Consider the following 127,744-nt stretch of genomic DNA (forward strand, 5'->3'; position numbering starts at 1 on the left):
TATTGATAAATAACTGATATAATGATTCTAACCGTATGGATTATATTACGGAAATGTGACTCATTCATTAATCAATAATTAATTTTTCTTTGTTTTCATGGTAAATACTCAAATGTGATTGGTCGAAAAATTCTTTTCATTCTTCTATGAAAGAAATTCCGAGAATGGCGCGAAAAATATGACGTCACAATACGACAATTGACGTTGCGTATTGATTTGAGAAAAAGAATCCCATTTAAAACCAGTAAAATTGTACATAAAACATGTTTTAAATTAGAAAATCATTTTCAAAAATTAATTATAAGCGTTGATGTCAATTAGTTTTTAGTTTCATCGGGGTATGAAACAAATTTTGTTTGCAAACTTCTGTAAGAATCCGCTACGCGGATTCATACAGTTTGCAAACACAATTTGTTGAACATTCACCAGACTTGCCGAGACATTTCACTGATACATAGGGGTGTTCGGGGATGTTCGTAAAGAGATGTAAGAAGGAATATGATGCAGAATTGATACTTATCTATAGAATTGAGTGAGGACACGGGCGATGGGTATTTAGAAAACAGGTTGGTGGAATGTTTATAATTTAATTGAAGAACTTTGATTAATCAAATTTCTTGTCGAAATATGAGACGAATGTTGCAAAATAACTTGTGGATTTAAATAAATTCAAGGTTTCTAAATAAATTCGAAGGATTTAATTATTCCACAGGATAACACTAAAGAATGAAAACTTAACAAACATCTCCTGGGTATAATTAGTCCGTAGGTATGACGCTAAGGCACATATGTGTGATGACTCAGGAAATCAATTAGTATGGGACATATATGTCAGGCATAAGGAGACCGGAAGGGTTGTCACTGAAACCTAGATACGTCAAAATAATAGCCACTGAAACCTAGATACGTCAAAATAATAGCCACTGAAACCTGGATACGTAAAAATAAAAGCCACTGAAACCTAGATACGTCAAAATAATAGCCACTGAAACCTAGATACGTCAAAATAATAGCCACTGAAACCTAGATACGTCAAAATAATAGCCACTGAAACCTAGATACGTCAAAATAAAAGCCACTGAAACCTAGATGCTTCAAAATGATAGCCACTGAACCGCAGGAACATGCAGTTAGCCTGGTAGTTACAAGGCCAACAGGGGATGGGTGTGACATGTTCATCAATTATCAACTACTTATCCCTTATACAAACTATCTAAATACAACGACTAGCAGAGGTTGGGGAGACAGAGATCAGATTGAGACTTGATGCACGACCAATCAGACCGACCGATAGGACAGACAGCAAACTAACCTTCTAGGAATGATTCAGCAATAAACCACCAACCATCTTTTGAGCCTTACAAGTGATCGTATTACATATCTATGGCGGATTCGTTTTCTGGCCATTAAAAAAAAGATATCAAATTTTCTATCTCCTGTCCTGTAAACATGTTCTTTTTCTGTTTTTGTGGTTCAGACAATCTCCGCTAATTCCGTCTGAGAAAAGGCATGTTAGAGAATAGTTTTCCACTGAAATGCTCGTGATTAGCTCGTGTAGAAATGTTTAATATGGAATCATCAAATACCTTGTTATAATCCCGTCATAAGCCCGTATACTTCCTAACTAGTGTCTTAATTTACTGCTTTAGAGAAGTTTATATACTATACCCGGAAGTGGTTAGCTGTGTTTACCTTACATGCTGCCGACCTGATCTTTGTTCATCAACACCAATTTTTGGAATGAACTCTATCCAACCCTGGGGAATTCCCCATTAAAAAATGTATATGGCACAATGCCGTCACGTTGACATGGTCGTACATGGATGCATATAACTTTAAAAGATAGCAAACATACCAAGAGAAAAATAATTGCCATGGTTTAGTTTTTTGGCTTTGTCAAAAACTGTTACCATTTAAGGACGGCCTTTCCTGTTTACTAGCTACATGCGTACTGTATGTTTGTGTTTGTGTGTCGGGGGGGGGGGGGGGGTGTTAATGGAAGGCTGTGGTATGTTGTGTGTACAAGCTTGTGTCGGGGGGGGGGTGGTTAATGGAAGGCTGTGGTATGTTGTGTGTGCAGGCTTGCGTGTGTGCTTGGGAGGGGGGGGGGGGGGGGGGGGTAATGGGAGGCTGTGGTTTGTCTCCTTGTGGTAGCGCGAAACTGACGCCGACTGCAATCTCCCAGCAGGACACATCCGGTCACATTAAAATGACGAACGGACGAACCAATTGTTCAACTACTGACGTGGTACTGAAGTCGAGACTATAAGGTCATGTTTGTCGCTGCCAGGGAAAAGATTCCAAAGCTCTCCTGACATGGTTAAATTAAACACCAAAAGTCAGTGTCAGTGACATTAGGAAGAAATATGTTGTGAAGAAAAAGGATAAGATCCCAAATTTAGTCACCTCTTCTGAAACATACAAAGGGGCATATATATGATTCTTTTCACCACCTTGGGAGTGAGACATGCCACTTGTTTGTCAACTGATCTGAAGAACTACCCTCCTGTTGTGAATCATTTGGTTCGCCTCAAAGAGGGTTAACAGATTATGTTAAAAAGACGTTTTTTTTCTGGTGTAAACTATAATAGGAAATGATTCAGCATGCAATACGGACAGAAGTTATGAAATTCTTAACATTTACCCGAAATCAATCTGTACACCACTATACAGTCGAAGGGAAATAACCGCTACTTCATGTGTATGGTATACATCATTCTATTTTTCAATCTTTTTTTATAGTTTTTTTTTGTAACCCTTCTCTTGTCTCGTACAACTGGTGAAGTGATTTCCAACAAAGACACACTGTATTACGTTATTGATAACATGGCAGATGGTTACAAGATAATACGTAGGACATGTTATGATTCAAATCATTTCACCATAAGGTAGAATAAGAAAACAGCACTCGTATTCACCAAGACACTTGGTTTGTCCGGCACTCCAGTATCCTTCCCCAGTCATACTTACCAAACCAAGACTACTTCACATAAAACATGGGTGATTTGGTCTCCAGTTATCTACCACAGTCATATCAAAAGGATTACTTCCCAGAAAACATGGGTGATTTGGTCTCCAGTTCCCTTCCAAAGTCATATTAATAGGATTACTTCCCAGAAAACATGGGTGATTTGGTCTCCAGTATCCTTCCACAGTCATACTTACCAAACCAAGATTACTTCCCAGAAAACATGGGTGATTAGGTATACAGTTCCCTACCACAGGTACACGTACCAAACCAAGCTTCTGACTAAGACAACATGGGTGATTACAGTCCACTATAGGGGCCTTCTGGTTTAACCCAAACAAAAGCATTATTCAGACAAGGAAATATCTTTTGGTGACGACATGATTACTGACCAGGGAGAGTTGACACAAAACTTTCCTTCCAGACAATAATAAAAGTCTATGGTATAGTAAATGTTCATTGAAATTCTTTAGTAGTAAAATCCGCGTCTGACTCCAAACTCCAAAAGATGTTGGTTTCAGTAAATATTGGTTCACAGAATCATTGGAACAAAAGACATCTTAATAATAAAACAATAAAAATGTCGAGCTCTCCATTCTAATAAATATTCAATTATTTTGGGAGAGTCACATTAATGTACCTTAAAGGATATATTGGATGATATATCGTCTAAGATTGAGGAAGGGTGTAATAATGATTGATGCTAGTGTAACCTTTCTAACCTATATCAACATTAACCTTCTTAATAATAATTGATTACTGAATCAATGATGCCCTGTGCTGCAGGTAGACGTAAATATTGTATCTGCTAACCTCAAGTAGGGCGTAATAGGTAATTATTGTACCTCCTGCCCCCAGGTAGGGCGTAAGAATTGTACCTTCTACCCCTAGATAGGACGTAAAATTTGTACCTGCTGCCTACATTGCATGATCTTAAATGAGACCAAATTTGAGATCTTACCTTTTCTCACCATTCTAAACTTCTGTTTTCTTATTTATGTTTTCTTTTGACACTGTCACGTTTTTAGTCGAGTGTTAGCTCCTGTGAGTACGCCCATTGTCAGTATAATTTGATCGGGTGGGGTGTCCTGCTGGGTGTCTTCGACAGTATACTTCAGTGAGGTAGCACTATAAATTCGGCAGTGCTAGTTACGTAATAACACAAGAAAAAACACCTAAATACCACAGCTTCCCAAAACACGCATACAACCAGTCGCACACTTCAAAAGTGGCAGGATGTATTTTCCTTATTTGTTTGGTCCTATAGGAAGCTAAAATGAAGAACCTACCATTCAAAGCGTTTGCAATTTGTTTGAGGTTTGGCCTATTTTTCAGTAAATAGACTGGGCCAAAAGCAAAAACTTAAGAATGTATTAGTTACTACTTCTTGTTCTAAAAGGAATTTTAGACAAATAAAAAAACCTGCCATAATACTGGCTTGACAAAAAATAGATACATCAAAGTTCACTTTCACCTTCAGAATACATTTTCTAAGCTTTTTTCTTATCATGTGGGAAGAGCGCAGAAAAAAGGGTGAAAGGGTGAATGGGAATATATGTTTTGTTCTACAAAACTCCTTTTTACACGAAGTAATTTTTCATAATAAAAAAGAAAACACTTGTTTAATTGAAAACAATCCTCACTGTCCCTAATGTCACAGTAAATGATATTGTACATGTAGGTATTCTAGCCAGCTCTAAGTATTCTTATATACACAAAGACAAGATTTTAGAAACTTTTTTAACACCGTCCAAAGATCAATGGATGACCACTTTTGATGTCCTGTTGCATGCATTTGAAGAGGTAACTACAGGCATCTTAATATTTCTTCCCCACCAACATTTTGAGTCCCCATGTGGAAGATCATAGAGCCTTTGCTTGTACTTCAATTGGCAACGAACCGTTATGTTGAGCACTAGGGTAACTATTTCCAAGATCAAGGTCTCTAGAGTAGGTACGATGAAGTTCAACGTAACTAGTATATATACTATCAAGGTCAAGGTCTTTAGAGTAGATACTGTGAATGTCAACGTAGCTAGGGCATATAATGTCAAGGTCAAGGTCTCTAGAGTCGGTACTGCGAAGTCGGCATAACTTTTGTAAATATTTTCAAAGTCAAGGTCTCTGTTACACAAGTACATGACGTTATGCGCAATGTTGGTGACACCATCCGTTACTTAATATGACGTCGTTTTGTCATAGTTTACGCGACTTTGCTTTAAGATGTTGCAACCTATGCTGAGGATTATAATGTTTTGTTGATACCAAGAAGTATCCCTATCGGCCACAGAACAACATGTAAGCTCTGATGTTTTTTAAAATATTTTTATTGAACGCAAAATAAATGGACTGACAGTCATTCTGTAAAATGTTAAAGTCTCATTTGGGTCATTAATAACGTAGTAAAAACGGTATGTATACTAACATCTAAGTACTATAGGAAGCTTATAAAATTATTGCTTGGCTTTTGGTTGAAATTATCATAAAAACGATTATATTAGTAAGTTGATAATTCTTCTTTATTTATCCATTCATTCATCCATTCATTCATTTTTATCTTTATTCCTTCAAATTTGATGAGTTACAAATGACATCAATAATGTGTTACAAAGATAAATACACAACGACAAAAATAATCAAAGTACTGGAAGTACTGTAAACGAACATTATTGTTTAACCCAAAATCAGTAATCTTCTAAGTTTAAAGTTGATAAATTTACTGATATCGGTTTAGGAATTAATTGCAAATAATCTGAAATGTTTGCAGCTGTTCTGATATGATTGTACACATGCATGTTTCTGTAAGGTCCTAATTGAAATTGGAAGTTTGTTGATCTAAGATAGATCTAAGATGGATGAAAATAAAATATGTCTTCTTTCTTTCGGGAATTTAAGGCATCATCAGTTATAATACAGCCAGGACTCTGTGACCTTATTGATGCCGACTTCTAATATGCACTAAATTTAGGCTAGTTCCATCGTTAGTTTGGCATATTTCAACTAAATATGATGAAACACACATAAAGAATTACTGAAAACCAAAGCCAGAGCTGCTAATCAAGGCCCGGATTAGGAATGTATCCTATTGAAACTGTACTAAAGCATGTATGGTACTTCAAAACAACAAGAGATCCCAGAGGGATCTTGGCGCCCACCATTGAATGATCTTCATAGGTTCCATGTCAGATTGATCTTTTCTCTACTTTTCCCTTCATTTTACTAATCTGTGCAAATTGAGACATCCCTCCAGTACTTTTCAAACAAGGGAATCCTAGCTATATAAGATATTTGAGATTTAACAATAATGGCTGTTTGTTTGCCAGGTTGTTTTCAGGACAGACTGGTCCAAAAATGCAATACAAGGGACCAAGGGGAACCTACTTATGAAATTTGAGAAAGATCCATTCAGTACTTTGAGAAATAGAGATAACAAACTTCAATTGTCAAAATCAAAGATGGCGGTCTGTCGGCCATATTGTTTTCCAATTGATCTAAAAATGCAATTAGCATAACAAGGCACCAAGGGGAACCTCCATATGAAATTTGAGAAAGATCCATTCAGTACTTTCTCAGAAATAGTGATAACAAACTTCAATTGTCAAACTCCAAGATGGCTGCCTGTCGGCCATGTTGTTTTCGGATTGGTCTCAAATCGCAATATGCATAACTAGGCACCAAGAGGAACATGCATATGAAATTTGAGAAAGATTCCTTCAGTACTTTCTCAGAAATACCGATAACAAACTTCAATTGTCAAAATCCAAGATGGCTGCCTGTCGGCCATGTTGTTATCCGATTGGTCTCAAAACGCAATATGCATAACTAGGAACCAAGGGGAACCTTCATATGAAATTTGAGAAAGATCCCTTCAGTACTTTCTCAGAAATAGCCATAACAAACTTCAATTGTCAAAATCCAAGATGGCTGCCTGTCGGCCATGTTGTTTTCCGATTGGTCTCAAAATGCAATATGCATAACTAAGCACCAAGGGGAACCTACATATGAAATTTGAGAAAGATCCCTTCAGCACTTTCTGAGAAATAACGATAACAAGAATTGTTTACGGACGGAGGGACGGACGGACGGACCATGGACGCAGGGCGATTTGAACAGCCCACCATCTGATGGTGGTGGGCTAAAAAACTTGACTCCTTTTGTTCTGGAATCATTTGATGTTAATAAATCTTTATATGAGAAGATATACTTCTGGTATAATTACAGTATTGCAAACAATGTGATAACAACAAGATAAAGACTATCTTCATCGAATAATTCAGCAAACAGGAAAAGAAAACTTCAAGCTTCATTTTCAACTTCAAACCTGATCACAAAGATTACAGTCCATTCGATGGGATGACACATTCCCTATTTATTGTCCTTTTTCAATGTTGATCATCCAATCATACTGAACCACACAGTTCAGCAATGTAATTGCACAAATCACACCTTTATGTGGAGAGAACATTTTTGGGGGTGTTATAACATTCCATAACTGTATGCAAATTTGTGAAGCATTCCATATCTATATCTATATACATGTATATACCGTATGTGTATATATTTACACATCAAAATTGGAATGACACAGGAGATTTGCAACTTTAAGTTCACCATCAGTCATGGGAGGTTTATGTAAAATGTTATATTTACCGGGGTAATTAGTAATTTTGAGAATATATTTATGAAGCTCTATTCTGTACTTTCTACCAGTGCTTAGAAAATGGACACAATTATATGTTCTCCAATGTCAAAATTAATCATATGTAAAATATTAGGGGTTTATTTGACCGAGAAGTATTTTGAAATTTTTGTAATCATTCGCCATTTGAGGCCTGATTGCCGTCATAGTTGAATTACCAAAATGGACCTGAAATCAATATTTTTAAAAGAGAATGATCAATGATTTGAATATTTCATAAACATAATTTAATACATCGTTTATTCACTTCATTCAGATCTTCAGACACCAAATAATTTGTGAAGTCATATATAGAAATATATGAACCATTTTGTTATTGATTTATAGTTCACACAAGTAAGTACTTGATGTAAGCAGTAAGTATGTGTACCGCTATCTACTGGCATGACTTTGAGTACAGTAGACTACACTCGCTTTGTGGATATTGACAGGCTAACATATATTTACATACTAATTCAATTTTAGAATTGAAACTGAAATCTTGTAACAGCATGGCACAAATAGTCATCTGAACATTTGTTGTATATTGAAAAAATATTTAAGGTAAATATTAACTCATTTGCTTGATTTCAATTTTCAGTTTATGAATTCATTGATTACTCCGTGTTTGAAGTATGGTGTAGTGAGAATTTCAAGTCTTGATCATGACTTGATGAAAATTCTAAATTAACAAATTATTAAAATGAATTGGAAAAATAACACAAGTTCCACAGCAATATTATATAGAGAATCAATCACAATATATCAGAAGTTATAAAACTACAAATAACAATTAACGACTGAATATCAAATTAAGTGAATATCACAAGTATTTTTGCATTTGTTTTTAGATAATCCGGATTTCCGTTTTCCGGCTTTAAAAATTTTTACGTAGACGTAGTGCATAGTAAACGTAGCCATGTAACAGCTGATTTTAATCAGATTGACTTAAGGGGCATCTAAACAGCAAATCCAGTCAAAACATTGATATTTTACAGGCCTATAAATCCCTATTATGGTGCAATGTCACAGAAGTAACATGATGAACTTTTAGTATGCATCATGGCAAACCCTGGGTCTTGCTGTTGACATGTAATTTGTTAAGCTGTTTGTAAATTTCAACAAAACGTAAGAAAAATGCATGTTTCAGGGGGACATAATTAACTCATTTGTATCCCATATATTACACAAACTTGCCATGTCGTTTTGCTCACAAGTGTCTAAAGCACAAAATAGGAGCATTGGTTTGACCAGCTTTGACGTTATTATATGTATAAACGCTGTTTTTATTTTGACCTTGAATTGCAAATTGCGGTCGTGAACGATATCACACAAATATGGCATATAAGGAGGTATTTAAAACATCAAAAATGCTCTTATTAGACAATATAAAGTATTCTTGAAGTGGCAAGAAGACTGCTTTTATGAAAAATGTTCAACCGTTGAGTTTGGGGTTAAATATGCCTATTTCTGAAAAAGGCTGCAAACTAACCATTTTAACAAATTGACTTCAAAATGTTCATGTTACTATGATGAGATGTCTTAAAAGTACGATATAGGAGTTTTGTTATTAACTGAAATGCCTCCTTTAAGCCATAGTTGTGTAATATTATTCTCAGCTGCCATTTGCATTTCAAGGTCAAAACAAAATAAGTGTTTATACGTACATACCGTAAAATCCGGTCAAACAAATGCTCCTGCCCTGTGCTATAGACACTTGTGAACATAACAGCATGGCTATTTTTCAGGTTTTATTATTTGCGTGACTTAGAATTATTCCATGCCAAATCTTACCACAAAGTTACTCTACAGAAGAAACTGGTAGCATCTATAGCATATTATTGGTGATTGTAAGAAGCTACATGTCCAAACAAACATTTTGGTATATTACATGACATTTTTTGTGCAAATCTTAAGGTATTTATTCGTGTTTGAAATTCAACACTATTCTGCTATATAGATGACCCGTAACATGAACTTAACACCGTCTCAGTAGTTCGTCACAATCGAAAATTTGGTCGTGAATTCAGTATTTTGCAAATTATTTCAAAATACTTCCAGGTAAATGAAAAACAAATTCATATGGTCTCTATACACACACCAAAGATTACTATATTGGGTCCATTCTCTCGTAAAAATATCGATTTTGGGTCCACTATCGGCCATTTCGGCAATTCAACTCTAACGACAATCGGGCCGCGATTCGCAAATGAAAAATTAATCTAAAAATCGGTCAAATAAACCTCTAATATTTTACATATGATACAATTAGGCATTGAGGAACATATATTTGGGTCAATTCTCTGAAAATAATGCCAATATATTATAATTGAGCCCCATTTTTCTTCGCGTCGGTATTTCCAAGTCCGCTTCACCTGTGGTCCGTTTCAGTAAATATTCTCGTCTTTGCCGAAATAAAACCAAGCTATATAATTTTTCATTTTAAACATGACAACAACTGCCAACCACACGTATCCAAAAATGTTTTTGTTGATATCATCTGAATATTGCCGTAGTTATCTGTCACTTCGATTGTAAACCCCATGCCAAAGTCATGGAAGAATCGACCAATCAAATTGGTATAACTTTTGAAACCGTAATCTTGCAGTTACCTCCCTTACAACAGTAAAGACGTTCCAAGTATCGCCTACAACAAGCAATCCCGTGCACATAACAACAAGATATTATCATTTGCATTTCATTTATTGGTCATTTTCATCAAAGGAAAATGGTATATGGAAATCGATGACAACGTTAACGCTATGACCAGTCACCCTGACCACAAATACCACTTTATTGTAAGTATATGTATACATATGTACAGTTCTTTCTCGCAAACACGTACAGTAACCTATGATACAACGTATCGTCTCGTATGCCGTTATTGATATATTTCTTTCTCTAAATTATATAAATACACATCTAGATGAAAATGATGTAACATTCTAGAATATATATATATTACACATTTAAGTAAATCGCGGACATATTTGCAGACCTATGCTATAATATCAGCCGCTTTGGAATGAACACGGAAGAGCAAAACTTTCTGAACATCCGGAGACGAATGCGCCTGCGCAATAGTTGTTTACATAAATATATTGACCTGGAGTTGTTCGCAAAGTTCAGGTTCATTTAGTCTTCACATTTCGCTAGCGTTATGTATTTCTCAAATCGTATGCATCTTGAAAACATATTCTGAATGCATTTCAACATTTTCGGTAAAACTACTGTATAAAACGAAGATGTTTTTGCACATAAATTATTTGAAGCGTAAGGCCATGGGGGCAGCCATATTTCATTGAAACAGACAGTAGATGGCGTATTGGTGAATGTGGCTACCAAATATGGTCATATTTCTCAGTCCAGTTCTTGATGGCAATAACCGAACATTAATGTTCGTTTAAAAAGTGGTAATGAAATTAAGTGTTGGAGATCGAGCAAGAAAAAAATATATAGAATTACATATAAGTTAGAGAGATATTGGAATATATAAGAAATTAAGAAGTCTGGCATGGAACGTAATGACTTCCAACTTACCATTATGAAACCATATACATTTATATTACATAAGTATGTAGTTTATGCACCGGCAGTTTATCTTTGTTAATTAAACTTTTCGACAAAAATACAACAATCTCTTGCAAATTATGCGAAAAACCGGTCTTCATTTTCAAATATATCTGTTATGGCAGCAGGAGGACTACCGAGGATCGTTGCTGTTTGGACACCTGATGACGTGCTGAACATTAACAAACCAATTGTCGTATATGACACCTGATCAAAAATAAATAGGTATCTTATTTCATTATGGACATGCTATCTCCATTCACTGTGTAACGTGCAGACAGGCATACCTTATATATTTTACATGTCTGCTGTCTACATCCTAGGAACTTAACACGCGGTCCTTACGTATGCATTCTATATGTCGTGCATAGTTACAAATCTATGGAACATGGGATAGGGAACTTCCTGTGGCAAATAGTATTCTCTTTATTGCCTCCAAAAATGAAGAGTACAAAAGAATATATTCAAAGCATCCAGTATAATAACATAATAAATATTACATATATACACTTTATATGTATGAATTAGCTTATGAAATGTAAGATCAAAAGTATCAGAATATTAGAGCAAGCATCAAAGATTTACACTTAATTATAACACATTGATGCCTGATACATACTACTAATTCATAACTATATAGACAGTCAATGTATCGATGCATTTGTAAAAACATTCAGTAAAGGTGTCTATATGTAATATTATATATTCTAATATACAGACCGTACATGCGGAGAATACATTTGTGAGTCTGGGTCATACAAAGGTGGTAGATATTTCCTCTTGCGATGTGCTACCTTCCCACACTCGTTTACTTATATACATTGAATCTCCAGTATAGTTGATACTGGTATAGCTCATGTTATATTGGTATGCTTTACTACGTGCGCACAGATTATACACAATTATACTTTATATAAGTAATTTTCAAACAAAACTATTGTATACTTCAGGTAAAGTATAGACTGATTTTGTTCTGAACTCATTTATCTCGTCTTCACTAATTTCGTAGGTTATATTTCCTCCAATCAATAAATTTATTATCTCAGAATCTGGAAGAGAGTGTAGACACTAAACAGTATATACAGCACCAGAGCTGGTCCCTCAACTCGGGCGTATAATTACATTGTAGCACCAGATGTGTCATTGGGTCTTCAGAACAAAAATCCACATTTATGAAATAATTCCATTGTAGTCAAGCTATGAATGGTAGCAATTATTTTCATTATATATTGTACATATTCTCTGTATTGAGGATATCGTAGCGCTTACTTCCATAAAACATTAGGTTCTAGTTAATTTTGTATTTTTCGAAACCTCGTAAAATTATTATCAACTTTCATACCTTCATTACGATTGTGTTCCTTATATTTTATCACAGCAATGTATTTTTCCTCTCATGGTCTACCTAGTCTAAACAAAAGAAGTCTGTTAATAAAAAACTTATAAACAAGAATCATTGGATTCATTCTACACAATCTACCTAAGAATAATAATTTCCTTATGTCGATACATACTTTGATAGAGGTCCAGCCGAGTAACGATGTACACATGTATTAGTATTTCGTTTTTTGTCAATTGCCAAAGCTCACACCCGTATAAGGCGGATGGATGGATTTAATTTTAACAAGCTTCGCTACTGTTGGAGGATTGAAGACACAAGGGTGTGCACCAGAACGGACAAGCGACATTGTACCCGATCGTAACTTATTACATGCTAATGCTGTTCTCTCGAAAGAGCCAATACCAACATGTGTAATGCTGTCAGTCTGTGGCATTATGCAATTGTAGAGATGAAGCTCATTATAAAGAGTACAATTTCTACTATTTGAATTTCTGAAAGTTACAATTTTGCTTTTTACAGCAGAGAATAAAAACTGCCATTTTTTGCTATAGTTCTCACATACTGATATCATTTTCTGAAGACTTTTAATATCCGTACTCACCAGACAAATGCAGTCTGTCTGTGTAGGAAAAATAACATTCAAATCAATTGCTGCACCTAAGCCAGAACTTTTTACTTCATTTAATAAATCAACAATATATACTAAATACATCTTGGTAGACAACGCTCCTCCTTGTAATACTGTGCGTTCCATTTTAAGAATGGAGGAATGTAATCCACTAAATAAAACACAACTTTCAACATTTGTGTACATACATTTTAGTAAAATCCACGTCTTGGCGTTTAGTCCCAATTCATATATTTTATACAATAATCAAGCGCGCCACACAGTGTAAACCGCTTTGCTACCGACTAAAAAAGCAACATGTACTTTGGAACCGTATTCAATATTATGACTAATACATTCTTGAAGACTAAATGATGTGCATAAACTACGCAGATTCTTTTGATAAGCAGTCTGTTGTCTGTTTGGAAAATAATGTTCAATTTTTCAGTCGCGCCTGTTCTCAGTGAGGAACACATCGCGAGGTAACTACGCACGTACATATATGCCGTCTGGATTCGTTTCCAGGATTTTCGCTTAAATGCTTCTTATTTATGAATATCATTAAAATAAATATATCTTACGTTTGATGTCACGAGACTTTATCAAATTATTGACCTAGTTTAAGTAGTTGCATGTTACTGACACAGATACATAACTGGCGGTGTTTTCGTTTTGCTGAACCGTCTTAAACGAGGTGCCATTATTAAAAAAACTCATATTCAAAGTAAAATTAAGTTTAGACTAAATTCAGTTAAATCATAAGTATATCAGTATTGAAATAGTAGTAATGCTATGACTATGTAATATGTCCAATTTTCAAGGCGATTGGCCTCGTTGTCAAGACGCATTCAACATTATGAAACATACAGATAGGGACAGACAGCGCAAACTACACAAATGTAGTTACGGATAAAAAATGTCCCTTAGAATTGGTTTCAGCTGAGCACCATTAATATTGCAAACATAAACCACGCTGATCATTAACGCATGACATTCAAGAAATGTTCAGAGTGAGAGGGGTGATGTATTCGGTCAAAAACGCGACAGACATATGTCACCTCAGCTTTCTGAAAGACACCAATCGCCCTGGGTAGGGTTCGAACCACACACCTACATGTAGGAATATTCGCTTGTGATTACATTACCCGACGATCTTGGCTATCTTGGCCCCCTGATTGTATAAGAAATGCAGGATCGCAATGTATGCCCAAAATAGTGCCTGTTTATTAAAAGCCTATAACACATGCATGTATATTAGCATACAGAGTGCTGTATCATTATAACCGTATATAATTCGTTGTAGTTGATTAATCCTCTCGTTCTTCCAGTATAAAGCTTGCAGGCTCCCTCGGGGTGGCAAATATGCAGTAGAAATAAGGGATATCTGTAACGCCAGGGGGCAGCACCACACGGTAGTTCCGGAGCAGCTACAGAATAAAAATCAATAGCAGCGTAGTTTATAAATTTGGGTTTGGGATAAGTTATCTCACATCGGTATGGTTTGGGATAAGTTATCTCACATCGGTATCGTTTGGGATAAGTTATCTCACATTGGTATGGTTTGGGATAAGTTATCTCACATCGGTATCGTTTGGGATAAGTTATCTCACATTGGTATGGTTTGGGATAAGTTATCTCACATAGGTATCGTTTGGGATAAGTTATCTCACATTGGTATGGTTTGGGATAAGTTATCTCACATCGGTATCGTTTGGGATAAGTTATCTCACATTGGTATGGTTTGGGATAAGTTATCTCACATCGGTATCGTTTGGGATAAGCTATCTCACATCGGTATCGTTTGGGATAAGTTATCTCATATTGATCGGTATCGTTTGGGATAAGTTATCTCACATCGGTATCGTTTGGGATAAGTTATCTCACATTGGTATCGTTTGGGATAAGTTATCTCACATCGGTATCGTTTGGGATAAGTTATCTCACATCGGTATCGTTTGGGATAAGTTATCTCACATCGGTATCGTTTGGGATAAGTTATCTCACATCGGTATCGTTTGGGATAAGTTATCTCACATTGATCGGTATCGTTGGGATAAGTTATCTCACATCGGTATCGTTTGGGATAAGTTATCTCACATCGGTATCGTTTGGGATAAGCTATCTCACATCGGTATCGTTTGGGATAAGCTATCTCACATCGGTATCGTTTGGGATAAGTTATCTCACATTGATATCGTTTGGGATAAGTTATCTCACATCGGTATCGTTTGGGATAAGTTATCTCACATCGGTATCGTTTCGGATAAGTTATCTCACATCGGTATCGTTTCGGATAAGTTATCTCACATCGGTATCGTTTGGGATAAGTTATCTCACATCGGTATCGTTTGGGATAAGTTATCTCACATCGGTATCGTTCGGGATAAGTTATCTCACATTGATCGGTATCGTTTGGGATAAGTTATCTCACATCGGTATCGTTTGGGATAAGTTATCTCACATTGGTATCGTTTGGGATAAGTTATCTCACATCGGTATCGTTTGGGATAAGTTATCTCACATAGGTATCGTTTGGGATAAGTTATCTCACATTGATCGGTATCGTTTGGGATAAGTTATCTCACATTGATCGGTATCGTTTGGGATAAGTTATCTCACATCGGTATCGTTTGGGATAAGTTATCTCACATTGATCGGTATCGTTTGGGATAAGTTATCTCACATCGGTATCGTTTGGGATAAGCTATCTCACATTGATATCGTTTGGGATAAGTTATCTCACATTGATCGGTATCGTTTGGGATAAGCTATCTCACATTGATATCGTTTGGGATAAGTTATCTCACATTGATCGGTATCGTTTGGGATAAGCTATCTCACATTGATCGGTATCGTTTGGGATAAGTTATCTCACATCGGTATCGTTTGGGATAAGTTATCTCACATTGATCGGTATCGTTTGGGATAAGCTATCTCACATTGATCGGTATCGTTTGGGATAAGTTATCTCACATCGGTATCGTTTGGGATAAGTTATCTCACATCGGTATCGTTTGGGATAAGTTATCTCACATTGATCGGTATCGTTTGGGATAAGCTATCTCACATTGATATCGTTTGGGATAAGTTATCTCACATCGGTATCGTTTGGGATAAGTTATCTAACATTGATCGGTATCGTTTTAAAAAAAACAAGTTGATATAAATAAAAAAATCCAAAAGCAACCTTGACGCAAACCATCATCAAATCTTGATTGTGTCTATGTGTCTAAGTTTTCTGTATATGCTTTTGTCTACCTTATAATTAGCAGTCGCGATCGACATCAAATAAACTATGTAAGCTAGCCTTTGGAAAGTGAGAGTGTCATTTCTGATACCTGGCTGTCGTAAAATGTACCTAAGATTTGATTCAGCTAATCTAATAGTTTCTACCATCTTCGCTTCATAGTTTATCACACTGCAATGTACACATAATATATCTACATAATCCAAACTTGACCTTAACGTTAAGAGTACCTTTTCTTTGGACAGCTGATTCATATTAACCTCATTTCATAATGTCATTGTTGATATAGTACATGTAGTAGGAGTAGGAAATAATGTTTTATTCTGTAAATTACTAACCAAAAGCAGACGCGTGTGGTTGAGGTAAGCTGAAATTGTGACAAAACCCACCTTAGCTGCACAGATGAAAATTTCCTGCTCGGCAAATCTCTGGCCGATACACTTCCGTGGTCCGAATCCAAAAGGGAGGTGAGCAAAGGGGTTCACATCCGTCCTGCTGTCTCCACGCATCCACCGCTCGGGGATAAACTGGTCCTGCTGGGGGAAGTACTGTTCATCTCTCCCTATCGTCCCACTACACAGCTGCATTGGGGTCTGTAAGAGTAGCCATATTAATCACGTACATTCGCCATAATACTATGAGGAAAGGTGATAATTATTTGATTATCATCGCCTTTCATGAAACCTTTAATTCATCATAAAAGGAAAAGAATTTACTTTCTTTGGGTTGTTATATTTATCCCCTGAAGATGGTATATATTTACCACCTTGGGGACGTTATGTTCGCCCCTTTTGGGCGTTATATCTATCCCTTGGGGTGTTATATTTAGTCCACGATATTATATTTACCCCCAGGTGATATTTTATCCCCTTTGGAGAAGTGATGTTATACAATGATGTATAGCACTGATGATTTTATATTTACCCCTTGGGAGTTATATTTACCCCTTATTTATACCCCTGGTGATATGTTTACCCCCATTGGGATGTGGTACTTGATAACAGATGATTTTATATTTACCCCTTGGGAGTTATATTTACCCCTTATTTATACCCCTGGTGATATGTTCACCCCCATTGGGATGTGGTACTTGATAACAGATGATTTTATATTTACCCCTTTGGGGATGTTATGTTTATCCCCTTGAGGATGTTATATTTACTCTTCTGATGAATGTTATATTTACCCCCTAAGGATCGTATATTTATCCTTTTGGGGATGTTTTATTTACCTCCCTGATGCTTTATTTATCCTATTGATGTTATATTTACTCCATACGACTGTTATATTTACCCCCTAAGGATGCTATATTTACCCCCTAAGGATGCTATATTTACTCCCTAAGGATGCTATATTTACTGTCTTAAGTGTAATATTTACCCCCTTGGAGATGTTATATTACGCCTGATGATGTTATAATTACCCCGTGAGGATGTTTTATTTACCCCCTTAGGGATGTTATATTAATTCCCTTGGAGATGTTATATTTCCCCTTTGGCAACGTATTATTTACCTCCCTGGGGATAGTATATATCCTCCTGAGAATGTAATATTTACCCTCTGGGGACGATATGTCTACCCCATTGGAAATGTTATATTTACCGAGTTGAGGATGTTGTATCTTTCTATTAGGAATGTTATAATGAACACCAGAGGATAGTATTTTTATTCGCTTGGAGATGGTATATTCAACCCCTTGTCATTGGTATATTTCCCTCCTTAGAGTTGTTATATTTACCCCTTGGTGTGTTATATCTATCCACGTGGTGTGTTATATTTACCCCCTTAGTGTGTTATATTTACCCCCTTAGTGTGTTATATTTACCCCCTTAGTGTTATAGTTACCCCCTTGGTGTGTTATATTTACCCCCTTGGTGTGTTATAGTTACCCCCTTAGTGTTATATTTACCCCCTTGGTGTGTTATATTTACCCCCTTGGTGTGTTATAGTTACCCCTTAGTGTGTTATAGTTACCCCCTTGGTGTGTTATATTTAAACCTTGGTGTGTTATATTTACCCTCTTGGTGTGTTATATTTACCCCCTTCTTGTTATAGTTACCCCCCCCCCCCCCCCCCCCATAGTGTGTTATAGTTACCCCCTTGGTGTGTTATATTTACCCCCTTGGTGTGTTATAGTTACCCCCTTGGTGTGTTATAGTTACCCCCTTAGTGTGTTATATTTACCCCCTTGGTGTGTTATAGTTACCCCCTTGGTGTGTTATATTTACCCCCTTGTTGTGTTATATTTACCCCCTTGTTGTGTTATAGTTACCCCCTTGTTGTGTTATAGTTACCCCCTTGGTGTGTTATAGTTACCCCCTTAGTGTGTTATATTTACCCCCTTGGTGTGTTATAGTTACCCCCTTGGTGTGTTCTATTTACCCCCTTGTTGTGTTATATTTACCCCCTTGTTGTGTTATAGTTACCCCCTTGTTGTGTTATAGTTACCCCCTTGGTGTGCTATAGTTACCCCCTTGGTGTGTTATAGTTACTCCCTTGTTGTGTTATAGTAACCCCCTTGGTGTATTATAGTAACCCCCTTGGTGTGTTATAGTTACCCCCCTTGGTGTGTTATAGTTACCCCCTTGTTGTGTTATAGTAACCCCCTTGGTGTATTATAGTAACCCCCTTGGTGTGTTATAGTTACCCCCCTTGGTGTGTTATATTTACCCCCTTGGTGTGTTATAGTTACCCCCTTGTTGTGTTATAGTAACCCCCTTGTTGTGTTATAGTTACCCCCTTGGTGTGTTATAGTAACCCCCTTGGTGTGTTATAGTTACCCCCTTGGTGTATTATAGTAACCCCCTTGGTGTGTTATAGTTACCCCCTTGGTGTAGTAATTACCCCGTTGTTGTGTTATAGTAACCCCCTTGGTGTGTTATATTTACCACCTTGGTGTGTTATATTTACCACCTTGGTGTATTATAGTTACCCCCTTGGTGTGTTATAGTTACTCCCTTGGTGTGTTATAGTTACGCCCTTAGTGTTATAGTTACCCCCTTGGTGTATAATAGTTACTCCTTTGGTGTATTATAGTTACAACCTTGGTGTATTATAGTTACCCCCTTGATGTGTTATATTTACCACCTTGGTGTGTTACATTTACCCCCCTGGTGTGTTATAGTTACCCCTTAGTGTGTTATAGTTACCCCCTTGGTGTATTATAGTTACCCCCTTGTTGTGTTATAGTTACCCCCTTGTTGTGTTATAGTGACCCCCTTGGTGTGTTATAGTTACTCCCTTGGTGTGTTATAGTTACCCCCTTAGTGTTATAGTTACCCCCTTGGTATATAATAGTTACCCCTTGGTGTATTATAGTTACCCACTTGTTGTATTATAGTTACTCCCTTGGTGTGTTATAGTTACCCCCTTAGTGTTATAGTTACCCCCTTGGTATATTATAGTTACCCCTTGATGTGTTATATTTACCCCCTTGATGTGTTATATTTACCCCCTTTGTGTTATAGTTATCTCTTGGTGTGTTATATTTACCCCCTTTGTGTTATAGTTACCTCTTGGTGTGTTATATTTACCCCCCTGGTGTGTTATATTAACCCCCTTGGTGTGTTGTATTTACCCCCTTGGTGTGTTATAGTTACTCCCTTGGTATGTTATAGGTACCCCCTTAGTGTGTTATATTTACCCCCTTGGGGATATTATATCCCTTTAATGTGATGTCCTTGTCCATGATCCGTACAGTACCTCCGGCAATGGGAAACACCAGTCTACAAAATGTGTTTAAAAGTAAACAACATTATGGTACACAATACTGTGGTGATATTCACCACTTCCTATGTGATGACAGAGTTTAGTAATAACAAGGATACATAGAAACATGAATGTGGTGATATTCTACTCTTCCAATGGAGGACCTAAAATAAATGTATGTTTCATTTTATTTGGAATTAAAGAAAGGAGCGTAACCCTCTCAACATTATGAAGTCGTCGTGAGGAAAATCAATGACGGTTTTCATAATATGTTATATGGAATAGAAAGCGGTTATTTGTGTAAAACAAGTACGTCATACATGTCATATGTATTAAAGCCCTACATTTCAAGATCAGTCTTCGTTTTAAATTGATATGGTGACAATTTCGCATTGACTTGATTGATTGAAATATCTCTCGGAAATATATAACTAACCGGAAAGATTCCTTGAGACAGGCCTTGAGGTAGGGCAGATTGTTGATGGTTTCCTCTTGAATTTGCCCTTTCTTTGGCACATGTTCCTGAAGGTCTTTGAACAGACGTTCCTGTTTGTCTGGATACTTGGCTAGGTAGAACAGTAGGAAGGTCATGCTGCTGGCCGTCTACGTGTTAACAACGATAAAGTAATAGTTAGTAGGTGATCCCTAAACAGAACTATTTATGTGTTAAACAATATGTAGTTGAAGACTTACAGAATCTATTCCGCCGATGAAAACGTCTGTAATCGTACGATGAACTTGTGCTGGAGTGAGCCCTGAAGTGGAGAGGAGATCAAACAGAAGGTTGCTCTCGTGTTCTATACCATTGTCTGAGGCGTGTTTGAGGTCCTTTAGTGCTTTGTTTATATGCTCCTCTACCGTACTGGTTAAAACAAAATGCTACAATTAATTCAAAGTTTTGTTAGTATGACTAAATGATTAAAATGACTGATAGTTGTTTGGCCGTTTGGGGGTATACTCTTATCTGTAGTGATGCTCGAATAGACAAGGGCCATAAGACTTCCTATCTACGCTTAATATTTGGAATATTGTATTTTTCTATTAAGAGCAAAGCTGAGTGAAAAGAGACACGATACATAACCATATTTGATATAGAATACATTTAGGCAAAGACATTTTACAAATAACAAGTCAATGTCTTATAAGCAGAATTTCAATGTTATTCTTTTGTTCAGTAATCAATATATTCAATATTACCCCCATACGAGTATTAAATACTTGTTATCATGTAAGTATTTCACCCCCACGAGTATCAGAATCCTATTATCAAGTAACTACTCAACACATACGAGTAAATGATACTTTTTATCGTGTAACTATTCCACCCACACTAGTATTAGACTCTTTTTATCAAGTAACTACTCAATCCATATGAGTATTAGATTCTTTTTATCATGTAACTATTCCACCCACACGAGTATTAGACTCTTTTTATCAGGTAACTCGAGAAACGTAAATAGAAATTTATTTTCAAAACTTTCATGGAACACATTTTCTTCACAACCTAGACACTGGGTGACGTCACGTATCTATCATGTCGAGAATTTGCTCCCAAGGCGACCCTACTCCATTTTGTCCTTTAATGATCATAGCTGTTGGTAGAACTTTCAACTGTAGTGGAAATTACCTGTAACTAATATATGTATAGGAGATTACCTGTAACTAATATATGTATAGGAAATTACCAGTAACTAGTACCTGTACAGGAAGTTACCAGTAACTAGTACTTGTACAGGAAGTTACCAGTAACTAGTACATATACAGGAAGTTACCAGTAACTAGTACTTGTACAGGAAATTACCAGTAACTAGTACATATACAGGAATTTACCAGTAACTAGTACATGTACAGGAAGTTACCAGTAACTAGTACATATACAGGAAGTTACCAGTAACTAGTATATATACAGGAAGTTACCAGTAACTAGTTCCTGTACAGGAAAGTTAATAGTAACTAGAACCTACATGTATACAGGAAGTTACCAGTAACTAGTACTTGTACAGGAAGTTACCAGTAACTAGTACATATACAGGAATTTACCAGTAACTAGGACATGTACAGGAAGTTACCAGTAACTAGTACATGTACAGGAAGTTACCAGTAACTAGTACCTGTACAGGAAGTTACCAGTAACTAGTACTTGTACAGGAAGTTACCAGTAACTAGTACTTGTACAGGAAATTACCAGTAACTAGTACATATACAGGAATTTACCAGTAACTAGTACATGTACAGGAAGTTACCAGTAACTAGTACATATACAGGAAGTTACCAGTAACTAGTATATATACAGGAAGTTACCAGTAACTAGTTCCTGTACAGGAAAGTTAATAGTAACTAGAACCTACATGTATACAGGAAGTTACCAGTAACTAGTACTTGTACAGGAAGTTACCAGTAACTAGTACATATACAGGAATTTACCAGTAACTAGGACATGTACAGGAAGTTACCAGTAACTAGTACATGTACAGGAAGTTACCAGTAACTAGTACCTGTACAGGAAGTTACCAGTAACTAGTACTTGTACAGGAAGTTACCAGTAACTAGTACATATACAGGAAGTTACCAGTAACTAGTACTTGTACAAGAAATTACCAGTAACTAGTTCCTGTACAGGAAAGTTAATAGTAACTAGAACCTACATGTGTACAGGAAGTTACCAGTAACTAGTACTTGCACAGGAAGTTACCAGTAACTAGTACATATACAGGAATTTACCAGTAACTAGTACATGTACAGGAAGTTACCAGTAACTAGTACATGTACAGGAAGTTACCAGTAACTAGTACTTGTACAGGAAGTTACCAGTAACTAGTACCTGTACAGGAATTTACCAGTAACTAGTACATGTACAATGTACAGGAAGTTACCAGTAACTAGTACCTATACAGGAAGTTACCAGTAACTAGTACCTGTACAGGAAGTTACCAGTAACTAGTACTTGTACAGGAAGTTACCAGTAACTAGTACATATACAGGAAGTTACCAGTAACTAGTACTTGTACAAGAAATTACCAGTAACTAGTTCCTGTACAGGAAAGTTAATAGTAACTAGAACCTACATGTGTACAGGAAGTTACCAGTAACTAGTACTTGCACAGGAAGTTACCAGTAACTAGTACATATACAGGAATTTACCAGTAACTAGTACATGTACAGGAAGTTACCAGTAACTAGTACATGTACAGGAAGTTACCAGTAACTAGTACTTGTACAGGAAGTTACCAGTAACTAGTACCTGTACAGGAAGTTACCAGTAACTAGTACATGTACAGGAAGTTACCAGTAACTAGTACCTATATAGGAAGTTACCAGTAACTAGTACCTGTACAGGAAGTTACCAGTAACTAGTACTTGTACAGGAAGTTACCAGTAACTAGTACATATACAGGAAGTTACCAGTAACTAGTACTTGTACAAGAAATTACCAGTAACTAGTTCCTGTACAGGAAAGTTAATAGTAACTAGAACCTACATGTGTACAGGAAGTTACCAGTAACTAGTACTTGCACAGGAAGTTACCAGTAACTAGTACATATACAGGAATTTACCAGTAACTAGTACATGTACAGGAAGTTACCAGTAACTAGTACATGTACAGGAAGTTACCAGTAACTAGTACTTGTACAGGAAGTTACCAGTAACTAGTACCTGTACAGGAAGTTACCAGTAACTAGTACATGTACAGGAAGTTACCAGTAACTAGTACCTATACAGGAAGTTACCAGTAACTAGTACATGTACAGGAAGTTACCAGTAACTAGTACATATACAGGAAGTTACCAGTAACTAGTATATATACAGGAAGTTACCAGTAACTAGTACCTGTACGGGAAGTTACCAGTAACTAGTACCTACATATACAGAAAATTACCGGTAATAGGTACCTGTATTGGAAGTCACCGTTAACTATTATCTGTCTACGAAGTAACAAGTAACTAGTACCTGTATAGGAAATTGGCAGCTTCTTCAAACCCAACATAGAATTTAGTTCGAAACAGCATGTACGAAGGAATCATTCTGTAGAAATGGCTACCAAGGCGATCGAGAAAGTCCTTAGTGTAGGTCATCAGAGGTGTGGCAGTGTTGTCAGATGTGATACAACCAAGACGTGTGTTAAAGCACAACATCCCAACACCTACAACATTACAACATTAGTCTTATAAAAACAGAACAACAGCCACACTAGCAACATCCCAACACCTAGAACATTACAACATCAGTCACACTAGCAACATCCAAACACCTACAACATTACAACATCAGTCACACTAGCATTATACCAACACCTACAACTTACAACATTAGTCACACTAGCAACATCCCAACACCTAGAACATTACAACATCAGTCACACTAGCAACATACCAACACCTACAACTTACAACATTAGTCACACTAGCAACATCCCAACACCTAGAACATTACAACATCAGTCACATTAGCAACATCCCAACACCTACAACATTACAACATCAGTCACACTAGCAACATACCAACACCTACAACTTACAACATTAGTCACACTAGCAACATCCCAACACCTAGAACATTACAACATCAGTCACACTAGCAACATCCAAACACCTACAACATTACAACATCAGTCACACTAGCATTATACCAACACCTACAACTTACAACATTAGTCACACTAGCAACATCCCAACACCTAGAACATTACAACATCAGTCACACTAGCAACATACCAACACCTACAACTTACAACATTAGTCACACTAGCAACATCCCAACACCTAGAACATTACAACATCAGTCACATTAGCAACATCCCAACACCTACAACATTACAACATTAGTCACACCAGCAACATCCCAACACCTACAACATTACAACATTAGTCACACTAGCAACATCCCAACACCTAGAACATTACAACATCAGTCACACTAGCAACATCCCAACACCTACAACATTACAACATCAGTCACACTAGCATTATACCAACACCTACAACATTACAACATTAGTCACACTAGCAACATCCCAACACCTAGAACATTACAACATCAGTCACATTAGCAACATCCCAACACCTACAACATTACAACATTAGTCACACCAGCAACATCCCAACACCTACAACATTACAACATTAGTCACACTAGCAACATCCCAACACCTAGAACATTACAACATCAGTCACATTAGCAACATCCCAACACCTACAACATTACAACATTAGTCACACCAGCAACATCCCAACACCTACAACATTACAACATTAGTCACACTAGCAACATCCCAACACCTAGAACATTACAACATCAGTCACACTAGCAACATCCCAACACCTACAACATTACAACATCAGTCACACTAGCATTATACCAACACCTACAACATTACAACATTAGTCACACTAGCAACATCCCAACACCTAGAACATTACAACATCAGTCACATTAGCAACATCCCAACACCTACAACATTACAACATTAGTCACACCAGCAACATCCCAACACCTACAACATTACAACATTAGTCACACCAGCAACATCCCAACACCTACAACATTACAACATTAGTCACACTAGCAACATCCCAACCCCTACAACATTAGTCACACTAACAACATCCCAACACCTACAACATTAGTCAAACTAACAACATCCCAACCCCTACAACATTAGTCAAACTAACAACATCCCAACACCTACAACATTAGTCAAACTAACAACATCCCAACACCTAGAACATTACAACATTAGTCACACCAGCAACATCCCAACACCTACAACATTACAACATTAGTCACACTAGCAACATCCCAACACCTACAACATTACAACATTAGTCACACTAGCAACATCCCAACACCTACAACATTACAACATTAGTCACACCAGCAACATCCCAACACCTACAACATTACAACATTAGTCACACTAGCAACATCCCAACACCTACAACATTACAACATTAGTCACACCAGCAACATCCCAACACCTACAACATTACAACATTAGTCACACCAGCAACATCCCAACCCCTACAACATTACAACATTAGTCACACTAGCAACATCCCAACACCTACAACATTAGTCACACTAACAACATCCCAACCCCTACAACATTACAACATTAGTCACACTAGCAACATCCCAACACCTACAACATTAGTCACACTAGCAACATCCCAACACCTAGAACATTACAACATTAGTCACACTAGCAACATCCCAACACCTACAACATTAGTCACACTAACAACATCCCAACCCCTACAACATTACAACATTAGTCACACTAGCAACATCCCAACACCTACAACATTAGTCACACTAGCAACATCCCAACACCTAGAACATTACAACATTAGTCACACTAGCAACATCCCAACACCTACAACATTAGTCACACTAGCAACATCCCAACACCTAGAACATTACAACATTAGTCACACTAGCAACATCCCAACACCTACAACATTAGTCACACTAGCAACATCCCAACACCTACAACATTAGTCACACTAGCAACATCCCAACACCTACGACATTACAACATCAGTCAAACTAACAACATCCCAACACCTACGACATTACAACATTAGTCACACTAGCAACATCCCAACACCTACAACATTAGTCACACTAACAACATCCCAACCCCTACAACATTAGTCACACTAACAACATCCCAACCCCTACAACATTAGTCAAACTAACAACATCCCAACCCCTACAACATTAGTCACACTAACAACATCCCAACCCCTACAACATTAGTCAAACTAACAACATCCCAACCCCTACAACATTAGTCACACTAACAACATCCCAACACCTACAACATTAGTCACACTAACAACATCCCAACCCCTACAACATTACAACATTAGTCACACTAACAACATCCCAACCCCTACAACATTAGTCACACTAACAACATCCCAACCCCTACAACATCAGTCACACTAACAACATCCCAACCCCTACAACATTACAACATTAGTCACACTAACAACAGTACATCAATAATGTCAATTACAGTATATCATCAGTAACAGCAGTACATCAGTCATATACAACAGTACAACATCAGTCAACAGCAGTGAAATCAGTCACATCAGTATTAGTACAACATCAGTTACACCAACGACAAGATAGCAGTCACATCAATGCCAGTCACATCATTGTGAGTCAAATCAACAGTAGAACAACATCAGTTAAACATATACCTAATCCATTCTTCTTCTTAATTAACGAGAGACTTGACCTTCATATTGTATTGCCTACCTCCTAGGGAGAACTACTACTACTATAAAAAGCAATTACCATGGCCCATATTCAAAGTCAATTTCATTAAAACACTTGACCGGAAACACTTATCAAAATGTATAGACATTCAGCCATTCAAATTTGCGAAAGATATACACAAACCTTCAGCGGAATACTCCATCAGTTTGAATGGTAGGTTATCAAGACGACCGCTGGTTTTCAGTGAATCGACGAAGTCGTCTGCTATTATACTCAGCTTTGGTGCATATTTTGTCACTGCTTTGGGACGAAGCATGATTTTCTGAGTTGGACCCCTCATGGCATGCCATTCTTTCCCATTTCTTCAAAAGAATATTGCATTTACAGCATTGTCCGCCACTTTAAATAATTGCATATCAAATCGGTGGTCAAGGTATGTTTTTAAACAAATGCAAATGGTCGGCGCATCAATCAATATCCTCATTTGAAGTAACCATCACCCCCCCCCCCCCCCCCCCCCCCCCCCCCCCCCCCAAAAAAAAACCAATATGCATTCCAATATCATGACCAAAAAACATAGGTCTAAATTAATTCAGAATATTAATTCAAAAATACACTTAAATAAGGTGCCAGTGATACTATTCTGATGTCAACAACAGTACATCTTGCCATTTCATAGAATTCTGTGTCCGGTTCAGAAGGTTAGCGTGTCCAATCTGTCATACCCTAGGGGTTGACAGGGAAATGTCTTACGTCTAAAGCTAAGATAAACCGATGAACTGTGGGACAATTGTTCAGTCAATAACTTACGTATTGGCAAGGGTCGATGGTAAATTTTGTCGTTTTTCATATATTGACATGAGAGGTAGTGCAATACGCTCTGGGTATTTCTGGTCACCCCTGAACACCTTCTCTATATCATCCGGATCAAACAGATACAAGCTCCACCTCTTCCCAAGTCTTACTCGAACAATCGGACCATAGTCGTTCTTCCATGCCTCTAACTTCGTGCTAATTAGGCGCATGTCATATTTACCTAGTGGATAGAAATGTGTGGAATTACAAATTATATTCAAACGGCTTTTGTTCTGAACTCTGTGACAAAATACGTATTCTTAAATGACCCGTCATATAGTATGGCCAATAATATTCAATTCAATTCAATTCATTTATTGATGTTTAGCTTTACAGCTTATCAGTACAACTGTAGATTTAAAATGCAATACATTGGCGATCACTGCAATATAGCAGTTTAGTATCAATATAAATAGAGATGGACAAATCTAGACATCATATCAAGTTTTTCCTTAATTGTGTGGCATCATATACATATTTACTTAAAATTGTTAAATCTTTAAAGTTTATTGTACTTATTAATTCGATCAACTTGAATATTGATGGGGTTTTTCAGTAGTACTTTTAATACATATTGATCTTAATGTTTGAAAATTTGGACATATCAACAATGACAATGAACAGTACATTACAGAGAATATTAAAACAAGCAAATGGATAACAATAATACATGGTAAAACAGAAGGATATCAGTATTGAAAATGAATTATCTCATTTAAATCAATAATAAGTTTAGCCAACGTAATTGAATAATGTATGAAATTTATTGTATTTTGTCTATCATAATAATATCTAGGCATATATTTCCGTTTGCTGTTAAGTATACGTTGTTGGTCAGTTAATTAAATAATGAAATCAGTCGCCTATTTCTCTTCAATCACATAAAGTGCAAATTCTATTTTCACGTGGTATATTAGACCATCTACCACTTTTGATTGGTATTTTTGTATTACCTGTTCTAAATGTACGGTAAGATTTGGCTAATTGGGGAGGGAGTTCTAGTAAATAATTCTCTAAACAGAGTTCAGTCCTGTAGGTACTATCATTGATTCCTTTCGAAAAAGTAAAAAAATCATTTCCCTAGTTTACTAAAATAATTGCCTTAAGTTTATAAGATTTTGTACTCTTCAGGCAATTTATACTTGGACTGTTAAATATATCTAATAAGCTACATTCTTCAAGTATATTTTTCACATATTTCAACCAAGACTGAGTTATAATATGACACCATTGTTAATAGTTTGTTGCTTAGTTTATTCTGATTACATTTTGTCAATTAGCCCCAAATCCAATCATTCTGACTTTAACATTAATACCATGTGGGAACCGTCCAAGTTCTCCATATATTATAAAATTGGGCGTAAACGATTTAACATTAAGAATGTTAAGAAACATTTAGGTGCAGTCGTTCAATTAGCTTATAGTTACAGAAGCCCCAAACTTCGTGTCCATATAAAACAATATTACTTGATCAAATATGTAAAGTTGACAAAGTATAGACAAATTATGATCTCTTCATTTAGCAATAACACCATACATTGTTTAACTTCTTTATATAGTTGTTTAATATTAAAAAAATCATTAGGGGTTCTTTTCCTTTCAAAAAAAGCATTATTTTGGTTTTGCTGGTATTTACTTAAGATGCCAAAGTTTAGAATATTTCAAAAATGTATTTAGCTGCTTTTGCAAATCATCAGCAGTTTCTGATAGTAAAATAGTGTCATCGGCATATAACATTACATCCAATTTCAAATATATATTTAACTCTTGTTCGAATTTGTTACTTATATAAAACACACCTTTACAATCATGTGACTTAATAAAATCTTCTTAATCGTTAAGAAAAAGTGAAAATAAAAACAGAGAAGTACACAAAAATACATTTGAGAATACACAATCTTTACTTTCTTTGTCCTTGATAACCATTGTACATATTTTCAATAATCTGAAAACATTTGCCATCTATATTATATATAAAAAAGACCAATTCTCTATACACTATCAAATGTCTTTTCAAAAGCTATAAAAGCACAATACAATTGGGTTTTTTTTTTTTTTTTTTTTTTAAATGTTTAGATAATTCTCATAACGTAATGAGTGTGAAAATATTGTCCAGTTGTTCATTTAAATAGTAGTATTCCTATCAGACGACGCACATTTGTGAGTATATAAGCGCTCTCATGATGGTAGGAATCTTGAGACAATAGGGCGAGACTTGCCAGGCACATATTTACCCAAGCGACGAGTGTTGCCTATCTCAACCTGGTTAATATTTAATTGTTCATGTAGAAAACAGCGAAGTTTAATCAGCTTCATTGTTTTCAATGGGCTCTTCAAAAAGTTCACTAAACGCAGGGCTATCCTTCATGGACCAACATCTAAGCTCGGTCACGTTCTTGGTTATATTCAAAGGGTTGTTTTTTTTTTTTTCAATTTTCGGACTTATTTTTTTCAGTCATAGATTTTACTTAGCCATACATCGAACCGCATGCTGCATAATTTGACTCCAACTCAAAGTGTTTGATCTCTAACACATTTACATCGCTAACGAATCCAATGATTTTTTTAACCAAGTCAAACTTACTAAGTGCTGGAGTCTTACTTCAAACTTTTGGGATAATGTGATTGACTTGACTATTATCACCATCAAATATCACCATGTTTACACTTCAGGCTTGTCCCATGTATGCGTTATCACGCGCAGTCCGTGAGCAGAACTCGTACGCTTATATTAGTACAGTCAATTCGATTTTATCAGTACAAATACTGACACCTATATATATAGGTTGACGTTACATAACAGCATAGACATGATTAAACACAACATCGTATCATAATGACAATAGAGCCTATTGTGAAAACATCAGTTGGAATTTGGTCAAATAATTATTTATATTGTGGTTAATAAAAATGGATGCTCAGTTTGGCTTTAGGCCGGGAAGCGGTACCTGAGACGCAATTTTTGTTTTTATAGTTTAATAACCAAATCTTTACACAGCAACAAAAGACTTTTCTGTGTATTTGTAGCCTAGAGCAAGGGTTTGATGGTATATCACGTGATAAGTTATGGTTTAAACCATGGAAATCAGGCGTAAGGGGACGTTTGTTGAATGTTATTACGTCTATATTTGTAAGTGTTAAGTCTTGTGTAAGGCTGCATGGTAAATTGTCTCCAATGTTCGACTTACAGGTCGGTTTATTACAAGGGGAATCTTTGTCGCCGAATTTGTTCTCTTTATTTGTCAATGACAAGGAATCAGAATTAATTCGATCTAATCGCCAAAGTTATCATATTCAGCTACTTAATCTGTTCTTAATTATGTATGCAGCTAATACTGTGTTATTTTCTGAAGATATTGTTGTCCAAAATATGCTTGACTTTTTAAAGAGGTAATTTGGAGCGTTGGAATGTGACCGTAGATAAAACAAAAATAGCGATTTAGAAAAAATAGGCAATTGTTACCAAATTAACAGCGGAAATATGATGGAAAAGTAATTGAGGTGGTAGATTAGTTTGGTTACTTAGGCTTGATTTTTTAATTATACAATGATAAATTTACAGTGGCAAAGAATAGCATTGCTCTGCAAGTCAAGAAGGCTTATTATCTTCTCAATCGTAGGATACGGAGTTATCATTATTTGATACTTACATATCATGCATTTTTAATTATTGTTGTGATATCTGTGGCTTCAACACCGCGCAACAGGTTGAAAACTACATTTGTCGTTTTTGAAATCTGTTTTTGGTGTGAAGAAAGCTGTTAATAGTTCTATGGTTTATTTTGAATTTGATCGTTTTCTATATATATACAACTTAAGGTTTCTATTCTTAAATACTTGCTAAATTGTTGCAGGCCAATAATTGTATATTGAGGGCTTGTTATAACGAATTAGTAGAACTTAATGCCAAAAAACCGAATTGTAAGGCAAACTGGATTTTTATTTGAAACATGATTTATATTCATGGGGAGATGTATGGCTGGCACAGCATGTGCTCAATGAAAAATAGTTTGTGCTGCTATATAAACGGATACATGATATTTTCATTCAAGAATTGAGAAATAATCTAGAAAATTCTTCAAAGTGTATTATGTATAAACATATTGTGGACCAGTTTGTTACAATATGTTATAATCCCGTATGCTGATGCATACGGAATAAAATAAAAATTGTGAAAATTGTGAAAAAAATAAAAGAGAGAAAACATAAAAATGGTATTTGCTGCTTCCATCTGGTTGTAGATATATATTAAACGTAGTATTAATCTAAAATTATATAGACGTACAAAGTATGCACATGCTACGTTAGAATGGAAAATCTGTTTGATTTTACAAGGAAATTTTGCACAGCGAGGAATATCCTCGTATTAACTTTGGATGGAAAGAGAAGCATCTCCAGACAGTAATAAACTTACAGTTATGTTTTATGTTAAGGTGATAATATACTTATGTCGTAGATAGGAAAAATTATTACATGTTAAGAGAAAATGAGAAGTATCCTCAATTAGACCACAGGTACACAGGGGTGAGGGAATTAAGTTTCTTTTAAATAAATGATCATTCAGTGAACTACTGCTAATTCTCAATCTGGCAAGATAGATTTGACCTAGACAGTAGAAATAAAAGGTGGTTCCAGCGGAGATGATCCTCTTCGATAAGTTTTGAGACAAGAAAGAGATAGATTGTTACGTATGCTAATTAGCAAATTGTTTCATCTGTTAATAGCAGAGGGAAGGAAAGAATTAGCATATAGGCTAGTTCTACAACGTATCTGCGTAATATGTTCAGACCGTCTAGTCATATAATTGCGACTTGATGAAATTAGTTTATACCGACACTAATGAATTTTCCTAAATTTGATAAGGCCCTATTATTTCCTCTGCCCAAAAGTTGAATGAATTTGGCGATACTTGGTTTTTCATATGATAAGTTTTAATAAAACGTTTTCAAATATCTAAATAATGGGTACATTTGATAATGAAATGATATTCATCTTCAACATCATCGCTGTCACAATATGTACAAATTTGATTATTTCTTTCAATATTCCAATATCTTCATATCTTACATTAATTTATAATCTAAAAGTTTTTGTTAAATACTGTTTCAGACAAAATATACCAAAAATATATTTATACAAAGAACACTTCGATGAAAAATTGATCAACTCTACATTTAATAACATTCATTAGTTTTGCTTCATGACTTGGGTTAAATCTCCCATAAATATATCCCAAACCTAATCGAAGTAACTCAGGTCTTATATCATCAGTCCAATCGCTGCCCTTCTGAATCATTTCTTCATAATTACAAGCCCTCAAAAATACAATTATCTGTAGTTTAAAGCTTAAGCCAATATTTAATCATTCTAAATTTTCGAATTATATGTAAAGGCAGTCTACCAAGTTCTTGACCTATCATTACATTTGGTGTACTTCTCCTAACCCCTGAAATTCTCTTAATCTTAAATGCAATTTCAACTTCACGCGCTTTATGAAGCCCCTATACCTTTGATAATTTGATATATGACACTCTGTTGTTTCATGGAGTAGCAGATCAATCAGAGGGGTGGCCTGCATCTCTATATGATACCGGTCGGTTTAACTTAAGAGTCCATCTTCTGTGTCACTAAAACAATCTCCCTGCCCAGCTTCTCCATGGAATCTTTTAACAGCTTACCGTTTACAAACAATATGTCTCTTACCAACAATAACATTACAGCCTTTGGCCCTGTAACGTTTCAATATTGGGTAGAGGGCCTGGCGACGTTCCTCAACTGTTGCGGGAAAGTGTTCACTAATACCAAAATTGGAACCATGTAGGAGGTATCCTCTCTCCAACACTGCTTGTCTATCAGCATAATATATGATGAAGCGAGTCACTATCGGACGATTCCGTCGGTGAACATTCCCAAATGCAATTTGTTAACTCTATTCCAAGCTCATTGTATATAAATTCTCTGAGTTTGCCCTCCGTATTTTCGTTGTGCTGTTCCCATAGTCCAGTATATACTAAATTGTTTTTCATAGAACGACGTTGCAGATCTACAGCACTGTGAAGTTCAGCACACTCCTTCCTAAGGGACGTAACCACACTCTCTACAGTTCCCTTGTATTGGCGATGTATCTTCACTTCGTGGTCTACTCACTAGCCCCAGTTCTGGTCTTCATATCGTCGTAGAAACTGCTTATTGTCTGTGCATCTATATATAGGTATTTGTTTAAATTCAACATTCTAAGGTCTTCTGTGGACAAAATCACACACAGCTTACTTGCATGTTTAGAATGGATAGTGTCTTCTCAAAATCATGTCGTTTCATGCTGCGCTGACTAAAGATCTTTCTTAACTTCATTGTCGAAGCCAGAAAAATCCGTGTCTACTCTGTTCAACCGGAAGTGCCGAACAAAAAGAGATATTCATCTTCGATGTCACAAGAGTTGCAAACTCTACAAAAACGTTCATTTCTTACAGTATTTCGATATCAACTAGTTTCAATATGCAGAGCTTGTGCTGAGAGATATCATCTACTAAATGTCTATACAGATTCCATTTGAGGAATTTTCTCATTATGTAAAGATGTCTTGTGCATAAATTCATAAATGCCTTCCTTAATACATGTAAATGGCAAGTCTACAGAAATATCAAAAAAAATAATTCTTTTTTTATATTTTTCTACATCATATGTCACGAACCAGATGTACTAAACTATCCTGAGAAAGGATACCGAGTAACGACACAAACATCCTATTTCTAAACATGGAAAAATGCACATAAAATGAAAGTTATATTTAAACCTGCATGAACCAAACGGGTTTACATCAACAAATAGCGCTTCTGCAATCTTCGAAATACATAAAGTAACGAAAGAGTAAGACATGTTGTATTCCATTTACTATATGTAAGAACTAGTACTGTTTGTTCTATTTTGAAATTAAAATCATAATTCCTACTGGTGCTAAACATTGAAGTGTTATATATTTGCTGTGCTATATAACTTTTGGATAATTTTTTACTGCCAGCTTATAAGAAATTTTATGACGGCATTTTAAGTACCGTCACTGAAAAAAATCCTTATTCACCATCGGTGAATGAAGATCCTTTTTATTTTCAGTACGTACGACAGAAGACAGGCTTCCATCTCAACTTCGTGAAATTTGCCATGTGACAATAATGAGATTCGTTATAGCTCTGTATGTATTAGGCCGATTAAATAGTGTCGATACTGACCGAAAGGTTTGAAATGTAGCCGGAACCCAACGAAAGGGAGACTGTAGATCCCACCGGGGCCAGGAATGTCCGTTAAAGTTTTCCCGCCTGTCGACTGGACGGCCTCAGCAGGTTGTGTTGTCGTGGTTACCGTACATCTACAGCAATAGACAGTGAATGCCTTCACGTCCGACAGCAAACGTAGACTGTAACACAAAATTGAAAAGAATTTGGTTGTACCGCTTCATTTCATGTCAGAATATAATCTTATTGTTCGGATCCTAAATACAAAAGGAATTGGATTGGGCAACAGATAAAGCCTATAAGAGTCATCTCTTTACCAAAGGGGCTTCAGAATTGGAGCCCCGCCCTGTTAGTTATTCTTTAGATTTGGAGTACCTAATTGGTTGATGCATCTGATCAAGTTTTGCCTATAGATAAGCGTCAAAAGCGGATGTCCGCTTGAGGTACTCCCGAACCGTGGGAACATTTGAGGGGCCGAAAAAAAAATCAAGGCTTCAACAATGTTTAACAATTTAATCAATAAAAACCTACAGATGTATGTTGTACATGTCATAGATATTATTTTCGTGGTAGAAATGAACGATACTGTCGTTGATTTTATACATTGACCTTCATTCAGCAATAATGTAAACAAACGATACCGTCATTATTTGTACACAATAAAATGTCAGTAACATTTCAATGTAAACATTGAACTACCAAGTTAATACAATTTCACAAATATCCATTTAGTAGTGAAACTGAAAGTTACCTGGCAGTAGTGGAAAACCTGTCTTTGCCGTTATATGTCAGAAAGTCCGGCATTACCGGAAATTTGTCAATGGGTATCTTCCCGTCAATAGGTATCTTCCCGTCAATGGGTATCTTCCCGTCAATGGGTATCTTCCCGTCAATGGGCATCTTCCCGTCAATGGGTATCTTCACGTCAATGGGTATTTTCCTGTCAATGGGTATCTTCTCGTCAATGGGTATCTTCCTGTCAATGGGTATCTTCCTGTCAAAGGGATTTCTTTTTTCTTTTACTTTATCTAAACTCAAGCTGATTGAATTAAATAGGGTTTTCACATCGCAAATCACGCGACATATATGCGACAAAAATTTATATCATATATGATAGAAGATATATGACACAACGGCGTTTCCTTTAATTGGTGGAGGAACGGCGTCACATTTGATGAAGGGTAGAGGAACGGCGTTACCTTGAGTGAAGGGTGGGGGAACGGCGTTACTTTGAAGGGTGGAGGAACGGCATTACCTCTAAAGAAGAGTTGATCGAGTTAAAAACACGAGTGGGTATTTGATAAATAACAAATTTTCACAAAGTCATATCTTGGTTTGGTTTTAATTTATTAATATCTTATCAATTCATAGGGTCATTTAAGGACGGCCTCCCGTGCGACATGCATGCGTGTGGTGAGTGCGTATGTGTTTTGGGAGGCTGCGGTATGTTCGTGTTAACTCTCCTTGTGATTGTCCTAAACTGTTGCCGATTTATAGTGCTACCTCACTGAAGCATACTGCCGAAGACATCCAGCAGGACACCCTATCGGCTCACATTATACTCAGAACGGACAAACCAGTCGTCCCACTCCCAAAATGCTGAGCGAAAAGCAGGAGAAGCGACTACCATTTTTCACGACTCTTGTATGTCTCGGCCAGAGGACGGAGCCCTAAGCCTTCCTCACAGAGGCGAACACTCAACTAAAGGCCAAAAGTGAGGCACCATCAAGGGAGACATTGGGGAAAAGAAAGTTGTTCAGAGAGAAGAAAAAAGATAAGACTACAAAAGTCGCCTCTTACGATCATGCAATGGGGGCAGCAGGTACTATTATTAAGCCCTACCTGGGGTAACAGGTCCAATGCTTACGCCCTACCTGCAGGGCAGAGTAATATCTTGATGTGTGTGTCTTCTACAACGAAACATGACCAGTTTATATCAGACATTATGACTGGTGCCCCATATAAGTCTTATATGTCCTATAAATCAAATCTATAAGAGGTAATGTATCATTGGATTAGGCCATCTGTCTTTAAGCGATCTAAACTTGTTAGCATGCGGATACATAAGGTAATCAATGATTTATTTATAATTGTGAAAGAATTTAAAATTCGATCATCTGAAGTATTGTTTACTGTTAGACTTATACATGTATACCGAATATATGACAGTTTCTAGCACTGTTTTGTTGTGTGCAAAATCATTAAAATATTGAATGCCAGGACGAATTTGTAACTTTTTTTCTTATGAGCTAAAAGCTCAAGGCTAAATAAACAACTATGAACAATGTCTCCTAGCGAATCTATAGTTATAACTCACTGAAGCATACTGCTGAAGACATCCAGCAGGACACCCCACCCGGTCACATTATACAGAGACTGTACGGACTGAACAACAGAGCAAAGTACAGTTGGATAGTATGTGTATACTATAAAACATAAAATTGGGGTCTGTGTCGTGTTAGCGACCCATATCCTGTAGCTAAAGGTCACAGCCGAGACCAATATCACGTAGGTTATTTTTAAAGGTTAAATGCCAAATGCCTATTCAGATTGTAATTTTGGTTTGTAGATCCACTGAGAATAAACGAGAAAGCATAATCCTTAAAAATTCTACAGATGTTTTAGAAAGATAAAAGTCAAGGAAAATAATTCTGAGTTTGTTTTACGTCAAATTAACACAAAACACAAATTTACCCCAAACGTCATTAAATGACGGCCTCCATGAATAAAATGCCACACCTGGATAAAATCCGTCAGTAACGCATATTTTCTCCATTTTAATCTGCCTGTCAATACCATGAAACACATTTTCTACATTTAGTATTAATTTTGATTGTTCCTAAGGCGATAATCAAATATCGCAATATTGGTTTGAGTGAAAATTTGTACGCCAGTCCAACGTTTAATTTTGTGTTTTACAGAAAATTGTTTTGATTTGGCATAACGTACAAAACTTTCACCCACTTCTCATAGTACGAACGGTATCAAGTAGGATTAGGGATTCTCTATTTCTTAGTTAATGACATCGATCCCGACGACCTTTATTCCTTCCAAAGATATCTTGAGTTTGCTTTGTTGCGGTTTTCTATGCTGTATGTTTCTGTCCAGCCATTTTGGTTTACATTACAAGATCAGTTTTCGCACTGCATTATGTGGTTTGGGCTCTTTGGGAGTATTCTATGCAAAATATCTCGACATTTGTCGATTTAAATTAATCGGTCTGGGATTTCAATTGATATAATTTATATATATATGCAATTGGTGGAGGGTTAGTCTTGTCTGCCAGATGGGTTGTCGGTGATGCCGAATGAGCTGGCCTCGAGGTTAAATTAGAGGTCGGGTCAGTATAAAGACGTAGGAGTAGGGAAGGAGCGCGTGGGACTTGGAATATTAATCACTGGGGAGTTCGAGAGACTTCGAGGAGAAATACGAATATAGAGTAAGGAAATGTGATTGTGAGGAAAATTAAGAATTGAGATTAGGGAAGATTGGTTCAGAGACAGGGTAGAAGGGTAGTTCTATGATACTGTGAAGTATTGATAAAGCTTATTGATAATAGGTAAGGAATAGAATAGAGATATACATTGAAGACTGTGACTAAAGACCATGAATGTATTTGGTAATGTAAATGTAATCAATTAATATTGAACAGGTGGCAGATGATAAATTAACGCTGATACATTTAGTGCATTGTTGGTGTAAATGTTGGGAGAAATTACATGACGCAGGCGGCGGCCATGGGTTGAATTGTCAAAAAGCCGGAAAAATGTCCATTAGGTATCATACTCTGGATGGATTATACGGATATGTGTAATGTCAGAGTAGAATTTGGTCTCCCTTGTCGTCCCACAGTGGAGGTGTGTTCCTAATTAGTTTTTGCAAGGACCTGTCTGATTGGCTTACCTATTTTACTAAACCAATCACAGCTCCTTGCAAAAACTAATTTGAAATCAAAGGCGCCAACAGACGATATCTGCTTCAGAAATATACGGAGATCTATTTTTTCTTCACGGGGGTGTTCGAACGGTTTTCCGAGGATCTCGAACGGAAGCTGAATATAGGATAATTTTAACTCTGGTGTTAATTACCAGATACAAGTGTCAGTGGTTGAGACGTATAACTAACGGCTGTGTGAAGTTAGCTCAACATACGACATACGACATACGTATGTCGTATGTCCAGCCGCTGAACATTCAAAAGTTCCCTCGTTGGCTAGTAAAAACACATGATATGAAGTTTTGAATGTCGTATGTCGTATGTTGAGCGGCTGAACATTCAAAAACTGAATGTTGTATGTCGTATGTTGAGCCCCTGAACATTCAAAATTTGAATGTCGTATGTCGAGCCGCTGAACATTCAAAATCAAAATCTGAATGTCGTATGTCGTATGTTCAGCGGCTGAACATTCAAAATCTGAATGTCGTATGTCGTATGTCCAGCCGCTGAACATTCAAAAGTTCCCTCGTTGGCTAGTAAAAACACAAGATATGAAGTTTTGAATGTCGTATGTCGTATGTTGAGCGGCTGAACATTCAAAATCTGAATGTTGTATGTCGTATGTTGAGCCGCTGAACATTCAAAATTTGAATGTCGTATGTCGTATGTCGAGCCGCTGAACATTCAAAATCAAAATCTGAATGTCGTATGTCGTATGTTCAGCGGCTGAACATTCAAAATCTGAATGTCGTATGTCCATCCGCTGAACATTCAAAAGTTCCCTCGTTGGCTGGTAAAAACACAAGATATGAAGTTTTGAATGTCGTATGTTGAGCTAACTTCACACAGCCATAACTAACCTATTTCTAAGTCAATTTGTGAACTCCGACGTTAGTAGCGACCTGTTGTTGAGTGCTGTCGTCCTTTTATGTATTGGCGATCATGCGTCTTAGTGATTGTCAGAAATTGACACTATTTTGAAAGGGAAAGAACGCATGCATTTGTACAGTCACGGTATGTAGGTAACTTAGGCGCACCGGAAGTGGAATCCTTTTCTTTATGTCACGGGCGATGGATTTTGAATAGTTAATTTACGGCTTTGTATATTCTTCATCCTTTCAGTATATATATTTGAAACTTATCCTTTACTTACATATGCCATCCCATTGCCGACATTGCTATAATTCCCCGTGATACCTAAGAGTATTGCGCTCGTTCAAAATCTTACCTTAGTCGTCGGAAATGTTACCTCCACCTGTCCAATCAATGTACGCATTGTACTCATTAATGGACACAACCATGTAACATTTTGGACGGCTACTGGCGATGCCCATATAATATAATTGGCAATGTCACAACGTTAACCTTCTGAATCTCACCTCGATATGCTTTTATCCGAGGCCACAGGGTTCAGTCATCCGTGTCACACAATAAGACTACACAAAGGGAGACTTAATACATATCAGGTAAACGAGGTTTATGTTAGTACTTACCGAAACTTCATAAAATGTCTCATGGTAAGGCTACGTTATCTATCACTGCTAATTATAGTATACACATATCACTATCAAATCAATTAATAACAATCATTAAGTGTACAGTGTATACCCCACACACATACAGGGATTATATGGACATACATGGGTTTGATGTAACAAGACGTGAATAGCGTATATATATGTAAATATTAGACTGTGTTATTGTGTGGTATAATTCAGAATATTGCACCAAATCTAAGAAAGACACCGAATAAATCTGTGTTTACATATATATGTTAATGTCCTGCTAAATTCATGTCAGTATATATTATAATTAAATATGTCAAAAGTTAGTGTCTGCCTGATATACATGACCTTAGGGACAGTCCGGACTACATGTACACAGAACTGACCGACGTGTTAGAACCTAAATGAAAACCAACGGCCAGTGCATTTAGGCCTAGATCTCATATGGCGTCCTACCTTGTATATCTCATTGTGTTATACGTTTCCGGGAGATCCTCTGGAATTTTTTGGCGTTACACAAGCACAGGAATTCCCGAGTCGCGACAATGCTTATCGATCGAGTGAGGTCTCCTTCTACCATGCCACGTCTCTATATATAGCCAGTAACCCAACCTTGAACTCTCATTTTCACGGCGTAGTACCAGCAGTACATATTCGTGAAGGAATTGCGGCCCTTGGAAGATTTACAAAATAATAACCTGTTCTAATATGTAAAAAGACCCATGTCATATCATTGACACTGGTGTTATGATACTATTGAAGCGTCGATAGACGTCTAATGATTGTATCATAGAGCACTTTCCGATATTTTTCTCTGTTCCTATATTCTAATCAATCTGTGTTGACCTTTACCAATATCTATTTCACTCGTTAATGTTTTGTTATCTAAATTCCTTCCCGAGGCGATTACATTATCATATTGTTATGTCAGGAAAAGTTCACTTGCATGTCCAGCTTTGTTTACCTGCGATAACGCCTCTTTATACGATCTTGGCAAGAGCGAGCTAGTAAGATCAATCACAGTTGAAAACAACAAAGTGAACAAACACATTAATTAGATTGAAAACGGTCGTTTTATTGATAAGATATGATCATCATTTCCATTTGACATCATAGCATACAGAAACATATTAGAACATTTGGTCTTAGGTTGGGACAATATATAAACACTAATCCTACTCTGGGCTAAATAAATTTGGAACCATGGCCCCACCGCCACTTTATGTCAGTCATCTTAATCAATATGGGCACTAGTCAGTTCCATTTTATATGTTTACATCGGAGAACCGGGCGGCAGTTGGATTTATGGAACGGAATTCAAGTAAATATTACACTATCCGTTATTGCATTCTTGTGTGCAACATTAACATTGTGTTATGCGAATTGAACCTTATCATTTCCTTTATTATCATTCATGTATTCAGTGTTAAGATTGCATATTGCAGTTGGATTATTCCAGTCGTCAACATTGTCATTGCGCAATCCGGCATTCGCTAGGTCAACATTCAGTATTGCATTATCGGCATTCGCGTTCACTTTGTGATTGTTGGCGATCTCATTCTTTAGTTCCTCATTATGCAGTATGGGGGCGCTGTGGTGTTTTATGCTATTCGGAATTCATCGGACTTTGCCGCAGTAATCGAAGCATCCGGAGCATTAAGTGAAGTTACCTCCCCCCTATACGATTTTATATACAGAACATTAAGTGAAGTTACCTTCCCTATATATGACCTTTTATACGGAATATTAAGTGAAGTTACCTTCCCCCTATATGACCATTTATATGGAACATTAAGTGAAGTTACCTTCCCAATAAAGACCTTATGCAGTGAAGTTTTCTGCCATAATCACCTAGTTCCGATTGAGTGGTTTTAACTTATTATTATTTTTTTGGTCATCTTTAAGCTTTTCTACATTCTGATGCAGGTTAAATTTGTTTCTTCTTTGAAGTCTCCTTGTAACTTGTATAACTGTGAAAATATTAGAAGAAGAAAAATACCCTATCATATATATATGTTTTTCGTTTGTATTTTCAAGTTCTATCATTCTTTCATCTTCGTAAAAAGATTTCTGAAATACAGGACACATTAGTAACTGTTGTCATTCATTTCGTAGTGATAATACATTTGTGAGATTTTTATGACATGTATACAAACTACTAAAGGAAACAAGAGGCCCATGGGGCCTGTATCGCTGACCTGGTTGGATAAGACCAAATGTCAAACTAATGTTCATGTTCAATTCGTTTTATTTGTAAATCTCAAACCATGCTAAAAATGGGTATAGTGTATTGCTTTAAAGAAATAACGAAGTCCAGACTCTCTAAGGGTCTGAAAGACCTCAAGAATTGTTTTTAGAACATGCATTCATTACTTTATGACTATGCAAAATCTGTTCCCCTTCCCCCAAGGATGTTTCTGACTAAATTGGGTTCAAATCCATTCATAACTTTATGACTAGTAGCGATTTGAAGGAATTACCTCTATTTCCCCTATGGGGCCCTGCCCATTTGGCCCTTCGGGGTCAGAGTCACCATTTATGCAAAATCTGTTCCCCTTCCCCCAATGGATGTTTCTGACCAAATTGGGTTCACATCCATTCATAACTTTATGACTAGTAGCAATTTAAATGAATTACCCCTATTTCCACTATTGGACCCCGCCCATTTGGCCCCTCGGGGGTCAGAGTCACCATTTCTGCAAAATCTGTTCCCCTTCTCCCAAGGAAGTTTCTGACCAAATTGGGTTCAAATCCATTCATAGCAATTTAAAGGAATTACCCCTTTTCCCCCTATGGGGCCCTGCCCCTTTGGCCCCTCTGGGGTCAGAGTCACCATTTCTGCAAAATCTGTTCCCCTTCTCCCAAGGAAGTTTCTGACCAAATTGGGTTCAAATCCATTCATAGCAATTTAAAGGAATTACCCCTATTTCCCCTATGGGGCCCTGCCCCTTTGGCCCCTCTGGGGTCAGAGTCACCATTTATGCAAAATCTGTTCCCCTTCCCCCAAGAATGTTTCTGACCAAATTGGATTCAAATCCATTCATAACTTTATGACTAGTAGTGATTTAAAGGAATTACCTCTATTTTCCTTATTGGGCCCCGCCCCTCCAGTCCCTTGGCGGTCAGAGTCACCATTTATGCAAAATCTGATCCCCTTCCGCCAAGGATGTTTCTGACCAAATTTGGCCAAAATCCAATAAAAACATTTTGACTAGTAGCGATTTGAAGCAAATGTTGACGGACGACGGACGGACGACGGACGGACGGACGACAGACGACGGACGCCGCGCCATGACATAAGCTCACCGGACCTTCGGTCCAGGTGAGCTAAAAACCGAGGTCGTAGAGGATCAGACCAATTTTTATTTAGAAACTATGTAGTAAAGATACTTGTATGTGTGCTTACTTCTTCAAAAGATTTAATTATTATGTGAATATCTTATTCATTTTCAGACTATTACAGTCTTTTTATGTGGAATTTGTCAACTTATTAAATATTATTGAAGTTGAAAAATCAGTTTCTTTTGGTACTAAAAATGCAGTCATTTTGTGAACTGGTATAAAAATTAACAAATAATGTTGAAAATATATGAGTTATCTATCGATATAACAAACATTTACTGTTTGAAGGTGTGACATACGAGGTAGCCGCCGCGTATCTTGAGCTTTTAAATTACTGCCATGTAATATATGAATGGCGTAATTTAATTAACATTTCAATGATAAATCGATAATCATGTAACCTTTAATTAACGTTACTCCTGTAGCAGTTGGTTATTTTGTATTACGTGTAATAAAGGTATTATTGTATATATATATATATATTAATTGCAAAAGTGGCATATATATTTGAAAGGATGGTGTGAGTGTTGTAGTTGTGAATTTTAATTGTGTTTGTCATATTAGGTACACTTACCTAATGTGCATCAGGTCTGGTTTGTAAAAGTTTTGTATTCCCGCGTCTTGTGCTTACATTTACGGTAATGTTCAGATTCCCGCGTCTTGTACATGTACCTCGTGTTGTCCGTGTATGCCATGTATGTGTTGTCACGTGACTGAGTGTACCCGACCTGTAGGGCCGCGCCACCCGTGGACTATCACATCAGCGACCCACGGGTGAGGACGTATACATATACGGCTCCGACTATCGACTGACTATCTGCCAGCTTATTGTTTAATTATAAAATAAGTTTAAAGTATAAATTTATAATTATAGAGAAGTTGTATTAAATGCATTTCTATTTTTTATAATTGTTGAATACAAATATATATCTAGTGGGGTCCTCCGTTGTGCTTTTTACAACGAGAGACAGTATTCTATCTTTAAAATAAAGTAAGTTCTGGTACTTTTAAATGGTTTTATTTATTATATTTAGTAAAATGGATAACTTAAAGCGGGTTATTTATTTTTGGCTTTCTTTTCTTTAACAGAATGCATGTGTGCTCGTAATATATCAGAAACTTTGTCTACAAGTCCCGATATACTATCGGGAGAGGAACCCCTGTCCAAGGGATAGGGTATGTATGTTATTTCTAGTGTAGGGTAATTGTAATGTAATATGTAAAATGTATAATATAGCCGTTATGGACTTTATGTAGTTTAATTGTCTAAAATTGTATATTCTCTGAAAATATGTATAAATTGTAAAAAGAGGTTGTAAATGTATCGTAATGTAAAGCGCATTAGGTATTGTGAATTGTAGTTTTAACATTGTGTATTTGTATGTTTTTACAGGGTTTTTCCTGGAGAATAAACTAGTAACCCAACCATGACTTTTGGGAGTTTTTATAACCTGTGGCAGGCCTGAGCACCCTGTTACATTTTGGCGCCAAACTAAAACCTGAAGGCGGAGTCAGCAGTCACGATATTGTCTGAAGTATGAACCGGACAAAAGCAAGTCTACAAACTGTAGGAGTGATATCCTGTGATGACGTCATCCTGACCTTGACCTACGTTAACCGCTTCCGGTGAAGAACGTGGTTTTTCTGTGTCATGTTTATAAACATTTTTCTGCGATGGTGTTCTGATCATTTATTCAGAAGTTGATTTGGTTGCGCTGTTGTATATATATTTATTATTGATGTATGCTGGTGTTGTGTTATATTTATCTTATGTGATTTTCCCCCATTGATTTCAGACATAATTTGATTTCGTTTATCCTATAATAGTTGACTGTTGCATCCAAGTTTTTGACTTTGTAATATTCACCAGGTAAGTTTGTTGTTTACTTGTTTATTACTTGGAATTTACACATTCATAATGGAATTCACTCAGGATCAGTTAGGAGTACTTGGTGCTGTCTTCGCAGAGATGGGATTTAATCCAGGTGATGAGGTTAGTGAGGCAACTGTAAAGGAATGGATTAAGACGAAGGCCATTAAAGTGGATCCTGATGTGCAGCCGGCACCTGCCCATACTGTGACAGTTAATCCTGCGGTGAGGATTTCAGTTTTTTCAGGGGAGGAAAAGGACACAGCTTATGATGTGTGGCGATATGAGGTGGGGTCCTTGTTTGTAACACATGGAGAGGAAGTGGTGGCCACAGCATTAAGAAGGTCATTGAAGGGTAGAGCCAGCAAGGTAGCGATGAATGTGGGACCTAAGGCAAGTGTAGGGGAGATTGTTGCCAAGATGGACAGCATATTTGGAGCAGTTGAGAAAGGGGAAACCTTGTTAGCCAAATTCTTCAGTGCTCGTCAGAAGGAGGGAGAGGATGTGTCTTCATGGAGTTGCAGGCTTGAGGATATTATGAATAAGGCAGTACAACAAGGAGATGTCCCAAATCGGAATGCAGAGGGAATGCTACGTACAATGTTCTGGACTGGGTTGAGACGAGAAATCAAAGATGTTACTGGTCACAAGTATGATACTGTCAGACCATTTATTGCAGTACGCCAAGTCGAACGGGATTTGATCCAGCGGGAAGAGGAGACGACTCCAGGTAAGGCAGCTGATAAGGTCAAACCTGTTGCGCATATGGCTGCGGCTACAGATGAGCTGAAAGAGATGAAGGGACTTATCCAGCAATTGACAACAGATATGGCGGAAATGAAGAAAACCCAACAAAAATCTACAGTAAAGCAGAGTGGAGATAAAGCAGACAAGGGTAAAGGTTCCCATAGTAACCGGAAGAAAGGATCTCAGTCCTGGTATCAGTCCAATTATACTCATGGCCAGCAGCAGGAGAGCTTTCAGCCACAGCAGCTAAACCCAGTTCAACCACAGCATATCCAGGCCCAGCAATGGGGCAATCTTCCACCACCACAGTATCGAGGAAATGAGCCCCAATGTTACAACTAGGTTGTCGTGCTAACATAGATCATCGATGGGAAGGTTTAAACGCCAATCAGTCTGCGATGTAGGGTCAGTTACAGACTGCGATCTACCACGGACCCATTACATGAGGCGTAGTGGTAAAAAGATTCCTGGAGAACTGGTTGGATCTCCGAATGAGGCAGAGATACAGGTTTTTGGTAAGCAAACCACAGCACTACTAGACACAGGCTCCACGGTGTCTACGGTTTCTGAGGCTTTCTACTAGAAACATTTAGCTCATATTCCAATTATGCCTTTGAATACTTTACTTAGGGTAAAATGTGCAGACGGAAATATGTTTCCTTACTCAGGATACGTGGAGGTACAGTTGAGTATACCAACAGTAACCGGATGTGACTCGATAGATTGTTTGCTGCTTGTAGTGCCAGACAGCAATTACAACACATCAGTGCCAATTTTACTTGGAACCAACGTGCTATCCGTAGCTATGGAACAATGTCGACAACAGTACGGAACTAGATTCCTGCAGAATTCCAATCTAAGTACATCTTGGTTCTTGACATTCAGATGTATGTCCATGCGAGCACGGGACCTGGCCCGGCAGGATAGTCGATTAGGTTTGGTAAAGTGCATCGAGGATAGAGATGTAATTATGAAGCCTAACAGTTTTGTGACCATTAGAGGATGTGTGGAATGGAAAAGGGAATGAACTACCCCAGGGTGTGTGCCATGTTACAGCCATCCAAGCTTGCTACTGTTTCGAGTTTATTGGATTTGACTCCTGGCATGGTGGAGTATGACTACATTAATGGAACTGAAGTACAAGTGCAACTTTCCAATGTTACCAGTAGGACTTTGGTTGTACACCCCAAGGCGATCATATGCGAGTTACACCAGGTAGCCGTTCAAGACATGCCGCCAGATCAACCTGGGAAAGGGAGTATTATGGATATATTTGACTTCTCTTCAGCAGCACCCTTATCTCCATCTAAGCTGGCAGAAGGAGTGGATCTGATAAGGAGCTATGAAGACATATTCTCACATCATGACAATGATATTGGACATTCAACAAGGGTTGAACACAACATTGTTTTGGACAACGACGTGCCATTCAAGCAAATACATCGGCGCATACCACCAGGAATGTTGGACGAAGTTAGAGATCATTTACAGTTGGCTTCAGCAGGGATTATACGACCATCACATTCACTCTGGTCATCTAATGTTGTATTAGTAAGGAAAAAAGACGGAACTTTAAGGATGTGTGTCGACTATAGGCAGCTTAATCAACGCACGATTAAGGATTCCTACGCTTTGCCTCGCATTGAAGAAATATTGGATTGCTTGGGAGGATCAAAGTATTTTTCGGTGCTTGACATGAAATCCGGGTATCACCAGGTGGAGGTTAAGGAAGCTCATAAGGAAAGGACAGCATTCACTGTTGGACCCTTGGGATTCTGGGAATTCAACCGATTGCCGTTTGATTTGAGTAACAGTCCTGCTACATATCAGCGCCTCATGGAAGACTGTCTCGGTGACATGCATCCGCGCATCTGTCTCATCTATCTGGATGATTTGATAATATTCGCAGACACCTATGAGGAGCACTTGCGACGACTGGACCAAGTATTTGCCAGATTGAGCGAATGCAACCTGAAACTCTCGCCAAAGAAATGTAACTTCTTCAAAACCCGAGTTAAGTATGTTGGACATAGTTTCAGAGAACGGTGTGGAGGCAGATCCGGATAAAATCCAGAAGATTTTCGATTGGCCTAAACCTACTACGCCGGAGGAAGTACGGAAATTTCTGGGATTTGCCGGATACTACCGGAAATTTGTACAGGGATTCGCAGCGATTGCCAGACCCCTCACCAATCTTCTGCCTCCAACCCATACTAAGGAGACCAAGGGCAAGGCTACTAAGAAAGCAACATCTGCTTGGAGATGGGGATCAGATGAAGAAGAATCGTTTGCCAAGCTAAAATCAGCGCTGTCTACACCCCCTGTACTTGGATATCCAGATTATAGTTTACCCTTCGAGCTGCATACGGATGCAAGTCGGCAGGGATTAGGAGCGGTGCTATACCAGAAGCAAGCAGGACAGACAAGGGTTATAGCATATGCCAGCCGCGGATTGACAAAGGCAGAACAGCACTATCCAGTCCATAAACTGGAGTTTTTGGCGCTGAAGTGGGCGGTTACGGAGAAGTACAAGGACTATCTGTACCAGCACAGATTCACAGTCTATACCGATAATAATCCACTTACCTATGTCCTCTCCAAGGCGAAACTTGATTCGACAGGACATCGATGGTTGGCAGCCCTGTCTGCTTATGACTTCGACATTAAGTACAAGCCAGGAAAGACCAACATGGACGCTGATGCTCTCTCACGTTATCCAGGTCAAGATCTTGGGACGGGAGGTGAAGAGGAGATCAGCCATATACCGATAGAGTGTGTTAGTGCAGCTTGTCAGTCTATGGTCAACACGACGCCATATTTGGAGACCGTGTGCATGTCTACAGATTTGATGGATTATTTAACAGATGTCGAGGGTAGTAACTATACACCAGCTGAGATGAGAAGGTTACAAGAGAAGGACAACATTATTGGGAAGATGATGCCTTATGTGAGACGCGGCGAACGTCCTAGAAGAATTCTGAATGCTTCTACGGACTTTGTTACGCTCTGCAAAGGTTTCGACAGTCTTCGATTGAACAGAGGAGTTATGTTTCGGGAAGTGGTTAGCAACGGAGAAACTGTTAAGCAGCTTGTACTACCCCTGAAGTTACGCCGTGACGTGTTACATGCCATTCATAACGATCTAGGTCACCCAGGACGCGATAGGACTCTGTTGTTACTACGGGGCCTGGAATAACCAAGGATGTAGAGGAGTGGGTGAAAGTATGCGACCGCTGTACGAGGGCCAAGACTCCAGTGAACACTCTTCGAGCTCCGTTGGTGAATATCGTCACGACGCAACCCATGGAACTGGTGGCTATGGATTTTCTTACATTAGAACCATCCAAAGGGAACTATCAGTACATACTGGAGAAACAACAATGAACCCTTCGGCAAACGTGGGCCGAAGGCGGATACTAGCGTGACTGTATCATGTTCAACACTAGAACGCTAGTTTATAGTTTATAGTAACAAATGAAAACAACATATTTGAGTCATAATTATACAAACATTAGTCTGGAATGTTAAATGCTTTACCCTCCTTATTTAGTAACTCTCTTATGTGCAAACTTTGTCTTTATATATAGTCTAGGTATTTCTGGCTATTTTAATATAGATTAGACATGTCCCTGTGGTCATATTATGTCAAGTCAACATCACCAAATCACTGAAATTGTCTGAATTACAAGTAGTCCGTTATTTCAGGCAAAAGTAATCGATAAACGAGAAATGACTTCACTTAATTGCGAACAGCGCTATTCTAAACGATGCCTCGATTACTGAGGCAAAGTCCGATGAATTCCGAATAGCATAAAACACCGCAGCGCCCCCATACTGCATAATGAGGAACTAAAGAATGAGATCGCCAACAATCACAAAGTGAACGCGAATGCCGATAATGCAATACTGAATGTTGACCTAGCGAATGCCGGATTGCGCAATGACAATGTTGACGACTGGAATAATCAAACTGCAATATGCAATCTTAACACTGAATACATGGATGATAATAAAGGAAATGATAAGGTTCAATTCGCATTACACAATGTTAATGTTGCACACAATAATGCAATAACGGATAGTGTAATATTTACTTGAATTCCGTTCTATATGGATTTCCGACCAGCACATTGACAACACGTACACTACGGATTACCAAGTGTGATCAGAACTTATATTGGGCTTGCTTAATTGACAGAGTTGGATCACCAACCATATATGTACACTTGTATTTATTGGAATACCAAAACATGTGGACTAAATCATCATGTTAATTTGCAAAACGGTTGGTATTGTGATTTGAAACTATTAGCAATAGCAGTCAACGGCCTTTTATAAGCGTATATTCGCTTCTTGGCCTATTTGAGGAAATGATATAAGAAATCATTACAAACTGATTTGAATCATCCGCGTCGAAATATACAAGTCTCGGCAACTTAATCATTAATACATTCAGGTAAAGAAAAAAAACTACAGGGGACAGATCCTAAAGGGGCGAATTCCCGCGAACGCTCAACTACGTGCCAAAAGTGAGGCAGTGTCAAGGGGGTATTATGAAGAAGAAAAGGGTTCAGCAAGGAGAAAATATCATATCCCAAATGTGTTGTCTCTTACGATCGTGAGATAGGGGCAGCAGGTACAATTCTTAAGCCCTATTTGGGACAGAAAAGATCCATTACCCCCATATTTAATAACTTTACTAATTTACAATACTGGATTTAGCATCACTTACAATACTTTATTTCAAAAGAACGTTAAGTACATGTATTCTTATAATGTCCCTATTCAAACGAATGAAAGCGTGAAAAGCAGGTTATGATAAACCTCGGGTACTGAAAAACCTTTTAAAAACAAATTGAAAGTTCGGCATGAATTAAACTGTATCATACAGACGTTTCATTCTTCTAGGACTTTTCGCTAAGGGAGGCGACAATTAACTACAAAATTTTCAATTTATTTCGTTTCATCCTCGATATTCAAAGGGTTAGGCTATAGGCCTCAAGATTGGCTTGATGTACACCAAACAAATCTTTTTATTCTATCCACAAGGTGGACAAAAGTCTTCAATTCAGTTGTGCAGATAAAAATAAAGTGAATGATGTAAACCAAGGAGTATCAAATTATTCTAATATTCTTGTTGATCCGAATGGAAGAATGCGAGGGGTGTTGATGTCGGAGAATCCCGAGAAAACCGGCGGGCCACATAGTCGGACAGGTGAACTCCATTGCTTTTCCAGTTCAATCGGGGATTCATACATGGTCGCCAAGATGAAAGGCGAATGTGCCTTACTGTAACTGTTTAGTATCATACTGCGTGATCAGTTATTAGTTTGGTGAGTATGTTCATGTAAGTGAATGGCATAGTGGTTTGCCATAGTTTCACAAAAAAGACATCTCCCAATAAAACACAAAAGACAAAAAAGTTACTTTTTATGTATTTTTTATTGTCACGTAAAAAAGTTGATGTGTTTGAGTTGTGGTGGGAGATAATCTTGTTCCACTGGGTCATCATAATCAGGATTGTACTTGTAACCTTTACCGTAACCTGCAATAAAAAGAAACCTTGTAGACTAGTGCTATCAACAATTAATTCCGTTTTAGAAGCAAGTTAGAGATGTTTGACGAAATGATTATGTCTATCTGCCCAGTTGAAAAACAAAACCACAAAGACTTAGGCCTGAAACTAAGGCACAAAGACCATTGACATTAACGGTTACAAATATCGTTAGCGTGAACCGAAAGATACAAAGCCCACTGGTGTCTAACGCTCGAAGCCCATTTTCATCGACTAGAAGACCATTGGCACAGATAAAAAGACACACAGACTAATGACATAGATCAAACGACAGACCGTTGACACAGATCAACGACACAGACTATTGACATAGATCAAAAGACACAGACTATTGACATATATCAAAAGACACACAGACTATTGACACAGATCAAAAGACACACAGACCATTGACACATCACAAGACACACAGACCATTGACACATCACAAGACACACATACTATTGACATAGATCAAAAGACACACAGACTATTGACATAGATCAAAAGACACACAGACCATTGACACAGATCAAAAGACACACAGACCATTGACACATCACAAAACACACATACTATTGACATAGGTCAAAAGACACAGACTATTGACACAGATCAAAAGACACACAGACCATTGACATTGATCAAAAGACACACAGATCAAAAGACACACAGACCATTGACACATCACAAGGCACACATACTATTGACATAGATCAAGACACACAGACCATTGACACATCAAATGACACAGACCATTGACAAATCAAGTGACACACCGACCAGTGACACACAGTCCATTGACACAGATCAAAAGACACAGACCATTGACACAGATCAAATGACACACATACTATTGACATAGATCAAACATCACACAGATCATTGACATAGATTAAACGACACACAGACTATTGACACATCAAATGACACACAGACCAGTGACACATCAAGTGACACACAGTCCATTGACACAGATCAAAAGAGACAGACTATTGACACAGATCAAATGACACACAGACTACTGACATAGATCAAATGACACACAGATCATTGACATAGATTAAACGACACACAGACTATTGACATATCAAATGACACACAGACCAGTGACACATCAAGTGACACACAGTCCATTGACACCGATCAAAAGACAGACTATTGACAGAGATCAAATGACAGACAGACTATTGACATAGATCAAACGACACACAGATCATTGACATAGATTAAACGACACACAGGCTATTGACACATCAAATGACACACAGACCAGTGACACATCAAGTGACACACAGTCCATTGACACAAATCAAAAGAGACAGACTATTGACACAGATCAAATGACACAGACTATTGACATAGATCAAACGACATACAGATCATTGACATAGATTAAACAACACACAGACTATTGACACATCAAATGACACACAGACCAGTGACACATCAAGTGACACACAGTCCATTGACACAGATCAAAAGACAGACTATTGACACAGATCAAATGACAGACAGACTATTGACATAGATCAAACGACACACAGATCATTGACATAGATTAAACGACACACAGGCTATTGACACATCAAATGACACACAGACCAGTGACACATCAAGTGACACACAGTCCATTGACACAAATCAAAAGAGACAGACTATTGACACAGATCAAATGACACAGACTATTGACATAGATCAAACGACACACAGATCATTGACATAGATTAAACAACACACAGACTATTGACACATCAAATGACACACAGACCAGTGACACATCAAGTGACACATAGTCCATTGACACAGATCAAAAGACACACAGACCATTGACATCAACCAAAACAAGAGGCCCATGGGCCTAAACGGTCACCTGAGTTTTGATATATTTTAGCAAATTTGGCCCCTGTGATCTTGAATGAAGGTCAAGGTCATCCATTTGAACAAACTTGGTAGCCCTTCATCCCAGCATGCTACAGACCCAATATCAGGTCTCTGGGCTTGTTGGTAATTGAGAAGAAGTTGAAAATGTAATTTTTTTACGACGCACGACGCCGGACAAAAGGCGATTGTAATAGGTCAACTGAGACTTCGTTTCAGGTGACCTAATAAACAAAAGTCACTGGCATTAACAGAAAGCCACAAAGGCGATTGCCACAGATAGAAACTAGAACTGTCGTCCAGAGGGCCAACTCATACCCCCCGCTCCTGCAACCCCCATCGTTATTATGTGTTCATTTATAAACGAGATATACAGTTAAATCTCACTTCGTATTCAGTTTTCTTGGTTACCCCAATTCTTTTTTTATCTATATTATGAATAAATTGTTGTACATGATATTATGAAATGATTTCACATGAGAAAATCTTTTCAATTGATCAATTTATAACAAAGAAAATATTAAAAAGGTTATGAGAAAGGTAAAGTGTGAATGGGATTTATTATAAAAATTACGACGTGATATAGATTACACACATCTACAATGTATAAGGATTATTATCATGAAGTTTCGTTGAAATCAGATAAGTAGTTTAGGAGAAGTAGCCGGTACATCGTTGCGTCAAACTCGCCCAAAAAACCTAAGTTTTGTTCCCTGGTTACCATGGTAACCAAAAAATTACGACGTGATATAGATTACGCACACCTACAATGTATAAGGATTATTGTCATGAAAAAACTAACTTCTGTGCCCTGGTTGCCATGGTAACCATAAGAGGAGTAGACCAAAAAACTAAGTTTTGTGCCCTGGTTACCATGGTAACCAAAAAATTACGATGTTATATAGATTACGCACATCTACAATGTATAAGGGTTATTGTCATGAAGTTTCGTTGAAATCGGATAAGAAGTTTAGGAGGAGTAGCCGGTACATCGTTGCATCTACAAACTCGCCCAAAAAACTAAGTTTTGTGCCCTGGTTACCATGGTAACCAAAAAATTACGACGTGATATAGATTATGCACATCTACAATGTATAAGGATTATTGTCATGAAGTTTCGTTGAAATCGGAACAGTAGTTTAGGAGGAGTAGCCGGTACATCGTTGTGTCTACAGACGGACGGACGGACAGACGGACAACCTGATTCCAGTATACCCCCCCTAACTTCGTTGCGGGGGGTATAAAAAAAACTTACAGACATGAACCAAAAGGCATGAAATAGAAGGCACCAAATCCATTGGAGTCAGCCTATACCATTGTCACATAATGTATAGCAGGTTATTTTAGTGAAGTGCAAATTTTTGCTGATTTAGGAACTAGTTTTCAAGTGCTAAAATATTAACCAAAAAGTATTAAAAGCATACTGGTAATTCAGTACCCCTGTAAAGACAACACAAACATCAAATCTTTATGGTAATTCAGTGCCCTTGTAAGGACATAGCACACACATCATTATAAGCTTACTCACCTAAAGATTTCATCAGTTTTGTTGAAGCATTCCTTAGATGGAGTGGGACAGAAGGCTGGGTACCTTGATGACCTTTGACTTGTGTTTTAGCCTGACTGTAAGCTTTATATATTTCCACAGATTTTGGAGCCCTGCATAGGTACACAGTACACTGGGCTAGGACCACCTGTATATAAACATGGTAAGATATGTATAAATCCTCAATACATAGGTACACCGGACTAGGACCACCTGTATATAAACATGGTAAGATATGTATAAATCCTCAATACATAGGTACACCGGACTAGGACCACCTGTATATAAATATGGTAAGATATGTATAAATCCTCAATACATAAATTAGGTACACTGGGCTAGGACCACCTGTATATAAACATGGTAAGATATGTATAAATCCTCAATACACAGGTACACTGGGCTAGGACCACCTGTATATAAACATGGTAAGATATGTATAAATCCTCAATACACAGTACACAGGGCTAGGACCACCTGTATATTAACATGGTAAGATATGTATAAATCCTCAATACACAGTACACAGGGCTAGGACCATCTGTACATGTATATAAACATGGTAAGATATGTATAAATCCTGAATACACAGGTACACTGGGCTAGGACCACCTGTATATAAACATGGTAAGATATGTATAAATCCTCAATACACAGTACACTGGGCTAGGACCACCTGTATATAAACATGGTAAGATATGTATAAATCCTCAATACATAGGTATACTGGGCTAGGACCACCTGTATATAAACATGGTAAGATGTGTATAAATCCTCAATACATAAGTATACTGGGCTAGGACCACCTGTATATAAACATGGTAAGATATGTATAAATCCTCAATACATAGGTACACCGGACTAGGACCACCTGTATATAAATATGGTAAGATATGTATAAATCCTCAATACATAAATTAGGTACACCGGACTAGGACCACCTGTATATAAACATGGTAAGATATGTATAAATCCTCAATACATAAATTAGGTACACTGGGCTAGGACCACCTGTATATAAACATGGTAAGATATGTATAAATCCTCAATACACAGTACACTGGGCTAGGACCACCTGTATATAAACATGGTAAGATATGTATAAATCCTCAATACATAGGTATACTGGGCTAGGACCACCTGTATATAAACATGGTAAGATGTGTATAAATCCTCATTACATAAGTATACTGGGCTAGGACCACCTGTATATAAACATGGTAAGATATGTATAAATCCTCAATACATAGGTACACCGGACTAGGACCACCTGTATATAAATATGGTAAGATATGTATAAATCCTCAATACATAAATTAGGTACACCGGACTAGGACCACCTGTATATAAACATGGTAAGATATGTATAAATCCTCAATACATAAATTAGGTACACTGGGCTAGGACCACCTGTATATAAACATGGTAAGATATGTATAAATCCTCAATACACAGGTACACTGGGCTAGGACCACCTGTATATAAACATGGTAAGATATGTATAAATCCTCAATACATAGGTACACTGGGCTAGGACCACCTGTATATAAACATGGTAAGATATGTATAAATCCTCAATACACAGGTACACTGGGCTAGGACCACCTGTATATAAACATGGTAAGATATGTATAAATCCTCAATACATAGGTACACTGGGCTAGGACCACCTGTATATAAACATGGTAAGATGTGTATAAATCCTCAATACATAAATTAGGTACACTGGGCTAGGACCACCTGTATATAAACATGGTAAGATATGTATAAATCCTCAATACACAGGTACACTGGGCTAGGACCACCTGTATATAAACATGGTAAGATATGTATAAATCCTCAATACATGGATATAAGTGTAGACAGGGCTTGGACCACCTGTATGTTTCATTCTTTCATAGACAATGGAGAGTATGGCAAAACTTTATAGAAACAAAAAAAATATTCAAGTGGAAAATTAAATTTGTGGAGAAATGATGATAAATCATTAAAATTATACCTATGTACATAATGTATTTCAGTTGGAATACCTGTATACCACACCTGATACATACTGATGTTACATACAGGAATCAGCTGGAATACCTGTATACACACCTGATACATACTGATGTTACATACAGGAATCAGCTGGAATACCTGTATACACACCTGATACATACTGATGTTACACACAGGAATCAGCTGGAGTACCTCATACACCACACCTGATACATACTGATGTTACACACAGGAATCAGCTGGAATACCTGTATACACACCTCATACATACTGATGTTACACACAGGAATCAGCTGGAATACCTGTATACACACCTGATACATACTGATGTTACACACAGGAATCATCTGGAATACCTGTACACCACACCTCATACATACTGATGTTACACACAGGAATCAGCTGGAATACCTGTACACCACACCTGATACATACTGATGTTACACACAGGAATCAGCTGGAATACCTGTATACACACCTGATACATACTGATGTTACACACAGGAATCAGCTGGAATACCTGTATACACACCTGATACATACTGATGTTACACACAGGAATCAGCTGGAATACCTGTACACCACACCTGATACATACTGATGTTACACACAGGAATCAGCTGGAATACCTGTATACACACCTCATACATACTGATGTTACATACAGGAATCAGCTGGAATACCTGTATACACACCTGATATATACTGATGTTACATACAGGAATCAGCTGGAATACCTGTATACACACCTGATATATACTGATGTTTCACACAGGAATCAGCTGGAATACCTGTATACACACCTGATATATACTGATGTTACACACAGGAATCAGCTGGAATACCTGTATACACACCTCATACATACTGATGTTACACACAGGAATCAGCTGGAATACCTGTATACACACCTCATACATACTGATGTTACACACAGGAATCAGCTGGAATACCTGTATACACACCTCATACATACTGATGTTACACACAGGAATCAGCTGGAATACCTGTATACACACCTGATATATACTGATGTTACACACAGGAATCAGCTGGAATACCTGTACACCACATCTGATACATACTGATGTTACACACAGGAATCAGCTGGAATACCTGTACACCACATCTGATACATACTGATGTTACACACAGGAATCAGCTGGAATACCTGTACACCACACCTGATACATACTGATGTTACACACAGGAATCAGCTGGAGTACCTCATACACCACACCTGATACATACTGATGTTACATACAGGAATCAGCTGGAATACCTGTATACACACCTGATACATACTGATGTTACACACAGGAATCAGCTGGAATACCTGTATACACACCTGATACATACTGATGTTACACACAGGAATCAGCTGGAATACCTGTATACACACCTGATACATACTGATGTTACACACAGGAATCAGCTGGAATACCTGTATACACACCTCATACATACTGATGTTACACACAGGAATCAGCTGGAATACCTGTATACACACCTGATATATACTGATGTTTCACACAGGAATCAGCTGGAATACCTGTACACCACACCTGATACATACTGATGTTACACACAGGAATCAGCTGGAATACCTGTATACACACCTGATATATACTGATGTTACACACAGGAATCAGCTGGAATACCTGTACACCACACCTGATACATACTGATGTTACACACAGGAATCAGCTGGAATACCTGTATACACACCTGATATATACTGATGTTTCACACAGGAATCAGCTGGAATACCTGTACACCACACCTGATACATACTGATGTTACACACAGGAATCAGCTGGAATACCTGTACACCACACCTGATACATACTGATGTTACACACAGGAATCAGCTGGAATACCTGTACACCACACCTGATACATACTGATGTTACATATAGGCTTCAGTTACCACACAGTTTTTATATAACATATAAACATGATGGTAACTAAAGCCAAGTTCATCTACTTGGTGTAGGTTAGATGAGTTATCGCATAGTAAATTGTTCCAATGATTTATTTGACATGTCACTTTTGATATGTGAACAGTTTCAATGACCTTTGTATTACATACTTTACCATATAGTGTGCACATGCAATAGTTAAACTACAGTTTAGGAAACACACTAAGGACGGTGACGAATAAATATACCACTTACATCACATTCTGGCATCCCCATCAGATGGCAAGCCTGGTAAGCAGAGACAGCCTGGGTCAGGGCCGTAGGATCAGACAGACCTACAAACATTATTATACTGGGGTTACATTGTATACATCAGGATCACAGACCTACAAACAATATCATACTGGGGTTACATTGTATACATCAGGATCACAGACCTACAAACAATATCATACTGGGGTTACATTATGTACATCAGGATCACAGACCTACAAACATTATTATACTGGGGTTACATTGTATACATCAGGATCACAGACCTACAAACAATATCATACTGGGGTTACATTATGTACATCAGGATCACAGACCTACAAACATTATTATACTGGGGTTACATTGTATACATCAGGATCACAGACCTACAAACATTATTATACTGGGGTTACATTGTATACATCAGGATCACAGACCTACAAACATTATTATACTGGGGTTACATTGTATACATCAGGATCACAGACCTACAAACAATATCATACTGGGGTTACATTATGTACATCAGGATCACAGACCTACAAACATTATTATACTGGGGTTACATTATATACATCAGGATCACAGACCTACAAACAATATCATACTGGGGTTACATTGTATACATCAGGATCACAGACCTACAAACAATATCATACTGGGGTTACATTATGTACATCAGGATCACAGACCCAAAAACATTATTATACTGGGGTTACATTTTATATCATAGAATCATAATATTAGGCAAACTTAAAAATATCTTGGTTTACTGTAACCCGACCAGGGGTTTTTACATATGGTAGGTACAAGTAGGTGGTGCTGAACTTTTTTTTATTCAGTTCTGAAAACAGAATTATTTTGTGATCTTAAACAAAAGAAACCCACACCAAGCTTAATTGGGATTGCGAGATGTATTTTGAAACTTGTAAAGCAACTTACAGGCCTCTTGGTCAATGAGAAGAAGTTGTTAATTGTTTAAAGATTTAAGCCTATTTGACCCCAGACACCTTGAATGAAGTTCAAGATTATTCATTTGAACAAACTTGGTAGCCCTTCACCCGAGTATGCTACAGGCCCAATACCAGGTTTCTGGGACTTAAGGGAAAAGTTGATACTAGACAGACTACAACTGGACGATGGATAGATGGATGCCGCACCACGGCATAAGCTCATTTGCCTTTCAGGCAGGAAAGCTTATGATACAAGGGATGTTCGCTTACCAACATCTTCACTAGCCACTCTGATCAATCTGCGTGCAACATACAATGGATTCTCTCCCCCTTCTAACATTCTGGCCAGCCAATAGAGGGCAGCAGTAGCATCAGAACCACGAATAGATTTGTGCAGAGCTGATATACAGTTATAATGTTCCTCCCCAGCCCGGTCATACAGGACATGTGATCTTTGTAGGCCCTCCTTCACATCTGCAGAAGTCACAACAGGTCGCCTTATTGACTGACAGGAGTCCTTGGATTGGCTGCTGTGCTGACAGAGGCGGGACTGTAGGGCCATGTGGAGACTGTTGAGGGCTGCCCTGGCATCCCCATCACATAAATTAGACAAAGTTGTCAGTGCCTGCTGTTCTATATACACAAGTTTCCTGTTAACACCAAGAAAAAGAAAACTCCCTGATTTTTTGGATTTTTTTTTTGTCGATTTTATGAATATCGGAATAAACACATGTACAGAGATAGAGTTTTGTTGTGTATGAAAACAGAATGTATTCCAGGTATGTGTCTGACTCCTTCCCAACAGGTACACAGGCCATGTCACTCTTAAGTACTGCCCCACTAATACCCTTTTATGTTAGATTTGGTTTCACATCACTTCCCCCAAAGACTGATCAGCTGATGGCCATACCTGTCAGATTCAGACACCTCTCCTTCATTTGGACCACACCCTTCTGTTAAGATACCTCCACCCACAGCAAGTACGGCCTTGGTAAGGATATGCTCTAGGTCTGACGGTTCCAGTTTGTCAAGTGTTATGACACGACAGCGACTCAGTAGGGCGCTGTTTACCTGGAAAGATGGGTTCTCTGTGGTAGCCCCTATCAGAATTATGGTGCCATCTTCCACATGGGGCAGAAGGGAGTCCTGAAATACAGACACAAACCAGACTATCTGAACTAATAATGTTATACAAAGCATTCTGTCTGAACTAGCAGTGCCCTGTGACACAGACCAAAACCAAACTGTCTGGACTAGTAGTACCCTGTGACACAGACTCTAACCAAACTGTCTGGACTAGCAGTACCCTATGATACAGACCCAAACCAAACTGTCTGGACTAGTAGTGCCCTGTGACACAGACCCAAACCAAACTGTCTGGACTAGTAGTACCCTGTGACACAGACTCTAACCAAACTGTCTGGACTGGCAGTACCCTGTGACACAGACTCTAACCAAAAAAAAACTGTCTAGACTAACAGTACCCTGTGACACAGACCCAAGCAAAACTGAAAAAACTCTAATCAGTCTCATTCCCTTTTTCGGAGGGTGTATTTGTGGACTACTATTTTGGTTACTATTTCAAAATTGATCAGTATGTAAAAATGAAAGGCTTATTTGTTCACAGGGGCTTATTTGTGGACAGCTAGCTTATTTGTTGATAATTAACTAAGGTGAGGCTTCAATTGTACTTTAATGAATCAAAGTAAATCAATGAGATTACTGAAGACCTCCACAAATCAATGAGTTTATCCAAGACTTGCACAAATATCCAAGACTTCAACAGATAAGATTACCGAAGACTTCAACAAATGACTAAGATTACCCAAGACTTCTACAAATCAATAAGAATACCCAAGACTTCCTCAATAAGAATATCCAAACTTCAATTATAATAGATAAATCACTCTGTTAGTGTATATATGAATAAACCTGTTGTGTTTTGTTGAAACGGTGGATTTCATCCAGAAAGAGAACAGTTTTTTTCCTCAGCATCCTCTGATCATTCCTCGCCACCTTGACTGCCTCCTTAACATCATTGACTCCTGATGTTGTTGCGGACATTTGGACAAATTTAAGAGTACTTCCAGACTTACACTGCTGTGCAATTATCTTGGCAAGTGTTGTCTACAAAATATTAGAACCATGCTATTCACAGACCAAGTATTGTATTAAATCAAATAGATCAGGTATCGTACAAAATGACACAGACCAGGTACTGTTCCAAATGACACAGACCTGGTACTGTACAAAATGACACAGACCAGGTATTGTACAAAATGTAAGAGACCAGGTATTGTACAAAATGTTACGGACTATGTACTGTACAAAATGTTACAGACCCGGTACTGTACAAAATGTTACAGACCAGGTACTGTACAAAATGTTACAGACCAGGTACTGTACAAAATGTTACAGACCAGGTACTGTACAAAATGTTACAGACCAGGTACTGTACAAAATGTTACAGACCAGGTACTGTACAAAATGTTACAGACCAGGTATTGTACAAAATGTTACAGACCAGGTATTGTACAAAATGACACAGACCAGGTACTGTACAAAATGTTACAGACCAGGTACTGTACAAAATGACACAAACCAGGTATTGTACAAAATGTTACAGACCAGGTACTGTACAAAATGTTACAGACCAGGTATTGTACAAAATGACACAGACCAGGTACTGTACAAAATGTTACAGACCAGGTATTGTACAAAATGTTACAGACCAGGTACTGTACAAAATGTTACAGACTAGGTACTGTACAAAATGACACAGACCAGGTATTGTACAAAATTACAAAGACCAGGTATTGTATAAATTTGTTACTGACCAGGTACTGTACAAAATGTTACAGACAAGGTACATTACATAATGACACAGACCAGGTACTGTACAAAATGTTACAGACCAGGTACTGTACAAAATGTTACAGACCAGGTACTGTACAAAATGTTACAGACCAGGTACTGTACAAAATGTTACAGACCAGGTACTGTACAAAATGTTACAGACCAGGTACTGTACAAAATGTTACTGACCAGGTATTGTACAAAATGTTACAGACCAGGTATTGTACAAAATGTTACTGACCAGGTATTGTACAAAATGACACAGACCAGGTACTGTACAAAATGACACAGACCAGGTACTGTACAAAATGTTACAGACCAGGTACTGTACAAAATGTTACTGACCAGGTACTGTACAAAATGTTACAGACCAGGTATTGTACAAAATGACACAGACCAGGTACTGTACAAAATGTTACAGACCAGGTATTGTACAAAATGTTACAGACCAGGTATTGTACAAAATGTTACAGACCAGGTATTGTACAAAATGTTACATACCAGGTACTGTACAAAATGTTAGAGACCAGGTATTGTACAAAATGACACAGACACGATACTGTACAAAATGTTACAGACCAGGTACTGTACAAAATGACACAGACCATGTACTGTACAAAATGTTACAGACCAGGTATTGTACACAATGTTACAGACCAGGTATTGTACAAAATGACACAGACCATGTACTGTACAAAATGTTACAAACCAGGTACTGTACAAAATAACACAGACCAGGTAATGTACGTAATGACACAGACCAGGTACTGTACAAAATGTTACAAACCAGGTACTGTACAAAATGACACAGACCATGTACTGTGTACAGTACAAAATGACACAGACCAGGTATTGTACATAATGACACAGACCAGGTATTGTACAAAATGACACAGGCCAGGTACTGTACAAAATGTTACAGACAAGGTACTGTACAAAATGACACAGACCAGGTACTGTACAAAATGTTACAGACCAGGTACTGTACAAAATGACACAGACCAGGTATTGTACAAAATGTTACAGACCAGGTATTGTACAAAATGTTACAGACAATGTACTGTACAAAATGTTACAGACCAGGTACTGTACAAAATGACACAGGCCAGGTATTGTACAAAATGTTACAGACCAGGTACTGTACAAAATGTTACAGACAATGTACTGTACAAAATGACACATTGCAGGTACTGTAGATAATGACACAGACCAGGTATTGTACATAATGACACAGACCAGGTATTGTACACAATGACACAGGCCAGGTATTGTACAAAATAACACAGACCAGGTATTGTACATAATGACACAGACCAGGTATTGTACAAAATGTTACAGACCAGGTATTGTACAAAATGTTACAGACCAGGTACTGTACAAAATGTTACAGACCAGATATTGTACATAATGACACAGACCATGTACTGTACACAATGTTACAGACCAGGTACTGTACAAAATGACACATATCATGTACTGTACAAAACGACACAGACCAGGTACTGTACATAATGACACAGACCAGGTATTGTACAAAATGACACAGACCAGGTATTGTACAAAATGACACAGACAATGTACTGTACAAAATGTTACAGACCAGGTACTGTACAAAATGACACATACCAGGTACTGTACATAATGACACAGACCAGGTATTGTACAAAATGACACAGACAAGGTACTGTACAAAATGTTACAGACCAGGTATTGTACAAAATGACACAGACCAGGTATTGTACAAAATGTTACAGACCAGGTATTGTACACAATGTTACAGACCAGGTACTGTACAAAATGACACAGACCATGTACTGTACAAAATGTTACATACCAGGTATCCGTATTGTACAAAATGTTACAGACCAGGTATTGTACACAATGTTACATACCAGGTACTGTACAAAATGACACATACCAGGTACTGTACATAATGACACAGACCAGGTATTGTACAAAATGACACGGACAAGGTACTGTACAAAATGTTACAGACCAGGTACTGTACAAAATGACACAGACCAGGTATTGTACATAATGACACAGACCAGGTATTGTACAAAATGTTACAGACCAGGAATTGTACACAATGTTACATACCAGGTACTGTACAAAATGTTACAGACCAGGTACTGTACAAAATGTTAGAGACCAGGTATTGTACAAAATTACACAGACAAGGTATTGTACAAAATGTTACAGACCAGGTACTGTACAAAATGACACAGACTAGGTATTGTACATAATGACACAGACCAGGTATTGTACAAAATGTTACAGACAAGGTACTGTACATAATGACACAGACCAGGTATTGTACAAAATGACACAGACAATGTACTGTACAAAATGTTACAGACCAGGTACTGTACAAAATGACACATACCAGGTACTGTACATAATGACACAGACCAGGTACTGTACATAATGACACAGACCAGGTATTGTACAAAATGTTACAGACCAGGTATTGTACACAATGACACAGACCATGTACTGTACAAAATGTTACATACCAGGTACTGTACAAAATGACACATATCATGTACTGTACAAAACGACACAGACCAGGTACTGTACATAATGACACAGACCAGGTATTGTACAAAATGACACAGACCAGGTACTGTACAAAATGTTACAGACCAGGTACTGTACAAAATGACACATACCAGGTACTGTACATAATGACACAGACCAGGTATTGTACAAAATGACACAGACCAGGTACTGTACAAAATGTTACAGACCAGGTACTGTACAAAATGACACAGACCAGGTATTGTACAAAATGTTACAGACCAGGTATTGTACACAATGTTACAGACCAGGTATTGTACACAATGTTACAGACCAGGTACTGTACAAAACGACACAGACCAGGTATTGTACAAAATGTTACAGACCAGGTATTGTACACAATGTTACAGACCAGGTATTGTACAAAATGTTACAGACCAGGTATTGTACACAATGTTACAGACCAGGTATTGTACACAATGTTACAGACCAGGTATTGTACAAAATGTTACAGACCAGGTATTGTACAAAATGTTACAGACCAGGTATTGTACAAAATGTTACAGACCAGGTACTGTACAAAATATTACAGACCAGGTACTGTACAAAATGTTACAGACCAGGTATTGTACAAAATGACACAGACCAGGTACTGTACAAAATGTTAGACAAGGTACTGTACAAAATGTTACAGACCAGGTATTGTACACAATGTCACAGATCATGTACTGTACAAAATGTTACAGACAAGGTACTGTACAAAATGTTACAGACCAGGTACTGTACAAAATGTTACAGACCAGGTATTGTACAAAATGACACAGACCAGGTACTGTACAAAATGTTAGACAAGGTACTGTACAAAATGTTACAGACCAGGTACTGTACAAAATGTTACAGACCAGGTATTGTACAAAATGACAAAGACCAGGTACTGTACAAAATGTTACAGACCAGGTACTGTACAAAACGACACAGACCAGGTATTGTACAAAATGACAAAGACCAGGTACTGTACAAAATGTTACAGACAAGGTACTGTACAAAATGACACGGACCAGGTACTGTACAAAATGTTACAGACCAGGTATTGTACAAAATGACACAGACCAGGTACTGTACAAAATGTTACAGACAAGGTACTGTACAAAATGACAAAGACCAGGTACTGTACAAAATGTTACAGACCATGTACTGTACAAAATGTTACAGACCAGGTATTGTACATAATGACACAGACCATGTACTGTACAAAATGTTACAGACCAGGTATTGTACAAAATGACACAGGCCAGGTATTGTACAAAATGTTACAGACCAGGTACTGTACAAAATAACACAGACCAGGTACTGTACAAAATAACACAGACCAGGTACTGTACAAAATAACACAGACCAGGTACTGTACAAAATAACACAGACAAGGAGTAATTTTGTAAAGTATGTAGTCTGTACGTGTCACAGTATACGTAGTGCACAGCTGCACTTCTTCAAAAACATTAGACCATTGTGGTGGTAAACAGTTCACATGCAGCTACACTTTTATGAAAAAAAAAGTTCCCTGAGGTGGTAAATAGTCCACAGCTACTAGACAGTTTCTAAAAAACTTGTAAACTATTGATCACATCCATGGATTTATATTACTAGTGAAGTGAAGTGTAAATAATCAATATCTGTAACACTTTACAACTCTGTGTTCAGACATGACTGGTCATTTTTCTGATGACAGTGATGGTTTCACAGAAACAGCATGCATCATTAGTGATACACCAAAGTTTATCCATACACTCTAATAATTGGTTTACTGTCTATAAGTTAAACCATTTTTGAACATGTATAAATATGTGTTCTTTCTATCACCTTCCCACATCCAGGGGGTCCCCACAGTATGAGGGAGGGAATCTGGTCTGTCTGTAACAGGGAACGTAGCAGACTCTTCTTCCCTATCGCCTTGTCTTGTCCTATATACCCATCTAGGCTCTTCGGTCGCATCTGTTCAGCCAAGGGCTTACTGTTGGCAGTCAAACGAATACTGACATTTAATTTCAGAGTTTCTCATTTCCATCACCTGAGAAATGACTTTCTTGATGATCAGACTTATCGGGAATATGAGAGTGGATTGTTTCCTTTCCAGGAGGACTGAACGTGGAGGTGTTATTTTTCATACTACAATCAGTGACAGCTGAATTAGACTGTTTGTTATTGTAATCAACGTCTCTTAAAATGTCTACACATTCAATGTCTGCGGCGTTCCTTTCGCTACGATTTGTGTTTTCGTCTTTCGAGAATAATGTAGATTTGTTCAAGAGTCCATCTTGATCCTGTTGACCTAGGACTCGAACCTGTTGTTGTTAGTTTCTGTTTCTTCTGCACAGGACTGGTCTCCGACTTGCCAGGCTTCAAACACCCCCATGCATTTGTGTCATTTGATTTGCGTTTGTTTGTTATTTTTGGACTGTCAGTTATCTTATCAGGTGTAGTGGTGGTGTTTAGACACTCATTGACGTGGATGTCTATCTGTGACTGTCTGAAATCCCTCTGACAGACCGGACACTCCACATTTCTCTCCATCTTTCACTCCTCCGGCTGTACACATACAGTCTGTAGATTCAAGGGAGGGCACTCTCAATCTCGCCTGCTTCGAAACATCGAGACATTAAACATTGTTTATTCGCATAGTGCATACAACTTTATCACTGTAGTACGATGATTAATCACGCAAGTTGTCCAAGTAATGTAAGTCTGCTGGAGAGAACGAAAGACGTTGGACCTAGATCTAATATAACGACGTTTGTTTTTATTTATATTTCCCGCAGAAACAGACTTGTCTCCCTTCATTCCAAGATGGCGACTACCGGTAAAGACGGAGTAGACAAAAACAACAAATATGATCGACAGCTCAGGTAAGTCCCAACACTTGACCATTGTGTACGTTGGTGTCTTAAATGTAACACGGTTTACTTCGGTACGTTATTCAATTTAACAAAGGCTATATGCGAACTCGGAATTCGCAGATAGATTTCATCAAACACACATACCTGACATAGCTTGTCAGTGGACCTTGATAGGATACATAAGTACGCAATACATCTGCTATACATGGGGTATTCGAGATATATACTGCCCCCCCACCCCTCCCCCTCCCCCAACCACATGTTTAGTCTTATATTTGAAAAAAATAGCCAGAAATACCTATATATGACCAGTAGTAACAGTAAGTAGTAGAGAAGTAGATGTAAGTCCCTCCTCTTGTAGGAGGACCAGTCATACAGACTGTGATTGGAAGTTGATGTTGCAGTGGTGATTGTCACTGTTTGGGTGATTGACCAGTCTATCATTACCAATGTGCCCTAATTGTACAGGACATGATACCAAATTCATCTTACAGTATAATCAGTAGTACTAGTACTAGTTCATTGATTCTCAATCTTTCCTCTTACCTACCAACAGAGACCTATATACTAATCTCTACTATCAGTAAGAAAATAATTTATCTTTCATGAAAGGAGAATACTGCAGCCCTGTGAACACACAAAATATGCGATAATTTTTAATGAAAAAGACAAGTGCACTTTTGCCAACATTTCCCCATTATTGTATCGTCTATTAACGTCGGTGAATAACTAATTTTGTGTGAAAACGTTTCTATGCTTGTTTTCTGAATAACCTGTTATATCACTTGATGGTGTCGGCCATATTGCACTTAAATTGACTTTATAACCATGTAGGGAGAGTGACATAGGACACATTTTTAGTTAAAATATATAAAAATAAAACAAAGACATACCGAAAAGTCAAGACCACATAGTCTGCAAATAATTATAGTTCATATTAAAATATCAACAGTAATTAAAAAAAAAAATTTAAAGAATAAGAAAAACACTTTGAAATGACTAATGACTAGTGTTCTATTCCATGTCTTACAGTCAGTTTATTACAGTCTATCAGCATATATCAATATATATGGTAGTTATATATATATATATATAATGCTTTCATTCTGATAGCTGCATGACCATCCATCCATACCAACTATGATAGGTCCCCTTACATCTTCCTGCTTATCCAGCTGTCTGACATCAATTGACTGGTGACCAGCTGGTCAGGTGTCACTCTGTCACTACCCTTGCCCTCAGGCCATTACCCGTATGTTTTACCTGTAATAGACACCTTCAGTACAATTAACAATTCTATCAATAAATATACAGTAATTAAGCCCCAGATCTGGTCAATTCATTTTCAATTTATTTATTACCTTAACAGTTTATCAGTACAAATATATACAGAACATACATGACAGTTAATTACATGAAATACAGACAAAAGATAGTTTATATAATTACAAACCCACAAAGACCTCACATACACACCCAGACCACCCAGATCCTCCTCCTCCTCCTCCATCATTATATTTTCACCCAACATGTTCTTAATGCCAGCTGCAGTGAACAAGTCTATAGTGGATATGTTCAAAATTTTACGTCTCAGCATTTGTTAAAAATAAATTATATATTAATTAAATCAAATGTTTTTTTTATTCAACTTGAAATTAATCATTCGTTCATTGCCTATTTTAAATTCCTAAGTGAGTTACAATAACCTTGTATTCTGTTTATTCCAGATTGTGGGGTGACCACGGTCAGATTGCTCTGGAGTCTGCCAGAGTTTGCCTTGTCAATGCTACAGCCACTGGTACCGAGATCCTAAAGAACCTTATTCTACCTGGTTTGTTATTATTGTCTATATTTCCAGGTAGTAGTGAAACGATTCACCATGATTACGATGAATCACGATTTATCGACGTCAATTCAATTCTTGATTTATTATATCCTGATTTTGATTCGATTTATTTCTACATGCTAGAATAAATTTCCAGTTTCAGCGAAAACTGAGAGCTACTCAAATGATACATTTGATTAGATGACAGCTTGTAATATGAGCTCACTCAACCAGTCACAGCGACTAGTTGATCCATTGACTTCTTTAAAACCACCAGTATGGAAGTATTTCGGCATTCTGTCAGTTGGAGGAAAAGCAGACAAAAACACAACTGTCTGCCAAATTTTTGTTAACCTTTGTTTGTGTGTTATTTGTGAAAAAAGAATTAATTCTAGGCTTAATATGTAATCAAATCGCAAATAATCGAATTGTGAGGTAAGAATCGAAAATTGAATCAAATCTGATAAATACCAAAATATTGTTTTACAAAAGTTTGGTTTCTGGTGTGATTCAGTGTATTGATCTACCTGTTGAGATCTGTGAACATGCAGATATAAATAGATATAGCGAGGTCAGATTTCAAAATTTCTAAATGAGGGAGTCCATCTTGAGGCTTGGCAAGTATATATTTTTGTAAATGAAAAAAAAAGTAATGATATCAGTAGTATTGAGTATGAGCCATTGTTTGAAACAGCCTTTTTAAAGTACTAATAGGTTAATTAAGACTTATGTTATACAGATATAAATTTGTATTTTTGTTTTAAAGAAGCTTTTAGTTTTATTTCAGTGACAGACAATTTCATAGGTCTTGACCAGTTGATGAATATTTGTATAATTATAGAAACAACAACAAAATGACTAATAATATTCCACTTTATACAGGGATTGGAGCCTTTACAATTGTTGATGGTAACAAAGTCCAGGGAGAGGATGTAGGCAACAAGTAAGTCACTTTCTTATACACACAATGTAAATGGAATTAATCATCAAGTATGTAGTAAAACTCTGCTAGAATTGCTGTAAGAGACAAAGTAGTTCCGTGTACAGGAGAACTTAATGGCTCTCAAGACTCCTGATCATCAGTTATAATCTCCTACACTAACACATCTGTTTTGTATTTGTAGCTTCTTCCTCACCAAAGATTCCCTGGGCGAGGTAATGTGATGTTGAATATTCATAAAAGCTTAATAACATGTACTGCATTATCAATTAATTTGAATATTACAGTTCAAATCATTAATGATCATTTGTAATGTTTGAATAATGCATTAACTGGAGTATAGAAATGATAATTCAATATAAATCAATCATCAAATTCTAAATTTTTGTTCAGTTTACATGCCTAAAGGAATCTACATTTTGTATATGTACTGGTATGTTATTCCCACAGTCGAGGGCCAAGGTAGCTACAGAGTTGCTGGCGGAACTGAATCCTGATGTTACTGGGGACTTTGTGGAAGATGTAAGATATAAATTGCTATATATATATATATACATATATACTTTGATCAAATTAATGTGTGTGTAAAGAGATTTTATTGCTGTACAGACTTAAAGAAAAGTTTACAAATTCATCTTCTTTTATGATGAAGCTTTGGATATGGGATCTTATGATTAGTGTATCAGTGTGAATTGGACCATTATTAATTGTGTAATCTCGTGCTTGGATTGTGTTTTCAATATGATAATACCAGCTGTTTTGAAAAAAAAAGTATAGTTTATAATCAGCCTGTGCTTAAAGAGGCTTACCCGCAGAGAGATCAGAAAAATTGGCTAATAGAAAAAGATTTTTTACACATGACAGATTGTTGGAATTGTTGAGTTTTTCATTTTATTTTCCTTATAAAACGCTGAAAAGTGATATTAAAACTTCATTTTTTAAATATTATTTATTTAATCGCAACCCGCAATAAGTCCCCGCTATAAAGTGGAGTCTAATTTGATTGACACATCAAAGAAACAAGCACGTGCACAGTGCCGCACAGTGATAACTTCAAAGGCAGCGGCGATTTACAAAGAAGATTTGCCGTTATATTCCATACATTTCCCTCTCAGGTTGAGTTTTAAAACGTCTTTTAAATACATATTCTGTAATTGTTTTCAAGAAATAAAGTCGGAAAGCCTCTAATTTTGTCACATAGAAACGTGAACTGAAGTTTATTTAGTGATCGGAGATGTGCCGTTACCATTATTAATTGTGTAATCTCATGCTTGGATTGTGTTTTCAATATGATAATTCCAGCTGTTTTGAAAAAAAAAGTATTGTTTATAATCAGCCTGTGCTTAATTGTTAAAATTTTGTTGCCTTAGAAGTTGGGTTGACTAGACTTATATGTTAGGATTTAGTAAAGCAAAGATTGTAAGCACAATTTGATCTTCATTTTTGCATTTCAGGTATTTATTGCTTAGGTCATTTAAAAAACTTGTTCTCTGTTTAAAGCATCCAGAAAATCTACTGCAGTCCAATCCAAGCTTCTTCAACACATTTACAATGGTGATAGCCACAAACCTTTGTGAAAGGTAAGGAACTTGGTAGAATTTACAGGGTCAGACACACCTTTAATTGTGAAAGGTAGGGAACTTGGCAGAATTTTCAGGGTCGGTACAAACCTTTGTGAAAGATGTTGATGTACGTACATGTCTGTGGTAGACTTTTCTCATATCAATTACTATTAAAAAAATTTACTGTTCATGACAGGTTAATAATTAGGTGTGTTAAAACAGATTGTGTTATGAGTCTTACTTGCTGTATATTGCTTGTCCATTTTCAATACCTTGATACCCAGATGGAACACTATCTAAAGGTAAATGTTATATTCACCATGACTCCAGATCCATTTTCAATAAGTATTTCCGGGTAGATAAGTAAATTTTTATTATGAAATGTAACAAAAATCACTGGGAGTTACTGTACATATCCAGTAGGCTGTGTTCTGTAACAATCCTAAACAATGTTCCATATTTGGTTATTCTGATTTTAATCATTACAGGCGAATTATCATGCATGCAATGTATATGTGAAACCCTGGTAAATACTAGCCACAATATACCACTCAACTAAAGCTTTAGCTTGATCGGTTGAGCGTAAGTTTAGTAAGCCATAGGTCCCGCGTTCGATCCCTTATGGGGGCAGTTATTTAAATCTAATCAATCATGTGCTATGTTAAATATGCCTAGGGGGCAAAACCAATTGTAAAATATTCATATGAGATATTGCAATGTCATTTAAAAACATTGTGTAGGTCAATGATTTAGGTTAACGCCATAATAATTTGATTTATTGAAGGACATTACTACAGTTGAGCAAACAGTTGTGGACGAACAATATCCCGCTCCTGGTGTGTCGCTGTTACGGATTTGTTGGTTACATGAGACTGGCAGTGAGAGAACACACAGGTATGTATGACAGTCATTGTAAGTCTTGGTTATCAAGGTTTATTGACTACATAAGACTGGCTGTGAGGGAACACACAGGTTTGTATGACAGTCATTGTAAGTCTTGGTTATCAAGGTTTATTGACTACATGAGACTGGCAGTAAGGGAACACACAGGTATGTATGACAGTCATTGTAAGTCTTGGTTATCAAGGTTTATTGACTACATAAGACTGGCTGTGAGGGAACACACAGGTATGTATGACAGTGAGGGAACACACAGGTATGTATGACAGTGAGGGAACACACAGGTATGTATGACAGTCATTGTAAGTCTTGGTTATCAAGGTTTATTGACTACATAAGACTGGCTGTGAGGGAACACACAGGTATGTATGACAGTCATTGTAAGTCTTGGTTATCAAGGTTTATTGACTACATGAGACTGGCAGTAAGGGAACACACAGGTATGTATGACAGTCATTGTAAGTCTTGGTTATCAAGGTTTATTGACTACATAAGACTGGCAGTGAGGGAACACACAGGTATGTATGACAGTCATTGTAAGTCTTGGTTATCAGGTTTTATTGACTACCGTACATAAGACTGGCAGTGAGGGAACACACAGGTATGTATGACCTTGTAATTTGATCTTTATACCCCCGCAACGAAGTTAGGGGGGTATACTGGAATCAGGTTGTCTGTCCGTCCGTCTGTCTGTAGACGCATTTTGTCCGGACAACTCCTCCTAAACCGATGGGCCAATTCCGATGAAACTTCACACAGATATTAATGATCATGTGTAGATGTGCATGCCACTTTATTTTTCTCAAAATTATGGTTGCTATGGCAACTGGTCACTATAAACAGGTTTTCTGATAAGAACCATAACTTTAAGTTTGTCCGGACAACTCCTCCTAAACCGAAGGGCCGATTTCAATGAAACTTCACACAAATATAGAGGACCATGTGTAGATGTGCATGCCACTTTCTTTTTCTCAAAATTATGGTTGCTATGGCAACTGGTCACTATAAACAGGTTTTCCGATAAGAACCATAACTTTAAGATTGTCCGGACAACTCCTCCTAAACTAAATGGCCAATTTCAATGAAACTTCACACAAATATAGAGGACCATGTGTAGATGTGCATGCCACTTTCTTTTCTTTTTCAAAATTATGGTTGCTATGGCAACTGGTCACTATATTACTGGGTTATCTTAGTTAGCCTCTAATTAACAGTTTCAATTCACCATTGACTCGTGCAGATTGCGGGGGTATTAGTCAGCCATCCTGGCGACAGTTCTAGTTTGTTTTGACCTTGTGTTGTGACCTCGTGCTATAACCTTTAGTTATGACCTTGTATTATGAACTGGTTTTTTTTTTTGACCTTGTGTTGTGACCTTGTGCTATAACCTCTTGTTATGACCTTGTATTATGACCTTGGAATTTTTTTGAGTTTGTGTTAATTTAAAACTTTTTTGTTTCAGTAATAGAGTCCCACCCTGACAGTAGCCATGAAGACCTAAGACTAGACAGGCAGTTTGATGGACTTGTTTCATATTGTGATTCACTAGACCTTGACACAATGAATAAGAAGGTGAGGTACCATCTATGGTGGTTATCATACCACACTTCCATTCCTAGACCTTGTGATCACTTCATTTAGTGAGCATGGTCATCAAATAGATACAGTGGGCTATTTTAATTGCTCTTTATCTGTGTTTCATCATCCACCTGTCAATAATCCTCAAAGGCTTTCTGTTATCACTATTTATTGAGAAAGTGCTGTGAATCTTTATCCAAATAAGAATAATAACATTTGTAGGTGTCCCACAGTCCCTAGTTGTGCAGGTTGTATTTTGTTTGATTAGAATTTTGACAGTTCAAGTACAATAATCTCAGGGAGAACTAAGGATTTTCTCCAATTTTTATTTGTAGATTTCTCTAAGGAAAAATGAGAAAAGTATAGAAAACTTAAATAGAAACAGAATGGTTGACACCCCTCTGGGATTTCTTGTATTACTACACCAGGAAAGCAAAGAGAAGGGTGTATGTTAACACCCTTCTCACTTTCTTTTAGTTGTATTGCATTGATTTTTGTTCTCAATTTTTTCATTCTCCTTTGTCCAAAAATATGATTGGAATTGTTTTATCATTGTAATATTGAAATATTATGTTGCTGTAGGATCATTCCCATACGCCTTGGCTGGTAATCCTGTACAAGTACCTACAGGTGTGGAAACAACAGGTAAGGTTCTATTTCTGTAAATCTTCCTGTCACCCATAAAAGATAGATTGATGCCTGGTTTGGAGCTAGAGTACTTCCACATATAAAACACCTGGAATAACCACGAGTCTATAGCTCTCTGATACATATTGTACAGTAGCATGCTGAGAAGAAGGGTGGCATGCTACATTTGTTAAAGTAAATGACACTTTGAAGGTCAGAGGTGTCATCTCTATGAATCATTTTTTATTGCAGCATAGTGGTGAAGCTCCAAAAAACTACAAGGAAAAGACACAATTCAAAGAGCTTATCAAACAAGGTGAGTGAAACCAGAATTATCTCCCCTACTACAGAATCACCGCCAATGCTTGATGGTGTTATTTTAATAGAGCATCATACGGAATAATCTTCGTTCCTTACCTAGGGTAGTTTGTGTTCCTCAGGAATCTGTGTTCCATCCTGTGCTGTCATGGTTGTGTCCTTGTGTGGGACAATTTACACCAATTGATCTGGAGATCATGTGACAGGCTCGTTATGTTTTTCATCACACATTCAGGCAGTTATTACTACTCCTCAAAATGATCCAGGCTGTTAATAGGGAGGTAAACCTTATCAACCTCCAGAAAAAAAAACTGTAATTTGCACAGGTACCTTTGGGGTTGAAAATGCTGAATAAAACCTTCTATTCCTATGTTTAATATAAAATTAAGTGGTCACTGACCTCGTGGCCTGTTTACTAATGCCATCATTATTAATAATCCTAAGATATGAGTACTTTTCTTGTTGATATTTGGAAGTGTGAGTTGAGTGTCCGTTATTGGTTTGGAGGTGTGAGTTGAGTGTCCATTGTAGGTTTGGAGGTGTGAGTTGAGTCTCCGTTGTAGGTTTGGAAGTGTGAGTTGAGTGTCCGTTGTAGGTTTGTGAGTTGAGTGTCCATTGTAGGTTTGGAGGTGTGAGTTGAGTGTCCATTGTAGGTTTGTGAGTTGAGTGTCCGTTGTAGGTTTCGAGGTGTGAGTTGAGTGTCCGTTGTAGGTTTGTGAGTTGAGTGTCCGTTGTAGGTTTGGAGGTGTGAGTTGAGTGTCTATCCTATGTTTGGAGGTGTGAGTTGAGTGTCTGTTATTGGTTTTGAGGTGTGAGTTGAGTGTCCATTGTAGGTTTGGAGGTGTGAGTTGAGTGTCCGTTGTAGGTTTGTGAGTTGAGTGTCCGTTGTAGGTTTCGAGGTGTGAGTTGAGTGTCCGTTGTAGGTTTGTGAGTTGAGTGTCCGTTGTAGGTTTGGAGGTGTGAGTTGAGTGTCTATCATATGTTTGGAGGTGTGAGTTGAGTGTCTGTTGTAAGTTTGGAGGTGCGAGTTGAGTGTCCGTTGTAGGTTTGGAGGTGCGAGTTGAGTGTCTATCATATGTTTGGAGGTGTCAGTTGAGTGTCCGTTGTAGGTTTGGAGGTGTGAGTTGAGTGTCTGTTGTAGGTTTGGAGGTGTGAGTTGAGTGTCCGTTGTAGGTTTGGAGGTGTGAGTTGAGTGTATATCGTATGTTTGGAAGTGTGAGTTGAGTGTCTATCGTATGTTTGGAGATGTGAGTTGAGTGTCTATCATATGTTTGGAGATGTGAGTTGGTGGCCTTGTAATTTTTTAATGGATTTTATTTTTGTTTTGGTTTTTGGGGGTGTGAGTTGAGTGCTTTGTAATTTGGGGGTTAGTCTATCCTATGTTTGGAGGTGTGAGTTGAGTGTCCGTTGTAGGTTTGGAGGTTTGAGTTGAGTATCCTGTTGTAGGTTTGGAGGTGCGAGTTGAGTGTCCATCGTAGGTTTTGAGGTGTGAGTTGAGTGTCCATCGTAGGTTTTGAGGTGTGAGTTGAGTGTCCGTTGTAGGTTTGGAGGTGTGAGTTGAGTGTCTATCGTAGGTTTGGAGGTGTGAGTTGAGTGTCCGTTGTAGGTTTGGAGGTGTGAGTTGAGTGTCCGTTGTAGGTTTGGAGGTGCGAGTTGAGTGTCCGTTGTAGTTTTGGAGGTGCGAGTTGAGTGTCCATCGTAGGTTTGGAGGTGTGAGTTGAGTGTCCATCGTAGGTTTTGATGTGTGAGTTGAGTGTCCATCGTAGGTTTGGAGGTGTGAGTTGAGTGTCCATCGTATGTTTTGAGGTGTGAGTTGAGTGTCCGTTGTAAGTTTGGAGGTGTCTGTTGAGTGTCTATCGTATGTTTGGAGGTGTCAGTTGAGTGTCCGTTATGTTTCTAGATAAATTATATTATGAAGGTGTTACTTAAGTGTTCCTTCTACTTCAAGATGAGTTGATATTTAAATACTTTTGACATTGTTTGGTGGTTCTGGTCTCAGATTAGTATAGATAGTATTTGTTGAGGTTATTACGGTAACATTGATGTCCTGACCAGGTATACGTAAGAATGAGGAGGGTGTTCCCGAGGATGAAGAAAACTTTGATGAGGCCATAAAGAGTGTTAACACCTCGTTAGTCCCTACCAGGATCCCTGGTGATGTCCAAAGGCTTTTTGAGGATTCCTGCTGTAAGGAGTTAAACTCAGATGTAAGTCACCCTTGTGAAGGTCACTGACTCAGATGTAAGTCACCCTTGTGAAAGTCACTGATCCTACGGTATCCAGAGAATGAAGATCAATAACCTTGACATTCAAGTTGATTTTAATTGATAAATAATTTAATGTGTATATCATAATGGTTGTCAGATACAGGGTGTATTATGTTTTCATGTGAGTGGATGTTGGGCTTGTAGACAATGTCTGCTCAATATACATTGACAGATCTATATTTATTCTATTTTGCAGAGCAAGCCATTTTGGATCCTTGTACGAGCAATCCACGAATTTGTGGAAGGGGAAGGCAGAGGTACGACATTTTGGTGTTACTTGGTTTATGTGCAGCTATATTTGAAACTGATTTCAGTAAACTATAAAAAATATCTTGAATATTTTATAAAAGCCACAGTCACTATTACCAAGTATATTCTGTATGTATGATAATGTATAATGCTGTCATTGAATCTTAAAAGACAAGACCATCTGGTGGTACATGACTTATATGCTACACCAGTTAGTGGAGAGTTATGGCTGTGACTATAGATCATCCTTAGATCATCCTTGGCTGTTTACTGTTCAGACTAATATTTCGTCATTAAATACAATCAGAAATTTAGGCCGCATATGATCATGAGTGACTATTTATAGAATCTATTAATGACCTTTTGGCTTTAACTATTTACGCTGTTTACACTACTAATTGCTTTATGCTTAATTTGATGCTTGCAGTTTACTACCAACTCAGTAAGGGGAGATGTGGGTGAGGGAAGGATTCTCACAAGTTTAGCCACTAGAAATCAGCTATTATTTACTGATGTTACCTTTAGACTATGATTGTTTAACATATTAGAGTGTTTACCTACACCTATTTGTAAAGAGGGTAGAAATATACACTCTATGATAAACAAAATGTACAATTAAGTCCATAAGGTCAAACTGATATCAATCATGTTGTAAATCCTAAACTAATCTTGTAGGAGCTCTGCCACTGCGAGGCACCATCCCTGATATGACAGCAGACTCAGAACGATACATCCAGCTACAACAGGTTTATAGAGAACAGGCCGCACAGGATGTTACCATAGTAACCAACAAAGTGCACGACCTGGTGCAAACTTTAGGACGGGTAGGTAATCAGCTCTGTGTGGTGGCCTGTTTAATTACCATCAGCCTGTTGTGTTGTGTATATCTGTCCCAGGTCTCTCTCACTGCTTGCTTCACCTCATACAGTCAAGTGTTTGTATTCTACAACTGTTATTAATTTTAAGATCAAGTAAGAATCTGATGACATTTCAACTGTTTGTGATTGTTAAGTGAAGGTAAAATGACATGACAGCAAACTGTTGATTTCTAAATATAGACCTGTTATGTTAATTTTCTCCTGGTGTTATTTGTTAGGTGTAGAAATGACTATGATGTCCCAGGAACAGATTCTTGTTTCACCTGTAATAACAGGATGACAATTTACAAGCATTTTTCTACCTAATGAATGTCAACTCACCTGAAATAAATATGGTTATGAAAATTCAACAGGGCATGACGTTCTGGTCAGATATAATGTATATTTATGTACATTGTATATAAACCTGATATGTTATTATGTAGGTTAATGACATTGTAGTATACAGACACTGCACTCTCCCCGACATCTTGTCTGCTTCCTCTACAGTCATACATACTTCTTACTCTCCCTGACATCTTGTCTGCTTCCCTTACAGTCATACATGCTTCTTACTCTCCCTGACATCTTGTCTGCTTCCTCTACAGTCATACATACTTCTTACTCTCCCTGACATCTTGTCTGCTTCCTCTACAGTCATACATACTTCTTACTCTCCCTGACATCTGGTCTGCTTCCTCTACAGTCATACATGCTTCTTACTCTCCCTGACATCTTGTCTGCTTCCTCTACAGTCATACATGCTTCTTACTCTCCCCGACATCTTGTCTGCTTCCTCTACAGTCATACATGCTTCTTACCTTGGTTTGGTCATCATTTCTCTAAGGCTAGAAAATTATGATCTACATTGGTATAGATTTCCCCGGTATCATTCTGAAGTCTGCAGGGCAGAGTTACCACTTCATGGACTAATCTGAAGATTCTAAATACACTGTGCCATTGTGATCATACACTGCTTGTGACATTAGACTGTATATTGTTATAAGTACCTGGTAGTTAAAAGTTTTCTGTGATTTCTCATTGATGAACAAAAATATTACACCTTCCATATGATTACCACCTCTATTAGCCTTCTCATGTATGATTTGCTCTTAATTATTAAAGGGAATTTATTATTTAGGCAATCATGGGTATTCATCTTGTCTGAATTGGAAATCAGAATGTTTGATATCATGGTATTTATTGGATGTTAGGTACAGAGGTAGATATTGGAATATTTGGTGTGGCTGTTGTAGATATGAATATACCATATGGGTAGATAATAAACCTGTTGATTGCCAGAATACAAAGTGACATGTACCTGGCAAATATCACATTTAGTTTGACCATTAGGCTTTTTGACCCTCTCAGTAAAATCCTGGTGTAACATTCATTTTAATAAAATAGAGTGTGTCAGATTACAATTAATGTTCAAAATTGTTGTAAATTAAGAGTGAAATATAGAAATGTAATCTAAAATTTGTTTTGTTTTCATGACTAATAGTTGCCGTTCAATTAAGAAAATGCCATTTTGATAATACGGGTACTCTTGAAATATTTCTTATGTTTTCAATAAGTCAGTGTTTAGAAATATTGTTAACATGATAGTGGTTTTTGAAAATTAAGAATATAATCTGTTAAGTAATAAGCTTTTTTAATTTAATTGCTTTTTAAGATCACCATAGATACTCCCGGAAGCACTGATTTAATGTAATTGCTGTTTGTATTTGTCACTAGAGTTTTTGTCACCATACTTGACAATAATTAATTTTTCTTTGTTTTTATGGTAAATACTCAAATGTGATTGCTCGAAAAATTCTTTTCATTCTTCTATGAAAGAAATTCCGAGAATGGCGCGAAAAATGTGACGTCACAATACGACAATTGACGTTGCGTATTGATTTGAGAAAAAGAATCCCATTTAAAACCAGTAAAATTGTACATAAAACATGTTTTAAATTAGAAAATCATTTTCAAAAATTAATTATAAGCTGTTGATGTCAATTTTTTTTTAGTTTCATCGGGGTATGAAACAAATTTTGTTTGCAAACTTCTGTAAGAATCCGCTATGTGGATTCATACAGTTTGCAAACAAAATTTGTTTCATACCCCGATGAAACTAAAAAAAAATGACATCAATGCTTAAATGAATGCATGCCCCTGTTTGCACTTCATTATCCCCTTGTGACGAGATGTGGAGAGCATAAAGAGAATCACATGTATATGTCAGTAAGTACTGGATAACACCAGACACCGTTACTCCACCAATTCCATTTCTAGTCTGATTGTCACTTGTTGACATCCATTTTGTATATTGGTTTGCTTGTCGATCACCTTGGAACAAGAATGAGGACATCTTTACAATAAACTGAATTTCTAGTGCCCTCACTCTACCAACTATTTCCAATTCTCATGAAACTTCATACTCTTGTTAATTTACAATTTAATAGTTCCATCATATGGGGATTGGTATTATCTGGGATCTCTTCTAATTCATCATGATTGTTGCCCAAGAAGTGATACTGCAGCTGTAAAATGCCTTCTTCCTTTGGTCTTGGATTCATATTGTCATATCAGATCACCAGTCTAATTTGTATGAATCATGTGACACATGATTGACAGCATATGGTGAAACCTGTCTGAACTGGTAGCCAGAGAAGATATTGGTAAGGTTTCTTAAACTGCAAGAATTCAGTTAAGACAAAATCATAAAGAGCCTCTTTCTTCTACCTGTATACAAGTTTACGTCAGTGTTGATAATCAACTGGACCAATAGGTATTACACTTTTCTTGTACTCCAGACTTTCCAATGCTATTTAGACCTTTAGACCTATTCCTTTATCCTATGTATTACCTGGAATGTACCTAGCTAACAAACTGTTTCTGAATTATAATCCATTTCTATGTGGAACAATAACTTGTTTGGCGCACTAGATATAAGGATAGGCAGAGGTTTGATGACTGTCGTCATACTTACCTGAAAAGAATATTGAATGATGAAAAGGATGGAATAAATAGTACTGTTATACTGATAGCTCCCCAGAAACAGCAGTACTGTTATACTGATAGCTCTCCAGAAACAGCAATACTGTTATACTGATAGCTCTCCAGAAACAGCAGTACTGTTATAGTGATAGCTCTCCAGAAACAGCAGTACTGTTATACTGATAGCTCTCCAGAAACAGCAGTACTGTTATACTTATAGCTCTCCAGAAACAGCAGTACTGTTATACTGATAGCTCTCCAGAAACAGCAGTACTGTTATACTGATAGCTCTCTAGAAACAGCAGTACTGTTATACTGATAGCTCTCCAGAAACAGCAGTACTGTTATACTGATAGCTCTCTAGAAACAGCAGTACTGTTATACTGATAGCTCTCCAGAAACAGCAGTACTGTTATACTGATAGCTCTCCAGAAACAGCAGTACTGTTGTACTGATAGCTCTCCAGAAACAGCAGTACTGTTATACTGATAGCTCTCCAGAAACAGCAGTACTGTTATACTGATAGCTCTCCAGAAACAGCAGTACTGTTATGCTGATAGCTCTCCAGAAACAGCAGTACTTTTAAATGTTATAGTGATAACTCCCCAGAAATAGCCATACTATTTACTGACAGCTGTCCAGAAACAGCAATACTTTTTACTGTTTTACTGACAGCTGTCCAGAAAGAGCAATACTTTTTACTGTTATACTGATAGCTCTCCAGAAACAGCAGTACTTTTAACTGTTAAAGTGATAGCTCTTATGAAAATAGTAGTTGTGTCACCTGTGAAGCATGGTGGACACTTCGGGATCACTTTGTCCATCGTCATGCGTTGTCAGCATTGGCGTCAGTCACACTGAAGTTTTCCAGATTGTTTTTCCTTACCATTTTCCACATATGTTGGTAACTGAATTTACTGAATTTGTGGCTTTGTCATAATGAATTACAGAATGAGTTTTGCTTGAGTTATTGACCTTCGCACATAGAAAAATTCTTGTAATTACCTGTTTTCCTGACTTTTGTTCACTGTGGCTTTCTACATTGATTTGTTACTTGTAACGTGCCTTTGTAATGTTAGATTATTAAACCCTGTGTCAAAATTCCATGTTTTACTGGAGTTATGGCCCTTTCACATTGCAAATTTTCCTGACCTTTTTCACTGCTGATTGCCAAATCATTTTGTAACTTGCTATGCGGCTATGTCATAATAAACTACAGGTTGAGTTTGAACCTCGTGTCAGTTTTCCTTGTTGGGCTGGAGTTATGGCCCTTTGCACATAGGACATTTTCGTAATTTCCTGTTTTCCTGACATTTTTCACAATCACTCACTACATCAGTTTGTTACTTGGTAGCTAGCTGGCTTTATCATATTAGATAACAGATCAGATTTAAACCATGTCATTATTCCATTTTTTTGCTGGAATTGTGGTCCTTTGCACTCGCAAATTCGCATAATCAACTGTTTTCCTGACTTTTTTCGTTACTGCTTACACATCAATTTGCAACTTAGTATTTGGCTTTGTCTCAAGAAACAGCATTAGTATTATAGTGTTATAACTCTTCAGGAATAGCATAGATACAGGTAGGATAAAAACCTAGCTTAGAATAAAGTAGATATCCTTACTAACAAGGAAAGGGTACTAGTCAGTTTTGTGTAGCTTAATTAAGTGATAGGTAATAACACTATTAATAAGAAAGAGGGATGCCACAGTCATTTCTGTGTTAGTTGAATCTATTAAAAGTTACTAGATTAAGCTGACATTTTGTACAATGTGTACTAAAGGTTGAAGTACTAGTAGTGGGATGTTAGGTATAATAGGTTGAAGTACTAGAAGTGGGATGTTAGATATGTACTAAAGGTTGAAGTACTAGTAGTGGGATGTTATGTGTATACTAAAGGTTGAAGTACTAGAAGTGGGATGTTAGATATAATAGGTTGAAGTACTAGTAGTGGGATGTTAGATATAATAGGTTGAAGTACTAGTAGTGGGATGTTAGCTAAAGGTTGAAGTACTAGTAGTGGGATGTTAGATATAATAGGTTGAAGTACTAGTAGTGGGATGTTACGTGTATACTAAAGGTTGAAGTACTAGAAGTGGGATGTTAGATATAATAGGTTGAAGTACTAGTAGTGGGATGTTAGCTAAAGGTTGAAGTACTAGTAGTGGGATGTTATGTGTATACTAAAGGTTGAAGTACTAGTAGTGGGATGTTAGCTAAAGGTTGAAGTACTAGTAGTGGGATGTTAGCTAAAGGTTGAAGTACTAGTAGTGGGATGTTAGCTAAAGGTTGAAGTACTAGAAGTGGGATGTTACGTGTATACTAAAGGTTGAAGTACTAGTAGTGGGATGTTACGTGTATACTAAAGGTTGAAGTTCTAGTAGTGGGATGTTACGTGTATACTAAAGGTTGAAGTTCTAGTAGTGGGATTTGCTTTAACATACAGCCATTATACTGTTATTGATAAGAAGTGTCTGGTCACTGTGGTTAGATATTTTGATGTTTTCTGTTTTGTTCTTTCTAGGGTGGGCCTACCAACATCGCTCCACCACCAGAGTCACCAACTGTATGCTTACGTTATACTAAATCACACCCTACTTCTTGCTTTCTTGCTTGTTCTGATATATTTCCTATCTCCCCCAGTTTTTTAGCATTCAGTTTATGACTTGTTGATATGTTAATTAACCAGTTATAGTTGTTAATATTCTAAACATGACTGGTATGGAGAAATGTACTTTATATTTACAGGGTGTAGTTGTCAGTGTTTACAATAATGCATCAATAAGAAACAACAAAATCAGCATAAATAAACATTTGGACGTGTACAATTTGAAAAAAAATGTAATTAATGTTTAGTGTAATTGCATGTATGATAGGACAATGCTCCTTAAAGTGTGCATCACTGCTTTATCCTGGAAGTTCATATCTATAAGTCATCGATATTAATTAATTAATTGGGTTTTGTACCCATTGTTTTAATTGTAAATTAAGCAGAAAATAGTGCTATCAGTTTATCTACAGCAATATAGTTTGCTTGAGACCTGCACTGTTTAGAAATTAGGCTGTAGCTTATAATGTTAACTTTATCTGGTATATCATACAGAATATCAACCATTCAGGGTATCTTGTACTGTATACATGAATTTGATACGACATATCTGACATAATATGTATGCCCTGTTTTTTGAGTGAATTCCCTTACCAGTTCTATCAAAGAATTGCATTCTCTCTCTCAATCCATTAGTCTGTGTAATACTATGACCTTTCCCTCTGATATCCTTTGACCAAAACTTCCTAAATTTTAACTGGATTTAACTTTGGTTTGATATATTTCATAAGCACCTCAATTAATGCATGCAAATACCTCGTAGATTAACAGAATATTGTTAAACTGATCTACACACTCTGCAATTTTAAACAGACCCTTGGTTCAAAATGTACCACTAAGTCAGCGAAGTTTCTTGTATGTTATATCGCTACATGTATTAGCTTTCTGGGATGGTAGAGTGTTGCATATACTGAAATTAGATGACAGGTCCCATCATATGCAGAGTTACAGCCCCTTGTTTATAATTGATACTGAGGTTATCTGGAGACAAAGTTTACATTGTAATGTCATGTCATGTTGGAAATAAGGTATGATAGGAGGAAGGTCATCAGGTATGGTAAACTCATTAAATAAGGTATGATAGGAGGAAGGTCATCAGGTAAGATAAACTCATTAAATAAGGTATGATAGGAGGAAGGACATCCGGTATGGTAAACTAATTAAATAAGGTATGATAGGAGGAAGGTCATCAGGTATGGTAAACTAATTAAATAAGGTATGATAGGAGGAAGGTCATCAGGTATGGTAAACTTCTCATTAAATAAGGTTTGATAGGAGGAAGGATATCAGGTAAGATAAACTCATTAAATAAGGTATGATAGGAGGAAGGTCACCAGGTATGGTAAACTAATTAAATAAGGTGTGATAGGAGGAAGGACATCAGGTATGGTAAACTCATTAAATAAGGTATGATAGGAGGAAGGACATCAGGTATGATAAACTCATTAAATAAGGTATGATAGGAGGAAGGACATCAGGTATGGTAAACTAATTAAATAAGGTATGATAGGAGGAAGGACATCAGGTATGGTAAACTTCTCATTAAATAAGGTATGATAGGAGGAAGGACATCAGGTATGGTAAACTCATTAAATAAGGTATGATAGGAGGAAGGACATCAGGTATGGTAAACTAATTAAATAAGGTATGATAGGAGGAAGGATATCAGGTATGGTAAACTTCTCATTAAATAAGGTATGATAGGAGGAAGGTCATCAGGTATGGTAAACTCATTAAATAAGGTATGATAGGAGGAAGGACATCAGGTATGGTAAACTAATTAAATAAGGTATGATAGGAGGAAGGACATCCGGTATGGTAAACTAATTAAATAAGGTATGATAGGAGGAAGGACATCAGGTATGGTAAACTTCTCATTAAATAAGGTATGATAGGAGGAAGGACATCAGGTATGGTAAACTTCTCATTAAATAAGGTATGATAGGAGGAAGGACATCAGGTATGGTAAACTAATTAAATAAGGTATGATAGGAGGAAGGACATCCGGTATGGTAAACTAATTAAATAAGGTATGATAGGAGGAAGGACATCAGGTATGGTAAACTTCTCATTAAATAAGGTATGATAGGAGGAAGGACATCAGGTATGGTAAACTAATTAAATAAGGTGTGATAGGAGGAAGGACATCAGGTATGGTAAACTAATTAAATAAGGTATGATAGGAGGAAGGTCATCAGGTATGGTAAACTTCTCATTAAATAAGGTATGATAGGAGGAAGGACATCAGGTATGGTAAACTAATTAAATAAGGTGTGATAGGAGGAAGGACATCAGGTATGGTAAACTAATTAAATAAGGTATGATAGGAAGAAGGACATCCGGTATGGTAAACTCATCAATTCCAGGTGATACAGCCACAAAGAATTGCTAACCATTTAGAATGTATCAAAGATGTGTCGCTGACAATGCTTTTTGAAGAAAATATAAACTCAGTTATATGACCACCTTCTGACATTGTATCCTGCATTTTTCAATCCACTTTTGCTTCTTCGTTAAAAAATGACATTATGAGGTTGATCATTTTCTGGACAATTCTTCCAAAGCTGCTTTGTTAATTTCAACAGAAGTTACATTGCAATATGAATGATTAGTATTCAATGTATGTGGAGGCATCCGATTGTTGCAAACCATTTTGCCAATAAGATATGTTATATTTCCCTCAAACCTTACACATTGAATATCATGAATGTAATGGAAGATGGTGACGTACCATATAAATGTTCATTGCCTTGAATAAGTAAAGGGTAGGCCTTCAGATGTTCCAATCTAGCCACTTGATCTTATAGGTACATGTTGGTGGGTGTTTGGAGGTAATAGGAATACAACTTTTCCATTTATGATAACTTCCATTGACAAAATGAAGCGTAAGTGAAGGTCTCCGATTAATTGATTAGGTTAGAGCTAGTGTCTGCTGGGGTATTAGTTATTCTGGAGATTACACCTCTTTCGTTTTCCGAAGATCCTTAATTGCATTTTAACAATGAAACCTGCACTTATGTTGGAATAATAGAACAATAAAACATCAGTTTGAATTCAGTTTAAAACACCAAGGTAATGAAAGTAAAATATATAAATGTATAAAAATCATAGTCAAAGAAAACAGTATGTTTACTTGATGCAATGCTTCTATATTTAAAAGTAACACCTATATTGTAGCCTGGTAACACTGTTTATAGCCAACCCTGGGAGCTGACCTGATGGTGTAGTAATTCCAGTAATCTCACTACCTGCTGGCTCATTGTCCCTCTCATCCTTTTAACAGCACATTCCTTGTTCCTGCACCAGGCCTGTCTGGTACCCAGGAATCAGATTGTATAGTAAGGCCTGTCAGGTACTGGGATTATATAATAAGGCCTGTCAGGTACTGGGATTATATAATAAGGCCTGTCTGGTACTGGGATTATATAATAAGGCCTGTCTGGTACTGGGATTATATAATAAGGCCTGTCTGGTACTGGGATTATATAATAAGGCCTGTCTGGTACCCTGGGATCAGATTATATAATAAGGCCTGTCTGGTACTGGGATTATATAATAAGGCCTGTCTGGTACTGGGATTATATAATAAGGCCTGTCTGGTACCCAGGAATCAGATTATATAATAAGGCCTGTCAGGTACTAGGATTATATAGTAAGGCCTGTCTGGTACTTGGATTATATAATAAGGCCTGTCAGGTACTGGGATTATATAATAAGGCCTGTCAGGTACTGGGATTATATAATAAGGCCTGTCAGGTACTGGGATTATATAATAAGTCCTGTCTGGTACTGGGATTATATAATAAGGCCTGTCTGGTACTGGGATTATATAATAAGGCCTGTCTGGTACTGGGATTATATAATAAGTCCTGTCTGGTACTGGGACTAGATTATATAATAAGGCCTGTCTGGTACTGGGATTATGTAATAAGGCCTGTCAGGTACTGGGATTATATAATAAGGCCTGTCTGGTACTGGGATCAGATTATATAATAAGGCCTGTCTGGTACTGGGATTATATAATAAGGCCTGTCAGGTACTGGGATTATATAATAAGGCCTGTCTGGTACTGGGATTATATAATAAGTCCTGTCTGGTACTGGGACTAGATTATATAATAAGGCCTGTCTAGTACTGGGATTATATAATAAGGCCTGTCTGGTACTGGGATTATATAATAAGGCCTGTCTGGTACTGGGATTATATAATAAGGCCTGTCTGGTACTGGGATCAGATTATATAATAAGGCCTGTCTGGTACTGGGATTATATAATAAGGCCTGTCAGGTACTGGGATTATATAATAAGGCCTGTCTGGTACTGGGATTATATAATAAGTCCTGTCTGGTACTGGGACTAGATTATATAATAAGGCCTGTCTGGTACTGGGATTATATAATAAGGCCTGTCAGGTACTGGGATTATATAATAAGGCCTGTCTGGTACTGGGATCAGATTATATAATAAGGCCTGTCTAGTACTGGGATTATATAATAAGGCCTGTCTGGTACTGGGATTATATAATAAGGCCTGTCAGGTACTGGGATTATATAATAAGGCCTGTCAGGTACTGGGATTATATAATAAGTCCTGTCTGGTACTGGGATTATATAATAAGGCCTGTCTGGTACTGGGATTATATAATAAAGCCTGTCTGGTACTGGGATTATATAATAAGGCCTGTCTGGTACCCAGGAATCAGATTATATGATAAGGCTTGTCTAGTACTGGGATTATATATTAAGGCCTGTCTGGTACTGGGATTATATAATAAGGCCTGTCTGGTACCCAGGAATCAGATTATATGATAAGGCCTGTCTAGTACTGGGATTATATAATAAGGCCTGTCTGGTACTGGGATTATATAATAAGGCCTGTCTGGTACCCTGGGACCAGATTATATGATAAGGCCTGTCTGGTACTGGGATTATATAATAAGGCCTGTCAGGTACTGGGATTATATGATAAGGCCTGTCAGGTACTGGGATTATATAATAAGGCCTGTCTAGTACTGGGATTATATAATAAGGCCTGTCTAGTACTGGGATTATATAATAAGGCCTGTCTGGTACTGGGATTATATAATAAGGCCTGTCAGATACTGGGATTATATAATAAGGCCTGTCAGGTACTGGGATTATATAATAAGGCCTGTCAGGTACTGGGATTATATAATAAGGCCTGTCTGGTACTGGGATTATATAATAAGTCCTGTCTGGTACTGGGATTATATAATAAGGCCTGTCTAGTACTGGGATTATATAATAAGTCCTGTCTAGTACTGGGATTATATAATAAGGCCTGTCTGGTACCCTGGGACCAGATTATATAATAAGGCCTGTTTGGTACTGGGATTATATAATAAGGCCTGTCTGGTACTGGGATCAGATTATATAATAAGGCCTGTCAGGTACTGGGATTATATAATAAGGCCTGTCTGGTACCCTGGGACAAGATTATATAATAAGGCCTGTCTGGTACTGGGATCAGATTATATAATAAGGCCTGTCAGGTACTGGGATTATATAATAAGGCCTGTCTGGTACCCTGGGACCAGATTATATAATAAGGCCTGTCTGGTACTGGGATTATATAATAAGGCCTGTCTGGTACTGGGATCAGATTATATAATAAGGCCTGTCTGGTACTGGGATTATATAATAAGGCCTGTCTGGTACTGGGATTATATAATAAGGCTTGTCTGGTACTGGGATTATATAATAAGGCCTGTCTGGTACTGGGATTATATAATAAGGCCTGTCTGGTACTGGGATTATATAATAAGGCCTGTTTGGTACTGGGATTATATAATAAGGCCTGTCTGGTACTGGGATTATATAATAAGGCTTGTCTGGTACTGGGATTATATAATAAGGCCTGTCTGGTACTGGAATAGAATCGTATAGTAAGACTTATCATATGATACTGTAATTCAGTGTAGGGGCCCTGTAAGGGTTCCTGGTTAAGACTCAGTATAGGACCTGGAAGGAGCCTGGATAAGAATCCGTTTAGGGGCCCTGGAAGGGATTTTGGTTTGAGTCAATGTAGGGGTCCTATAAGGGTTCCTGATTAAGACTCAGTATAGGGGCCCTGGAAGGGTTCCTGGTTAAGACTCAGTATAGGGTCTGAAAGGAGCCTGGATAAGAGTCCGTTTAGGGGCCCTGGAAAGGATTTTGGTTTGAGTCAGTGTAGGGGCTCTGTAAGGGATCCTGGCTAAGAGTCATTATGTATAGGGGCCCTGGAAGTGTTCCTGGCTAAGACTCAGTATAGGGGCCTGGAAGGGAGCCTGGATAAGAGTCAGTATAGGGTCTGAAAGGTAGTCTGGATAAGAGTCAGTTTAGGGGTCCTGGAAGGGATTTTGGTTTGAGTCAGTGTAGTGGCCCTATAAGGGTTCCTGGTTAAGACTCAGATTAGGGGCCTGGAAGGGAGCCTGGATAAGAGTCAGTATAGGGCCTGGAAGGGAGCCTGGATAAGAGTCAGTATAGGGCCTGGAAGGGAGCCTGGATAAGAGTCAGTATAGGGGTCCTGGAAGGGAGCCTGGATAAGAGTCAGTATAGGGTCTGAAAGGTAGCCTGGATAAGACTCAGTTTAGGGGCCTTGAAGGGATTTTGGTTTGAGTCAGTGTAGTGGCCCTATAAGAGTTCCTGGTTAAGACTCAGTATAGGGCCTGGAAGGGAGCCTGGATAAGAGTCAGTATAGGGCCTGGAAGGGATTTTGGTTTGAGTCAGTGTAGTGGCCCTATAAGAGTTCCTGGTTAAGACTCAGTATAGGGCCTGGAAGGAAGCCTGGATAAGAGTCAGTTTAGGGGTCCTGGAAGGGAGCCTGGATAAGAGTCAGTATAGGGTCTGAAAGGTAGCCTGGATAAGAGTCAGTTTAGGGCCTGGAAGGGATTTTGGTTTGAGTCAGTGTAGTGGCCCTATAAGAGTTCCTGGTTAAGACTCAGTATAGGGCCTGGAAGGAAGCCTGGATAAGAGTCAGTATAGGGCCTGGAAGGGATTTTGGTTTGAGTCAGTGTAGGGGCCCTATATAAGGGTTCCTGGTTAAGACTCAGTATAGGGTCTGGAAGGGAGCCTGGATAAGAGTCAGTTTAGGGGTCCTGGAAGGGAGCCTGGATAAGAGTCAGTGTATTGGGCCCTATAAGGGTTCCTGGTTAAGACTCAGTATAGGGCCTGGAAGGGAGCCTGGATAAGAGTCAGTGTAGGGGCCCTGAAAGGGATATTTAGTTACCAACGCTGCATATACCTTTGTTTACACTGTGCTCTCCTGCATGCATTAATTGACCTGTACGGTTCTGCATGTGTGTAATTATACTGGAATACATGCCTGGGATATGTTTAGGGGTTCTGTTTACTTGTTACAGCATGTTACACAACCGTTTAGGTACATTTATAGGATTGCTTAATTCATTTCTGAATCAGTAGCTGTCTATTATATCGTACACCTGTGGACTGGACATTTTTAATTTAACTTGATGAGTAAGATAGCAGAAAGGCATGCCATACATTATTCAGTTACTCTAGATCTTGCCTAAGGAAAGCAGAAATAATTAGAAAAAAAAAAATTCAAAAAAGTCCTTTGATCTCAGTAGGGAAAATGTAAACATATTTGGATGACATTTAAATATTACATAATATAGTTTTTTTAAAAAGAAAGGTTATGCTCAATCTAAATAAAAATGACTGAAACTTTCCTCATTGCATCTGCAAATCAAAAGAAGTATTTTCCTTGAGAGAAAATGAGTCCGTCAGACAGAAGGATATATAGACAGTGTATAAAATAACTTGTATCTGTATATTATACTGAATTTGATCAATAAGTTTTATCAATTGGATATGACATGGAAAAGCATGCAAGATGTAAGATATTATATTCTAAAGGAAAACAGCAAACACCTGTACAATTAATTAATTACTGTAAGACTGACATATTTTTCATTTAGAAGGTTTTAAGTTATGTTTTTCACTACTGTGTGACAAAATAATATATACTGCAGAACGCTGCACATCCGAGCCAACTTATCTACATATATACCGCATATCAAAACACCACATATCAAAAACACCACACTAATCAAAATACCACATATCAAAACAACACATAATAAAACATTACATATCAAAACATCACATATCAAAACAACACATATCAAAACATCACATGAAAATGGCACTATTATATCAATATGTGATAATGTATATATAACATTAAGAATACAAATGTACTGTAACAGATATTGGAACCAAAGGTATTCTGTGGCTCAATTGTTCTGTAAGGTCAACTTAGCTCAGAGCATTTTACTGTTTGTTTGTTGTATTGGACACAGATGTGAGCATGGCTTACCAAAGACTGGGCTGATACGTGTAGGTTTAAAAAAAATGTTTTCTGGAAAAAAACAAAATGCTAGTGTAGCTATATACAAGTCATGTTACAGAGTGAATTCATCAACAAATCAAAACATGGATTATGATGATTTTAAAAAACGTACTGACCTGTTCATATAGTCATTTGGTTAATACATGTATGTAAATTATTTAAGCTAAAATCTTCATATAGAAAATGTATAGGATAAAGATTTTCTCAACTCAATAAATTACTAATGAAAAGCATTCAAACCTGCAAGACACTTTTTTTCTCTAAAATATAAAATTTTACATACCAAATGAATGATGTCTAATGTTTGATATATATATATATATAGTGCTTCCTTTTGTTCATTGTAGGACCCAGGCATTTCAGAACAAGACATCAAGTTGTTTTGTGAGTATTGATATAAATATATGTACATTGTGTACAACTGTGTATTAATGTATTTTATTTCATTTATTAGCTCACCTGGACTGAAGGTCCGGTGAGCTTATGTCATGGCGCGGTGTCCATCGTCCGTCCGCCGTCCATCAACATTTGCTTCAAATCGGTACTAGTCAAAAAGTTCTTGTTGGATTTTGACCAAATTTGATAAGAAACATCCTTGCCGGATTTTGACCAAATTTGATAAGAAACATCCTTGCCGGAAGGGGATCAGATTTTGCATAAATGGTGACTCTGACCCCCAAGGGGCCAAAGGGGCGGAGCCCAATAGGGGAAATAGAGGTAATGCCTTTAAATCGCTACTAGTCATAAAGTTATGAATGGATTTGATCCTTAGTTGGTCAGAAATATTCTTGGGGGAAGGGGAACACATTTTGCGTAAATAGTGACTCTGACCCCCCCCCCCCCCCCCCCCCAAGGGACCAAAGGGGCGGGGCCCAATAGCGGAAATAGAGGTAATTCCTTTAAATCGCTACTTGTCATAAAGTTATGAATGGATTTCAACCCAATTTAGTCAGTAAATCCTTGGGGGGAACGGGAACAGATTTTGCAAAAATGGTGACTCTGGCCCCCAAGTGGCCAAAGGGGCGGGGCCCAATAGGGAAATAGTTGTAATTCTTTTAAATGGCTACAAGTAATACAGATATGAACTTGTTGTAAACTTGGGGAGTATGGACTTCATTATTTCTTTAAAGCAGTTGGGATCCCCACACTATAACCATATATAGCATTGTTTGAGGTTGACAAAGAAAACGAAATTGAACACGAACATTATTTTGACATTTGGACAAATCCAACCAGGTGAGCGATACAGGCCCCATGGGCCTCTTGTTACATATATAACACTTGTTACATATATAACAGAATGAATGACCTTGATCTACATTCAAGATCACAGGGGTCAAATATATTACAATCTTCAAACAATTTCTTCATGATAACGAAGAGGCCAAGAGACCTGATACAATGCATGTCATATGGATGGATGAAGGGCTACCAAGTTTGATAAAGTGAATGACCTTGACTTATATTCAAGGTCACATGGGGTCAAATATGCTTAAATCTTTAAATGATATCTCCTCAACAATCAAGAGACCAACAGACCTGATATTGGGCCAGTCGTATGCTGTAATGCCTATAAATGTTTTCATCAGTCTGTTGATCCTTTAAGGTAAGAATGCTGCCTTCCTGAGAGTGGTACGCTGTCGCAGTCTGGATCAGGAATACAGTAGTGCTACAGCAAGAAGTCAGGAAATTGGTATGTAACATAACACCAGGGTGGTCGGGTGGCACAGTGGTAACACACTTGCCTTTCACCTAGGCGGCCGGGGTTCGATTCCCCGATCTGACGTGAAAAGGTATGGGGTCACCTGCCCGACCACGTGGGTTTTCCCCGGGTACTTCGGTTTCCTCCCACAGTAAGACCCCTCGCACGCTTCTGTCTGGGCCAACAAGCGTGATTAATATAAGTTAATATAACTTCTTTCGCAATTGTTGTAAAACAAATAAAGTTTACATTTTACAACACCAGGGACGATATCGGGGGCCAATAGGTTTGATATTGGTATGTAACATAACACCAGGGACATGTATTGTTTATTAACTATCAACAGCTATGGTGATGCATTTAAAGACAGTTGGGTAAAGCCACCTTGTAATTCATACCCAAATAGTCTACATATATGGTATGTTACATCACTTAACTGTAATACAGTATTTATCCCTGCCTTCAAATAATCTCCCTTTTGCAAAATTATTATATTGAAAATAGTAAGCTGAAAGTTTTTCACAAACAATACCTGTTGACTTAACTTTTACACTCGGGAAGGATAAATACAGTAAGTGTTGGTTTCACTCGGGAATGGGGCATATTTTAGGATAAATACAGTAAGTTGTGGTTTCAATAGGGGAGGGGGCTTTTTTTAGGATAAATACAAGAAGTGAAATATTTTTCAAAGAGTCTTTTAGTTTTGTGATACAACCTCCCACATTGCTGTTATTTGTCACATGGTCTAAAATTGTGTTACAGAATCTCATATTGCTGACGAGGATAGTGATGACGAAGTTGTGTTTTATGTGCTACTGCGAGCGGTAGACAAATTTTATGAGGAGTTTAACCGCTTCCCTGGCTGGTACAATGACCAGGTGGAGCCTGATATTCCCCGACTCAAGGTACTCAACACAGATACTACAGACTATTTATATATATTTATACACAGTTTATTCTGTAATCCTCTACCCCGACTCAAGGTACTCAACACAGATACTACAGACTATTTATATATATATTTATACACAGTTGATTCTGTAATCTTCTACACCGACTCAAGGTACTCAACACAGATACTACAGACTACTTATATACACAGTTAATTCTGTAATCCTCTACCCAAACTCAAGGTACTCAACAAAGATACTACAGACTACTTATATACACAGTTAATTCTGTAATCCTCTACCCCGACTCAAGTACTCAACACAGATACTACAGACTACTTATATACAGTTAATTCTGTAATCCTCTACCCCGACTCAAGGTACTCAACACAGATACTACAGACTACTTACACAGTTAATTCTGTAATCCTCTACCCTGACTCAAGGTACTCAACACAGATACTACAGACTACTTATACACAGTTAATTCTGTAATCCTCTACCCCGACTCAAGGTACTCAACACAGATACTACAGACTACTTATATACACAGTTAATTCTGTAATTCTCTACCCCGACTCAAGGTACTCAACACAGATACTACAGACTACTTATATACACAGTTAATTCTGTAATCCTCTACCCCGACTCAAGGTACTCAACACAGATACTACAGACTACTTATACACAGTTAATTCTGTAATCCTTTACCCCGACTCAAGGTACTCAACACAGATACTACAGACTACTTATATACACAGTTAATTCTGTAATCCTCTACCCCGACTCAAGGTACTCAACACAGATACTACAGACTACTTATATACAGTTAATTCTGTAATCCTCTACCCCGACTCAAGGTACTCAACACAGATACTACAGACTACTTATATACACAGTTAATTCTGTAATCCTCTACCCCGGCTCAAGGTACTCAACACAGATACTACAGACTACTTATATACACAGTTAATTCTGTAATCCTCTACCCCGACTCAAGGTACTCAACACAGATACTACAGACTACTTATATACAGTTAATTCTGTAATCCTCTACCCTGACTCAAGGTACTCAACACAGATACTACAGACTACTTATATACAGTTAATTCTGTAATCCTCTACCCTGACTCAAGGTACTCAGCACAGATACTACAGACTACTTATATACACAGTTAATTCTGTAATCCTCTACCCCGACTCAAGGTACTCAACACAGATACTACAGACTACTTATATACAGTTAATTCTGTAATCCTCTACCCCGACTCATGGTACTCAACACAGATACTACAGACTACTTATATACAGTTAATTCTGTAATCCTCTACCCCGACTCAAGGTACTCAACACAGATACTACAGACTACTTATATACACAGTTAATTCTGTAATCCTCTACCCCGACTCAAGGTACTCAACACAGATACTACAGACTACTTATATACACAGTTAATTCTGTAATCCTCTAACCCGACTCAAGGTACTCAACACAGATACTATAGACTACTTATATACACAGTTAATTCTGTAATCCTCTACCCCGACTCAAGGTACTCAACACAGATACTACAGACTACTTATACACAGTTAATTCTGTAATCCTCTACCCCGACTCAAGGTACTCAACACAGATACTACAGATTACTTATATACACAGTTAATTCTGTAATCCTCTACCCCGACTCAAGGTACTCAACACAGATACTACAGATTACTTATATACACAGTTAATTCTGTAATCCTCTACCCCGACTCAAGGTACTCAACACAGATACTACAGACTACTTATACACAGTTAATTCTGTAATCCTCTACCCCGACTCAAGGTACTCAACACAGATACTACAGACTACTTCTACAGTTAATTCTGTAATCCTCTACCCCGAGTCAAGGTACTCAACACAGATACTACAGACTACTTATATACAGAGTTAATTCTGTAATCCTCTACCCCGACTCAAGGTACTCAACACAGATACTACAGACTACTTATACACAGTTAATTCTGTAATCCTCTACCCCGACTCAAGGTACTCAACACAGATACTACAGACTACTTCTACAGTTAATTCTGTAATCCTCTACCCCGAGTCAAGGTACTCAACACAGATACTACAGACTACTTATATACAGAGTTAATTCTGTAATCCTCTACCCCGACTCAAGGTACTCAACACAGATACTACAGACTACTTATACACAGTTAATTCTGAAATCCTCTACCCCGACTCAAGGTACTCAACACAGATACTACAGACTACTTATACACAGTTAATTCTGTAATCCTCTACCCCGACTCAAGGTACTCAACACAGATACTACAGACTACTTATACACAGTTAATTCTGTAATCCTCTACCCCGACTCAAGGTACTCAACACAGATACTACAGACTACTTATACACAGTTAATTCTGCAATCCTCTACCCCGACTCAAGGTACTCAACACAGATACTACAGACTACTTATACACAGTTAATTCTGTAATCCTCTACCCCGACTCAAGGTACTCAACACAGATACTACAGATTACTTATATACACAGTTAATTCTGTAATCCTCTACCCCGACTCAAGGTACTCAACACAGATACTACAGACTATTTATATATATTTATACACAGTTAATTCTGTAATCCTCTACCCCGACTCAAGGTACTCAACACAGATACTACAGACTACTTATATATATTTATACACAGTTGATTCTGTAATCCTTTACCCCGACTCAAGGTACTCAACACAGATACTACAGACTACTTATATACACAGTTAATTCTGTAATCCTCTACCCCGACTCAAGGTACTCAACACAGATACTACAGACTACTTATACACAGTTAATTCTGTAATCCTCTACCCCGACTCAAGGTACTCAACACAGATACTACAGACTATTTATATATATTTATACACAGTTAATTCTGTAATCCTCTACCCAGACTCAAGGTACTCAACACAGATACTACAGACTACTTATACACAGTTAATTCTGTAATCCTCTACCCCGACTCAAGGTACTCAACACAGATACTACAGACTACTTATATACACAGTTAATTCTGTAATCCTCTACCCCGACTCAAGGTACTCAACACAGATACTACAGACTACTTATACACAGTTAATTTTGTAATCCTCTACCCCGACTCAAGGTACTCAACACAGATACTACAGACTACTTATACACAGTTAATTCTGTAATCCTCTACCCCGACTCAAGGTACTCAACACAGATACTACAGACTACTTATACACAGTTAATTCTGTAATCCTCTACCCCGACTCAAGGTACTCAACACAGATACTACAGACTATTTATATATATTTATACACAGTTAATTCTGTAATCCTCTACCCTGACTCAAGGTACTCAACACAGATACTACAGACTACTTATATACACAGTTAATTCTGTCATCCTCTACCCCGACTCAAGGTACTCAACACAGATACTACAGACTACTTATACACAGTTAATTCTGTAATCCTCTACCCCGACTCAAGGTACTCAACACAGATACTACAGACTACTTATACACAGTTAATTCTGCAACCTCTACCCCGACTCAAGGTGCTCAACACAGATACTACAGACAACTTATATACACAGTTAATTCTGTAATCCTCTACCCCAACTCAAGGTACTCAACACAGATACTACAGACTACTTATATACAGTTAATTCTGTAATCCTATACCCCGACTCAAGGTACTCAACACAGATACTACAGACTACTTATACACAGTTAATTTTGTAATCCTCTACCCTGACTCAAGGTACTCAACACAGATACTACAGACTACTTATACACAGTTAATTCTGTAATCCTCTACCCCGACTCAAGGTACTCAACACAGATACTACAGACTACTTCTACAGTTAATTCTGTAATCCTCTACCCCGACTCAAGGTACTCAACACAGATACTACAGACTACTTATACACAGTTAATTCTGTAATCCTCTACCCCGAGTCAAGGTACTCAACACAGATAATACAGACTACTTATATACAGTTAATTCTGTAATCCTCTACCCTGACTCAAGGTACTCAACACAGATACTACAGACTACTTATATACACAGTTAATTCTGTAATCCTATACCCCGACTCAAGGTACTCAACACAGATACTACAGACTACTTATACACAGTGAGTTAATTCTGTAATCCTATACCCCGACTCAAGGTACTCAACACAGATACTACAGACTACTTATACACAGTTAATTCTGTAATCCTCTACCCCGACTCAAGGTACTCAACACAGATACTACAGACTACTTATACACAGTTAATTCTGTAATCCTCTACCCCGACTCAAGGTACTCAACACAGATACTACAGACTATTTATATATATTTATACACAGTTAATTCTGTAATTCTCTACCCCGACTCAAGGTACTCAACACAGATACTACAGACTACTTATACACAGTGAGTTAATTCTGTAATCCTATGCCCCGACTCAAGGTACTCAACACAGATACTACAGACTACTTATACACAGTTAATTCTGTAATCCTCTACCCCGACTCAAGGTACTCAACACAGATACTACAGACTACTTATATACACAGTCAATTCTGTAATCCTATACCCGACTCAAGGTACTCAACACAGATACTACAGACTACTTATACACAGTTAATTCTGAAATCCTCTACCCCGACTCAAGGTACTCAACACAGATACTACAGACTACTTATACACAGTTAATTCTGTAATCCTCTACCCCGACTCAAGGTACTCAACACAGATACTACAGACTATTTATATATATTTATACACAGTTAATTCTGTAATTCTCTACCCCGACTCAAGGTACTCAACACAGATACTACAGACTACTTATACACAGTGAGTTAATTCTGTAATCCTATGCCCCGACTCAAGGTACTCAACACAGATACTACAGACTACTTATACACAGTTAATTCTGTAATCCTCTACCCCGACTCAAGGTACTCAACACAGATACTACAGACTACTTATATACACAGTTAATTCTGTAATCCTATACCCGACTCAAGGTACTCAACACAGATACTACAGACTACTTATACACAGTGAGTTAATTCTGTAATCCTATACCCCGACTCAAGATACTCAACACAGATACTACAGACTACTTATACACAGTTAATTCTGTAATCCTCTACCCTGACTCAAGGTACTCAACACAGATACTACAGACTACTTATATATACAGTTAATTCTGTAATCCTCTACCCCGACTCAAGGTACTCAACACAGATACTACAGACTACTTATATATACAGTTAATTCTGTAATCCTCTACCCCGACTCAAGGTACTCAACACAGATACTACAGACTATTTATATACAGTTAATTCTGTAATCCTCTACCCCGACTCAAGGTACTCAACACAGATACTACAGACTACTTATATACACAGTTAATTCTGTAATCCTCTACCCCGACTCAAGGTACTCAACACAGATACTACAGACTATTTATATATATTTATACACAGTTAATTCTGTAATCCTCTACCCCGACTCAAGGTACTCAACACAGATACTACAGATTACTTATGTACACAGTTAATTCTGTAATCCTCTACCCCGACTCAAGGTACTCAACACAGATACTACAGACTACTTATACACAGTTAATTCTGAAATCCTCTACCCCGACTCAAGGTACTCAACACAGATACTACAGACTACTTATACACAGTTGATTCTGTAATCCTCTACCCCGACTCAAGGTACTCAACACAGATACTACAGACTACTTATATACAGTTAATTCTGTAATCCTCTACCCCGACTCAAGGTACTCAACACAGATACTACAGACTATTTATATATATTTATACACAGTTAATTCTGTAATTCTCTACCCCGACTCAAGGTACTCAACACAGATACTACAGACTACTTATACACAGTGAGTTAATTCTGTAATCCTATGCCCCGACTCAAGGTACTCAACACAGATACTACAGACTACTTATACACAGTTAATTCTGTAATCCTCTACCCCGACTCAAGGTACTCAACACAGATACTACATACTACTTATATACACAGTCAATTCTGTAATCCTATACCCGACTCAAGGTACTCAACACAGATACTACAGACTACTTATACACAGTTAATTCTGAAATCCTCTACCCCGACTCAAGGTACTCAACACAGATACTACAGACTACTTATACACAGTTAATTCTGTAATCCTCTACCCCGACTCAAGGTACTCAACACAGATACTACAGACTATTTATATATATTTATACACAGTTAATTCTGTAATTCTCTACCCCGACTCAAGGTACTCAACACAGATACTACAGACTACTTATACACAGTGAGTTAATTCTGTAATCCTATGCCCCGACTCAAGGTACTCAACACAGATACTACAGACTACTTACATACACAGTTAATTCTGTAATCCTCTACCCCGACTCAAGGTACTCAACACAGATACTACAGACTACTTATACACAGTGAGTTAATTCTGTAATCCTATACCCCGACTCAAGATACTCAACACAGATACTACAGACTACTTATACACAGTTAATTCTGTAATCCTCTACCCTGACTCAAGGTACTCAACACAGATACTACAGACTACTTATATATACAGTTAATTCTGTAATCCTCTACCCCGACTCAAGGTACTCAACACAGATACTACAGACTACTTATATATACAGTTAATTCTGTAATCCTCTACCCCGACTCAAGGTACTCAACACAGATACTACAGACTATTTATATACAGTTAATTCTGTAATCCTCTACCCCGACTCAAGGTACTCAACACAGATACTACAGACTACTTATATACACAGTTAATTCTGTAATCCTCTACCCCGACTCAAGGTACTCAACACAGATACTACAGACTATTTATATATATTTATACACAGTTAATTCTGTAATCCTCTACCCCGACTCAAGGTACTCAACACAGATACTACAGATTACTTATGTACACAGTTAATTCTGTAATCCCCTACCCCGACTCAAGGTACTCAACACAGATACTACAGACTACTTATACACAGTTAATTCTGAAATCCTCTACCCCGACTCAAGGTACTCAACACAGATACTACAGACTACTTATACACAGTTGATTCTGTAATCCTCTACCCCGACTCAAGGTACTCAACACAGATACTACAGACTACTTATACACAGTTAATTCTGTAATCCTCTACCCCGACTCAAGGTACTCAACACAGATACTACAGACTACTTATACACAGTTAATTCTGTAATCCTCTACCCCGACTCAAGGTACTCAACACAGATACTACAGACTACTTATATACACAGTTAATTCTGTAATCCTCTACCCCGACTCAAGGTACTCAACACAGATACTACAGACTATTTATATACACAGTTGATTCTGTAATCCTCTACCCCGACTCAAGGTACTCAACACAGATACTACAGACTATTTATATATACAGTTAATTCTGTAATCCTCTACCCCGACTCAAGGTACTCAACACAGATACTACAGACTATTTATATATACAGTTAATTCTGTAATCCTCTACCCCGACTCAAGGTGCTCAACACAGATACTACAGACTACTTACACAGTTAATTCTGTAATCCTCTACCCTGACTCAAGGTACTCAACACAGATACTACAGACTACTTATACACAGTTGATTCTGTAATCCTCTACCCCGACTCAAGGTACTCAACACAGATACTACAGACTACTTATATACAGTTAATTCTGTAATCCTCTACCCTGACTCAAGGTACTCAACACAGATACTACAGACTACTTATATACACAGTTAATTCTGTAATCCTCTAAAATACCTAACTTCATTTTCTCTTTTATTATTAATGTGTCTGTTGAAATTCACCATTAAATGAATATTTTTGCCAACTTGAAGGTTCTTTTTTTCATCCTAATTGAGTATTCATCAAAATTGAAAATGGAACAAATATTGTGATAGATATGACTGTGTTAGTCAAATTCATTTGAGATGAATCTAACATGGCATTTCATTAGTGTATAGAAATAATTTGTGGTAATATAACCATGATATGTATACCTTATACAGTTAATTCGAATACTGCGGTCGAGATGGATACATCTTGCAGTCCTTTCCTTCTAAATTATACCAAACATCCTCGTTTGTGTCAAACATTTTGTTTGTCAATAGGCATTTCTTATTAATAGCCAATTACCTTTCCAAGCTAACTCAATGCAAATATTTATTATTTTTATGTTAAATATCTTAATCTGTTTGATGGCGATGATCAACGTTGAATCCAAACAGCAGATAATTATATTAATATTTATAGAATGACGAAAATGTCATGGCTCTTTTCTTTTTAGCTCACCTGGACCGAAGGTCCGGTGAGCTTATGCCATGGTGCGGCGTCCGTCGTCTGTCGTCCGTCGTCCGTCAACATTTGCTTCAAATCGCTACTAGTCAAAAAGTTCTTATTGGATTTTGACCAAATTTGGTCAGAATCATCCTTGGCAGAAGGGGATCAGATTTTGCATAAATGGTGACTCTGACCCCCAAGGGGCCTGAGGGGCGGGGCCCAATAGGGGAAATTTAGGCAATTCCTTTAAATCACTACTAGTCATAAAATTATGAATGGATTTGAACCCAATTTGGTCAAAAATATTCTTGGGGGAAGGGGAACGGATTTTGCATCAATGGTGACTCTGACCCCCAAGGGGCCTGAGGGGCGGGGCCTAATGGGGAAATAGAGGTAATTCCTTCAAATCGCTACTAGTCATAAAGTTATGAATGGATTTTAACCCAATTTGGTCAGAAACATCCTTTGGGGAAGGGGTACAGATTTTGCATAAATGGCTACTCTGACCCCCAAGGGGCAAAAGGGGCGGGGCCTAATGGGGAAATAGAGGTAATTCCTTCAAATCGCTACTAGTCATAAAGTTATTAATGGATTTGAACCCAATTTGGTCAGAAGTATTCTTGGGGGAAGGGGAACAGATTTTGCATAAATTGTGACTCTGACCCCCGAGGGGCCTGAGGGGCGGGGCCGAATAGGGGAAATTGAGGCAATTCCTTTAAATCGCTACTAGTCATAAAGTTATGAATGGATTTGAACCCAATTTGGTCAGAAACATTCTTGGGGGAAGGGGAACAGATTTTGCATAAATTGTGACTCTGACCCCCGAGGGGCCTGAGGGGCGGGGCCGAATAGGGGAAATTGAGGCAATTCCTTTAAATCGCTACTTGTCATAAAGTTATGAATGGATTTAAACCCAATTTAGTCAGAAGCATTCTTGGGGGAAGGGGAACAGATTTTGCATAAATGGTGACTCTGACCCCCAAGGGGCCTGAGGGGCAGGGCCCAATAGGGGAAATTTAGGCAATTCCTTTAAATCACTACTAGTCATAAAATTATGAATGGATTTGAACCCAATTTGGTCAAAAACATTCTTGGGGGAAGGGGAACGGATTTTGCATAAATGGTGACTCTGACCCCCAAGGGGCCTGAGGGGCGGGGCCTAATGGGGAAATAGAGGTAATTCCTTCAAATCGCTACTAGTCATAAAGTTATGAATGGATTTTAACCCAATTTGGTCAGAAACATCCTTTGGGGAAGGGGAACAGATTTTGTATAAATGGCTACTCTGACCCCCAAGGGGCGAAAGGGGCAGGGCCTAATGGGGAAATAGAGGTAATTCCTTCAAATCGCTACTAGTCATAAAGTTATTAATGGATTTGAACCCAATTTGGTCAGAAGTATTCTTGGGGGAAGGGGAACAGATTTTGCATAAATTGTGACTCTGACCCCCAAGGGGCCTGAGGGGCGGGGCCGAATAGGGGAAATTGAGGCAATTCCTTTAAATCGCTACTTGTCATAAAGTTATGAATGGATTTAAACCCAATTTAGTCAGAAGCATTCTTGGGGGAAGGGGAACAGATTTTGCTTAAATGGTGACTTTGACCCCCAAGGGGCCAAAGGGGCGGAGCCTAATGGGGAAATAAGAGGTAATTCCTTCAAATCGCTACTAGTCATAAAGTTTTGAATGGATTTAAACCCAAATTGGTCAGAAACATTCTTATGTGAAGGGGAACAGATTTTGCATAAATTGTGACTCTGACCCCCGAGGGGCCTGAGGGGCGGGGCCGAATAGGGGAAATTGAGGCAATTCCTTTAAATCGCTACTAGTCATAAAGTTATGAATGGATTTGAACCCAATTTGGTCAGAAACATTCTTGGGGGAAGGGGAACAGATTTTGCATAAATTGTGACTCTGACCCCCGAGGGGCCTGAGGGGCGGGGCCGAATAGGGGAAATTGAGGCAATTCCTTTAAATCGCTACTTGTCATAAAGTTATGAATGGATTTAAACCCAATTTAGTCAGAAGCATTCTTGGGGGAAGGGGAACAGATTTTGCATAAATGGTGACTCTGACCCCCAAGGGGCCTGAGGGGCAGGGCCCAATAGGGGAAATTTAGGCAATTCCTTTAAATCACTACTAGTCATAAAATTATGAATGGATTTGAACCCAATTTGGTCAAAAACATTCTTGGGGGAAGGGGAACGGATTTTGCATAAATGGTGACTCTGACCCCCAAGGGGCCTGAGGGGCGGGGCCTAATGGGGAAATAGAGGTAATTCCTTCAAATCGCTACTAGTCATAAAGTTATGAATGGATTTTAACCCAATTTGGTCAGAAACATCCTTTGGGGAAGGGGAACAGATTTTGTATAAATGGCTACTCTGACCCCCAAGGGGCGAAAGGGGCAGGGCCTAATGGGGAAATAGAGGTAATTCCTTCAAATCGCTACTAGTCATAAAGTTATTAATGGATTTGAACCCAATTTGGTCAGAAGTATTCTTGGGGGAAGGGGAACAGATTTTGCATAAATTGTGACTCTGACCCCCAAGGGGCCTGAGGGGCGGGGCCGAATAGGGGAAATTGAGGCAATTCCTTTAAATCGCTACTAGTCATAAAGTTATGAATGGATTTGAACCCAATTTGGTCAGAAACATCCTTTGGGGAAGGGGAACAGATTTTGTATAAATGGCTACTCTGACCCCCAAGGGGCGAAAGGGGCAGGGCCTAATGGGGAAATAGAGGTAATTCATTCAAATCGCTACTAGTCATAAAGTTATGAATGGATTTCAACCCAATTTGGTCAGAAACATTCTTGGGGGAAGGGGAACAGATTTTGCATAAATTGTGACTCTGACCCCCGAGGGGCCTGAGGGGCGGGGCCGAATAGGGGAAATTGAGGCAATTCCTTTAAATCGCTACTTGTCATAAAGTTATGAATGGATTTAAACCCAATTTAGTCAGAAGCATTCTTGGGGGAAGGGGAACAGATTTTGCTTAAATGGTGACTTTGACCCCCAAGGGGCCAAAGGGGCGGAGCCTAATGGGGAAATAAGAGGTAATTCCTTCAAATCGCTACTAGTCATAAAGTTTTGAATGGATTTAAACCCAAATTGGTCAGAAACATTCTTATGTGAAGGGGAACAGATTTTGCATAAATTGTGACTCTGACCCCCGAGGGGCCAAAGAGGCGGGGCCCCATATGTGAAATAGAGGTAATTCCTTTAAATCTCTACTTGTCATAAAGTTATGAATGGATTTGAACCCAATTTGATAAGAAACATCCTTTGGGGAAGGGGAACAGATTTGCATAAATGGTGACTCTGACCCCCGAGGGGCCAAAGGGGCGGGGCCCCACATGGAAAATAGAGGTAATTCCTTTAAATCGCTACTAGTCATAAAGTTATGAATGGATTTGAACCAAATTTATTAAGAATCATCCTTTGGGGAAGGGGAATAGATTTTGCATAAATGGTGACTCTGACCCCCAAGGGGCCAAAGGGGTGGGGCCCCATATGGGAAATAGAGGTAATTCCTTTAAATCGCTACTAGTCATAAATTTATGAATGGATTTGAACCCAATTTAGTAAGAAACATTCTTTGGGGAAGGGGAACAGATTTTGCATAAATGGTGACTCTGACCCCCGAGGGGCAAAAGGGGTGGGGCCCCATATGGGAAATAGAGGTAATTCCTTTAAATCACTACTAGTCATAAAGTTATAAACGCATGTTGTAAACTCAGAGAGTCTGGACTTCATTATTTCTTTAAAGCAGTTGGGATCCCCACGCTATAACCATATATAGCATTGTTTGAGGTTAACAAACAAAAGGAATTGAACAGAAACATTATTTTGACATTTGGTCAAATCCAACCAGGTGAGCGATACAGGCCCTGTGGGCCTCTTGTTTAAAATAAGAAAACACTTTTATTTGTGCTATCTTTAATCGGGCTAACCAAGCTTGGATGTGTTACACCGCGTATCAGTTTTTATTAGCTCACCTGGCCCGAAGGGCCGGTGAGCTTATGCCATGGTGCAGCGTCCGTCGTCCGTCGTCCGTCAACTTTTTCTTTAAATTGCTACTAGTCCTAAAGTATTGAATGGATTTTCACAAAATTTGGTCAGGAACATCCTTGGGGGAAGGGGAACAGAGTTTGTATAAATTTTTACTCTGAACCCCCAGGGGCCTGAGGGGCGGGGCCAAATAGGGGAAATGGGGTTACTCCTTTAAATCGCTACTAGTCATAAAGTTATGAATGAATTTGAACCAAATTTGGTCAGGAACATCCCTGGCAGAAGGGGAACAGAATTTGTATAAATTTTTACTCTGAACCCCCAGGGGCCTGAGGGGCGGGGCCAAATAGGGGAAATAGGGTTACTCCTTTAAATCGCTACTAGTCATAAAGTTATGAATGAATTTGAACCAAATTTGGTCAGTAACATCCTTGGCAGAAAGGGAACAGAGTTTGTATAAATTTTTACTCTGAACCCCCATGGGCCTGAGGGGCAGGGCCAAATAGGGGAAATAGGGTTACTCCTTTAAATCGCTACTAGTCATAAAGTTATGAATGAATTTGAACCAAATTTGGTCAGGAACATCCTTGGCAGAAAGGGAACAGAGTTTGTATAAATTTTTACTCTGAACCCCCCAGGGGCCTGAGGGGCGGGGGCCAAATAGGGGAAATAGGGTTGCTCCTTTAAATCGCTACTAGTCATAAAGTTATGAATGAATTTGAACCAAATTTGGTCAGGAACATCCTTGGCAGAAGGGGAACAGAGTTTGTATAAATTTTTACTCTGAACCCCCAGGGACCTGAGGGGCGGAGCCAAATAGGGGAAATAGGGTTACTCCTTTAAATCGCTACTAGTCATAAAGTTATGAATGAATTTGAACCAAATTTGGTCAGTAACATCCTTGGCAGAAAGGGAACAGAGTTTGTATAAATTTTTACTCTGAACCCCCAGGGGCCTGAGGGGCGGGGCCAAATAGGGGAAATAGAGTTACTCTTTTAAATCGCTACTAGTCATGAAGTTATGAATGAATTTGAACCAAATTTGGTCAGGAACATCCTTGGCAGAAGGTGAACAGAGTTTGTATAAATTTTTACTCTGAACTCCCAGGGCCTGAGGGGCGGGGCCAAATAGGGGATATAGGGTTACTCCTTTAAATCGTTACTAGTCATAAAGTTACGAATGAATTTGAACCAAATTTGGTCAGGAACATCCTTGGGGAAAGAGGAACAAAGTTTGTGTAAATCTTTATTCTCAACCCCCAGGGGCCTGAGGGGCGGGGCCAAATAGGGGAAATAGGGTTGCTCCTTTAAATCGTGACTAGTCCTAAAGTATTGAATAGGTTTTCACCAAATTTGGTCAGGAACATCCTTGAGGGGAGGGGGAACAGAGTTTATATGAATTTTTACTCTGTACCCCTAGGGGCCTAAGGGGCAGGGCCAAGTAGGGGAAATAGAGATTAGTCTTTTAATTGCTACTAGTCATAAAGTTTTAAATGGATTTTAACCAAATATGGTCAAGAATATTCATTGGAGAAGGGGAACCGAGTTGGTATGATTTTTTACTCTGAATCCCCAGGGGACTGGGGAGTGGGGTCTGATAGGGAAAATAGGGGTTAATCCTTTAAATCGCTATTAATTATTAAGTTACGAATGGATTTGAACCAAATTTGGTCTGGAATATCCTTAGGGGAAGGGGGAAAGAGAGTTTATATAAATATTGACTCTGACCCCCAAGGGGCCTGAAGGGAGGGGCCAAATAGGGGAAATAGAGATTTGAGTTTTAAATGGATTTGAACCCAATTTGGTCAGAAACATCCGTGGTGATGGGGGAACAGATTTTGCATAAATGGTTACTGTGACCCTCAATCCCATAACTATGTATATCATCACTGGGCATTAAGAGATAAACACAATTCTTATGTAAAAATAGGCCAAAGGGGTTTTCCCCACCCTAAGGGACTTAGTTTCTTTAAACACACCATTATGGTGTAAAAATAATCCATATGGTCTTTCAGAGAGTACATTTTTGTATATGTATTGACAAATTGAACATGTACATTATTTTGACATTTGGTCAAATCCAACCAGGTGAGCGATACAGGCCCCATGGGCCTCTTGTTTGTTATTGATTCGAAAATTTATAAGACTCTGACAATTATGCCATTATTTGTGTGATGCTTTTATTTTTACAATAAAATAAATTGTATTTCTATATCATTTTGGAAAAGAAATTCATTACATTTTCATTTTTCATTTTAATATCATTAATTTTCGTTGTTTGTATGCAGAATACGGCTTTCTGATTGGTTGAGATTTTTTTTTTTTGAAATTTCATGCCTCTATGGAAAAAAAATTCCGAAAATAGCGTGAAAAATATATCACAATATGGCCATTGACATTACATATTGATTTGTGAAAAAGTATCCCTTACAAGATCAGTTAAATTGTACATAAAACATGTTTTAATTCTAAAAATCAAGTTCAAAAATTAATTACAAAGTGTATAAGCGTTGATGTCAATTAGTTGATTTTTTTATTTTTTATTTTGAATAATTATGTACGAAACTAATTATAGTTAATTGTACCCTCTCTTCTAGGTGTCGCTCATGAAGGTTTTACAGGAATGGGGTTTGTCTCCTACCATCAAAGATGATTATATCCACGAAATGTAAGTAATATACATTGTAGATGTAATAAATACTATGTGTATTGCTTTATGATTTCACTTTACAGTTTATAAACTGTATAAAACTTGCCTTTAATTTTTCACTGATTTTTATTTGCATTTTCAATTTCGAAACATTTTATTGACAAAAGGTCGACAGTAACGAGCATGGTGATACAAACGTCAACATAACATTAATCATTCATGCTGTACTTCGACATTTGATATAGACTGAATACAAATGAATCAGAATTGAATATGATTTACATGAAGTGACATGAAAAGTTATATAAACATATTTGATGCTAGAAACTGTCCAGGCAGTAAATAATTTTTTTATTGGTTCAGGAGCAATATGAAATAATACATTTTATTACATAATGCGTATTTCCTTAACTATATGCATAAGCTATATTTTGAACTAATGCATGGCTAAAATGACTATTGCATGGTCACGTGCGAACTACAATGTATTAAACACCTGTGACCTTTTGGAATTGGTCGCGTGCAAACTATTGAACACCTGTGACTTTTCGGAATATAGTCCTGCCCTTAAGCTTTCAAACATCTAAGTCACTCAGATGTTTACACTACTAGAAGACAGTCATGGCAACTTCTAGGCTGTCTAAATGTGTTTTAGTGAATATGTAAAAAAAACAAGTATATCATGGGTGTTTATGCAATAGTCCAGAATATTTTACCCAAGGTACTGGTAATTGCCCAATGTTCTACTGCACTTGACCGGATTATTGCACAGACACCCATGCTATATTTGTGTATTCTCTCATCCCTACCGGTATCATACTGGTCTGTCCAGGTAAATACACCCATGCTTGCTGTGTGTGTATTACCTCGCTTCGGGTGTAGGATAGCCACGCGCGCGCAATGATACAAAAGTAGGTCGCCAAACCGAAAGTAGATCTATCTATAGATTTGTAAACACATCGTCTGCTCCATGTGCTAGGCCAGATCTAATAATTTTTTTTATTTATGATATAAATTATGTAAAAAAACACATTCTTTTATTGTTTTTTATTAATAAAACATGGAACTATATTTTCACGCGAAAGGACACACTAGCTTGGCCGACATCAAGTGATTTGGCTTCGCTTGCAATGACAGGGCTGCTGATCGAAACAACGTTAGACTGTGGAAATGAATGGTTTCCTTCGTTTTTAGAACAGCAAACGTTGTTTGCATATATGGGGTATGGTTAATCGATTGGCGCTGTTCTTTTTTTATTATATGCAGTTGAAAAAAAGTTTGGATTGAGAAAAAATGGCGTCTATCTGAGAAAGCTATCGACAGATAGTGCCTATTTTTGCATATTTTAGGTTGGGGAATGAGAGAAAAATACTCAATCATATGTGGTTCATGTAGGATAGGGATATTTCACCCTCTGGGTCACAAAATTTGGTAAAACCCTCGAGTTTTACCACATTTTGTGACCCCTCGGGTGGAATATGCCTATCCTACATGACCACATATGATAGAGTCTTATGATATTGAATTGTCAGTGTTGTTTACAAGTTTTGTGATTATCTCCCCAGATGTCGCTATGGGTCAGCTGAGCTTCACACAGTGGCTTCATTCCTAGGGGGAGCTGCAGCACAGGAAGCTATCAAGATCATCACTGGTCAGTTCGTTCCAATAAACAATACATACATTTACAATGCAATGAAGCAGACATCCATTACTGTAGAGCTATGATCAAATGTGTAATATTAACTATACACCATGGAACTCTCACAGAGGATTGTGTTGGTTTCCATCAACATTGACATGATAGCTTCCAAGAAAGTGTCGAAAGCTGCCATGGAGACTTCCCCATACTTACCATGGAATCCTTCATACTGTGTTTTGCTATAAAATAATGGATATCACTTGAACTGCTACCATGGAAACTACAACAATTAAGTGCAAAAATTAAGTGCTAAAACTATAAAACTGTGATAAATCATGTTAAGTGACTGTGTAATAATATGTGGATAGTTAGATATACTGTGTATAAGAGCAGTACAATACACACAACCTAGACTGAGTGGTGATAGATACAGGTGATTTAGGAGGACTGTGATTCTGATCTACATACAGCCTCATTATTACAGTAAGTTATGTGAGATTGCCTGCAGAGCTCAACAAATTACACAAGCAAGAGGCATAGTGGCAGCAAGTCACAGGCAGTTAACCTGCTTAAAGAAAGTAGGTTGGCGGTGGACCAGTGACCATGTCACACCACAGAATGTCAGCTGTGGACATCATAGATACAGGTGATTAAGGAGGACTGTGATTCTAATTTATTTACATGGAGACTTTCCTAGTTATCACAGTTAATGCTGTATCTACATAGACTTCACTAGTAATGACAGTTGATGCAGTATCGACATGGAGATTTTCCTAGTTATGACAATTGATGCGACAATGACATCGCAATTAAAGATTATTTATAATGCTTGTTTAATAAGAAATTGTGTCATGCCAATACAAACACATCACGTTACAATAAACAATTGTTGGAATATTTATATATCACTCTCTGTCCACTTTATTTCTAAAGGCCCTAGGTTGCTATTACATCGTCCTCGACAGGCTTTCCATGCTACTTATGGTGGACAATCTCGGCAGTATCTCACAGGGGTATTGCAAGGATCTTACCTGAACATGCCCAAAACTTGTTCCGGGTTAGTCATGTGAGTTTGCCTGCAGAGTCAACAAAAAACACAAGCTGGAGGTTTAGTGGCGGCAAGAAAGTAGGTTGGCCGTGGACCAGTGACCATGTCACACCACAGAAAGTACACCACCGCATGTCATCTGTGGGCTTCCTGAGGGCCTGAAGCAGGCAATTTGCTGGCAAGAAACTGTGTTGGTACTGCCAACCTGTGTGGCCTATCATTTCTGCAGGCATGGAGTCAGGTATACGAGGAAAGCGAGAGCATGTAAAGACCATATGAATAGTCTCCCCAGAGGAATTCCTTCAGTTGTCAGTCCGGTTATGAAGAGAGAGGACCTGTATACAGAATGGCTAACAGGGCATGTACATTGTATTAATAAGTGTTAATTGGATATCATGCGGGTACAACTGGTCCTCATGCAGTTACAAGTGTGCATCACATCAAAAGATGGAGAAAACAGAGAAACAGACCAGAAGAAATGAGGATTTTTTTGCCCTCATGCCTGGCAGGAAACTGTCACGCAGGTATTATGAAGCTGGCATGCAGGTAGCCAGCAGTGCCTGTTATAATCTGGAGCTAATAAAGACCTGTCCTGAAGCTCTCGCTCATCGTCCAAGCACCTGGAACATTCAAGTACCATGTCCAACAGGTCCAAAAGACCTTACCCAAATCTCGGCCTGCCCCCAGAAATTATCCTGCAAGCTGCAAAACTCCTACATGTATATGCACCAAGCCTCTGTGGCCTGCTCGATATGATATGACATGGCCTTAAGGTACTTTACATGTATTGGATCGTCAGTATATTACTCGATACTCCTGTTTGTTACAGAATTAAAATCTCGGGCTTATTCTTCCCCTTACTCAACCAATACAGAGTTCGTTAACCTTACTCATCTATAAACAGAGTTCAAGTTTGTGACACTTGCTGACCACAAGGAAGTAAAAATCGCTGATTATGATATCTCATTTACAGTATTAGCCTGCCATCATCATATCGCAGGCTGTTCCAAATTATTACCCTGTGTCTACGTATGGTCCATCTTTATCACTATTCCTTGAAAGGTACACTGAAGGGATATTTCTTACTTCACATGTAGGTTCTCCTTGGTCCCCATGTTTTGTCCTTTAGTTTTGAGACTGATGAGGGAATCAAATTGTCTGGCAGGTGAGCATCTTGGATTTTGAGAGTTGAAGTTTGTTATTGCTATTTCTTGAAAAGTACTGGAGGGATATTTCTCAAACTTTATATGTAGGTTCCCCTTTGTTCCCAGTTGTGCTTATTAAATTTTGAGTCTCTTCATGAAAATGAAATGGCCAACAGGCAGAAAAATACAAAGCACTCCATACCAAACGCACCACTAGACCACTAGAGCTATACATTAATTCACATGTACTTTTCTTGAAACTATCTTAAACAGTTTTATAGTTATGCTTCTGATAAAGGAGTCTGATGCAGGCAAGCACACACCCGGATGGAAGCCAAATATAATACCCCCTGCAAATGTGCTTTGCAGGGATAATAACATTTGTGTCTAGAAACGAATCATTCCCATTAACTTACAACTTAAGACTGTTAACATGATAAAAAAGGCATAAAAACTGTGAAATATATGATGCTTATCACATTCAAGTGAACTGTTGGTGACAACATTACTGTTTACGTCCAAAATATGAATGTCACACTGGCTGTATCTACAATGTATGTGGGTTATTCCAATTATGCACTAAACAATGTTCAAAATGACACAAGTTCACTGACATAAAACACACATGGAGACAGTTACCTGGCTCTGTGGTGGTAAAGTACACACACCCAAACAAAGTGGCCTCTCTTATCAAAGGGCTGTGGTGCAATGATTAACTAACCTGGGCAGGACCCAGGTAAGGATTGTTATATTTGCATGCAGGGTCATGCTGGCCCCATCAAAAGTGTCGCTCTCAACCAATACATGCACTACTTAATCACATGTCAAAATAATAACCAAATACACAGGTACGGCATTACCTAGCATAGGGACTTGTACAATTATTACTCATAATACAGAGGTACGACATTACCTGACATAGGGACTTGTACAATTATTACTCATAATACACAGGTACGACATTACCTGGCATAGGGACTTGTACAATTATCATACATGATATACAGGTACGACATTACCTGGCATAGGGACTTGTACAATTATTACTCATAATACACAGGTACGACATTACCTGGCATAGGGACTTGTACAATTATTTCTCATAATATACAGGTACGACATTACCTGGCATATGGACTTGTACAATTATTACTCATAATATACAGGTACGACATTACCTGGCATATGGACTTGTACAATTATTACTCATAATACACAGGTACGACATTACCTGGCATATGGACTTGTACAATTATTACTCATAATACACAGGTACGACATTACCTGGCATATGGACTTGTACAATTATTACTCATAATACACAGGTACGACATTACCTGGCATAGGGACTTGTACAATTATTACATGTGATACACAGGTACGACATTACCTGGCATAGGGACTTGTACAATTATTACTCATAATACACAGGTACGACATTACCTGGCATAGGGACTTGTACAATTATTACATGTGATACACAGGTACGACATTACCTGGCATAGGGACTTGTACAATTATTACTCATAATACACAGGTACGACATTACCTGGCATATGGACTTGTACAATTATTACTCATAATACACAGGTACGACATTACCTGGCATAGGGACTTGTACAATTATTACTCATAATACACAGGTACGACATTACCTGGCATATGGACTTGTACAATTATTACACGTGATACATGTACACAGGTATGACATACTGGACAAAGGCAATTGTACAATTATTACATGTGATACACAGGTATGACATACTGGACAAAGGGATTGTACAATTATTACACGTGATACACAGGTATGACATACTGGACAAAGGGACTTGTACAATTATTACACGTGATACACAGGTATGACATACTGGACAAAGGGACTTGTACAATTATTACACGTGATACACAGGTATGACATACTGGACAAAGGGACTTGTACAATTATTACTCATAATACACAGGTATGACATTACCTGGACAAAGGGACTTGTACAATTATTACACGTGATACATGTACACAGGTATGACATACTGGACAAAGGGACTTGTACAATTATTTCACGTGATACAAAGAGATATTACCTACATGCATTAAAATGTATTGGTCAAACTTTAATCAGAGTTTGACCACTAGTTACGACATGAATGGTACATTTACATGTGTGTGGACATATCAAGTAAAAATAACTCAAAGTATATAAAAATATACGTTTATTAACACTGTTCACTTGTCAAAGCAATACAGGCCTCAACTGTGAGAGCTAAACACACAGCCATCTGCAGATTTTTAATTATGAAAACATTATTCTGGCTTTTGCCAGAAATCTTACAGAGCAGGTATTAATGCACAGTAAGTTATAATATATCAATGTAAGGGAAAGGCGCTATACAATGTAACCTATTGTCAGATAAACAAAAGTACATGGAACATGCATGGTCGGGTGGCACAGTGGTAACAAATTAAATGTCAGGCTTTCTGTTCACTTAGGCAGCTGGAGTTCAATTCCCCTTCAGACATGAAAAAGTAAGGAGATCACATGGTAAGAGTTTATATTTTCTCCGAGTCCCATATTAGCGTGATCATAGTTGATAAAACTTGTTTTACATAATAACTGAAGTTTGCATTTTATACTTTGATCTTCATTTTGAGGTCACAGTGGTAGAGTCTCTTCAAATGTCTAAAAATCTGAACTCTAAAATGTTTTTACAAATCATTAGGCCCTGCATGGTTTTGATATTTGATATTTAGCTGGGATGGAATGCAATCAAAAGTGCTAACCTTGTGTTTAATAAAAGGTCACATACATGAACATTTTACACCTAAGAATCATACTAGGGCATATGAAGGGAACTGACTGAACTGACTACCGACTATTATACATCTGGTATCACCCAACCATACCCACAGAACCTGAGACACTACATATATCTGTTGTACAGTCAGTGATATAGTATAGGAGAGGCTGGGATAGGAGGGCTGTTTAGATATATTACCTTGTTTTTGAAAGTGTAAATAATTTAAAACTTCAAACATGAAAGTCTACATTGGCTAGAGCAATATTTTGTAAAGACCAGTCGCATCTTCCGAGGTCAAAGGCTGACTTTGAAAGCTGACAATGGTTGAAAGTCAGGTTAGATTAATGTGTAAGTAAAAGAACACCAGTTTTCTGGATTGTGTTGATGGATTTTAGCCAAATCTGAAACTCGTTGGGCCGTGTATACATGTACAAGGGAGGATTGATATGTTGTGAGCCTCGTATTGAAGGAGGTACTCAAGGATGTTCTTTTTAAGTCCTACTATTCTCTGACTATATAGGAACATGTACCCAAGGACTGGTCTCATTTGGTTAGTTGATATCGATGAGGTAGCACTCTAAAGTAAACAAGACGAGCAGCGTTTGCAAAATGGACAAAATCGGTGAAAGAGCAGTGATCCAATATTTACATAAAAAGGTTAAGCACCTAAAGATATTTGTAATGATATGGTATCAACACTAGGAAAAGATGCCCCTTCATATGCTAGTGAAAACGTGGATGGGGGAATTTAAGTGCGGCCGACAGAGCCTTGAGAAAGACCCCCCTTCCTGGAAGGCCAGTCAATGTTGCAACCACAGAAATGGTCAATAAGGTTCATGATACTATTATGACTGACAGACGAGTCACAGAAAGATACATAGCCAGTAGAGTTGGCATTTCACAGGAAAAAGTACATTCCATTCCGACCGAGGATCTTGCAATGAGAAAGCTTTCGACCCAATGGGTATCCAGACTTCTGACAGTTGTTCAGAAGCACACCAGGTGCACATAGTTGTGTGCTAATCTGAATCTTTTTGAGGAAAATCCTGCCAACTTTCTTCTGAGATTTGTCGCTATGGATGAAACATGTGTCCATCATTTTACCCCAAAAGGAACAAACAATCAATGACACATACTATGCTTTACTTCTGAGGCAGTTACGGGAAAATATTAAATTTATGCACCGCGGAAAGCTCACTAAAGGTGTGTTATCTAATCAGGACAATGCTCCTGTTCACAAGTCTGTCATTGCCATGGCTGTCATTAACGATTGTGGCTTCAAATTGATTGAGCTTCCGCCTTATTCATCTGATCATGCTCCATCAGATTTTCATCTACATATTTCCAAAACTGAAAACAGCTGTATATTTCAGGCAACCACTTTCAGTCTGATCAAAACGTCATGCATGCAGTGAATGGTTTTCTGAACAGCCATGAAAAGGCATAGAGGCCCTTAAATACCACTGGCAGCAGTGTATAGATACTGAAAGGTATTATGTTGAATACTGTAAATCACTTATATTTCGCGTGGGATTTATTTTCGCGTTAATTCGCGAGGAGAGTCAAACGCGAATTCAAATTCCTCGCGAATATTTGTATAAGAATGACAAAAATACTAAGTGGCGTCCATTTTGAATCTACCGTAATCTTAAGTTGGTGAGCAAACATCGCCGTTAAAGTAATGATAGAGTGATAGATTATATACTTATATCAGAGTGTGTTTTATATCACAAAACACTAAAATTTCACACACAAAAAACCGCCACTGAACACTGATATTGTGGTTGAACTTGGACTTAATTAACTTCTAGACGACGTTTTACATGTAGTTAATTTAAGTACAATAGGTACGGTCCGGCGGATCCGGGATGACCACCCGGAATACGTCCTACTTTATTACCCACGCTGTTGTAAGTTATGTAAGGTTTCATGTATATAAAGCACTTCACATCGCTTGATTCTCGAAAACATATTTACCATAACAAAGTTGAAATCAAACAAATTATTTATTTAATTCAAACATTCAGAGCAAATAATGGCCTGGAGTATAAATCATTCGCAATAGACTGTCCCGAGAACTGTTAATCGGTATCACTGTATACACACGTACGTTAATTACAATGTACGTTAACTCACAACCTATTGTAGTCACGCCATCTTCCAGGCATTCTTAATGAGCCGTGGGTTTTGTTCAATGTCTGACACCGCCTTTGTAAGCCATTTAGCATGTATACAGGTACGGTAAATACAATTCAGTATGTCCAGACACCGATATCACATGACTTTTCTTGTACCGTCACATGACTCTCATAAACAAAATGGCTACCAACATGGAAATATCGCCAACCTGTTAACGTCATTCGCGAATTTAAAGTCATTTTGAGATCAGAATTCGCGAAATTATGTATTCGTGAATAAGTCAAATTAGGTGAGTTCGCGAAATTAAATACCCGCGAAATATAAGTGATTTACAGTAATCAATAACCAATAGGTCCAGGGACTTGATATTAGGCATGTAGCATACTTCGGTGAAGGGGTACCAAGTTTGTTCAAATGAATGACCTTGACCCCTTTATGGTCATGAGGGTCAAATAGGCTAATATCTTTAAATAATTTCTCACTAACCAAGAATTTCAGTGACTTGATACTTGGTCTGTAGCATGCTGGGATGAAAGGTTACCATGTTTGTACAAATTAATGACCTTGACCTATATTCAAGGTCACAGGGGTCAAAAAGGCTAAAATCTTCAAAAGACTTCTCAATAACCAAGAGGCCCTGGGACGTGATATTTGGCCTGAAGCATGCTTCGGTGAAGTGCTACCAACTTTGTTCAAATGAATGACCTTGACCTACATTAAAGATGACAGGGGTCAAATAGGCTTAAATCTTTAAACAATGATTGTTTGATAGCCAGAGACTCCATTATGTGATATTAGGCCAATAGAATACTGGAAGGAAGGACTCGAAGATTTATTGACCTAGCCTACTATATTTGAATAAAGTGGTAATCAGCAAAGTATTTGCAGAAATGACCTAGATGTACTTCAAAGCTGCTGTAGAGCCATGTGAGCAATTCAGGCCCATTAGGCCTCTTATTGCATCTTTCTGATCTCGAACCAAGAAATGCCCCTTTAATTACTTGCTATAGTAGTATGATGTACTCAAGGTAGTCAGATGACCTCAAAAGCCTGTTGGGCCTATTGTTTCACAGTATGATATCCCCACCCTGTACATGTTACTGTGTGACAGTATGATATCCCCACCCTGTACATGTTACTGTGTGACAGTATGATATCCCCACCCTGTACATGTCGTTACTGTGTGACAGTATGATATCCCCACCCTGTACATGTTGTTACTGTGTGACAGTATGATATCCCCACCCTGTACATGTTACTTTGTGACAGTATGATATCCCCACCCTGTACATGTTACTGTGTGACAGTATGATATCCCCACCCTGTACATGTTGTTACTGTGTGACAGTATGATATCCCCACCCTGTACATGTTGTTACTTTGTGACAGTATGATATCCCCACCCTGTACATGTTGTTACTGTGTGACAGTATGATATCCCCACCCTGTACATGTTACTGTGTGACAGTATGATATCCCCACCCTGTACATGTTACTGTGTGACAGTATGATATCCCCACCCTGTACATGTTACTGTGTGACAGTATGATATCCCCACCCTGTACATGTTACTGTGACAGTATGATATCCCCACCCTGTACATGTTACTGTGTGACAGTATGATATCCCCACCCTGTACATGTTACTGTGTGACAGCTATGATATCCCCACCCTGTACATGTTACTGTGTGACAGTATGATATCCCCACCCTGTACATGTTGTTACTGTGTGACAGTATGATATCCCCACCCTGTACATGTTACTGTGTGTCTGTATGATATCCCCACCCTGTACATGTTGTTACTGTGTGACAGTATGATATCCCCACCCTGTACATGTTACTGTATGATATCCCCACCCTGTACATGTTGTTACTGTGTGACAGTATGATATCCCCACCCTGTACATGTTGTTACTGTGTGACAGTATGATATCCCCACCCTGTACATGTTGTTACTGTGTGACAGTATGATATCCCCACCCTGTACATGTTACTGTGTGACAGTATGATATCCCCACCCTGTACATGTTGTTACTGTGTGACAGTATGATATCACCACCCTGTACATGTTGTTACTGTGTGACAGTATGATATCACCACCCTGTACATGTTGTTACTGTGTGACAGTATGATATCCCCACCCTGTACATGTTACTATGTGACAGTATGATATCCCCACCCTGTACATGTTACTGTGTGACAGTATGATATCCCCACCCTGTACATGTTACTGTGTGACAGTATGATATCCCCACCCTGTACATGTTACTGTGTGACAGTATGATATCCCCACCCTGTACATGTTGTTACTGTGTGACAGTATGATATCCCCACTCTGTACATGTTACTGTGTGACAGTGTGATATCCCCACCCTGTACATGTTACTGTGTGACTGTATGATATCCCCACCCTGTACATGTTGTTACTGTGTGACAGTATGATATCCCTATCCTGTACATGTTACTGTGTGACAGTATGATATCCCCACCCTGTACATGTTGTTACTGTGTGACAGTATGATATCCCCACCCTGTACATGTTACTGTGTGACAGTATGATATCCCCACCCTGTACATGTTGTTACTGTGTGACAGTATGATATCCCCACCCTGTACATGTTACTGTGTGACAGTATGATATCCCCACCCTGTACATGTTGTTACTGTGTGACAGTATGATATCCCCACCCTGTACATGTTGTTACTGTGTGACAGTATGTGTCCCCACCCTGTACATGTTGTTACTGTGTGACAGTATGATATCCCCACCCTGTACATGTTTTTACTGTGTGACAGTATGATATCCCCACCCTGTACATGTTGTTACTGTGTGACAGTATGATATCCCCTATCCTGTACATGTTACTGTGTGACAGTATGATATCCCCACCCTGTACATGTTGTTACTGTGTGACAGTATGATATCCCCACCCTGTACATGTTGTTACTGTGTGACAGTATGTGTCCCCACCCTGTACATGTTGTTACTGTGTGACAGTATGATATCCTCACCCTGTACATGTTACTGTGTGACAGTATGATATCCCCACCCTGTATATGTTACTGTGTGACAGTATGATATCCCCACCCTGTACATGTTGTTACTGTGTGACGTATGATATCCCCACCCTGTACATGTTGTTAGTGTGACAGTATGATATCCCCACCCTGTACATGTGTTACTGTGTGACAGTATGATATCCCCACCCTGTACATGTTTGACTGTGTGACAGTATGATATCCCCACCCTGTAAATGTTGTTACTGTGTGACAGTATGATATCCCCCACCCTGTACATGTTGTTACTGTGTGACAGTATGAATCCCCACCCTGTACATGTTGTTACTGTGTGACAGTATGATATCCCCACCCTGTACATGTTACTGGTGTGACAGTATGATATCCCCACCCTGTACATGTTGTTACTGTGTGACAGTATGATATCCCCACCCTGTACATGTTACTGTGTGACAGTATGATATCCCACCCTGTACATATTGTTACTGTGTGACAGTATGATATCCCCACCCTGTACATGTTACTGTGTGACAGTATGATATCCCCACCCTGTACATGTTGTTACTGTGTGACAGTATGATATCCCCACCCTGTACATGTTACTGTGTGACAGTATGATATCCCCACCCTGTACATGTTGTTACTGTGTGACAGTATGATATCCCCACTCTGTACATGTTACTGTGTGACAGTGTGATATCCCCACCCTGTACATGTTACTGTGTGACTGTATGATATCCCCACCCTGTACATGTTGTTACTGTGTGACAGTATGATATCCCTATCCTGTACATGTTACTGTGTGACAGTATGATATCCCCACCCTGTACATGTTGTTACTGTGTGACAGTATGATATCCCCACCCTGTACATGTTACTGTGTGACAGTATGATATCCCCACCCTGTACATGTTGTTACTGTGTGACAGTATGATATCCCCACCCTGTACATGTTACTGTGTGACAGTATGATATCCCCACCCTGTACATGTTGTTACTGTGTGACAGTATGATATCCCCACCCTGTACATGTTACTGTGTGACAGTGTGATATCCCCACCCTGTACATGTTACTGTGTGACAGTATGATATCCCCACCCTGTACATGTTACTGTGTGACAGTATGATATCCCCACCCTGTACATGTTTACTGTGTGACAGTATGATATCCCCACCCTGTACATGTTACTGTGTGACAGTATGATATCCCCACCCTGTACATGTTGTTACTGTGTGACAGTATGATATCCCCACCCTGTACATGTTGTTACTGTGTGACAGTATGATATCCCCACCCTGTACAGTTGTTACTGTGTGACAGTATGATATCCCCACCCTGTACATGTTACTGTGTGACAGTATGATATCCCCACCCTGTACATGTTACTGTGTGACAGTATGATATCCCCACCCTGTACATGTTACTGTGTGACAGTATGATATCCCCACCCTGTACATGTTGTTACTGTGTGACAGTATGATATCCCCACCCTGTACATGTTACTGTGTGACAGTATGATATCCCCACCCTGTACATGTTACTGTGTGACAGTATGATATCCCCACCCTGTACATGTTACTGTGTGACAGTATGATATCCCCACCCTGTACATGTTACTGTGACAGTATGATATCCCCACCCTGTACATGTTGTTACTGTGTGACAGTATGATATCCCCACCCTGTACATGTTACTGTGTGACAGTATGATATCCCCACCCTGTACATGTTGTTACTGTGTGACAGTATGATATCCCCACCCTGTACATGTTGTTACTGTGTGACAGTATGATATCCCCACCCTGTACATGTTTTTACTGTGTGACAGTATGATATCCCCACCCTGTACATGTTGTTACTTTGTGACAGTATGATATGCTACCATGGCAGCCATCTTGAAAAACACATTTAAAACTTGTCGTTCAGTTTGACGACTGTTCCAATGAGCACTAAATTCTGTCGCCTTTCATAACAATACCACATGCACTAGAATTACTGTACGTGGGTGTATGCAATCCATATCTGATTGAAAGGTACAATTGTGTGCATGTCTGCGGGTTAATCTTAAAATTTACGGATCACTTCACCTTAATAGGCAGGAAAGAAGTCCAATCCTCATGTATTGACTATTTAAAAATCTTTTCAAGGACATACATTGTAGACTTGTTTATACAGATTTCTTAACAAATTAACAGGATCTATTATGCATTATATTGCTTCCCTCAGCAAGTCTGGTATGATCATGAAATTTTAAGTTGTATAAGTATTTACATGTAAACTGGGCGTGGGTTGTTTGGATCCGGCTTACATAATCCTGAATTAAACTCTCTGAGTACAATAAATCCATCCTACACCATGATTTCTGAATTCCATTAAAGCAATTATAGTAAATTCAATGGTTACAGGAATTGCTTTTTATTTTTATAGACATGATTGTTAATTTTTGTCGGTTAAATCTATTGAGTTTGGAAGATCATTTTTGTCAGAACAGTTATTGCCACTTTGATCAAAATCTATAAAAAAAACACTGTGCATATAAATATGTCTAAATTGAGACATGTCTGTTTACTTTCAAATACTCAAATTTCAAAGGACTATTATTCTATAAAATGCATCGCTAGATGTGATCTTGGGACATCTCTGCGGGAATTGAAACTATTTCATGATATTGACATTGGTATCACATTAGTATTTATTGTGTTTGAAATGCAGACTTCAGCCCCTCCAATCTATAAAGGTTATTTATTTAAGTATAACTATCAAACTCGAGTTTTGGAGGGAAGGTACAAGCTAGTCTCATCATGTATTCTGTATTTTGTAGATGGTACTTGTTACTTTTTATGCTGCTCTGGTAAAAAGTGACTGAGTTGGAGCCATTTAACACTGCAAAGGGTTAGGCTTTCAACTTCCACAATAAAGGGAGCTGTGACCAGTGTTATATACGCCTATTGAAGTCAGTATGTTAGGGTGTAGGAGGGTCAAGCAGATTGTGTATATATAATAGTATCCTTCAAAACTATATTTGGTCCATCCATTCTCTATTCAAGGCCAGAGTTGGGTAATATTGTGTTAATACCAATTTTTATTTTGACATTCATCAGTATAGCGTACATCTAAATTCCTGAATTCTTTGAAGAGTTTTGTACATCTTTTATTGGCAACACGGTAAACACTAGGACATATTTTTGTAAAAAGAAAATATTGTTTATCATGAAACTTAATACAAGTACAAATATATATTCATTTCCCTAGCTAGGTTGGTAACTATAAGAGCTGTTTCTTGTTAAAGTCCATGTTGGTGTAGTAGAATTTTAGACTGAAGTACAATGCTGTGCTCACCAACTTTTTTGGTAACATGAGAAACATCTTGAGTGGCATATTTTTATCTCCATTTTTCTGTCTTTGTTTATATGTTGTGATATATCTGCTTTCAATATCACAGGGGTCAAATGTGTTAAATCTTGAAATGACTCCTCTTTAACCAAGATGCCCTGAGTAGCATGCTGGGGTTGACAAAATTGTTAGGTCATCCATTGTATTTCGTCTATCATCTGCCATGCGCCGTTAATAAACTTTTTACATTTTTTATAAGTTGGCACACCAGTTGGATTCATAACTCAAACTTTCCCGAAACGATCCTGAGATAGCCCTGACTATAAAAGTGTTATTTTTGGGTCGTTTGAAATCCAAGATGGCCCTATCTTGAAAAAAAAACATTTTAAACATCTTCTCCAGTTCTCCAGTGGTGCCATTGAGCTGATAATTGGTTGGAATGTTAAAGAATTTAAGAAAAACCAAAGTTTTTTTCCGTCCTGGTAAAAACTTTGACATGGCAGTCTCTGCAGCCATTTTTTAACATGATTGCCAATCATGGTTTTCGAGGACAACACCTTTTTTAATCGTTTTCTCGAGTTCCACAAGTGTTATACATATAGTATCTCAAAGGTCAAAGGTCAAACTACCATAAATCCAGCATTTGTGGCAAAATTTATTAACATGTTTTGAGTAAACTTTGTATATAAGGGGAATGTTAAATTTATTAAC

General features: G+C 37.9%; 4 protein-coding genes across 8 annotated transcripts; 2 read left to right on the forward strand and 2 right to left on the reverse strand.

Annotated features, from left to right (window-relative positions):
* Positions 1 to 11,316: 11,316 nt before the first annotated feature.
* LOC117337893 (cytochrome P450 27C1-like) lies at positions 11,317 to 41,491 on the reverse strand. The gene is made up of 10 exons (XM_033899036.1): positions 41,332 to 41,491; positions 35,432 to 35,616; positions 28,161 to 28,386; positions 27,534 to 27,712; positions 24,069 to 24,261; positions 20,814 to 20,982; positions 20,557 to 20,723; positions 20,056 to 20,137; positions 16,802 to 17,005; positions 11,317 to 14,592 (listed from the first exon to the last, which is right to left on the reverse strand). Exons 1-10 carry the CDS (start codon positions 41,343 to 41,345, stop codon positions 14,473 to 14,475), a joined length of 1,539 nt encoding a protein of 512 aa, XP_033754927.1. The 5' UTR covers positions 41,346 to 41,491; the 3' UTR covers positions 11,317 to 14,472.
* A 4,644-nt stretch (positions 41,492 to 46,135) lies between these two features.
* On the forward strand, positions 46,136 to 47,176 carry LOC117338590. Its single transcript, XM_033899948.1, has one exon. The coding sequence runs from the start codon at positions 46,136 to 46,138 to the stop codon at positions 47,174 to 47,176; it is 1,041 nt and encodes a 346-aa protein (XP_033755839.1).
* A 5,081-nt stretch (positions 47,177 to 52,257) lies between these two features.
* LOC117337380 (ATPase WRNIP1-like) lies at positions 52,258 to 68,952 on the reverse strand. Of its 3 annotated transcripts, XM_033898350.1 has the most exons (7): positions 68,183 to 68,949; positions 62,879 to 63,073; positions 61,857 to 62,092; positions 61,217 to 61,596; positions 59,994 to 60,073; positions 55,798 to 55,963; positions 52,258 to 52,379 (listed from the first exon to the last, which is right to left on the reverse strand). In XM_033898350.1, exons 1-7 carry the CDS (start codon positions 68,312 to 68,314, stop codon positions 52,282 to 52,284), a joined length of 1,287 nt encoding a protein of 428 aa, XP_033754241.1. In that variant the 5' UTR covers positions 68,315 to 68,949; the 3' UTR covers positions 52,258 to 52,281. The 3 variants fall into 3 exon arrangements, with proteins under 3 accessions (XP_033754241.1, XP_033754243.1, XP_033754242.1); XM_033898352.1 differs by lacking the exons at positions 52,258 to 52,379; positions 55,798 to 55,963 and adding an exon at positions 56,393 to 56,890 and having other exon boundaries at positions 68,183 to 68,952; XM_033898351.1 differs by lacking the exons at positions 52,258 to 52,379; positions 55,798 to 55,963 and adding an exon at positions 57,089 to 57,620 and having other exon boundaries at positions 68,183 to 68,952.
* A 175-nt stretch (positions 68,953 to 69,127) lies between these two features.
* Positions 69,128 to 114,455, forward strand: LOC117337379 (NEDD8-activating enzyme E1 regulatory subunit-like). Of its 3 annotated transcripts, XR_004534799.1 has the most exons (20): positions 69,128 to 69,225; positions 70,944 to 71,047; positions 71,924 to 71,984; positions 72,166 to 72,196; positions 72,432 to 72,503; positions 73,482 to 73,561; positions 74,328 to 74,437; positions 75,906 to 76,015; positions 76,604 to 76,666; positions 76,901 to 76,964; positions 79,022 to 79,173; positions 79,430 to 79,490; positions 80,158 to 80,306; positions 85,851 to 85,892; positions 94,654 to 94,690; positions 95,913 to 95,999; positions 96,771 to 96,913; positions 111,861 to 111,931; positions 113,479 to 113,902; positions 113,965 to 114,455. XR_004534799.1 is itself a non-coding variant. In XM_033898348.1 (19 exons), the coding sequence occupies exons 1-19, from the start codon at positions 69,167 to 69,169 to the stop codon at positions 113,636 to 113,638; spliced, it is 1,656 nt and encodes a 551-aa protein (XP_033754239.1). In that variant the 5' UTR covers positions 69,128 to 69,166; the 3' UTR covers positions 113,639 to 114,455. The 3 variants fall into 3 exon arrangements, 2 of the variants coding, with proteins under 2 accessions (XP_033754239.1, XP_033754240.1); XM_033898348.1 differs by having other exon boundaries at positions 113,479 to 114,455; XM_033898349.1 differs by lacking the exon at positions 85,851 to 85,892 and having other exon boundaries at positions 113,479 to 114,455.
* The last annotated feature ends 13,289 nt before the right edge of the window (positions 114,456 to 127,744 follow it).

The sequence above is a fragment of the Pecten maximus genome, chromosome 11 (assembly GCF_902652985.1).
Source record: "Pecten maximus chromosome 11, xPecMax1.1, whole genome shotgun sequence".
In the NCBI taxonomy this organism is placed as follows: Eukaryota; Metazoa; Mollusca; class Bivalvia; order Pectinida; family Pectinidae; genus Pecten; species Pecten maximus.

Bases quoted from the DNA above. Each gene is read 5' to 3' on its own strand.
- LOC117337380 (XM_033898350.1), bottom strand. From the start codon at position 68,314: ATGCGACCGAAGAGCCTAGATGGGTATATAGGACAAGACAAGGCGATA. The intron at 63,074-68,182 runs GTGATAGAAAGA...AATATTTTGTAG, and splicing joins GACCCCCTGGATGTGGGAAG to ACAACACTTGCCAAGATAAT. The intron at 60,074-61,216 runs GTAAGCGAACAT...TAATGTTTGTAG, and splicing joins AGTGGCTAGTGAAGATGTTG to GTCTGTCTGATCCTACGGCC.
- LOC117337893 (XM_033899036.1), bottom strand. The intron at 28,387-35,431 runs GTCAGTATCGAC...TCTATCCACTAG, and splicing joins GCTACATTTCAAACCTTTCG to GTAAATATGACATGCGCCTA. The intron at 27,713-28,160 runs GTAAGTTATTGA...ATTCTTTTGAAG, and splicing joins CCATCGACCCTTGCCAATAC to AAATGGGAAAGAATGGCATG.
- LOC117337379 (XM_033898348.1), top strand. From the start codon at position 69,167: ATGGCGACTACCGGTAAAGACGGAGTAGACAAAAACAACAAATATGAT. The intron at 80,307-85,850 runs GTAGGTAATCAG...TGTTCTTTCTAG, and splicing joins TGGTGCAAACTTTAGGACGG to GGTGGGCCTACCAACATCGC. The intron at 96,000-96,770 runs GTATGTAACATA...ATTGTGTTACAG, and splicing joins AGCAAGAAGTCAGGAAATTG to AATCTCATATTGCTGACGAG.
- LOC117338590 (XM_033899948.1), top strand. From the start codon at position 46,136: ATGGAATTCACTCAGGATCAGTTAGGAGTACTTGGTGCTGTCTTCGCA.